The 122169-nt window shown below is 40.0% G+C and overlaps 1 protein-coding gene across 1 annotated transcript; it reads right to left on the bottom strand.

The window, feature by feature from the left end:
* Positions 1–3678: 3678 nt before the first annotated feature.
* IQGAP1 (IQ motif containing GTPase activating protein 1) lies at positions 3679–103435 on the bottom strand. Its single transcript, XM_061179899.1, has 38 exons — positions 103262–103435; positions 101360–101459; positions 67932–68088; positions 66392–66469; positions 61740–61816; positions 55516–55583; positions 54223–54336; positions 53478–53656; positions 52675–52759; positions 48319–48482; positions 47423–47507; positions 46445–46608; positions 46067–46227; positions 44365–44489; positions 42209–42372; positions 35187–35277; positions 34848–35015; positions 33996–34138; positions 30650–30820; positions 29872–29955; positions 29697–29768; positions 29529–29598; positions 28939–29147; positions 28072–28227; positions 27675–27838; positions 26798–27022; positions 22981–23121; positions 22804–22888; positions 21463–21695; positions 20732–20864; positions 19604–19706; positions 18723–18858; positions 18239–18326; positions 15319–15531; positions 14050–14216; positions 12004–12126; positions 8190–8298; positions 3679–6010 (listed from the first exon to the last, which is right to left on the bottom strand). Exons 1-38 carry the CDS (start codon positions 103314–103316, stop codon positions 5897–5899), a joined length of 4974 nt encoding a protein of 1657 aa, XP_061035882.1. The 5' UTR covers positions 103317–103435; the 3' UTR covers positions 3679–5896.
* Positions 103436–122169: the final 18734 nt, after the last annotated feature.

Below are 122169 nucleotides of genomic sequence, written 5' to 3'. Positions count from 1 at the left end.
AGTCAGTCATTATCAGTGGCTGCTGAATCCATGTGATATATGATGAAAAGCTCATGGGAAACTTTATAACAAATGGGTCAAGCTGACATTTGAACCTAATGATCAGACTTTACGTCTCAAAAAGATAAATCCCTGATGTGCTGTAATAGGAATTCTGAAATATTTTTGCCAAAAGGTTGAAACTGAGTCCGATCCACAACAATGTAATAAGAAACACCAGAATATAGAAATTCTATAGGATCAATATCAAATACAAGACTCATGAAAAAGAGAGAATTCATAGATTAAGGGATTTAAGAGACCTATCAACTAATAGATGTAATGTGGGGATCTTGTTTGGCACCTGACTCCCATATATGAAACGTTTAAGCAATTGTAAGATGTCTGGGGAAATGTAAACACTGACTGCATAGTCGATATTTCAAATTTATTTTTTAGGTGTGATAATGGTTTGGGGATTTTTTTTTTTTTTAAGTGTTAAGAGTGTGATTTCTCACCCTTGGTACTACTGACATTTCCGACGAGATAATTTTCTGTTGATGGGGCTGTTCTCTGCATTGTAAGACATGCATTAGCAGGAACCCTCGCCTCTACCCACTAGATGCCAGTAGCACCCCTTAGTAAGGACAGCAAAAAATATCTCCAAATATTGCCAAATGTCTTATGGGGGGGACAATTGCTCCCTATTGAGAAACGCTGTGTTAGAGATACATACCAAAGTATTTGTGGTTGAAATGATACTGTATCTGAGTTGTCAAAATAACCCAAGGGAACGTGGGTGACCGTAGAGAAAAAAGTTTGACCCTGTATTGGTAATTGTAGAGGCCAGACGGTGGACGCGAGGGAGGTCATTATACCATTCCTTCTGTTTGTACGTTAGACGTTTTCTGTAATAAAAGTTAAAAAATTGTAGTGCCAAAGGAGTATTAAAATATTTCTATTTTCCCAAAGCATCATTAGCATATTAAGTTAAACAAGTTGTCTCTAAGTCAGAAGGTTTATGAGTATAGTTCATAGTCATTTAATAAGTCTTAGTAAAGCCCCTGGCCTACTTCCCAAGTCCCAAGTCCTGAAGAAGTGGATGATCTAAAGACTGGATAATAAACTCTTTTCCAAACTAGGTAACTTTTTTTTTTTTTTTTTTTTGGCTTTCAACAAAACTAGAGGACCTAATCATGCTAATCATGTGATAATTTTTTATTATAATTCATTGAGATTTGGGAGCTATAACTAAGGAGTCCTAAGAAATGGGTGACATTATCACAAAACACCTTCCATTCCATATACTTATTATGACAGCAAAGGTTCTCAAAGCTTACATTTATAAAAGTGAAAACTAGGAAGAGAATTGGTCATGAGCCCTATCTCATTATAGCAAGTAGTAATACTTATCCATAAGTTTTTTAAACCTTCACTTTAAGAACTTTAATTAAGAAATGCATTTCAAATGTCTTAGAATTCTTTGTCAAGACAATATATAAGATTACTTTGATCAAAAATGCATTAACAATAATTATAATGCAAAGTATTTTTCTGGATTGAGTTAACAGCCTTATGGTCACAGGAAATAAAACATTTTAATTTTTTTTTTTTAATTTATTTATTTATTTTTAGCTGTGTTGGGTCTTTGTTTCTGTGCGAGGGCTTTCTCTAGTTGCGGCAAGTGGGGGCCACTCTTCATTGCTGTGCGCGGGCCTCTATCGCGGCCCCTCTTGTTGCGGAGCACAGGCTCCAGACGCGCAGGCTCAGTAGTTGTGGCTCACGGGCCCAGTTGCCACGCGGCATGTGGGATCTTCCCAGACCAGGGCTCGAACCCGTGTCCCCTGCATTGTTAGGCAGATTCTCAACCACTGCGCCACCAGGGAAGCCCAACATTTTAATTTTTATTACACATAATGACAGGATGGTCAAAAGTAAGACTTAAGCTTAAAAATATTACATTAGAATAAAATTCTGAGGGAAGTGGAATAGACACGAGTTTTAAAGAGAAAAAAGATGTCAAGTTTCCAGTTGACGAAGGGCTTTGTTCATGTGCCTTTTAAAATAGGGGGGGGTTCCATTGCAGTGTTCTACTGAGGAGTTTCTCCTCATACACAGTGAGGTGCTATCTGCAATTAATAATAATAACACACAAGTATTAAAAAATAAAATAGGGGGTTCCATTGGATAACTTTAAAAGTTAGGTAATTTTTACCTGGAAGTTCACAATATGTTGGCAATTACACACTACACAATTTAAACAAAAAATTTGGATGCCAAATTTAAAATGTGTGGAGGGGTGTAGTCTTCTCAGATTCTCTTCAGTTTACACAGGTTTACACGGTGTCTGCAGCACCGCTGAGGCACCCCAGCTCCTTTCTGCGAGGTCTCATGGTGGCCACTCTCTCCCAGCATCACCCCAGGTGCTATCCACCTTCCTCCTCTTATTTTCCTCTCATCCTGGTCTCCTTACTTAACATCGTTATACTTGATAAGCACCTTCCTAACTCCCTCGATTTCTTTGCAGGCCAATGTAGAGCATAAGTTGTTAACGTATATTTCAGGTTTCAGTAACACATGTACTCGATGGCATCTCCCCATTTTGGAATGAGGAAACAGCCTCCGAAGGGGTAACTTCCAGAAGGGCCCACTGCCAGGAAAGCCCAGGTTCTGACCACGTCACTCTTCCTCAGAGGCCTGTGGGATCATCTCCAGCCACCCACACAAACCATCACCTCCAATTTTGCACTTATGTTTACTTTAGAATTATTCCGTTTCCCCCCTTGTTTCATATTGTCACTGATTTTCCAATATAGCCTGGCCACAATTTAAAAACACAACAGGATGGGACTTCGCTGGTGGCGCAGTGGTTAAGAATCCACCTCCCAATGCAGGGGACATGGGTTTGATCCCTGGTCCGGGAAGATCCCACATGCTGCGGAGCAACTAAGCCCACGCGCCACAACTACTGAGCCTGCGCTCTAGAGCCCGCGCGCCACAACTACTGAAGCCTGCGCACCTGGAGCCTGTGCTCCGCAACGAGAAGCCCCCGCTCGCTGCAACTAGAGAAAGCCCATGCATAGCAACGAAGACCCAACGCAGCCAAAAAAATAAATTAAAAACAAAACAAAAACACAACAGGATGCTTCCATATGAATTTGTATTTTAAGTAAGGGTGCCCCCCGGGGCCGTACTTAAAAGGAAACCATTTTTCCTCCCTTTTGCTGCTGTTTACTTTTTCCATATCCAACTTCCCCTAGTCTTTTCTGGTGACTTGTATGTAACATAGAAGTCCCCTGAGGGACACACTATGACCTAGGGTGCTACTGTCATAAAACAACATTTAATGCTGCTGTAATTTGAAACTTCCAGCCATTAACTGACATTGAAGTGTCCACCAATAATGATTAAAAACAACTGTGGATTATTAAAAAAGAACTAAGTGACATTATGTTAGTTCTCCACCTCCCCCCACCCCTCGCAGTTCTTTTTATGTGGAGGCTACTTCAAGCATTTTACATTTAAGAAGGCTGAACTCACGAGTTAAAAATTGCTTTGAGATAGCTGACTTGCGTTTGTTGGTTCAAAAAGACTATGAAGGGGTTGTTTTTGTTGTGGTTTTCAATTATTAAATCTCACTCTAGTTAACACTGTTTTGCAGGAACTGCTAACAATGACACTGAGAAAAAGAAACACAAAAACGAACAAATGGCCTTTTATTTCATACAAAGATACAAAGGCAATTGTGTGCAGCAACAATCTGATGGGCAGTCCAAATTCTTGAGGGAGGAAATTCATGGTAAATGTCACGATGGCAGGTTGAAGAGAACGTCAAAGAAGGAGAGAGTTGAGACAGAGATTGCTATAGCTAATAAATTAAAATTAATAAGAGCTACAAGGTTTCAATGCCATGACTTGGGCTCGGCTGGGCATCCTCAACGCTGTTAACACCGTTAATTCTACATAGTTACCATCAAAATTCTTGAAGTGTATTTTGTGCTATTTTGCATTAGAAGTTGTGTCAAGGGAACTATGTCCTTACAAATAATTGAAACATCATATTTTGTTAAAGGAGTTGTGAACTTTGCTCACTGTCTGTCATGGATGTGGCCTTTGGGGCGTGACATGCATTTGGGATGAGTATCATCTTTTAAGGTAAAAGGGTTGACAATTTGGTTGGTCCCAGTTTTTGAGGCAATGCTACTTATAATGGCATCTTCTTTTAATCTGAGGAAAATATTTACTAAAAAATTGTCTTCCAAAATACAACAAAAAACAAGGTCAAGGTAGTGGAGACTCCTTCCGTGGCACTCCACACCTCACCTCTTCAGCTGCCTGTGGGCTGCCTGGAGTGTGTAGACTCCTACAACTATTACATTTGCACCCGTGGACCTGACTTGAGTAAACAGTCTATCGTGAAAACCACATTTCCAACACTTACATTTGTAATTGGGACACATCACATGATTTGTTATTAATGAAACAGTTTATTGGCTTTAAATATACATCAGTAAATTTTTAAATGTTAGTTTATGTTTTACGATAGAAGAATACTGAACCAAAACATCAGAGAAAATAGAGGCTCAGTAGCATGATTTCAACGTATTTTCCTGAATAAAAAGATTTTTTTAAAAAGTATATGACTTTTAATCTAAGAATGAAAGCTTCTTAAGTTCAATGTTTAGAATTGGATTGTTTGTGACTAAATTCAAAAACTGGAGTTCATAAAATAAAGGCACAGTGTGGGCAGCAAGAGAAAAGAAAAAGAAAGCGGGAAAATAGATTTTAATATCAAGTATAACATCGGTTGGCTGGTTTTGTTTGTTTTTGTTTCAGTCTATTTAAGGCAAGATTCTCTCTCTGCAACCTTGCAGATAAATCCTAGTGTTTTAGCTATAAGAAAGTTTTAAGAGTTCAGATATACAGATAAGCCAATTTAAAAAAACCCTTTTCTTACAGTATTCTAAAGGCTTTTGAAGCATTATATAAATCTTTAAAATTCCTATCACCCACATTTTAAGAAATAAATCTACACTTTAATAAGACACTCTTAAGATATAAAACAGTTTTGAAAACAATTACATTCTACGCTAGGGCTTACCCATTCCTTTGCCACAGGGACAGTGGACAGTCTGCCTGAATCTAGTCAATCTCTACCAACACAAATGAGCAGGTGCTCAGACCATTCCGAATTTACCTAAGTAGCTTAATTTTATCAGTGGGACTCTCCCATCCACTGAGGAGAGAGTTACACTAACAGAACTGCCCAAATTTAATGGTGAAACTTAAAAACAATATCCCCCTCTTTCTAGAAATGCTTCCTTTGAACATAGAACAGTGACTTCTATTAGCTCCCGCCCATTAAGGAAAACAGAATGGAAGAGAACCAATGACTCCCCGTATCCTTCCATTTTACTGATGGGACAGAAATATAAGGAACTTTACTTTTAAATGACAACCTAATAACTATGGATAACCTGACATTTTAATTATGTGTCTTGTATGTATGTACGTTATTGGTGCTAATGGCTTCCACTTCTAAATAACAAGAATTCAAATCCCACCATCCCTATTGCTAATTGAAACAAACACCAAAGCTTACAATATAGTAATGCAACCTCTAAGACTGTAACAACATGAGAGATTTCAGGGGAGTTCCCACTCTTTCCTACGGGACAGAAGAAAATGAAGGAATAAGAAGGGTCAGACTAAGCCTGAAATACAATTTCCCTATGAACAAGGGGCAACAAATGTCCCATTGAGCAGGAGGAGTTGAACACGTGGCACTGGGGGTGTATCAGATTGAGGTGATGGTGTGGGCTGGGTGTCTGCTTCCTATGAGTAAAGGAGGACCCCTAGAAAGGTAGCCGAGAGGCACTTCTTTCTTCATCCTTCTGGGCTGGCAGCAAATGATCAATTACTTCCCGTAGAACTTTTTGTTGAGAAGGAAGATCAGGAGGTTGACATTTACCTTCGCTCTATCAAATAATTTCATGACTGCAACGCCTTCATACTGTAGTTGCAGCAGGTCCTGTTCAAAAAAACATTCTGACAGTTAATCAGGTCTGTGGAACAACAAAAGGAAGGACACAATGTAGGGAGGGATCCAGAAGGAATGAGGCATGCCTTGTGTGCCAGATATGAACTGGGGTGAGAAACAAGTCCCCAACTATGGAACTGCCTGCCCGCAGCCTAGTTCGTCTAAGTGATGTGTCACCTGGAGAAGGTGACGGCATTTCAATCCGTAATGAAATATACTAACAATTGAAAACAAGATAAGGCCAGTAATGTCTCAACACTATCTACTAGAGTCTTAATTTCTATTTCAAATGACAGAGCTTTTATACCCTGAACGCAAGGGGAAAGAGAGGACTAAATGTTTTTTACGTGTTTACTATGTGTTCCACAATGTGGAAGCACGTTAGATAGTGTCTTTTTAAGTCCTGTCAAAAATCCTACCAGGTATGATTATCTCAAATTTAAAGATGAGGCTTCTGAGGCTCAGAGATGTTAAATGACCTGCCCGACAGTACAGAGCTGGATGTGGTGAATCTGGATCTGACTGCAAAGCCCCTGCTTTCCCCACTACCCTCCACTGTCCAGAACAAATTGAGGAAATCTGAGTGGTCGCACCCCTAAACTTTGGAAGAGTGGTGATGAGAAAGCAAGAGTCAAAGGGCTTGAAGGGATCCCAAAAGTTCAACCAATTCATCTTTTGGAAAAATCTTAGCAGCTCTATGAGGACGAGGACCCTGGTGCATCACCTGCACCTAACATAATACCTCGCACCTGGCAGTCATTCTGCAGTTAATGAATTTGTGCATGGAGGAATACACTACCTAAGGCAGACTGGGCGGCCTACATGAACTTGGTGAAACTGAGGGAATAATAGGATCTTTTCTGTGTAAGGACTTGAGTTAGCTATGTGCATCACAAAATCATTTCACATCTGTACAGTTAACGTGTTTTGAGGGTCTACTGGTCACTGAGAAGGAAACAAAGAAATACTACCTGTCCTTAAGGAGTCTGCAGTTTGGAAGTGAAGAGGAAAATAAGTCAATGCCTGTAGCGAACAGGGGTTGTCTCTACAGGCTATGGAAGCGAAGGAGAAAAAAACTGTGGCTTCGCTGGTGGGGCAAGCTTTAGGGGTTTTAACAACGTGAAAGTCCTCAATAAATGATGGAGGAATAAGGGGTGGGGAGGGAGAGCCCCCATTTAAGGGAGATCAATGTGTGCAAGAGCCCAAATGCACGTTCAGAGAAAGGCCCCTGCCCAGCTTCACGGAGTGCAGCCCTGTGTGGGTACCAACGATGCAGCACTGTGTTCATAAAACTAACAGAGGCTGGACATTACCTAGGAATCCTTCTGATGCCCTGACATTTTTCAATGCAAAAAAAAGAGAGAGATTTCAAAATAAAAATTAGGGATAGTTTTGTTACAAAATGATTCACTGCAGAATTCTTTCTGAATTTAAAATGGGACTCGGGGGAATTCCCTGGTGGTCCAGTGCTTAAGACTCCACGCTTTAACTGCCAAGGGCCTGGGTTCGATCCCTGGTTGGGGAACTAAGATCCCACAAGCCATGCGGCATGGCAAGAAAAAAAATATCATATTGCATAATAGTTTCAGATTGGAAATCCAGGTCCATCATTTCTTTTTTCATTCTGATGTAGCTCACGCTGTTGTTTGTTATTTGTTCTGTGATCCCTATTTATTAAGTCAGATTCCAGTAAAAAGTTGTTTTCTCTTAACAAAAAAAATCCTCAAAAAATATATAAATAAATAAAATGGGATTCAGTTTACAAAGATGCAATTTACACACATCTTGTCAGAAGTACACCTTTAAGCCCCTATATCAAACCAAAATGAGAGGGAAAAAAAATATACAAGATTTCAAGCTACTGAGAAGGTTTATAATTTTGTACTGTCAAGATATGTACCTAAGCATTTTGTTCAAGTCCAAGGTATCAGCTCAATTTAGTGGCAACCTTAAGTGTAAGCTTCAGATATGCTTTCTGAAGATTTACACATCTGCAAAAGCTCTCCAGCCTGTACCGCCCAAATCAGACACACAAAACTCCTCAGCTCACTCACTGCTGACTGTGGGCAGCTTTCCCCACATGGGTCTCCTTTACATCCATTCTCCTACCTTGACAAGAACACAACTACCTCACACCCAGAGCTTTCGGTTTTACCTGGTGCAAACCCACCTGATAATGTAACATAAACGTCTCCATTTGAACTCCCATGAATTTGGCTTTCACTTCAAAGTCTCCAACTTCTTCTGTTGGACTGATTTCAAAGATAACATTTTTAAACCTGTGGAAACACAACATCGTAAGGGTATGATTTCCGTGTTCTCATGTAAAAATATTCTGTGAAACGCAGAAAGGAGATGAACAAAGTCTTCAAGAGTGAAAAGGCATACAAAATAAAGGTGCAAAGTACTTCTGCAGGTGAAGCAGTGTGGGATTGCTACTCTAAGTACCATCTACTTTGGGATCTGGAGAGAAGGGTGGCAGCCTCTCCTGGCAGCACTTGCTTTCTACTGGAAGAGGAACCATTGAGGAAGGCCACAAATGGCCTCTGAAGGAATGATGTCAAGAATCCTCTTGGCCTTCCATGTGGCCACTGCTGAAACCTAATGATAAAAGGAGAATCAGAGGAAATTGGGGGCTTCCCTGGTGGTGCAGTGGTTAAGAATCCGCTTGCAGGGGACACGGGTTCGAGCCCTGGTCCGGGAAGATCCCACATGTTGTGGAGCGACTGAGCCCATGCGCCACAACTACTGAGCCTGCGTGCCACAACTACTGAAGCCCGCTCACCTAGAGCCCGTGCTCCGCAACAAGAGAAGCCACTGCAATGAGAAGCCACGCACTGCAATGAAGAGTAGCCCTGCTCGCCACAACTAGAGAAAGCCCGTGCGCGCAGCAACAAAGACCCAACGCAGCCAAAAAAAAAAAAAAAAAGTAAATAAATAAATAAATAAATAAATAAATAAATAAGAGAGAACTAATTATGTTCTGCAAGTAAAATGTTTAAAAAAAAATAAAGAGGAAATTGGGCTAGAAGGAGGAGGAAAAGATGCATGTTTGAATCCATGCGTGTCTGAGGACTGGAAGAGGTAAGTAAACAAAAGGCGGGGGCGGGGGTGGGTGGAGTGGGATGGTCAGAATGAAAAGAACCGAGAGGAGGTTTTCTGGAAGGAGTAGGTGCTACAGATATAAACATATTGAGTACCACCAAATATAAACTGCTATTACTGAAAATATTTAGGGTATCACTCACTCTGGACACCTTACATGCCCAGAAGTTTTAATGCACCAGAAGGTGGGAGTATGCTGTTCCCCAGGTGATCAAAGTGTGTCACCCCAGATTTCCAGAACTCAACTACAGAGCAAACTGATCTATTGTGAACAGAGCTGAGAACCATGAAGGATGCAAGAAGGCCACTAAGAAGCTAAACGAGAGGTTACAAAATCCATGTACTAAAGCACATGCATTTTACTCAACAGGAGACCCTTTATAAAGATATTTATTTTATGTGATAAATAATTTTATTTTAACTGGTTTGGTTTGTCATTTGTTTCCTAAGCCCATGGTAGCAAATTAAAAAGAAGAGTCAAATAACGGTAGGCACTTGAACAGTAGTGGCAAATAATGACAAAAAAGAAGGGAGGAGATAATAAATTATAAAACAGATTCGAAAAATGGCATAAAGTGGTCAACTAAAAAAAAAACCCAAAAGACCAAGGTCCCCAATTGAAAAAGTGATCAGAGAAAAAACATAGATAATAAGCCCTGTTTAAACACACACACACAGGGACTTCCCTGGTGGTCCAGTGGTAAAGAATCCACCTTCCAATGCAGCGTTTTCGATCCCTGGTCGGGGAACTAAGATCCCACATGCTGCAGGGCAACCAAGCCCGCGTGCCGCAAACTACAGAGCCCACGCGCTCTACAGTCCCTGCTCCACAACTAGGGAAAGAAAACCCGCATGCCACCACTAGAGAGAAGTCCCCACGCCGCAACTAGAGAGAAGCCCTCGCGCCGCAATGAAAGATCCTGCGTGCTGCAACTAAAACCCAACACAGCCAAAAATAAATAAATATTAAAAAAAAATAAACACACACTAAAAAACTCAACCAGAATTCTAAAAAGTGCAAAATTTTAAAATGCTACCTTTTTATCTATTAATTCAAAAATATCAAAAACTGTTTTATTACTCAATGATGGCAAAGAAGTAGTGAGGTAAGTAAGCACTTTCATACACATGTTAGACACTGCTAGAAAATACTCTGCAATATATATGAATTAAAAATTTTTTTCAACTGCTATGGAAAACAGTATGGCAGTCCCTAAAAAAATTAAAAATAGAATTATCATATGATCCAGCAATCCCACTTCTGGGTATACATCAGAAAGAATTGAAAGCAGGGTCTCAAAGAGATATTTACATTTCCATGTTCATTGTAACATTATTCATAATAGCAAAAAGTGGAAGGAACCCAAATGTCCATCAATGGATGAATGAATAAGCAAAATGTAGTACATGTACACAGTGGAAAACTATTCAGCCTTGAAAAGGAAGGAAACCTGTCACAGGTTACAACATGCATGAACCCTGAGGACATCATGCTAAGTGCAGTAAGCCAGACACAAAAAGACAAGTATTGTATGATCCCACTTATATGAGGCACCTAGGGAGTCAAATTCATAGAAACAGAGAGGAGAATGCTGGTTGCCCGGGGCTGGGGGGAAGGGGAAATGGGGAGTTGTTATTTAATGGGTATAATTTCAGTTTTGTAAGATGAAAAGGTTCTGGATTACACAACAATGTGAATATATTTAACACTACTGAACTGTACACTTAAAAAATAGTTAAGATGGTAAATTTTATGTTTTCTGTTTTTTACAATAAAAAAATATTTTTATACTCTGACCAAAAATTACATTTTTAGGCATCTATCATACAAAAAGAAATAATAATAATCCGAGGTAGAATCAAAGATTTACATATAAAGGTATTATCACATGTGTAATAATGTAAAAAGTAAAATCAACTTAAAATGTTCTACAACAGGTAAATGGTTAAATTAAAACTACAATATGGAATGTTATGTGGTCATTAAAAAGGATACTTTCAAACTATGTGAAAAATGCTCACAATGTTATGAGGAAAAAGCTGGATACATGACTATAAACAGTATCATCCCAATTTATGTTAAAAAAAAAAGTAGGAAGGTAAGTAAGTAATCATAGATAATCTTTATGTGAACAGAGGCACAGAAGAAAATATACTAAAATGATTTCAGTGGCTATCTTTGGCTTGTTGGATTATAGGTGCTTTTCTTTTTCTTTATGCTTTACCACATTTTCAAAGTTCAACAGTGAATACATATTATTTTAGAATCAGAAAAATATAAAAGTTTTTTTAAGCAAAATTAAAAAAAAAAATTTAAACAGACACAGTAACAGAAAGCTCAGCTGCCTGAGATCACAGGGTTGACTGAGCAGGTACTCAATAAATGCTTGTTAATGGCAGCTGGGCCAGCACCTGAGGGAGGATGGTCAGGTCAGGTCAGGTCCATGAACCACATGTAAAGCAAGCTGGTGGTTCCCAGAAAAGAAGATGAGGGTAAGCCCCCGGTTCATGCCTCAGGTGGAATAAAGTACACTCCTCTTCTTGTTATTCCTTACTTATCCTTGGTTTGGACACAGAAAAAAAAAAAAATGGAAGGAATGGCTTCCTGCTTTAAAGAGGAAAAGTAGGATGTCCTGAGAAAAATGTTCCACAAACAAGGAAAAGAAATACCTCCCTTCTATGACAGGCAAATTAACTCTATTAGGCCAAATTCTGCACATAATTAATTAATTACTTATTTAATTAATCAATTATAAACACACATAAAATATAAAAATAATTATCCAGATAAGAGAAATAAAGTCAATAAGAAAAAGATATGACAAATGCAGAAATAAAAAAATCAATATATAAAACAAAGTTAAAAACCAAATACTCACTGATTCACTTGCAGGTCCTCAATTTCCAGAAGAACTCCTTTTTCATGTAGTCTTGCTGCTGTGTATTTTAGAGAAATCTTTTTGCTTTTCTTTCCTTTCATTTCCCTAGGCTTTTTGGAGACCCTGTAAAAATCACATTATGTCACTTTCTATAGGTAGCTATCTACTATGAATCTTTGTTAGTAACTCAAGGATATGAGGTCAGAAAACAAACTTCCCATACACAAGCGTAAGTAACAAACCAATTCTAAAATGGCAAATAAATGCTAGGATTTGCCTAAGCACTATCTCTGCAAAACAGGGAAACATTACTAAATTGCTTTTCTCTTTGATTTAAATTATACATTTGAGAACACACGATGAATTTGACAGTGTCTGAATTCTTCTATGTCCCTCTCAGAACCTAAGCACCTAAAGTAAGTGTGAGGGCTTCTAATGCCAGCCTGAGGGAACAGTACTGAATCCCAAGGGAGTCACTCTAAGCCCCTTGGCTGTGCAGAGAAAAAATAAAAATATTTTAGAATACGAAATTTTTAAAAGTGTTTAAGCCAGCATAGCAATTACAGAGGAATGGGAGCAAGGAAAAAGAAACAGATGTCAGAAGGCTGTTGGGATAATCAAGGCGAGAAACGGTAAGAAGAGTAAGCAAGGGAAGAATACAGATGAATGAGAATGGTATCTGGGACTCTCAAGGGAAGGGTCTCAAGAACTGGGGCAGAAAAGCTGGTAGTTGTGTAAAAGGTAATAATCCCTATGGCTGGCAACTGAAATATCTATCAAAATCACAACTGCACAAAAATCTTAACCCAGCAATTACATTTCTAGAAATTTATCTTCAAAAACACGCCTACATTTGCAAAATGACGTATGTATAAGAGGTTATTTGTGGCAGAACTTTTTATAATAACTGGAAACAATGTAAATGTCTATTAATGGAGAATTGATTAAGCAGTTATATTTATCTATACAATGGAATACCATGCAGCAATTAAAAAAGAAATGAGAACCTAGCTCTGTCTGCTTAGAAGGCCTGAAACAAAAATGATTCTGTGGCACTGAGCACATCCGGTGCCTAAATTTTGGTTTCTAAATACCATTCTTCACTAAAAGGAACCAGGGATGCTTGGAGAAATAGCTAATTCCAAGCCTGGGGAGGGAAAAGTACAAATTGAACCAGAAACATCTTGTGCCACAAAGTCAAGAAGTGCTCAAAGAATGATGGGGACATTTCTTTTAAAAGGACACAGGCACCAACTCTGCAAGCTGGGTTAGGTGGACCTGATTTTCACCACTTCACAACAGCCCTGCCTCACTCCATGAAGCCTTCAGGGAGGGAGAGGAAAAGCACAGACAGAAGAGTAAGCAAGCTATAGAGAGGGCAAGCTGATGTGGCAAAATGTTAAATACAGGTGAATCTAGGTGAAAGGTATATGGGTGTTTATTGTTCTATTCACTGAACCTTTCTGGGGTTTGAAAATTCTCAAAATGAAAAGTCTGGAGTAAATAATAAACTAACCCTTCTAATAAGCAGAACCTGTGCTTAATCACTTCACCTCTCTGCATTTTCAATTTCCCTCCCTATAAAATGGGCAGGCTGAATGGTTTGAGGCCAGCAACAAGGAGGCTGCATCAGATCTTCCTTGGCAGCTGAAAAAAAAATCATGGTCTGGGAGCCTGTGTCCAGAAGGTGTAGGGGCCAGGGAATCTAATTGTTTATGATGTTCCTTAAGTGATTTTTGAGGCACAACTTGGTTTGGGGGCCACTAAATGATCCCTTTCCAAGGTTCTTTAATTTCTAGGGCCAAGAAGATATTTTGGAACACAGGATGCTTAGAAATAGGCATCCTTGAAATCCTCCACACATTATTTATTTACATCATACCATAACAAATGGAACTAGGAAATTACACAAACGATTAGAAGAAAAATAAAGGACTATTGCAATAAATAGATCCAGCGTGTTGTAAGTAAAATTTTCCTATGTGACTTCAGTTGCCTCTACCTCTTTTTCCCCTGACATTGATTCATCAAAAAAAAAATACTCACTTGCCCTTGCTGGCTAAGTTATCCAAGCAGGTTTTGATGTAGCTTTTATAGTAGTCCACCTGCTCTCCATAAAAGGTGGCCTTAGAGTTCAGAGCAGCGTACGTCTGCTGCAGTTTCACCAGTTCAGCCTTTCTCCTCTGTCGGTATCTCCGCTGATTCCGAATATCCTGAGACATAATTATTAAAATTACAAAAATAATATCATGTGCTTCTTGAATCATTAACACTAGAACCCAGCAGCGCTTAACTTTGCCTTGTTTGACCACACGTTTTTAATAGACAGCAATTCTTTTTTTCTTACTCATCTCGAAATTTTTTAAAGATTTTTGCCCATATATCTGGAGAAAACCATAATTCAAAAAGACACATGCACCCCAGTGTTCACTGCAGCACCATCTACAATAGACAGGACATGGAAGCAACCCAGATGTCCATCAACAGAGGAATGGATAAAGAAGATGTGGCACATATATACAATGCAACACCACTCACCCATAAAAAAGAACGAAATAATGCCACCTGCAGCAACATGGATGGGCCTAGAGACCATCATACTAAGTGAAGTAAGTCAGACATAGAAAGGCAAACATCATATGATATTGCTTATATGTGGAATCTAAAAAAGTTAGCAATTTTATGTTCAAAACTTAACAAAGAAATTCAGATCTCATCAATTTTTTCCCCATTTCTATTTAATGAGGCAGGGAAATGTGTTACTTTTACAGACCTCCACATTCTCAGAATCGACTTGCAAAGCTGGTTTAAACCTCTTAAATATGTTGTCAGGAGAGGGAGAAAAAGATAACTTTAATATAACAATTACCAAGCTTCCAGTTGTGCATGGTGTGATCTTAGGGCGACAGCAGAGAATGCCTAAACTTCTCAGCCTGCGCCAGAGCCCCTTACTTGAGAAGATTCACACAAATCAAGGATTTGATGATCAACTTGAGGCCAATTTATATTTCACATTAATCATTAAAAAGATCTGGAAGAATTCTTTAAGGCCAAAGACAAACTGAGACATAGGAAACTCTAATTAAGGTCTTCTCCCTACTAATTTAGGCCATGGAATAAGCCATCAAAAGGCAGGCTAGGACCTCATGTTGGAAGAGTCAGAAACAATTCCCCAGAGGAGAGGACTCTAATCTCCTCTCCTGAAGGTATGTTGAACTGAAGGTATGTTGTTACCGGAACAGCTACTGTCTCCTCACAAGCCTCTGAGACAGCTTTAAACGTGGCCAGGCCATCACTGTCCCCCAAATGCCATACCCTGGCAATGTCGTTGATCAGTTCCTGGTATCTGTTCTTTGGGTCCACGGTGCCAAGCTCTGTTAGCTTCTTCAAGCCTGACTGGATCTTCTCCTTCTTCTCCTGAAGAGTGAGGTTGCTGTCTTCCTTTGCAGATTTTGACTTTTTCATCTTGTCAGGAGTTTTGGCATCACGGATAGCACGTCTCTGCATGGCCCTCTGGTGTTCTGCTTCCTACAGTAAGAAAAAGAAGTTCGTGGCAAGGTCTCCACACTGAACCACACCTGAATTTATAAAGCTCTCAAACTCTATTCTGGGGGACTTCCCTGGTGGCGCAGTGGTTAAGACGCCGCGCTCCCAATGCAGGGGGCCTGGGTTTGATCCCTGGTCAGGGAACTAGACCCCACGTGCATGCCGCAACTAGGAGTTCACATGCCACAACTGTCTGACTCCAGTTTATGCATGCAGCAAAGGAGTCTGCGTGCTACAACTAAGAAGCCTGTAAGCCACAACTAAGGAGCCCACCTGCCACAACTAAGACCCGGCACAAGCAAGCAAATAAATAAATAAATAAATATTTTTTTAAAAACCCAACAACAAACAACTCTATTCCGGAAATAGAGGGGGACAAACTTACCCCCACCCCCGACAACTGACAAAGAAACTGCATGAAGCAGAGGCAGCTCTCTTTTCATCTAGAAGAGAAACATCTATGAAGTCAGATGTTGGCTTTTTAGGGCTTCTTTCCTGGACAGGAGATTGGACTCCACTGGGTACAAAACCCCTCGTTTTTTCCCTATCACACCGGGGACATGGAAATCATTTAATTTTATTTGAAACCCGGCTTGATGAACGTTATAACCACACCAATGCAACACCAGTGGTCAGTAAATTCTTGCTAATCCTTTTTGCTACCTCGTCCCAGCTGAATCACACTCAAGCCTTCCCTCTGCTTTCAAACATGCTGCAAACGCCAGTAAAGAGACCCTTCTCATATCTGATCTCTCTCCTAGTCATCAACCAACGTTTGTCTGTTACGCTCCCACCCAACAAACGATCCACACTTGCTGTTGCATTCTTTCAGCACTTTCCTCGCAGTCTGGCTTCTCTCACCACCAATTCTCGTTACCATTCTGCCCATCCCCAATCCAGTGCCTTTTCTTAGTTGTTGCCTTGATCATCTTCTCCGCACTTTTTCCTTGCCCTAAGCATGGGCTGGTACCTCCAAGTGGCCCATGGTCATTTCTTTGTAAGTGTTCTCTCTCAAAACTTCAATGATCACCTCTATGCTGATAGATCCCAGCATATGGCTAAGGCTCTGGTACCATATTTTGAACTGTTTGTACTGGGGATGTTTACATTTGGAAAGGTTTGTAGTTCAGACTTGTAATTTTTCCCGAACTGGAGCAATTCCTTTCCCAATATTCCCTTTTCTTCTAATGTCAAAACTACTTTTCATCAGATAATGCAAAGAGCATAAACTGGAGTCAGACAGAACCCGATTCAAGTTTGGTTCTGCCACTACAAGTGAATGATCTTGGGCGAGTTATTTAACCTCTAGGGGTCTTAGTTTTGTCATCTGTGAAAGGAGGATGAAAAGACTCACCTCATAGGGATAGTGCAAGGATTACAGGAAAGAACACAGGTGAAAGCACCAAACTAAGAGCAGGTTCTCATTAAAGACCAGTTCCTTCTTCCCTACTTCAAATTTCCTTCCAAGTCAAACCAGTTGCAGTTACTGGTTATGCCTCTTTTCCTGCCCCTCACACACATCCAATGAGTAATTAGTCATAGCATCTAAAAGCTGACAATTCATTTAAAACTGGTTTTCAAATAGTCCTCCGTGCAGCCTTAAGGGTTTCCCAGGGATGCCACGAGTCCTGGAGGGTGGGCTTCCAAGGGCCCATCCCCGGTGCTGCCAGAGTAGCTCCAATTTTACCTCTTTTATATGTTGGGCTTTCAAATACATTGTTACTTAATGAAAAGGATTCCCATGCTCAAAAAATTGAAAACGAATGACTTGACTTACTTTTCTCATTTTATAAACATGAAACAGGAGCCTTAAACATGACCCATCCGTCCCTCCCCACTGCCGTGCCACCCCTCACCCAATTGGACCTGGAACCCTATCACACACACAGATGACTCAACTACCATCTGCCCTGACAGCACTGCAAAATTAATCAATATCAAATGGTCCCAAAGGTTACAAAGGCCCTTTACTCCTATCTCTCTGGTGCCAAATTCCTAAGTTTTGGGTTCTACATAATTTGTCCTCACGTTTAATTTCTCACTACTCACCCTCACCCACACCTTCATTCTAGATATGTAGGTCTGGTCACATCATGCTCTGCCCTCCCTTGTGCCTCTGTTCACGGGGACTCCCCTGTCTAGAACATCCCTCTTGTTGTACCTGCATGTTCTTTGTAAGCTTGGTTCAAGTCCCATACCTCCCTGATGCTTTGCTCCTCACTGGCCTCTTGCTTTAATTTCTAGCATTTTTAGGGCCAAAACCACAGTGAATTTTCAATGGTTTTCTAATTGTTTCAGGGACATATGTCACACGTCTCCAATTAAGTTCACGGAACTTAGGAGCCACATTCTATTCTTTTCTCCTATCTACCAAGGCACTTAACAAAATTCTAACTATATAGTATTCAATAAATTACTGGGCAGACTCACTGATTCTGCCTCAGGTTACATTAAAGCACACACACAGACTGCATGTAAGTGCCAGTGACCTTTGTGCCCTAGAAACAACCACCTCGGGATTTAGGAACCAACAACTTTCTCAATAAGCCCTAAACGCCACCACATCCAGGTCCACCTTCCAGTGACCACCTCTCGCCACCTATGTCCCACCTCCTCAGCCCTGTCACGTGCCTATCACAGGAGCACCTATGCATCTTACTGTGGTACATGGTAAACCCCCAAACTTTACCTGTTCACTGGCGGCTGGTGTTTCTAGGATTTCAGTCAAGGTCTCTCCCGGCTGGAACCGGATGACATCCACAATCAAACGTTTTGTGCTAAAAGGATATGTGGGAAGCATTTAAACATTAGCAGGTGTCCTACTTCCTTCGAATGGACCTCAACAGGAGCAGAGCAAACACTACCTCACAGAGTCCCACTGGGCAGCCCTAATGCAAGGTACGCAAAGTCCTAGGCTTACTTACACAGCTATGACAGAGTGGGTACCAAGGTTAGGATTTCCAAAATACAAATTCATTTTAGCACCTTATTAGCAAATAAGGCAAGTAAGCCCTGTGTCAAATATAATACATGAGGTGACTGGAAATGTATGAGGCTTAAATGGCTGAGATGATCATTTTAGGGATGAACAAGAGGACTCATTCACCAAGACCAAGGGATAGAAGGGATCACTGGGTTACATTTACTCCGTTCCTCCTCCTTCCAATACTCACTTCAGTAAGATGGTCCGAGCATCCATTTCTGCATTCTCATCTCCAGGCACATCAAACTTGTTGGTCAGTGTGAGAGACACTTCTGTCTTAGCCAGTGCCTCCTTATTTGCATCATTTAAATTGCCAGAGCCTTCTCCTAAAGTTTTGGGAGGGTAGAAAGAATCAATATCGTAAACAGAGGAGACATTGGAGAGCAGATAATAATTCAAGTAAAAGATAATGCAAGTTTAAGAAGGTAGTTGAATAAGCCTGTATGTACACTGTGGTGAGGACACCTTTTACTGAGAAATAAAATATTATGCCAACTGATAAAGGTAAAGGATCCATAACAAAATAACAAATGTTTGAGAAATCATTTCAACACTGTAACATTTCTCTCTCAAAATACTCTGTTCAGGGACTTCCCTCTCAAAATACTCTGTTCAGGGACTTCCCTGGTGGCGCAGTGGTTGACATTCCACGCTCCCAATGCAGGGGGCCCAGGTTCGATCCCTGGTCAGGGAACTAGATCCCACATGCATGCTGCAACTGAGAATTCGCATGCCACAACTGAGGAGCCCACCTGCTGCAACTAAGGAGCCTGCCTGCCACAACTAAGACCCAGTACAACCAAATAAATAAATAAATATCAAAAAAAAAAAAATACCCTGTTCATTTCCTTTATGGGACTTATAAATTTCTAGTTACATGATTCTATGTATCTATGCATTTAAAATGATCTCTTCCACTGGACTTCAGTTCCTAACAGACAGGGATCACATCTGTTTTCTTCCCTGATGTGTATTCAGCGCTTGAACAGTGTAGAAACAGAGGAGGTGACAATTACAGCACTCCTGCCAAGCTCCCCTCTCAGCTTCTGGGCAGTTAAGTCAGAACTTTACCTATTAGGGACTCGATGGTGGGCACATCGCCAAGGTCATCCAGCAGCTCATGGATTGGATCATTGTGCTCCGGGGCAATGGCGTCCTGGTGATCTAACAGGAGCTGCATCCAACATCCAGGGATCAATTCCATTCACACACTCAACCCACTAGCCCCCGTCCCCATCCACAATGCCTAACAGCACACAAAAGAGGTTAGATAGCAAAACTCCCATATTCAAAGAACTGAAAAACCAATCCTCAACAAACTAACCCAAATAAACAATATGATATATAAAGCAACACACTGGCCCATGATGAATGACATATGTTACGACATATGAAGAGGAAGTACTGGTACTCTCTCAACCTTACAGATATAAAGGATTTAAATATACCCTATATAAGAAAGAACAAGGAAACTCACAGACTTCAATATCCAAGTCATCAATATTCCCTACAACCAGTTCAAATGACTCACATTCATACTTTTACTTAAAGTTTCCAGTACATAATATCTTTTAATTCAGAAAAAAAGTGCATCAGATCAACATTATCATTATTTTAGGGGTATTCGGCAAAGCCTTAAGAAGCTATTACCCCAGGTGACGTCGTCAGAAATGACAATCCCTGAAATTTCATTTTATTTCCTTATTTCCTGTTCTATATGCCCCCAAGGGGGAAAGGAATGAACTATAAAAAATTGGGGGGGTAAAAAAGGAGTACCCAAGGGAAAATCACTCAAAGGTGACACAGAGGAAAAAGTTGGTATTCTAGATCATGTTAGAAAAGTAAGACAGAGGGCCAGGGTAAAAAGAAGGACCAGTAAAAACAGTATTTTATCAAGTCACTATATCAGAGGCCACAACGGAGATTCTGAAGCCCAGCCATGAGGATTCTGATTCAGCTGGCCTGTGGTGGGGTTCAGGAAACTTCATTTTTAATAACCAGCCCAGATGATTCTGATGCAGGTGGCCTGGGGATCACTTCAAGAAAGTTAAGAATAATAAGCAAAGGAAGATAAACAAGGCAGATGTGATGTCAGTAAGATCAAACTGAGATCTCTGGCTTCCAGAGATAGTAGGCAGCAGCCGGAGAAGGCAGTTAAGACAGAGCAATGAAATTAAATCATTAAAGAAAAATATTTACAGTGTGGGTGTTGATGATTTCACCAATGGAAATGTAGATCACAGGTTTGGTGAGGGTCACTAAATCAGAGTACTCATCCACATTAAATTTATCCTGAAGCTCTGGGACATCACAGGCAGTTTGGAAAAACCGTCTGAAAATAAACACAGAAGCCAGGCCCCAACAAGTGACACATGTGTGAGAAGTTGACGAAGGACATCCCACAAACCTTTGGGGCAGTGAGTTCAAACAGAAGCCAGTCAAGACAGTTAATTCTAGAGAAACTGCTGCACGTTCATTGTGCTTGACAGCCTTAGGACGTTGGTTCTCTTTCCACTTCGTTTTAGTTCTACCCACAAGAACTGCTCAACCATAATTTAAAACAGTTCTCAAACACCTGCGTTGTTAGCAGAACCAACTTCCTAAGACAACGTCCCGAACTCGAACTCGCAACTGAATGTTTAATTTACAAATATTAAAAGCACTCTCCAATTCTTCTCTGGTTACAAAGTAACATGTGCCTAATGTAGACCATTGTTTTTACGTTAAGTACAGTCTATTTCATAGGAATACATTTTAAACATCCTCAAACATCCTCTTCATCATCGCCTGGAGCTCTGAGCACATGAGATGTATACCCTACAACACTGCAGTCCAGGGAATGCTGGGTGTGGTATTTAATCTTGTCTTTACCTTCAGAGTTAGAGACACGCCCACAGAATCTTTCAAGTACCTTGCCCCTTTCCCCTTACCTGAATTTCTGGTAGGACTGGGAAAGATATTCGTTAATGATGCTTAAGTGAGCATTGTCTCCCAGAAACATCTTATTGGAAGCTGCATGCTGAAGCATCTTTGCAATGGAGCCAAGATTTCGGCGTTGGTCTGTGGTAAGCTGGCCTCCTGCTGACAGGTCGATGATGTCAAAGGCATCAGGAGCAACAATGGCTGGATTCATGTATCGATAGTAAAGCAAGTTACCAATAATCTGGGAACAGAGGAAAAAGAAATGGGTGTTAAAAACCATTCCACCAAGTAAGCCATAAATGACTTTGCTAGCAAAGAAAACCAGAAAATGTGGTCCTGTGAGAAAAAATTAAACACTACACACACACACACACACACACACACATTTTCTCTCAAGGCCTGAAACTAAAATGACCAAACATCCCTTGGCTGGATGCAGAAAAAAAGAAAATGAGAACAGAAGTGAAAATCACGACAATGAAAGAGCAGATTCAGAAGGTAAAAATGATAGACTTAAAGTCTGTTATTGAGCATTTTAGGGCATCCTTTGTTCACATACCATGGCAGCAAATAAGGCTGCTGTCAACCACATGCACTTTTCATTTTCAGGTAGATGGGCTTTCATTTTAAGAAGCTAATGAACATAGCCAAAATAAATCCTTGAACACGACCTAATTAGCAGAGCATAACCTGTCCAACCCCCATCATCCTCATGCTGCGGACTTCAAAGGTGCACAAGTTCATGCCTCTGAAATTAAAGTCACTCAACACACATCTCTTCCACAGAAGAATTCAAGGACAGTCACAGCATTTCCCCTAGAGTTTCATTCAGAAAAAAATAAAATTAATTCACCTGAACAGAAAGTCTAGAATCGAGGCCTCACTGTAGGAAAGCACAGAACTAGGAGAGAAGAAAAAAGCATTCAGATTTAAAAAAAAAAAAAAAAAGAAGGAAAAAAAAAAGGAGGGAGTATAGCTGAGTAAGAGTTATCAGCAACAGCCTTAGTGGAAACAACTGTGCTTGCTACCATTCACCTGGCCACCAGCAGAGGGAGCAATTCTTCAGCGAAAAGATAGGACTCAAAGAAATGTATCTCAAGACAGGAAAATCCATCTCTACTTGTTTGAGGTCTGTGTGCCATTCAAACAACATAGGAACTATATAGGAATTAAACGAGGTAGCATTTACTATTTACAAACACTTTCAAAATCTCACAATCAACGGCGAGCTACTGACAAAATCCAGGTTAAGGTCCTTAATGAAAGTCTAAGGTCAGGCCTAGTCTTAGAACTTTTTCCTCAAAGGGCTATTATTGGTAGGGCAAGAATGTGCCAGCTTTCAGTCTTACCTTCAGCAGCTCATCTTCACCAGCATCAGGGAACTTCTCATGTAACGAGTCCTTCAGCACTTTGGCAATGAAGCGCATCCCATAACTGTGGGGTGGACAAAACGTAGTGAGAAGGGCCGGGGAGCGGAAGGCCACTAATTCTGGGCTCAACAGGGGGTCACAGCTGACAGCACTCACGGGATTTTGTCCACAGAGCTGATGATGGCTGACAGGAACTTGTCCGTCACGGCCCGCATGTTCCTGATGGAGTTGTCTAACCGTGTCCTGACTTCTTCATGAGCCAGAGCCTGCTCTGGGGTCACATCATAGGGTAGTTTGCTGGGAAAGCAGAAATTATCCCCAAGTATGTTAGACCAACAGCCAGGAACAGCCTGAAGTGAGACTGTGTCTTTCATAAACAGAAAGACCCAGAGAGACTAGGTAATTTTGTTGTGCTCGTAGAGCTGGTAAATGGTGGGGCCAGAATTGGGGCTCAGGTTTTCAACTGTGAATTGGGTGCCTTGAACTGTGTGCCAGGCACTGTGACAGGCACTTGGGATAAAAGGTATTGGAGACATAAAAGCTTCTCGAGTCTCTCACAGTCTGGTGGAAGAGACACACAAATAAGTATCTGTAAACACACTGCACTACAAAGAAGAAGCTGACCAGAAGTGCTACAGTGCCGCAGAGAAGAGGCTTCTATTCAGACTGGAGGAATCAAGGAAGACTTCCATAAGGAAGGGACATATGAACTCAGGAAAAAGAGAGAAGAAAGGTCTTCTGGGAAGGAAGATCAAATGCAAAGAAAGGGAAGAGGAAGGAAAAATGTGGGTGGAAAAGTAAACAGGGGCCAGGTCATGGAGGGCCCTGTATATGATGCTAAGAAGTCTGGACTTTCCTAGAAGCCAGGGAGAGCCATTAAGAGACAGATCTGAATTTTGAGGAGGATTGCTCTGATCCACCATGAGAAATGGTCCACTGAAGATGGACAGTCACAGATGAAAGAGCTAGAAGACTAGTGCTACAGCCTGATCAAGAAATGATGAGAGAATGGGACTTCCCTGGTGGTCAGGTGGTTAGGACTCTGCGCTTACACTGCAGGGGGCGTGGGTTCTATTCCTGGTTGGGGAACTAGGATCTTGCATGCCACGCGGCATGGCCCCCCCCCCCAAAAAAAAATAATAATGATGAGGGCACGAACAAGGATGCAAGCAGTGGGGACCAAGGAGACAGACCTGAGAGATATTAAGGAGATACAATCAATGGGACATGGTGACCCTTTAGGTACTGGTGAGGGAGCTAACAGTTACATATAGGAACTGAAGCCAGAGGAGCTGACGAGATCATTCAGGAGAAGGCCCTGAGTCAGAAGAAACTGACAAGAGAATAGTAGATGTGCTAGAACACTGGGCCTAGGCTTAATCAGGAAGGAAACAAGGACAGGAGGGAGCTGAAAGACAAAAATGAATTGCAGGGGTCCCAGTGTGGTACTTTCAATGAGGTAAAAAAGCAGTAATGATTATCTTGGTGGCCTAAATCCAATCACAAGCGTCCTAATAAGAGAGAGGCGGAGGGAGATTTGGTGCACACAGAAGAGGAGGCAATGTGTCCACGGGGATGGGGGGTGGGCAGAGACTGGAGTGATACAGCCACAAGGCCAGGAATACCAGGAATGCCAACAGCCACCAGAAGCTGAAGAGGCAGGGAATGGATTTTCCACTAGAGCCTCTGGAGGGAGCACAGCCCTCCTGACACCCTGATTTCACCCCTTTAATACCAATTTCGGATTTCTGGCCTCCAAAACTGTGAGAAAATAAATTTCTGTTGTTTTAAGCCATCAAGTTTGTGGTAATTCATCACAGGAGCAATAGGAAACTATCACAGGCGCAATAGGAAACTAATACAAGCAAATAAGGACACAACTCCATTCGTCATATGGTGGCTGAATTACAAACACCGGTAGACTATGAACACAAAGATTCAGCAAAAATTAACAAAAGCATTCTGTCTGAAACAATTGGCTGTATTGAGTTTATAAGGGCATTTATATTTTGTAAGTTATGTACTTTACATCTTTTATATCAGTAAAATATAACTGTATACATATACGACATTTTTAAAAAGGTAGCAATGAGCAAAGAGAATGAAAGTGTTAAACTAAATGGGTGTAGTCAGAGAACAGAATATTAAATTTCTAAGATTTTAGAGGTGAACACCGCCAAGAGGGACAACGTCCCAGTTTGCTATGAGTTTCGTGGCTGAAGCTCAAGGATCCATGATGCTTACATGCTGCATGGGCTCCCACCACATACCACTACACCTCCCAGTTATCCATATTAAAAAAAATGTGTTAAAATCAATTTCCATTTTATGAAAAGCAAGATAAGACACGTTTCTGATAGGCACCTACACGAAAAAATCTTGAAATACCTACTGGAATTTTGATCTAAAAATGACCGACTCATGGACCGGCAGAGGAAGTATCTTAGTACCCCTGAGCCAGTGTCCGTGGGGCTCTCATCTAGGGATGCCCTGAGCTTCAGGCAAACCTTCCCAGTCAACTACCGCAGCTGGCTGACCATATTCCAGGATTTGGGCCTCAGATGTGCAGGTCAAAACAAAAATGGATTTTCCACCACACCCAGCAATGATCTGACTCTTGGGTGACAGGCTGACACGAAGCAGAGAACCAAATCAGGGTTGGTTCCCACACGATTCCCAGCAGGGGATAAGCCCTTTGTAGGAGTGAGCAGAATATTCTGTTCTCTATCCAGGGTAACCTCCCCCTTTGCCTGGTGTCCAGGTACGTGGAAAGCAGCATTATTCAACATGTGGACCATTCTACCAATCAGTCCAAGACAGGATAAGGAGCTTGAGCCAGAATGTAATCAACTTCAGAATGGATACTTCTTCCATTGAGAAAGTCTTGCTATGGAAAAAAATGTCAGCTGAACTAAACAGTGTGTTTAGCGACACTGATGATCTTCAGTTACTGGCCCACAGATCAAACTCTGAGTAGCAATCATATGGAGAGCTACTCCTCTTAAGCTCCAGAGAACTTCATGTATGATCTAACCCTACTCTACACCAAAAAGGAAAAAACCATCATAGACTAAACTGCTCATATCTCTATTCCTCACCCTCCTCTGTCCTCACCCAAGCTGGATAAAAATGTTTTAACCATTTTGGCTCTCTGAACTGTATTTTCCCAGCATTTCCCATATTCTACTGACACATTTTTGCTTTGGACGTGGTAACGCTGCTGGTGAAAACTACCGCCCTGGCAGAGAACTCTCCTGGATTATGTTAATTTAGTTAGTCCAACTCTCAGTATTCCAGGGCAGCTCATCATTCGCCCACACCAGCTCCTTTTCCCTTTAATGAAACACAGTGATCTCACTCAGATCTGTGCGAGTCTTCCCATCCAACTGCATCTCTGCTGATGCCCAGTGTCCTTCCAGGTCCTAGACTCTCCCAAGCTCCTTCCACCTGACAGCATTCAGACATGAAGACTCTGCACCTAGCTCTTAGCAAGGCTGGCCCCACTGTACCCTTCAGGCCTCCACCATGTGAGGTTCACCTTCTCAGGGAGGCTCTCCCTAACCCCTTTAAGTTAGCTCCCTCTTGAATTCTCCATTACAGTTCCCTACACAACATCACGAAACTCCCCTCAGTTTGCAACTTTATTTCTATGTACCTGTGTGTCATCTCTCCCATGCGATAAACTATGAACACAGGGCAGGGAGCATGTCTTCTTCATTCATTATTGTATGTCTCATTCGTTATCGTATTATTGTAGGTGTATCTAACACAGTGTCTGGCACTTAGTAAGTACTCAATAAATATTTGCTAAATAAGTGAATAAATTACCAGGTCAACTACTTAAAGAAGGGGTTTCTAAGGAAAACCTATTTAAGCAATTACTAATTTATAAATCAAAGAAATGTTAACTGCTTAAAAAAGAGAGAGAGAAAATAATAAAAACATGAAAGAAAAGGTGTTGTGGTTATCATACCTTGCCTCTCCTGTCTGAGACTCCATCTGATTAACCCAAGATTTGTAAATATCCACAGGGTCGGTTTTGATATTGAGAGATTTGTCATCCATAATCTCCTTCACCACCGGGGCCAAGATCTGTCTCAGCGCATTCTGGCCCCGGGCCCCACGGTTGAAACTTACAACCATCTTAATAACTGTAGGATTTCCTGTCACAATCTCTTGAATCTGATCTACTTTTGACCTATAAAACATAAAATACAAATTCAATTCAAACTAATCACAAATCTACCAACCTAAAGATCCTTCCTACTTAAAGATCCCATCTCCTAAAAACAGAAATACGATAGTTGGAAGGGAAGGGGTACATGCTCTTTCTCTAGAAACACTCCCCAACACTCATCTGAACACCGGACCTTCCTGCTGTTGTTGCAAACTCAATCACAGGAACATGATCAGGTCCTTCATTAGCTAAAGATGTGAAATCTTCATGTTTGGATCAGCTTTTAAAAAATTCTATCTTAATACAGAATATTCCTAAAACTAATTTAGCAAATCTCTATCACCTCCCCAGAAACAGCGACACTTTATATTAGTGTTTACTGTATTAGCTTATAATTAGCATATTAGTTTATATTGTGTATATATTATTAGTTTATATTGGTGTACAGTATATATATAATATATATAATTAATTTGTATTTTTAGTATAATTAGTTTGCATGAGTGCATAATCTATATTATTACATTATAAAAGGTAAATGCTTCTTTAGAGTAAGTATTTCACACATGTCACAGTATTGAGAAAAGGCACAGGCAGGCCTGACTCTCAAACTATGAGCACCTATGACGGTGGGGAGGGGTCCCATGTATGCCCTGCAGAAATCTGTCCGTACTTGATTTCCTCCTGCAGTGCTGTCTTAAAGAGCCGCAGGAGCAGGTACTCCTCTCGCTGGTTGGATGCGTAGTTGTAGAGTGTGAAGATTACAGAGTCCATGAACTTGGTGGACTTGTTCTGGGGCATCTGAAAAATCAGCTTCGCCAGATAGGTGGGGTTGGTCTGAAACAAAAGCAAGGGATAAGTAATTTCTAGATGACATGAAGGCTGGCACAAATATTCAAGATTTTTCAGCTTGAAGGATTAGAAAGTACTTGAGTAATAAAGAAAAATAAGACAGCCCTTTGCTCATCTCTCAGTGGAAATCAGAAGGACTTCCACAGAGATCTATGCATCGGGTTTTCTTGAGGAAAAGTAAACTAAATTTTGCAATACTAATTCCAGGAGCCACTCACCTGCAGTAAATAAAACAGGTGTTGATATGCTTCCAACTTCTCTCTCTTCTCCTTGCTCAAAGCCTTGAGACCTCCCTTCTGTTTATTTAACATCATCATATCAGACAACTGTTCCTTATTTTTTTTGGTAAGTTTTTTACTGTGGGAAACCACGTCCTGTAAACAAACACATATACATAAATCAAAAAGCTTTCAAACATGAAACTCTGGGCATTACGGAAAGGTCTTTTAGCACCTAAAAACTTTCATGAAGGTCTACTGCACTGGCAGATCCCCTAAATATTTTAGAATCACTACACTGTACCTTATTTTCAGTACATCAATCAAATCTACTCCTACTTCCATCTTCCTATAAAGAACCTCATCTATAAAAATGTCCACTGATTCAGGAAACCAACTTCTAGGAATCTATCTTACAAAGTCTTAAACACAATAAAAGCTACATATACATTGAAACATTAACTGCAGTGTTATTCCGTAATAATAAAAGTTGAAAATGTCAAATAGTCTAGAAAAAAAGAGGTAACTCAGATTATTTCCTGATAAATTATTACACTGCCACTAAAAATAATATTTATGACGACTTATCATATGGAAAGTATCTTATCCTCTATATTAAATAAAAATGTAGGATATAAAATGATTGTTAGGGTGGTGGAATTATGGGATGATTTTTATCTACTTTTCTCTATTTAAAATTCTGTGATTAAATCATTTGATTTCTTATTTAACTTTAAAAAAAAAATGTATGGTGTTCACTGAGAAGAAAGCCAGCCTCCTACCCTCTCCCTGCAAGTTACCTAGGGAGAGACAGGGGTACCAAGCAGGACGATGTACCCCAAGGCCCTTACTGGCACTGGACCATACCTGTAGTGTAATTTTATTTTTCACTAGCAGTCCAATTTTGATATCCATGAGATTGAGGTCATTCTCCAGCTGCTGGTTAGAACGGATGAGGGTAACGACCTCTTCCCTCATCTTCATAAGATCAAGCTCCTCCTGAAAATCCTGGTCACTTTGGTCGAGCAGGTGGACAAATTTTCGGACCACAACCATAGGGGGATCCTCAGCATTGACTGACAGAAAGAAAGCATGTGTCAGATGAGGAATGGAACCGTCAATAAAAGCTCTGTGTCTTGGAAAACATCAGCACTGTCTTAAAAAAAAAAAAAGCTCTATTCACACGTAAGATATTTGTTTATTTTTGAGATGTGCAAAGACAACCACCAAGTGCAGTCTTCCCAGTCATGCTATTGCTATGTTGTTATGTGGAAGGCGAATACAGCAAGCAACAAGACATCAAGTCACAGGTGAGCAATGGGGCTTAAGTCACAAGCGGCACCCTACCCCCCAAGCCTTGCCTGCAGGACAAGAAAAGAGATCCGTGGAGAATACTCAGAACCTGACGGCTCTCAACCACTGCCTCAACTGTCCTCTGCTGAGCCACAGTTACTCACTGAGAGTCTTGTAGTCATCACGAGCTTTGTTTGCCCGAATAAAAGCCTGGATTTTGATAATGTCGTTTATCTAAGGAACAAAAAAAAGAAGAAATTCCTTTGTTCTTCTGCCCACCACAAACACAACAAAACTAACTCTACTGGTCCTTGTCACCCAAGGGTACTCACATGGTCTCGGAAATACTGTAGGCGATCTCTGTAGCGCTTTCTAGCTTGATGCATCCTTGCCAGGGACTGAATCTGTGGAAAAGGAAAAGGGGTTCCTGGAAATTAGAAGAGCCCTTCATCTCAACACACATCATGCTCACGCCCCACGTTGAGAAACCCTGCCTGGGCTACACACCTTTATAACTTCATCTTTATGGGAGCGCAGGTAAGCTAAGCGGTCCTGATACGCCTTCTTCTGCTTGTATCCTCGCCACTGCGACTGAAACCATCAAACATCACATGCGACACATTATTTCCCAAGGGTCAGAGGAAGTTAAAAGATTTTGTCTTGAGATACCATCCAAGTGCAATTCATGATGCAGCTTTAAAAAGGATCACGTCCAGCAGTGACAGGGGAAGGGGGGCCTGGGCTGTACCTCCACCAGGAGAGCACACTGGCTAACTTCCACCTCCCTCATGTGAGCACAGCACTTCACACCTTAAAGTGAATCTGCACAGATGCTCTCATAGGCTCCTTACAACAAATCAGGTGAGGAAGGTAAGATAAATATTAGTATCCCCATTTATAGATGAGAAGAGGTTTACCACTACCTGGCAGTGCTGGAGCCATAATTCCTAACCCAGAATTCTTTCTGTGACATTGTGCTTCCCTGTCATTGAAGCAAAATCGCAGTTGCTTCTCTCAATATTCAAATCTGACACAAAGGAACAGTCTTAGAAGACAATGAGGTGCCCAAGAAGAACTGCCACTGAGCTGCACAACTCACCACACTAAACAGCATTGAGCACACGTTGATTCCAATGGTAGAAGAGGAAGTGTTTGTCAGAAGAAGGACAAGACTAAGAGGTCAGAAGACAGAGGACACACTCAGACATGCGATCGTAGGAGCTGACTGTTTATTACCCCTGCTCTAGAAGCCCACTTGCTGTCTGTATAATAGGCTCTGAAATACCTGAATGCAGGTGATGGCAGGGATTTGTTTCTTTAGGAAATTCATCCTGGATCGGAATTCCTGCCGAACTAAGTATCCCCTGCAGCAAGCTTGCAGCTTGGTGATCAAGCTTTCGTTGGCCAGCCAAAGCTGTTCTCGGTTATACGCAGCGGTCACCCCAGAGATGGAACTCTGAAAAAGCAATGGTCACGTGAGAAGACAAACATAGGTGAGAATGGACACAAATTTTACATAGTATCACACAAACTAATGCTCAAGGCTTTCCAAGGCTATACTAGATCTTTAGCCAAGAAATGGGAATGCAGACTTCAGATCTATTTTTCAAGGCCAAGTTGTCCTCACATCCCCCCAAAAAGTCATAAACAAAAACTTCACCTTCTTTTACCTCATATGTTATTTCCTTTACTCACCTACCTAACACTGGCTGTGCCAGGAACTGTGCTTGCTGATCTGGGGTCATTGCTGACAAGAAGACAGAGTGACAGGTGACAACACCAAGGCCCAGAGCCCCTGGAATGACACAGAGGAGGGCCCTGCAGGGGAGTGGACAGACTACAAATGGTCTTGAGAAGTAGCCTAGAGTGTCTGAACTGTTACTACAAGCACTGGAGAACCAGCAAACTTTCAAACAGGAATAAAACCATCAGATTTATTTTTAGAAAAGCAGCACTGTTAGCAGAGTAGCTGACAGATTAGCCTGAGTGGGTGAATTAGAATGCTGTTACCGTATAATCCAAGTGGGAGAGGACCTGGCTTGAATGAGGGCAGGAGTGGTGAGAATGGTTAGTGAGAACACCTGGTTACCCAACTAATATCCATGGTATATGGACATACCATATATCCCCCCGTCCTTGGTATCAGAGCCTTGATTTTTTTTTTCCCCTGGGCAACAACGTGTGCAGTTAAAGACTGCACTAAATTCTGGAAAGCACTGATCTAGGTTACATATTAGAATAATCCAGAAAATGAGAGGAGGTGGAGTACAAGATCTGCAAAGAACTGGGAGAGAATAAAATCAAGAGACAAGATAAATGATGAGTTTGGGAAAAGAGACTTCTCTTTTGGGAAAAGAAAATGATGAAGGATTCAGTGAGAATCCAGATTCACTGAAAGGGAGGAAAGTGGAGAGTGGGAGAACCAATTTGATGGTCACTATTTTTTGTTTTGTTTTGTTTTCAGGGAGGTAGGAGGTTAGGTAATGTGCTGAAGTGAGGTAACATCACTCCTCTGTTTAAAATTCTTAGGTCCAGGGCTTCCCTGGTGGCACAGTGGTTAAGAATCCGCCTGCCAATGCAGAGGACACGGGTTCGAGCCCTAGTCCGGGAAGATTCCACATGCTGTTGGAGCAACTAAGCCTGTGCGCCACAACTACTGAGCCTGTACTCTAGAGCCCGTGAGCCACAACTACTGAGCCCACGCGCCTAGAGCCCATGCTCCACAAGAGAAGCCACTGCACCGCAACGAAGAGTAGCCCTCGCTCACTGCAACTAGAAAAAGCCTGCGCACAGCAACGAGGACCCAATGCAGCCAAAAATAAATAAATTAGAAAATAAATCTTAGGGCCATACACAAAACACTAAGTAGGAGTGTCTCTGTGGAGGTTAGTAAGATTCTCAAAGGTGTACACGACCCAGAAAGAGTTAAAAATCACCCTGCTGGAAGATCACCCTGGCTTCCTTCACATGGCCCGTCAGGTCCTTGCCTCTCTTCTCTGCCTCCTCCACTTCGCATGCCAGTCAAAGGACCACTCGTCCTCCCTGAAATGGCCCATGTTCCTCCAGTCCTTGATGTCCTTCCCCACACTGTCCTTTCTGTCCAGAATAGACTTCCCTCTGTTTCTCATCTGCTAAAATGTTATCTATGCTGTCTTTCTCCAGGATAGAATTAACTGCTTCCTTAACATTTCCTCTATCTTACTGTTATTAAAGGATCTATTTCTCTCTGCCTTACGTTGCAGTACTCAGTTCTGTGCCTGCTGTTTTTACCACAATATTGTTAATAACTGGAAGGTAGAGACTCTGATACATCTTTATAGCCTCTCAACGCCCAACATAGAGTTCAATGAGCTTAGTTAAATTTAATCACCTGTGAAACCATTAGCAGTGAAGGTGAAACACTGGGAAGGTAAGAGACTATAATTTCCCTCAGAGGAGAACTTGAATAAACACAAGATAGAAACTCATTCCTCTGATAGGTGAGTTCTGAAGAAAGGGACTATTTCAGTTTTTACATATGTGAACATTCCATTTTTTTCTACACAGGATTTGGGAATAACTGTCCAGTGGAAGTAGATAACCTTTTAAAAGTCCTTTACTGTCCCTTCTCTCTAGGAATCTTTGTGCCTATTAATCATGTGTCTAATCATGACCCACAGGAGCTCACTGAACAACTTCCCTCAATATATTTCCCTCTCCTTTCATATACATTAGACAACTCCAGTTTGATAACCATGAGTTCAGCACCAAGTAACATTGGAAGTGCTCAACAGCCTGTCAAGGACAAAGTAAGTGACCATTACATACAAGGACTGCAAACTTAGTAGCTCACCTTAAAAACTAGCAGTGGGCATAAGGTAAGTACACACACGACTGAAACAAATCCAAGTTGGTTAAATTCTAAATGAATACAGAGACTATGGGGGGGGGGGCTTGAAATGAAGATGGAGAAGGGAAGGAAAAGGAATTTTAATAAGAGTCGTAGAGGAGGTGACACTTGAGATGGGTGTGCCTGGAAGGATAAAATTTTGACAGATGTAGATGGCAGCGGAGGGACATCTCACGACAGCAGGAACTTTGTTTCGTTCATGACTATATCTCCAGTGTTTAGAAGAGTGTCTGGTACATACAGGAGGTATTCAGGAACTGCTGAATGAGGAAATTCTAGTAAGAGTGAACAGCATAAGCAAAGACACAGGATGGGAAAGAAGCACTTTAAAAGCTGCTATAAGAAAAAATGCTAACTTTATGTGAAAGTGCAGGTTATATTCTAATATAGAATAGTTGGAATCTGTGGAATAGTCAGAAGAGATTAAAAATGTACATTGGGAAAGATGAAGAGTAGTTGCATTTAATGAGAAGTCAGAGCAACTTTTTTTGTTCTTTGCTGGATCATCCAGTTTTCTTTAAAAAGCACACAATTCATCTGACTTAATTCTATAATCAAGATGTTTTACTAATTTAGGCCTTAAGCACTCCCACTGGAAAAATTACTCTAAAGTAGTTTGTTATGTAGCCTTAATTTTAGTCTACGGCTTCTGACCACATGCCCTGTTCCTCCTAAGTAATATTACCTCTAAAATACAGGTACTTTCTCTCAGCTTCTTCTTTTGTGAAGAAATGTGACCTACCTGGATCTCCTCCCGAGAAAGCTGCACAGAATTTTGCACAAAGTCTGGGGGTTCATCCCATCCTCCTTCCAGCGTCTCCAGATTGTGGTAATAATAATAGCCACCTTTCACCCAGTGCTTCACCCACTTGCTGTTATAATCTCCTGGCAGAAAATAAAGGAAAGATGAAAGAAACCCAGAGCCACACTTCCCACATTCACATGTCTAATACCACAGGATTGTTCTGGTAAGGGTTAACAGGCTGAATGAAGACCATTCCAAAACCTGTCCCTGGGTTTATGAGAGTAAAGAGCGATCCTAAGTCCCTCTTAAATTATGACTTTGTAATGCCTCATTTAGCTCATTCATATCCACAGTATAAAAAGAAAATACCTATGAAGTCCAAACGGGGAAATCAACCTTGACTGCCTCTGTTCCTTCCGAAGCCTATACCTAAGTAAGACCTTGTGTGTCAGAAAACTATTCTGATAAAACACTTGCAGCCATTCAGCCTCTCTAGTTAATTTTAAAACAAGGGCCATGAAACGGGATGAAAAATCTTATCTTTATTCCCCTCTTTTTGCAGATAAACTACTTTTAAATATCTACAGGCTTAGGTAATCAGAACTACTAACACCCTATGAAAGATAAACGTTTTCAGAAAACTGACCTTTTTATTAACACAGCCACCCTCAAGAGGAAGAAAAAGAATATTTTCAAAAATAGGAATATTATCTCCTTGTGTCTTTAAAATAAGCCTAATACTGTATTCTGAAGTACCTTTCCCTATAGCTTGTCCCTTTGCTCTACATCTGCCCTATGATATTTTCAAGTTCTTACTTTCAGGGCACATATCTATTTACCCAAACTCACCTGCTGCCAGTTTTTTCTTCTTGGCTTCAGCAAGGTCACTCTGGTAAGTTTCACCACATTCAGGGATGACGCCATACAAGCCGACATCAGGGGAACGAAGGGCACTCAGTGTTTTTCCAACATCGCCATTCTCCACTGCTTCATTAATGGCAAAGATTCCTAAGGCAACTATCCCAGAAGAGAATTGTTACTGGAATAGTATAGAAGGTGTCTAGATTCACCTACTAGCAAACTGTTCCCCCTACATCTTTCTATCTTGGTCAAGCTGAGTTCTAAGATACGGAGCACCTCACCACCCCCACTTTCCACCAGAGTAGAAATGAAACAACTGATACATACACCTCTGTGCTTCTTGGGTGTCTTTGTTGGACTGCCAGATTCCACCTTGAATTTCATCCAACCATAACACAGCTGACTCATCCTGGGTTTCCTACAAACCATTAAAAGCAAAACAATACTAGAGTCATCAAATCAGGGTACATGTCATGATGGCGGCTTCTGAGACTCAATTAGAGATAGAGGAAGAAGTTTCCAACATACAAGACACATGGAATAGTCAACTTGAAGAAGCCAGGCACCAAAAAACTGGTAAAGGGTTACAAGAGAAATATCACAGATGTAGGTGATGGATGTAAGAAGATGGATTCAAGTTGTTCAGGAGGACAAGAGCTGCTAGAAGGGGCAAAAGGTCCCAACTGGGAAGGGGCCCAGGGACTTAAATACTGTGACAAGCACCATGACATGAAGTACTTTTTAGAAAGCCTCCTTTGCCAACAATATTCAGAGGGAATTAATATTCTCTATGACTACTGTTTTTAGGACTATCAAGACATTATCACATGTGAAGCCAGGAGTCACTATAGGCAATTTAATCTTATCACCAGCTTATACTCTAAAACTTGAAAGTTGTATCAGTTGTTGGAAACTTAAAAACACATTTTCACACAGAAACATAATAAATGGTGATTAGTTTTCTCAGCATGGCCAACAAAAGCCTCTCTAGTCCATAGTGTAGTTTGAGATGAATACTAGGGACAGAGGTGAAATAGAAGTGGAGTCTTTTTCTCCTTCTAGACAAGGCAGCTCAGGTTTTAAAGTGTCCAGGTTGAGAGTCATGTTTGAGGCAATCCTGACAGACCCAACAAAAGTAACTGTTCCTGAGGCTTGAGCTAATAGCAATTGGGATAAATAGTAGCTCAAAAATCCATCGAGACTGCCTGATGTAAATATAATTTGCCAAGGCACCAATGAGGCGGCTGGGATCAGTAACTGTAACTGTGTTGCCAGGTAAGGCAGGGTCTGGGCTGTGGGGCAAAATGGAAAGTTTCACTGCCTTCTGCAGGCCCAGCAGTTGAAGTGCAAAACCTTAGAGGAGGCTTGGTTTTCCTCCTGCATTACTGGGGAGAGATACACAATATTTCACTCAGCAGAGCCAAGCAGTCACAAACCCCTGCAATTTATAAAGTGCCTTGGTGACAGGGTAAGGCCAAAGGAAGGCATCTGAAATCGAAAAATTTCTAATTCAGAGTTTTAGAAAGATCATTTAACTTACAGTCATAAGAGGCACCGTCCCAATTTAAGAAGCTCATAGTCTTGGGAAAGGAAAAGAGTAACCCGATAAATAGAATGCAAGAACAAGTCACCTAATAGCTGCAGAACTTAGCACTTTCCTACCACTGGTCAGCTTCTGTTAGTGAAAACAGAAAATGGCCACACACAATTCCCTAGAGTCATACAAATAAATACTGGCAATGCTAAGCAATAGTTTGAATACGAGACGATACAATGAGTCAGCAACAACTTAAACTGAGAAGTCATAAGCTAGACGGCTGAAGGTGCAGTCTCCAAGAGAAGTGGCATAAAAACCCTTGCACCCCCAAAGCAAGTATTTCCACAGAACCAGGCCACTTCTGGCTCAGTTTTAGGCTAGTGCACGTGTCAGCCGGCTCTGAGCAGAGTCTACTGTAAGCAAAGCTTGGGGGCTTGGCACACCTTTCTTGCATCCAGAGAAAGGCGCAGCTTATCATGATTTCTGACCATTCAGAGTTTTGTCTTCTCTGCCCCGGGCAGACTAAAGCAGAAGGATTAAAACAAACACTTCCATACATACTCCCCCATAAGAAACAAGCAACAGAGCTGTGGTGTGAGAGGAAAAAAAAAAAACAAACAATGGAGCGGTGTCTCAGGTACATCAGGGGAAAATGATATACAGAAATACCCCTCACCAGACTGAAGGAGGCAAGATCGGGGACATACACCAGCTCATCCCAGTGTGAGGAAAGAACAGGCTCTCTCTGCTCCAATTAGATCGAATAAGATGACAAAACCCTACATCCTCCTGTTAAAGTTTGCTCTAAAGATTAACTCAAATCACTCAGTAGAGAGTTAAAACCCTGAACGAGATATTGTGGAGAATATTGAGATAAAATAGATTTAATGTGAAAATGCTATATAAAGTATAAGGAAATAACATCCCCTAACAACTCTGACTGACACTTAGAAGCACACTGACTGCATTTTAGAAGAGGTAAAGAGATAGGGACCAGAGATAAGAATCAAACGGAGTGGGCAATGACTGGAGGTAAAAGAGGTGGAGAAGCCACAAGATACGGCGAAAATAAAGGGAAAAGAGATGAAAGAATGGCTACCGTACATATATGTGTGTATATATACGGAAAGCACAAACACACACACTTGCAAAGGGCACTTCTCACCCCTTAAAACCTCCTTAAAAGTCTCTCCTATTATATGTGGCATGGATGCATGTGTCATGATTGATAAAATATTACACGTATGTATTGGTAATATATATGTAACATATTATAGATACATATATGTGTAATATAAATGTAATGTTTTATCTCTCATCACATTTGTAACCTATGCTATATATACATATAAACCACTCCACTCCATACCTACCATATACACATGTAAACACACATACATGAATCTATACAACATATTTATCAACACAAGCACTGATCAAGCAGAGTGGAGCAGAGATCTTATGGCCCCTTGCTGGTTTAGGTATTAATCCTCTAGTTGCTCATAGCGGAAGTTCAGGGAAAGAGCTAGAACTGGTGGTGAAACACATTTGGGAGGCCTGGGACAGGAGCAATGTACCAAACAAAAGTACTCAATATTCTAACAACTGGTACAGCCATGTCAGTGCACACCAGCTGATTTTTAGCTACATGCATGTATGTCTACACACAGACTGTGGGGTGGGGGAGGAGAAGCCAGACTTAAAAATCATTCATATTTGTAATTATAAAGTGAGTTCCTTGAGAATTCCTGATATCTGTGTCTTGGCATTCAAACAATACTACCCAGTGACCAGTAATCTACTTTTAGCAAGTATTCCAAAGGCACTAAATTTAAATGAAGAGAGAACTGACAATTGTGAAAACAGTAGAGGAAGGACCTCTGAATATCCCCTCCTACATAGAAGCAACAAAAACACTGACAAAAGTCATCAGAATCAACTTTTTCAAAACTATAGAAATTAACCAAAGGCTTGCAGCAATCAGAGTTTATTCAAGAAGAACAGTTGACTCTCAGTAAGAACAGTGAGGTCTATGGCACTTAAATTGCCCTATTCCCATTTGTGCTCTGCCCACCCCCCTCTGCCCCCACCCCATACACACCTACCTCCTTCAAAGCCCTATCTATTCCCACAGAACTGTCATTAGTTGACATGTTAGGTAGTTCCCTGGAAGACCACAGCTAGGCTGTCTTTATTTGACCTGACTTAGAGCTTGCCCAGTGCAAACAGCCTTTTCTCCAGGGGTATTTGTCCAAAACAGTAAGAGGTAATTGCTTCACATCACAGATGCCTGGGGCAGTGGGTAAAAACTTAGGCAAATAATAGGTTAACCAAAAAGCTTAAAAGGAAAAGCTAGAGAATGAGATGTCCACAGAGAGCTTTGAAAAGCTCTGACAAATTCCTGGGATGGGAATCTAGAAGGTCATAGTGCATTATGGGCTATGCACATGCTCAGAAGAGATCTGATAAGGCTGTAAGCTCTGACCTCTGGCTGACCTTGAGGCTCTGGGCAAGCATGAAGTGAAGGGTAAAGCAAAATTGTAAACTGCCTGGCTGTGAGTCGAGGGCATGCCCCAACACACACAAAGGCCCTCAGCAAAGGCTGGGAGCTTTATTGGTTCTAGGCATTTAAGGAAATTTCTGACTAATCATTAGCTGACCACTAGCTAACCAAGCAGAGACTTCAGTGGACACACATGACAAAGAATACAGACTTGAAAAAACTGAAAATCACTAAACAAACAGGGACAACCATAAACCCTGAGGAGGGGGTAGAATCTGATTTCCAAAGTTGCCCCATTATGAAAATGTCCAGCTTTCAACCAAAAATTACAAGACATGCAAAGAAACAAGAAAGCATGGTCCAAACAGGAAAAAAAGCAGACAACAGAAACTGTCCAAATTGAACTTAGTAGACAAAGACTTAAATCAGCTATTTTAAGTATGTTCAAAGAACTAAAGGAAACCATATCTAAAGAACTAAAGGAAAGTATGAGAACAATGTCTCACCAAATAGAGAATATACATTTTTTAAAAAAGAACCAGATTAAATTATGGAGTTGAAAAATACAATAACTGAAATGAAAAATTCACTAGAGGGATTCAGCAGATTTGAGTAAAGAGAAGATATATGCATAATGGAATTCCCTAAAGGCAAAGAGAAAGAGGCAGTTTACTTGAAGAAAATCTGAACAGACCTATAACAAATATAGAGAAAGAATCAGTAATCAAAACATATCCCACAAAAACAAAAACAAATATTCAGGACCATATGGCTTCATTGGTGAATTCTACCAAATGTTTAAAGAACTAATATCAATCCTCTACAAACTCTTCTAAAACATAAAAGAGGAAGGAACACTTCCCAATTCATTCTATGATACCAAAACCAGACAGAAAGATATTACATGAAAAACAGATCAAATTTAAATTAAGATCTTTCGCTTGCTAAATTTGGAACTCAGATGATTATTTTTAAAACTACTCCCAAGAGGAACTTAAAAGCTGAGCTCAGGCTTAAAAAAAGACAATTACACCTAAAGTATAGTCTACCCATCTGAGCATGGCAGTGTTAAGCACATTTTCCTCTAACTCTCCCCTTCCTCTGCCTTTGATGAACTCTGAAAAGTTATTCCACAGCAAAAGGAAATGCTTCAAACTCTAGTCACATCCTCTAAAAGTTTAACTCCTATGACCCGAACAAAAGGAGCAGTAAGGCCCATCACATGAGTGAGAGCTGGTACAAATTATATCCTCAATCTACTTTCCTTTTTTAGACATGGACTCAGACCTAGCTTATTCTTTCAAAGCCCATTCCTCTGTCAGTCGGATCGGATATATAAGACTCCTTTTGGACTAATAAGGCAGCAAAAAATAACACTACCACCACTGTCCTACGCAGAATCATTGCAGCCAGGCCCCAGGTTAGAGATTCTGAATTAGCAAAAATAGAATTAAAGCTTAGGAATCTGTATTTTTAAAATGACTTTTCAAGCGTTCTAGTCATCAGTCAAGTTTGGGAAGCTCTGATCCAATAAACTGATATCAAAAACAGACCTCTATTTACAGCTTCCCTACAGCCAACTGCTTCTCACTTGAGTAAGTAAAACCAGTTAATGCCTTTGTCTCCTCGCTACAAAATGGGGGTTGTGATTCAACCTTCACCACAGGATCAACTGACATGCATAGCAATGACCCTCTTAAAAGGAACCTGGTACTTGCTACACTTATATGTTTAGGACACAGTAATGTCAACTACTCTCATGACAATGGAATCAAAGGAGATCTATCAACATTATATTATCCACAGCTCCTCCCCCACAACCCAAACTTCTAGAGCCCACAAGGCTGTCGGTGTACAATAGCTCCCTTAACACAAAAGCCCTGATCTGTTTTACTACTTTTGGCTTCCCAGAAGGAATCTGACCCCCTGAATTAAAAACTTCTTTTAGCTCTTCTGCTTGCTGCAAGAACCTCACCATAGGGATCTTCTAAGTCAGAAAAGAAAGCTGTGGTCCTCCTTATCCAATTGTTGTTAGTTAGGAAGAACTTAAAAGGAGATGAATCACAATTCCGAAAAACAGATGGTCATTATGCTTTCATCACAGAACAAATATCTGAGGGCCTACTAAACACATGGCAACTTCCTATTCAGCAAGAGGACTAAAAAAGGAGTAAATCTTGTCCATTTCCTCAACAAACTAGCTGAGAGGCAAGACAAACTTTTTAAAAGATGGGTTTGTATTACAATTACTTTGGAGAACAAATTCATAGCAGCATTATCCCTAATAGCCACAAAGTGGAAACATGACCATTGACTCATGAATAGATAAATAAAATGTGGTACAGCCATACAATGGAATATTATTCAACAATAAAAAGAAAATACTAATACATGCTACAGCTTGGATAAACCAAGCTAAGAGAAAGAAGCCAGTCACAAAGGACCACACATTGTATGATTCCATTTATATGAAATGTCCAGAATAGACAAATCCATAGACAGAAAGTAGACTGATGGTTAGCTAGGACTGGAGAGATTGAGAGAAATGAGGGGTGACTACCTACAGGTACCAGGTTTCTTTTGGGGGTGATGAAAATGTTCTAAAATTGATTGTGGTGATGGTTGCACAATTCTGTGAATAGACGAAAAACCACTGAATTGTACACTTCAAAACAGTGAGCTGTATGGTATGTGAATTATATCTCAATAAAGCCATTATTTAAATTTAAAAAAGAAACTTTATGGCATTACCTGCTAAAGCTTAACATATGTATTCCCTATGACCCACAAATTCCACTTCCAAATGTATACCTAATAGAAATGCATACATATATTTACCAAAAGACATGTACTAGAATAAATCAGGATAGTGGTTACCACTGTGCTGGGGGGCGGGGAGGCCGGAGGTGAATAAGGATGTAAGGGGATATAAGGGGGTTTCTGTTAATGCTTTTTATAATCCGAGCACCAATTACATAAGTATGCTCACTTCTGAACATTTATACAACTGTATACTTAAATAACTGACACATTTTTCTGGATCTTATATTTCAATAGAGAATTTCTTTAAAGAGACATAAGAGATGTGTCTACAACCATAACAACAAAGAACAACAAAAAAAACCAAATGTGTAAAATAGCATAAGCTTCTGGAAGGCAGAGTCTATGACTCTTACATCGTGTGTCCCTCCAGTGCTCTGAATCTAAGGGTGCCCAGGAAATAGTCATTGAGGGAACACCCCACCTCTATCTCCGTTCTAGGAGGGATGAAGTTCTCGGAACAAAAAGGAACAATTTAGTGCCACTCACCTGGGCTTTCTCTCTCTTTGCTCTGATCAGCGTGTCTTGGTAATGCTGGGCCACTTCTGCAAGGACCCCCTCGAGTTTAGCTGCAGGAATCTGCAGGGCCTGCAGAGTCTTTTGGGCATCACCTTCATCCAGGGCTTCATTAATTAAACCAATGGCTAAAATCCCTAAATATGAATGGACAAAAGGTTATTTTTTAGATTAAGAAATTGTATAAATAAATCAGTCTTTAAACATGCTAAGTGACCATAAATCCTCTATCCTAGAGTTACCACGATTCAAACTACAATTTGTCATCCATAATATTAAACGACATGTAAATCTTTTTCCTTTAAATTTAGTGGTTTTTTTTCATCTAAGTAAACTCCCTTATATCCATATTCCTATTGAAATCTCAAGTCCTTTTGTTTTATTTTTACTTGCTCTAACTTAAGAGTGATGAGGATTTTGATGAAACTGGCTTTATAAAGGATAGCTTTCAAGTATACTCCAATGTGTGATCAAAACCATTCTTGATTCACAAAAAGTCAAGAGTTCAAGGGATCTTAAAAGTCACCTAGTGGGACTTCCCTGGTGGCGCAGTGGTTAAGAATCCGCCTGCCAATGCAGGGGACACGGGTTCAAACCCTGGTCCAGGAAGATCCCACATGCTGCAGAGCAATTAAGCCCCTGCGCCACAACTACTGAGCCCGCGTTCCACAAATACTGAAGCCCGTGCCCCTAGAGCCCATGCTCTGTGATAAGAGAAGCCACCGCAGTGAGAAGCCCACGCACCACAACGAAGAGTAGCCCCCGCTCGCTGCAACTAGAGAAAGCCAGCACACAGCAACGGAGAACCAACGCAGCCAAAAAAAGAAATAAATTAAATAAATAAATCAAAAAAAAAAAGTCACCTAGTTCAACATTTTTATAGAAAAAAAAAGATGAGCCTTAGGAATCTCCTCTCCAACACCACACAGCAAACAAGTAAGAGACGGAGAATCAAAGCTCAGGGCCTCCTACTCCAAGGCAAGGCTCTTCCCACTAAATCACTGAATATTTCTCACAGGAAACACTAATTAAAACTAGAAATATTCACTCCTCAGGTATCTCAGCCAACTGGACTACTTTTGTAAAGACTCTGTTGTATAATAAAAAATTTGGCTGGTCTTTGTCCCTGGTTTCTGGAAAGGAGGCTCTAAACCCTTGGAATTTCCCAAATGATAGGAGTATCTTCATTATCCATAGTGGGCCCCTAGGACCACACCTGAGTTTATGCCAACCAGGTGACTCCTGGTGGGCCCCTAGAAACTTTTGGGATAGGGGCTGGTCATGCTGGAAAGACCAACCATGTGATTAGAAGATTGGGGCTTTGAGCCATGTGATCTCAGAATATCAGCCCAGCTATTCCAGGGAGGAGAAGCAGACTGGAAATTGAATTCAATTACTTGGCCAATAGTTGGCCATAATTCAATCAATTATTTGTATGTAACGAAGCCCCAATAAAAACTCTGGATATCCAAAGCTCAGGTGAGCTTCCCTGGTTGTGATACTCATCAATGGGCTGGGAGGGCAACACACCCTGAGGATACAGAAGCTTCGAATTTGGGACCCTACCAGACATTGACCTACTGGTCTCTTCTTTTGACTCATCCTGATTTGTATTCTTTACAATAAAACTATAACCATAAGTATAGTGCTTTCCTGAGTTCTGTGAGTCATTCTAGCCAATTACTGAACCTGAGGAGATAGAGGGGACCCCTGAATATACAGCCAGTTTTTCAGAAGTGTGGTGACCTGGGAACTCCAGAGATTAAGGCCGGTGTCTGAAGTGAGAGGAGTCTTGGGGAGGACTGTGCCCTCAATCTGTGCAATATGACCTAACTCCAGGTAGTTAGTGTCAGAACCACTTCTTATAATAGCATTTAAAAATAACAGATCATGTTCAATTCACCTTCTGAAAATTTTAGTTATTACATACTTATCTAATTATAGCAGTTGCCTGGTGTTTTGAAAACAATATACAACTGTAGCTTTTTGAGACAGATAAAGAGATAGATTTTTTTTTTTTTTTCCAATTTCCAAAAATCCTCCCGGGAGTAGTGTTTAGAACCAGCTCATGGAATCACATTATCTGTAACTGTGACATTATCTGGGGGGATGGGAAGTAGATTACTCACTCTCATGTTCCTCCTGCACCACAAGATTCACATGGTCCACACAAGCTTGGATGTCATTCCACGTAATAAATTCATTATTCTCTGCATGTGCTTGAGCTTTCAGTTTCATCAGCTCATCGAGATATCTGCCCCATTCCCCCAACAAAAGAGACAATGAAGTGCAACATAAGAAAAGGGACCTTCAGGATTATTCTGGTTGACAGGAATGAGAAGACATGGGGGCAAAGGATCCAAGGAACAGAGATAGCTAAGGAACCCCAACAGCTTGAAGTATTCTAGAGGTCAGCTTTGGGACTGAGGAGCTTCCTTGAGCAAAGTGTAAAAATGCAAGGATATCACTTATTCTTAACGGCCTATTTATATTACATGTTCTAAATTCCAAGTAGACCAACTCTGGAATCAGAGGCAGCAGCTCAAGCAATCCCTCTAAAGACAAGGAAACAAGGCCATACACCAGCTAACAAACACAGAAGGAATGACAGATCAACAAATCACCATTCAGCAACTCTTACTGAAAGTATATGGATTTAGGCAAGGATTATCAATTGGGGTTAAAAATATTAGATGAATGGTTAATGGGGAACTGGACATTTTGATGGTGCAAAAGGTACAAAAAAAGATTATGTTCTGGGGCTTCCCTGGTGGTGCAGTGGTTGAGAATCAGCCTGCCAATGCAGTGGACACGGGTTCGATCCCTGGTCCAGGAAGATCCCACATGCCGCGGAGCAACTAAGCCTGTGTGCCACAACTACTGAGCCTGCGCTCTAGAGCCTGCGAGCCACAGCTACTGAAGCCCACAGGCCTAGAGCCCATGCTCCGCAACAAGAGAAGCCACCTCAAAGAGGAGCCTGTGCACCGCAACGAAGAGTAGCCCCCGCTCGCCACAACTAGAGAAAAGCCCACATGCAGCAACGAAGACCCGATGCAGCCAAAAAAAGTTACATTTAAAAAAAAAAAAGATTATGTTCTGGTGATAAGGGAGAAAAATAAATATGCAGTGAAGGGATTAGCTGACTCCCTAATCAAGGATCAATCTTAGTATCTCTAATGGTGGGGACAAGCAGATTTTATATGCCTCTTGATATGAGAAAATACGAAACACACGTCGCCAAAAATATTTAATTGAATCTTGACAAGACTTTAGACCTAATTTACAATTTACAGGAATAAACCAAATATTAGGAAGCAACCAGAACTGAAGATGGGACATTTTATAGGACAACTGGCCCCATCCCTTTAATAAGTCAGTGTCATAAAGAAAGGGACAATGTTAGATTAAAAGATACCAAAGGGACACAATAATCAGATGTTAACATGTGGTCCTGGATTGGATCCTGGTTTGAACAAACCAGCTGAAAAAACAAACAGTTTTGGAACCAGAAGTATGAAAATGGACTAGGTTTAGAAAGTATTAAAGAAGTACTATTGATTTGTCAGGGTATAAGAGTGTTATTTTGGCTATATAATATCCTCATTGTTTTAAATAAGCATACTTATAAATTTAGGAGTGGAATGTTATGATATCTGTAATTTACTACAAAACCTTCAGCATAGTAAAGAATAAAATGTATCGAAATAGAAAAAGAAAAAAAGACGATCACACTGAAGTCAAAATGCCTGCAAAGAAAATAAGAGTGCTGGCACACGAAAGACAGAGGTGACAGCTACCTAATGGATTCAACCCAGCACTCTGGGCACCCACCTCTGGCAGTTTTCTTCTTCAATATTGGTAAGGCCTGTAACTGAACTGCTCAACTGTTTCCACACTGTATTCATGTCTCCGGATTCCAGCGCCCTGTTGATTAGGGCCACCGATGACAACATCTCCACTGCAACAGAGAGCTCAGGATGGGTGAGGCTATGCTGTACAGAAAGCGAGGGGGGAGAGAGTAAGGAAAGACATTCTGGAATACCAAAGGAGGTCAGAAGTTTAATAAAACCATAACGAGTCTAAGTTTCCAGTAAAACAAAACAAACAAAAAAAACCCCTCTACCTAACTACACCAAGAAGTGGGTATTAAATTTTAAATTCAAGTCCACTCTGTTTTGCTCACATACAGCACAGGTTCAGTTAACTCACCTCAGGACTCTGTTGCTGCAGGGTAGCCAGCTCCTTCTGATAAAGATCGGCAGCAAATGGAAACACCTGGGGCAGCTGGGCTTCGGGATTCATTAGCTCCATAACAGTCTTCTCGGCAACACCCTTCTGGATTGCAGCATTGATCGCTGCCACTGCTGCCAGTCCTGGGTAGAAAACAAGGTCAGAAAGGCAGCTGGCTCTGAGAGGCCCGAGGGGAAGCAGATGCCAATTTTCACAGAAGAAAGTTATATTCTGTGGATAAGCTATTAGCCATGACATTTGAAGTAGAACTTTCATCTTTAGAAAACAGCCTCCTTTGTATGAGGGTGAATTGCATGGTATGTGAACTACATCTCAATAAATCTGTCTTTAAAAAGCAGCCTCCTCTTTTCCTCACTCCTATTTTCTTTCCACTCCAAATCATCCTGCCTGCCACCACTACGCTCTACCTAAAACATCCTTCCCCTACAGGCGGGAGCCTGGAAAAGTACTAGCTTATTAAGCTGCCATTCGAAGCTTTCCACAATCTTTCCAAGCCTTTATCTTACACAACTCAGCCTAAAACATCTACAAAAATTTTATTCTAGCCACTGTTCCTTAATACATCTTTCACCTTCTGTCCCTCTGCTCACACTTCCTCTTCCCCTGTTGCCCCGTATTAGGAACACCCTTCTCTCCCGTCTCTCACCATCCAAATCTTGCCAATCAATCCCTAGTCCTGTCTCCTCCAGATGCTTCCCTAACCAACCACGTAAGCACGAGCTTACTAGCCAAAGTGAGCCTACGCTGATTCCGGTTCTACTTTTAAAACTGGAGGAACCCTTCTGCCACCAAAGGTACCTGGTAGTTGACTGCAGCTAGTAGCCTTGGGGTGGGGTGAGGAGTGACAGAATCTAACCTCAGGCCCCTCAATGACACAAAGCCACTTTCCTCCCCTACTCAGGATCTCAGTGGACACGCAGCTGAGAGGATTCTTACTTCTCTGATACTGCTGAGCAGCAGTGTTTGCGGCATCCACTCCAGACTGTAGCTCCTCCTTCTGCAGGGCCTCAGCCTGACCACCCTGAGAAAAGCCAAGAACACTTAGGTAAAGATGACTCCTGCCTAGGCCTCCGGGCCTTGTAGTTCTCATATCTCAACAGCAGTCACTAGGGACAGAGAGCCACAGGCCTAAGAGACAGCTTCAGGCTACACACAGCCAAAGCGGCAGCCTGAGCGAGAGCTGAATGCCCTTGTCAAATCTCGGGTAGAGTGACTCTCCTGATATAAGCACATTTAAAAAAAATATTTTGTAAAGAGCATCAAAATGTTCTGAGATAAAATGTTTGTAGAATCATTAGCACATTAATGCTGCTTTCTCTGGCCAATGCTGAGGATTTGTAAAATCTATACTTGTCCTTATTTAGAAAAAGAAAAAAAAAAAAGAAATCCCCTCATATTTGTTCTAAAAAAGAAAACCATAAAGTACAATCCCACACAGTCCACTCTTACTGCACATTAAGTACTTTCCCAGTGTCGGCCAGAGGAAACTCGTCAGGTATGGTTTTTTAAAAGTGGAAATTCCTGAAGTAAGAATATAAAATTTCAGGTTCTCCCCAATAGCTTTTAGTCGGGGATTTCAAGTGAAGGGGTGGTCAGATTCACTTGCCGGGATGGGCGATGTTTATTTTAAAAGAGGATTTACAACTCTAAAAGCAAAAGAGAGCTGAAGACAATGTGTACTTTACCTGAGGATATTAAACAGCCTAATTCATCTGCAGGAGAAAAAGTTATATTAGGGGGAAAAAAAGGCCCCATATATATCTTGACACAACAGCATGGGATTCAAAAGGATGTATATAAACTCTTGCAGGTGCAACTCACGGTACTTTTACCTCTCTCTTCTGCTGTCTATCACTGAGGAGCTGCTTGAGGTACCAGTCACTATTCTGCTGCTGCAGTCCTCGAAGGCCCAGCGCTGGTGACTGCAGAATCTTGAACAAGGCCAGTGCAGATCCCTGCTCCAAAGCCAGGTCTATATTCACTAACGCAGCCAACACTGAGGAGGAAAAAAGGCAAACGTTTAAGAAAAAACTATGTTAACGTTATAGCCTAGAATATTTTTTCCTTCCTGAAAACCAATCGCAGTTCCAGATCAGGGAAATATAATTAGATAGCTTTTATTCTGGAGTATCACAGAAGCATTAGACTTTGGGGTTGGAAGAGAACCTTAAAGTCATCACGTCCAGGGGTTCCCAGGTTGTTCAGATTTAACAGATTCCTGGACCACACCCCAGGCCTACTTGAAAGCTTCTAGATGCAGAGAGCTTGGCACCAATATGGGCAGCAATATAAGAGGCACCAATAACACATGCCTAAATTCCCTCTAAAATGCCAAGTCATTATCCAGACTAAACTACTACACAGGAGAAGGTATCCCGCACAGCAATTTACTACATCTCTGGACAATTCTGTTTAAAAAAAATTGTTAAAGCTCCCACCCTAGAGTTGATACTTGAATACATCCAACCCCCTTCCCTGTGACTGTCTACTCCTGACTAAAGAACCTTAGTTCCTTCAACCATTTCTTATACAGCATCATTCTGAATCCCTTCATTATCCTGGCGTCTCCTGAATGTACTCTGCCCAAAGAAGTGCCTAGACATCAAGGCTGGTCTGACTGCGTGGAGTGGAAGGGGCTCTCTACACCGCCTCAATATTCTCTACTTCTAGTCACAGAACCTGACGTCACACAAGGGCTTTATTATCCGACAGTAAAAATGCAGATTTTCCTTCATCTGAAAATGATAACAAAGATACCCTCCTCATAAGATTAAATGAAATCAAATACATGAAAGTACTTTTATATTGTAAAATAAATAAGGTATTATTAAGTTGAAAGTCAAAATATCGTATTTTCTGATTTCAGAAATGACAGCCACTGGAAAATCATAATTATTGTATTATTTTCAGCTTTCCTATTTTAGAAGAGAATATAGAGTTCTCCCTCCCATGTCCCACCCAGGAATAACCATCTGATTTTATCACCAAAGTAGCAAAAAACGTCAATAATAAAATACTAAAAATCAAAATATTTGGGGCATAGCAGTACTTATCAATTTTAACTGTTTTCATTAGTAAAGAAACAAAAAGAAAATTAATGTAAGCTGTTATAAGGAAACAAAACAGTGCAAGAGAAAACAAAGTCTCAAACTAGAACTAAAAAATAACACCAAGAGGTAAAAGGATGAAAAGGTTAGATTCCTAAGAGACTGTTTCCTTCTTCCCAACATTCCCCTGCAATTCAGCTCACTGATCACCACACGAAGGAGGTGAGCAGCTCCTTGAATCATGGCTGCAGGTCTATGTGGCCATTAGCCAACTAAACAAGCATTCTTCAACAACACAGAGCATGCACCTGCTGCAAACACAGCCATGAACAAAGCAGACAGGTTATCTCCATCCTCAGGGAGCTTTTGTAGTAGTGGGGGACAGAAGACAAAAGCAATATAGGTAACAACCAGGTTTCCTCTACGTATGCAATGCAGAATCTCAGACTATCCATCTGCAAAGGCATCTAGTCAATTATGCTTTTACTAGAAATGTAAACTTACTACTTAAATATGTAAATATTTAAATGAACATTTACTAATACTATAAACTTTACAACATTATTTAAACACTTTCTCCCACTACGCTTTAATTACCTAACTCTAATTTTCCTTATCCTACTTAACAAAAAATAAAAACTTTTTCTCATTTTTAACTATCTGGCCTGCAGCTTTCTCCTGGGGCAGCGTGAATGGCTTCCCAAGCCCTAGGGAAAGAATCTTATCTATTATTACATTAAGATGATTCCCGGGACCTAAAGTCCCTCTATCTTCCTACCATACAACTTTCCCTTGTCTCAGACTTTCTCTACTATTAGGAAAAGCTTGTCCCCCTATGGGGAATTCTGCCTTATCCTCACCTTCTTACCTACCCTAAGAATCCCAGTGAAGGTTCAGATACAAACCTCGAGGAAAAGTCATCATTCTTTTCTTTATTCTATGACTGTACTTCACACACCTTTGGTTGCCTTGAAATTACTCATTGTATTGTTCTAAGCAAGTTGCTCTGAAATAATTCATTTGACTATTTACCTTCCTCACTATACTGAAAACTATTTGAGGGAATTTTTACTATTTTGCTCCTCTGACCACATGAGAACAATATGCATGGAACACTTTAAAAATATATACATATGTTTCTCTCCTTATGAGTTTATAACTGACTCTAATATAATTAGCCAGGTAGAGCTATAAGGTTATAAAATCCCCGACAACATGGTAGAGAAAAAATCCCTTAGTAAATAAAAGAGTATTTTACGCAGTGTATGCAGCAGGAAATGTGCAGGACTTTCCTCTCACACAGAGAACTAACTACAAGGACATCCTGGTTTATACTTGCTGACTTCAGTAGTATTCATACAGATACAGCAAAACAAATCACCCATACGTGAATGGAACTATTACTCTGTTCAGAAAGCTATTATCCTAAATGAGCCAGAATGGAACAGAATACAAAGACTCCTGGTCAGGATTTAGAACTCCCTATCATATGGAGTTGGTAAAATCTTATAAATTCTCTCCAGTTATTCAGAGTATTAGTTCAAGTGAGAAATTAGGATCTCCAAAGGAACAAAGAGGACACTGATTACTATTACTACTATTATTATCTTGATCAAGATAAGATCAAGTCTGGTTGAATCAAGTAAGGTTTTTTAGTTCTTTTGGTGAGACTAACGCTATGCTAGGAATTCTGAGGATTTGAAAAGAAGCAGAACTCAGAAGTAAACTTTAAGTTTATAAAGATGTCAGAAACAAAAAGCAAGCAGTTAAGACAATACATAATTAAATATAAAATTGTGTGGTTTAGCATATAAATGCTGTAGGAGATTTGAAAGGCAAGTATATTGTGAGTTAGGATGGGCACTGAGGTGAGAACTGAGCTGAATCTTGAATGATGGGTATAATTTGGATTAAGTAAGAGATGAGGCATGAGGGCATTACAGTGGCGAGATTACATGATTAACAAAAGTGATAATAATATTGTTTACTGAGTGCTTACTAAATACCAGGCAATTTACATACATTATCTCATCATTCGTATAATGATTCTATGCCACACGTACCCAATTCCCACAGCTATTAATACGAGGGCAAGAGATCAAATCCCAGTTCTGAACAACTCCATAGCCATTTTTCATGAGTCATGAAATAAACACAATGAATATGGGAGACAATTAGGCACATGAGTTTCTATAGAGAGTTATATGCATAAAATACTACATAAAGAACTCCACCAGGCTAGGGATCAGTGTTTTGTCTGGCAAGTAATAAGGAACTAATGCAGGTTCTTTTGAAGAAGAGTAACAAAATGAAAATGACACTTTCAAGAAATTAGTTTTTCAAAAGTGTGTAACATACACAAAAATCAATATGAACAGTACAATCTCATTTTTGTTTAAATATATGTTTTGAAGGATATGTTAAAAACATCAAGAGTGGTTATCCTAGGTGATGGGGTCTAATTTTTTGTTTGTTGTTTATTTCTGGATAACTTGTATTACTCTTTAAAAGAAAACCAAAACTGTATAGGAAAACAGGGACTTCCCTGGTGGCGCAGTGATTAAGAATCCGTCTGCCAATGCAGGGGATATGGGTTCGATCCCTGGTCTGGGAAGATCCCACATGCTGCGGAGCAACTAAGCCTGTGCGCCACAACTACTGAGCCTGCGCTCTAGAGCCTGCGAGCCACAACTAGTGAGCCCGCATGCCACAACTACTGAAGCCCGTGCACTCTAGGGCCCACATGCCACAACTACTAAGCCCGTGTGCTGCAACTACTGAAGCCCATGTGCCTAGAGCCCGTGCTCTGCAATAAGAGAAGCCACCGCAATGAGAAGCCTATGCTTCTGTTCAGATTTAAGTGTCTAACACAGGGTGAAAGAGTGAAACTGTAGCCAAAAAATCCAGTCTGTAAGTTACAATAGATGAGTAGATGGAGGAGTGGGGGCCTGTCTGAGGACAATGGTAGCCCAAAGAGAAGACGTATGAACACAAAAGACAGTAAATCAGCAATAGTTCCTAAGCAAACCCATGAATGTCTGAAATAAACAAACTTAAACCATGCCACAGGTCCAAGAAGAGATCAACAGCCACATTATTCTGTAACATTCTTTTAGGTGCCTGATGTGGGGACATACTTACTGTTGACTTTATTTATATTGCCTTGAATTTCAGCTTGCGTGAGCAGCTCCTCATAAACGTCCCTTTCTCTCTCAGAGCTTTCTGTCTGAAGATGAGTAAGAAAGTGTAACTAAATTAGCTCAGGTCTCTAAGAAGACCACAGAAATACATTTGTGCTCCTCCCCCACCATTACAGAACCAAGAGCAAGTAAGGGTGTGGCTTAAAATCCTTAATAAAGAACAAAGCAGAACGCTACACAACTGTAACTAAACACATAAAAAGCAGATCCACTTGTAAATAACAAGCCCAGGGGTTCTTCCAGAGTCAAGCAAGAGAAGGAAGCACTGGTGAACCCTGCTCTGCGCACTTGTGAGTCTGCATCCTTGCCTCAGACCTGAGCAGAACAGGTACATCCAGGGACTAGATCGCAGAGCCTGTCACTGGTTTGCACAAAACTCAAGAAGGAAGTAGAAGTCAAAATAGAATCTAATACCAAAAGACTACATACTGGGTAACTCCATTTCATTTATATAGAATTCTAAAAAAATAAACTAAAGTGATCGAAAACAGACTGGTAGTTGCTGGGGTCAGGGGTGGGGAGTGTGAGGAGGTACAGACTGACTGCGAAGGGGAGATGTGGGCACTTTTGGGGTGGTTACACATCCATATACATTTGTCAAAACCCATCAAACTGTACACTTTAAACGGCTGAATTTTATTATATGTAAATTAATACCTCGATAAAACTGATTTTTAAAATGGAGTCATATCAAACAGTGAAAGAATATAAATCAGTTAGAAAGAACAAATGTTCCATTTTTACCCTGTTTTTAGCATTTGTCATTTTGTCCTGCTTGGCCTGGTAAAGTACATCCTGGTAAGTGGAAGCCAAGGGCTCTTCAAGGTTCACAAGCATGGCATTGGGATTTTTCAAAGCTGCAAACGTGTCAGCTGGAATTCTATGGTCAATAGCTTCATTAATGGCAATAACGGCAGCATGTACTAAAAAAAAAAAAAAAATTCAAAACATAGAACACTGAGGTTATACGAAGTAAAGGATATACATTACACATTCAAACACTGCAACCCCCTATCACAGAAAGAGGCTCCTTTTCATAGATGGAGGGGTTAGAGGACTCCCCAGATCTTTAAGCCCAGTCTTTTTCCTCTGATGCACAAACCCACAGCTCTGCCTGTGACCCACGTCTGGAATGCTGAATCTGAAATCTTACAGGGAAATATTCATAAGAGACTCTGAAAGGAGCCTTTGAGCATTTGTTATGGAAATGTTCACCTTAATCATCACGTAAACACCATCAGAAAATAAGAAACTCCAAAAGGCACTGAAATGTAGAATTCACTTTCTAGTGCTTCTATTTTAATCAAAATCACTCACTTATTTCCAAATAACAATAGCATAGATAACTGTATAGCAGTGTTTAAATCTATATCTACTGACCTAAACTTGCTAGCAAAATTCCTAATGTCTAAGTCCATCATTATAGTATTAATCATTGAAAGTAGTAGCAACAACCCCATTTGAACCCACAAAATTTCTCTCTTCTTACATGCGGCTTCATCCACTGACAGTTCATTAGCCAGAATGCCCCCGATCTTGCTAAAGGCAGGCATCTGGATCCCATACTTCTCCAGTTCAATCTTCATGTTGTTGATTTCTTCTTCTACAGGGAAAAATTAAGACCCAAACAAGCAAGTTAAGCACCTTTCCATAACATAGAGAAGGAAACACATTCCTCAACTACAAAATGTATTGGATAAAATGACATCTACCTCCCAGGGTTGTTAGAAGGATTTAAATAAGATAATATATGGAAAGCACCTAACATGATACCCGGTACATAACATGCACTCAATAGACACAGTATTATTAGTATTATCAAGAGCATCAGAAATAACTATAACATGAGACTGGCTCTATAGAAAATAGTTCTCCCAAACTGCTACTTATGGCATTCCCTATAATGAACCTATGAATGGAGCAGCTTTAAAGGCAGCTCGAACAAGAAGTGAATCACAAGCCATGGCATTCCCTATAATGAACTTACGAATGGAGCAGTTTTAAAGGCAGCTCGAACAAGAAGTGAATCACAAGCCAGTTATCTGTCTTTACAATCCAAATCACTAGCTACTATTACACAATTTCGTTTCTAAGGCAGAAAGCTAAATGATAAAGAAAACAACATGTAAGGTTTGGCCCTTGCCCCAAGTCTGGGGAACAACTTCCCTGGAAGGAAAAATATAGATAAAAGTTTTACTTCCAATTTTTAAAACTCCCTGGCCTACAAAATAATCACCAGTTCAAAAGATTTGAATCTATCTTACCCCTAACCAATATTACCATTGTTCTTTTTCTCCCCAAGCCCCCATCTCTTCAAGCATCTGACTATAGCAAACACCCACCCAAATAAGCTAAAGTTTTAAAATTAGTAAATTGTCATCTTTGTATCATCTCGCTCCCCTTCCTTTGGCTACAACTGGTGCTCACTGGAAGGGAAGGGGCAAGACTGTTATAAAGATTTTTCACTGTACATGAACCTTTAATGTTACATGTTAATATTATATTTTTTTTACATATTATATGTTAATATTCTTTCTAATTTACATATAAGAAAACTGAGAATTATCAATCATACCCATGTCATAACTGAGAGAACAGAGCTTGAAATTCCAAGTTTAGTGGAAGAAGAGGAGAAGCAGGAGAAGCAGGTTACTCATGCTTTTTTTTAATCTCTGTTGGCACAGTGTTTTTAAAGCCGTATGTCTTTAAGATTTGCACTGTTGACTCTCCAGGCTATTTCCACATAAATCAAGCACTTCCTGCCAAGTTTGTAACTTCTTACCTGTGAAGTCAACCTTTCCATATAGGTCTTGAATCTGAGGAGCCAGGCCTAGTTTGAACAGGTACAAACTAGAAGACATAATATGCAAAAGAGTCAGGCCTCCCAGCTGAACCTCCCTGGTGCTCTAAGTTCAAAGGGGAAAATCAGCATAAAGAACAGAAACACTCTGAACACAGAGACTCCCAGTACTCTACCATATTCCACTTTGCAGTTACAATACTTTACCTCAGAGCCTTTTTTTAGTTTTACATAACAAGGAGGTCCTTAAAAAGTCACATAATGTAATGCAAAAAGCACTGGACTGGGAATCAGCGGATGCAAGTTTAAGTCCCAGCTCCAGCACAAATCCAATGCGTGATTAGATGTTAATATAAATGTTAACATAATGGATATAAGTGAAGTCTCTTCACTGTTTACCTTCCTGTGATCAATAAGTTTTAAGTAACAAGACATTTTAGAAAAGTCTCATAAAAATGATTCAGACAGCAAATCTTACTTAAGCTGAATTCATATTACTGATGGAAAAGTTTAATTCAGGTACTTTAAGAGTTTTAAATAAAGTATATACTATAAATCTTTACTCTTTAAATAAAAATCTCCTACACTCTAAGCTCCATGAAGGCAGGGACAATGAAAGTCTTATTTACCAATGCCTACCCAGAGCCTGGCATATATTAATAAATATTAATCAGTATTTCACAGATGGATGGAAGTCTGTAAACATGAGTTAGATTAACTGGATTCTAAGACTCTAGCAGGTCAGAATCAATAAATTAGAAGAGATCAGAAGGGGGACTTCCCTGGTGGTGCGGTGGTTAAGAATCCGCCTGCCAATGCAGGAGACATGGGTTCGAGCCCTGGTCCGGGAAGATCCCACATGCCATGGAGCAACTAAGCCTTTGCGCCACAACTACTAAGCCTGCGCTCTAGAGCCCGTGAGGCACAACTACTGAGCCCGTGTGCCACAACTACTGAAACCCACACACCTAGAGCCCGTGCTCCGCAACAAGAGAAGCCACCACAATGAGAAGCCCGCGCACTGCAATGAAGAGTAGCCCCCGCTCAATGCAATTAGAGAAAGCCCGAGTGCAGCAACGAAGATGCGACGAAGACCCAACACAGCCAAAAATAAATAAATAAATAAATAATTTATTTATTTATTTTAAAAAAAAAAAGAAAAAGAAGAAGAAATCAGAAGGGCACTCCACAGGGATTAACGTGAGCAAGACATTGACAGCCTGTCAATAAGGGAGGAAATAAAAAAAAATCTAAGAAATAAATCACAGAAACTCAATGGAGCAGTCTACAGTTTTTGCAGATAATCTATAACCTCAATATTATCCAAATACAAATATGTATCATGCATATTGCATTCACAGGACTGATCAGAACCCAAACTGCATATAATAAACCCAAATGCATAATCTAAAAAAAAAAAAAAATCAAGTGTTCTAAAAACACATTCGAATATATACATCCACAATAACTAATCACTTTCTCAGATAAGTGCAAATATAAATCATATGTATATGATTAAGGGCTTTTCTTTAGAATAAAATGCTCAAGATGGAAAAACATGAAGTTCCTCTCTGCAAAGATTTTACATCTATTCAATAAAGTTTCCAAAGCCAAACAGCTAATAACTTTCTATACACGTTTTACCTTATATACTTTCCCCACACAATGTTCCATCTGCATTCTAAATTAGTAAAAATATTTTTCTCCAGAAATTTCTTCCTCTTTTATTCCTACTTTAAAACAAGAAAGTGGTTGCCACACTTTAACAAAAGCTTGGGCATGTCACTTTCACAGCCCCAAGAACAGTGAGTTAGCTTTTAATGTCTTTCAACAGTAAATTAAAGGTGTTACAATGATATCACTAGCTGCTATAAAAAGTAGAGGAGAGTGGTAAGCAGAAAGCAGATGGGCAGCATCTTTCTTTTATCTCATTTTAATTATTAGGAATATTTTAAGGATATGCTGGAGTTTTAAATGGAATCATAATGGCCACTTGGATCCTCTTACCCAGCATCCAAAGTATTTAACCTCACAGCTAAAACTTAAAACTCCTAACAATAAACATTGCTTTCAATCTTTGTTCCTAGTCTCCTATGTCTGCTTAGAAATAAGCTGTTAGGTACCTATAATAGTCAGCCTGTAATTGAGCTCAGATTTCTTTTTCTTTTCTTTTTTTCCTATCTAAGATACACTTTACAGCAATGAGGAAAAGGAGGTTGTGTTAGCCTATCTGGATTCCAATTACTGTTACTGATTGTAGAGTAACCTATGAAAGAAATCACTACGCTAATCTCAAAGATTAACAATAAATGCTCTTAAACACAGCAGTTGATTAGGAAACAGAATCTAGTACAGGCCCACGTCCCTTACCTAAATTCTTTGGGCCAAATATTAACTTAGGATTTCTCAGATATTATAAAAGTTTTACAGTGTAAACAGCATTATAAAACACCCCCAACAAGCCTTGGGGAAGCACCCCTAATCAAATACATTACTTTTCTGCAGAGAGACATATGAATAATATTAAGTAGATAAACATTCTAAGTAATCTCAATTAATACTGATCAGATCTTGCCAACAAAGGAGTTTGAACTAAACCAAAACTCATTTTTCAGATCTTTCAGCACGTTTTTTTGAATTTAGGATAAAGGATTATGGGCCAATTTAATCCCAAAATCAGTTCTTAGAAAGATAAAGCATCAGAGGAAATGGAAAGGAAGTATACAAATATATTTGAAATAATGGAGAATTAGGGTCTTATCTGAGAGTGGAATGTAATCTACATGAGTAATTTAGTCTGACTAAAGTACAGTCACTATCTCTGGAATAATGTCAGTCAAGACTGAGGGAGAAAAAAATAAGATGGCAGGAAGGGAGAAAACAAGGAGATAATGCTTCTCTATCACTGTTGATCCAAAAGGGAAACAGTGCCTCACCCAATACAGGTAAGTGAAGTGAGGAACCTGCCTTGAACACTGTCGTGTAAAGGTAAAGAAGAGGCTCAAGCAGTTACAAACACTTCCTACATACCCTTCAGGAAAAACACTGTAAGGGAGGAAAGAAGTCATAAATCACCAATCAGAACACACTGCTGTGTATATACTTTCTAAGCACGAACTGCATATTGAACAGAAATGGAAAACAGTAGCAGGCTTCCTCCCTTTCTCATTCTGACTCCATCATTAGAAAGGCACAGTTAATTCTTCAATCTCTCTTCAGAGAATTTGAGGGCCTGGGACTCAGGTTACATTGCAGAGAGTAGTGGCTACAGAACTAGCAGAGAGGAATTCTGCCAGCTTAGCTGCTGTGCCTGCCAAGTTCAGATATCCATTGTAGGTACAGCCTTCACAAGGTTATCAACATAGACAGACTTCACAGAACACTAAGCCAATCACAATACTCAGAATTAAGCTGATTTTGGCTCAGACATATGCATCTGAAATTGCTACATTCTGAAAATTCTCCAATATATCACCTATTCCTAAACAATTTTTTAAAATTCTCATTTTACCATTGTTTGTCCAATGTTATGCTATGTACCTTGGAGGGGGAAAAAAAGTAAGGCATGACTTCTGTCCCTAAGATGCTAATAAATGTAATAGGGAGAAAAGATATGAAAGAAGCAATACATAACAAACAAACAACAAAACAAAACACATACACACACACAAAAACTAAACCAAAACAAAAAACAAAAAAAACCCAGAGGTTTAGAAAAAGGAATGAGGTCAGGTCATTGGAGAAACTTCACCAAGAATGTGGGAACTGAGCTAAAACTTGATTGGATAAGCAGAGACAAACATGAAGAGCCCTTTGATAAAGACAAAGTACCATTTCCTTTTTCATTTGTAGGACAGAAAGTACCCCCTTGAGCTGGGGGAGGGAGAGGGAGATTTATTATAATGTATAATTTTGACACACATTTATTGTGATTATACGCTAGGCATCTAAGTGTTGATACTAAAGACACATGGATAAAGAACAAAGGAAATACTTCTTGTCCCTAAGGAATCCACAAGAAAGCAAGTTATAAGAACAAACAGTAACCAGAGTACAATGTAACAAGCACTATGCTTGAAGTAAGAGGTATGTCATAAAATACTAAAGGAGCACAAAGATGGTAAGTAGCTAATTCTGCCCGAGAGGGAAAAAGTAAGAGAACATATTAATGGTAGCATTCTGAGGTGGCACCTGGAGAAGAGCATACGTTAAACCAAGGAGAAAAGGCATTTCAGGGTTTCCCTGGTGGCGCAGTGGTTAAGAATCCGCCTGCCAATGCAGGGGACACGGGTTCGAGCCCTGGTCCACAAAGATCCCACATGCTGCGGAGCAGCTGAGCCCGTGTGCCACAACTACTGAGCCTGCGCTCTAGAGCCCGCATGCCACAACTACTGAAGCCCACGCACCTAGAGCCCGTGCCCCGCAACAAGAAGCCACCGCAATGATAAGCCTGCGCACCGCAACGAAGAGTAGCCCCGCTCGCCGCAACTAGAGAAAGCCCGCGCACAGCAACAAAAACCCAAAGCAGCCAAAAATAAATAAATAAATTAATTAATTAATTAATTTTAAAAAAAGGCATTTCAGGCACAGGAAACAGCAAAACCAAAGGCACGAGAGTACATAGCCTGTTTGTTGAAAATACTAGAACATAGGTACACAGGAGAGAATGGCTGGAGGTGAGGCTAGAAAGGAAGCATCAAAATATTTTATGAAGCATCTGATACTATTAGGGCTGTTTTGGAAAGACAGCTCTGACAGCAGCATGGCAGATGGATCGGAAGGGAGAGAGCCTAGCGAGGGAACCCGCTAAGGAGGTTAATGCATTCATTAGTCCACACAAGAGATCTATTAGTCCTCAGTTATATTCTCTCTTTTATGGGTTTCACACTGATTCCAGTGATACCAAGGATCTGGCAAACATTTGATCCAGAAACTGGAGACAATAGGTTTCTTGTGGGTCAATATTATACATACATTCATACATATAATTAACATTTATTAAGTACACATACAGGATGCTATATAAAAAGAGCAGACCAAGCAAAAAATTCTCATCCTCATGTCCCTTCTCATACTTACTTCTATCATCTTCTGCTTTAGGCCTACGGCCATCAAGTAAATTTGCACCACTCTGAAATACTATTCTACTAGCACCTACACCTCTCCCATCCCATCCTCCATCCAGACATATCACCTCTTCCTTCCAATTTAGTACTTTGTTCATTCTAAGAGCTGAGGACCTGAAATTAAGTCATCTTCCAAATTTACTACGAAGCTGTAATAAAATTATACCTTGTTTCAGTTCCTATTTATTATATTTGCATTGACATAAAAATTATTTAATGAACAAATGACTTGTCAAGGTCCTAGATAACTTAATAAATTATCAGTCAACCATTTGATATTTGCTGGTATTATTTGAAGATGTTGCCAAAATTTAACTGTACTACCAAAGAGTATCAAGACATAGTGTATTCAGTAAATCAGTTTATCAGCTTGAAACAAAATGAGAAACAATAAGTTTTCAAATGTATGTAGTTTTTATAATTCTTAAGAGACTTTAATTTGAAAGAAAGGGACTACATCTCAAGAGAAATGCATAGTTCACTGAAACACTAGATCAATAATGAAAGATTATATTATGTTTTTAGAGCAAAATTTTCTGTTATTATAGGAATAAATAAATCCTTTCTCCCTAGAAAAACACAGCTGTTTCTCACCATTTTGTTAAGATAATAGTGCTCTATTCTATTTGAAAATTCTGAAGCAAATGCAAAAACTTTTTCATTATACCCTGGACAACAAGCTACACACTCAATTTCAGATGTGACTCCTAAACTTTTTTTTTTTAATTGAGATATGACTGACATATTATATTAGTTTCAGGTGTACAGCATAATGATATGATCACCATAGTAAATCCAGTTAACTTCCATCACCACACACAGTTACAAATTATTTTTCTTGTGATGAGAACTTTTAAGATCTACTCTCTTAGCCACTTTCAAATACATAATACAGTATCATTAACTGTAGTCACCATGCTGTACATTACATCCCCAGGACTTATTTATTTCATAACTGAAAGTTTGTACCTTTTGACCACCTTCACCCATTTCGCCTACTCCCAAATCCCCGCCTCTGGCAACTACCAATCTATTCTCTGTATCTATATACTGCTTATTCTACCAAGAAAATCTGATTACCTAAGTGCATGGATACAGTAGATACATCTTGGCATGTTCTTTCGATCATAGATGTCTGTAGTTTCTGGATAAAAAATCTAAAGAGAAATAAAAGAAGTAGAGTAAGGCATCCATCCACTAGAGTTCATTTAATCATTCACCAATCATGAATAATACAAGTAAAACTTTGGACAATTAGAAAACATTGTCAGCATTTGGCAAATAACCTCATTAGGGTGAACAGACATTTCATTATAAGGCACAAAATGCTACAATACACAGTGAAAAGCACTACTTGGAAAAGACTTATTTGGGTCAACCCACTGAATTTTACTAAGTATGTGAGAGTGATTTACTTACTGCAGACACAGACATGCGCAAACAAAACTCAAGTTCCAGTCCAGCTTAAATCAGTGGCAAGTGTATGAGGCTCTGAAGGCTTGCAATCTTCCTAGTTGCTATCTAGCAGGCCTAGATTGAGTAATAATAGCTCAACAATGAACATTTACTAAGTGCTTCAGTATGTGTAAAATCACTACATTTAGACATTGAAAAAAACTACAAAATATTAAAATGTGTTATAATGCTTGGGGGAAGTAGAAAGATACACAGATAAAGTAGGTAGAATAGAGGATGTATATGGGAATGAGAGATGGGGAGTTTTCCTTGGTAGCATGTACCACAATTAATCAACTATGTGTGTTGAAATTATCTGTGTGACTCCTCCAACAGACTATAAGCCACATGAAGGCAAGGACTAGGTCTTTGTTGTTCACTGCTGTATCTTCAACGCTAAGCCCAGAGTCAAGGTCATGGAGGGAGCTCTCTATGTTTGATGAATTAACGAATGAGGTAGGACAGGAACAGAGTAGGTTTAGATGGAGAATAGCCTTGAATTTCAAGACCTTTTCTCATGGTAATGTGGTACCATACAACTCAATCTGTAATTTAGAGGAAAAAAGGGGTAACAGTGGATCAGAGAAGTGAGACTGAATTATGAAGTGATTAGAGGAATTTGGATGAGCAATAAAAGGCAGTGAGAAGAGTACTACAGCACTTTGTATCTAACTCTATTATAGCACTTAACACATTGTGTTTAATTACTTGTTTTTATGCTTGTTTCCCCCACAATACCTATTGCTCCCGATGAGGAAGAACTGTGCACCCCCAAGAGAAATGGGGGTCTTTTTTGATAATTTTTCAAACTTTCCATGCTCATTTCCTAAGATTGAAATGTCCTCTCCTGAACGGTGAAAATCATGGTCAAAGTCAGTCACCCTCCCAAAAACAGTACAGAATACATTTTAGAAAGTAATAGAAAAAAAATAAGGTTGGGAGGGAGGATAGAGGCAGATTATGAGGACCTTGAAAGTCAGACAAGTTTGAACTTGATATTCAGGCTTTAGAGAAGTCCTAGCTTTGGAGCCAAGGCCAAAAACAGCCTCAGGAAGATCTAACTGGAGACAAGACACAGGATACACTGAATAGTGAAGAGATCGAAGCTGAGAAAGCAGGCTGGAAGGTTGTTTCAACAGATAAAAGAGACATTGCAAATAAATGAGGAAGGCTTGGGGAATGACTGCATTTAGAAGTCCAAGGTAAATCCAAGGTTTTGAGACTGGATGACTAGGAACATGATGACATGGTACCATTTATGCAGAGGAGAGGAGGTTCACTTGGGGGAAAAGGTAGGTTTAGTTTTACATATGAGAAACTCTAGGAGATAGAAAGCTATCCAAGGGGAAATGTCCAGCAGCCAATTGAAGAAACTGTGTTTATCTTATAGCAAAGAGTCTTCAAAACAACTGAAACCATGAGAATGAGAGAATGTAGCTAAAGTAAGAATTGCATCTTAAGGAATGCCCGCCACTAGGATATAAAAGGCAGAATAATTGAAGAAAACAGAGGACTATTAGGCAGATTAAAAACAATTTTAAAAATCAAAACAACAAAATGTTTCATGTAGGAGTTGGCCAAGAGCACCAATTATAATAAAGAGTCAAATGCATAAAAACCAAAAAATTATCATATTAAGTCTCTATAATTTGTATGTACCATATAAAGAGATTAGGGAAGATATCCCAATAAATACTATTATTGTCAATTATCGATCACACGTTATATTATGAGCAAAAACACATTTTTTGGCTAAGTATCTTTAGTCTACATTACTCAGAAGTCTTCTGGACTTAAATCATATAGAGCAGACATTTCAAGGGTAATAGCCATAATAATCCTATTGTTCCTGACAGCCTCAACAGTTTGTTGAGATTGTGGTCCAGGACAATGCACTACTGTTAGTAAACAAAAAAGGTAATAAAATTAAATTATTAAAAAGGCATTTTGTAGTAACAGTACTATTAGCAATAGCAAATATTAACAAAGTTCTTAGTACCATTCAAAAGAGGTTAAATTGTTATTGCCCATTGGGCATACTATATAAAAAACAGGAGCAGGAAGTTACAGGTGCATAGAAAGGCCAAGTAGCTGTAAGAACTTGACGTATTGCTTTTCCTGACATTTGTGGGGCTTAATTCTCAAACGTACCAGTGCAAGGAAGAGAACTTCAGCACTCTGCTCTGAAAAAAAGAGGACACAAGCTAGTCTTCTGCAAAGACTTAGCTCTGAATTTACTCAGTTCAACAGGTATGTATGCAACAGTGAGCTGAGCACTCTGCTAAATGCCAAGTGTTCATTTCCAAGTGGTTTCAGCCACTTTCTGATACTCCACATCTCATTTCTTTTTAATCTTTCTTTGGTTACAGAAATTTAGACTCCACAGAAACGTAAAAAGAAAATAAAAACCACCCTTTTACCCCATCACACAGAAATGAAAACTATTTCTCCTTGCAGATTTTTCCCAAGAATACCCACTTTATTTTTAGACAAAAATAGTGATCTCATCTTAGCCAGAACACAAGCTCTTATAATCGTAGCCTGTTTTTTTTTTCACTTAACACATCACGGTTATATATATATAGATTGACATCATCCTTTTCAACGGCAGCACTAGTATTTGACTGGCTGTAACACAATTAATACCCTGAGTGAAGGAATATGTGGTTTGCTATCAATTTTTTCTATCATATGCAATGCTGAAAAATCCTTACATATACATTTTTTGTGCTTGTCTAATTTTTCTTTCTTTTTTTTTTTTGAGCCAGTGGGGTAGGGGTGGGGATAAATTCCTAGAAGTAGAATTCTTAGGTCAGAGGATAGGGGGGAAAAAAAGCTGTCCATGCCTCTAACAGTGACACTGTATCAGGGCCTCTACAGATTCAAGGTAGGACTAGGTAGCTAGATGTACGATCAGGCCACCCAAGATGGCTATTCTCTTGCTCTCTGTACATCTCCTGCTCAACCAGTCCTGCTTCACCTATAGCCTACTCATGTGGCTGACATTCCCTCTTAATTATATAGCCTAATCAGTAAATGTTAGTGATCTTTAGATCAGAATGGCTCCACTATGATAGTTTATCAAAGGGAAGACCTCTGCCCAAGGGGCTATGAGGGACATGCCCCTCTGCTGCCTTCCCTGGTAACTAACTGATGAGCCAAACTGACGTCAATTCCCCCATAACTGGTAAACTCCTCCTCCCCCTCATCCCCACCCCCAGTAGCAAAGACTGCTGCCGTGTTCTGCCTGCTGTCTGCCGTCCACGGTAGGGTGTCACTCCAGAGCCTTGATTCGGACAGCTGAGATCCCTTATCTAATAAACCAGTGATGTCTCTGTTGCTGTCTCCGGGCTCTTCCCTCAGTCTCAAGGCAACTACAAGGCTTGCAGGCCCGCAAGGTGCAGCCCAACACTTGAGATGGCAATTTCACTAAGAGCAGCACTAAATAAACTCTTGAGCAAAAAAACACTCAAGGATGGAAACTCCCATATCAAAACTACAGCCATCATTCCAAACTCATTAAATTGTATACATTAAATATGTATGGTTTTTCTGTAATCAATTACACCTCAATAAAGCTGTCAAAAAAACAAAAACAAAAAACAAACCTACAGCCATCTCCAAAACCAGATAAAAGAAGTAAATCTCATTATACTGCCTCTACAATTTGAAATATAAAATAAACCCTTCATATTACCTACAAATTTGTTATTCTGAAGCTGGAAGATGACATTTCTAAAATGTTTCCTAAAGTCAAACTTGAATGCAGCAACTATGTGAATAAATAAAATCCACTTAAGTGTACACTTTAAAATGGTGAATTTCATGGTATGTGAATTTGTTTGTTTTTTTGGGGGGGGGTCACGTTGCTCAGCTTGCAGGATCTTAGTTCCCCAACCAGGGATTGAACCCAGGCCCTGGCAGTGAAAGTGCCGAGTCCTAACCACTGGACCACCAGGGAATTCCCTCATGGTATGTGAATTTTAATGTTTATAATTTGGTGTAGTAAAAGTAAATGACATCATAGGGAATTTCTCTAGGGTGAGGTGAAGCAGGGATGAGAAATATAAAAGAAAAAGAACAAAGCTATTTCCTAAAACAAATTGAAGAGATCCTTTAGTATTAAAATAATGTATATATATATTTTTAATACTAAATATATATATATATATATATATCACCAAAGAATCAATTGAGAATAATTTTACAGGTAAAATGAGAACTGTTATGCCAAACAGCCAGAATTAAGCCAGAACTATGAATATCACATAAATTACCTTAGGCAATCCAATCTCGTCCATGGCATTCAACCACTGAATCACATTATCAGTGTGTCTAAAGTGGAGGCCAGTTGCCTGGAACAAATAAAAGACCATTAGGCACTGTTTGGCAATATTGAAGCAAATACTAAATAAATACTCTCTTTGTATCAATAAAAGTTTCCCTGTAAGACTTTACATGGTCCCCTTAAACTTAAGGTCTGTCTGTATCATTACACATTCTAATCCCCAAAAGCCAAATCCACATCTCAGCTCTTCTCAGTTAAGAACCATCTGGAGAATCTTCCTGTGTACAGTGTGCTCAGCAGAACATGGTCTTTGGAATTCAATTATGTTGGATTCAATTCCTGACTTGGCTATCTATTGGTGACACTGCGCAAGTCACTTCACACTACTGATTCTGAGTTTCCCCATCTTTAACACCTACTTTATGTTTGTTGGAAAGATTAACTGAGAAAATGTACACAAAGCACTCAATGTGGTGTCTGGCAAGTAGAAGATACTCTCAAAATGAGGTATTTTCATACTACACATATAAACATCCCCCTCTTAACCTCTACACCTGTTGTTTTTTAGGAAGGTTTACCCTCAAGATGGGTAGAGGTGTAGGCTATTGTCTTTACTGTTGCTGGAGACTGCTCTGTCTGCCTGTTTTGCACACATTTTTTAGAGTCAACAGAACAGCTCAGGAGGTGTCTTCAGAATAACCACTTATTTAAAACTCAACATATAAGTCTTTGCTTTTTGATGAAGAAAAGTTTCTATTTGGGATGTTAATTTTGGCTTAAGACCTATACTTTCCTTTGAATTTAAATATTAAAAAACCAAACAAACAAAAAAACCAACTCTTTTGATTCTGTCTTCATCCTTAACTCATTCTGAGCTCTTGCCCAATTCTTACAGTTGACCCCTCTTAAATTTGCTCTTGGTTTTGCAATCTTCCACTATCTTCTATACTCATCCTTTTTTCAGATAAGAGCTCTTAGGAAAGCTCCCCACAGAAACTCTGTAAGCAACGGGAATTTGGTCCTTGTCAACATCCCAACTTAATTAAAGCAGTCTTCTTTTTGAGGGCCCTGGGCCACAAGAATCAATCACTTATCTCAATTTTCTGAAATCGGATCACTGTCCCATTTTACCTTAAACTTTAATATCATGGGGTAATTTTCTTCCCCCAAAGTTGCTATTGCTTTCAATTTGCCAACAAATCTCAGAGTTTGGTTAAAATTAGATTTAAAGTAGTAATTCCCCTAGTTACTTCCTCTACCTTCTAAGAAATAAAAAATTCATCAAGGACCATGAAAATTTCTAGATACAAATTACTCATTAGAATTGCGCCAGAAATACGGACAGCTGAAGTTCTTTTACTACTGTATCTTGACTTTGCACTAAATTTTCTCCACTCTGCCAGGTATTTTATTTTGTTGGAACAAACACACTTACACATATTGCTCAGTAACTCTTTCACAGGATAAAGTATGCTAAACTTCTCTCTCAAGTTTACAGAAATTTAAGCACCAAGCAAGGAAGGACTCACCTTGTATCTGGTCTGCTCTCGATCATAGATTTTCTTCAGGGACACCACTTTAGGGGAGAAGAAGTTTCCTAGTTTGGCAAGGTAGACCCCATTCCGAAGCCCCTCTTCCAGTTCTGTGGTGGGAGGCAGGTCTTCCCCCAGGCATGCTTCCATCCACCTGCACAGAAGGAGGGAGGGCATGAGAAAAGAGAGGGAAGGTATGAACCCCTCTTCAGAGATTTCAAGCTTAATTTCCATTCTCCTTGGACAAGTTTAAGTTGAACATAAGCAATAGTGTTTGAAGACTCAATTTCACACACATCCTTATTCTGGCCCAGTCAGATCTCAGAGGCAGGGAACTTAGGAAAATTCCCAAGTATAAACGCCACCCTCTTCTTCACCCTACTTTCTTCTCCTGCAGCAAGAGAGCCAGTTGGCTCCCCAGGTCCTAAATGCCCCACGAGGCTCAGCCCAGACCGTCTCCCTTACTTCTTCAGTTGCGCCTTAAGAATTCCTAAGAAAAACCTTTTGTAACTGAAGCCACCATCTCTCAACTGTTCAGCTACTTAAATTTGCAGCTGAAGTTCTCTTCTGGTTTGAGAATTCAGCATCCATAGTGAATTTCTAGGTTCAGATTTTAAAGTTGTTTTGGGGTTACCAAAATAGTCAATCATCTCACCTAAAATACTTAAGGAAACTCCAATGGAAGCAGTACAAGTGAATTCTTATGTGTTTTTTTAGAGGGGAAAGGAAGTTGTAACGGAAAATTATATTGTCCCCCTGGGACACCTCTCACAAGATTTCAGGGAATCCCAAGATAAAACAAAGCCAAGTTTATTTGCATATATTTTCTACCAACAGAGATGTAGTTAACTAAAAAAGTCATTTAGGGCAATGGTTTTAAACTTTTTTTTGAATCACAGAATCCTTTGACTATCTAAGGAAAGCTACAGATCCTTCCCCCCAAAAATGTATATATACTTAAATTTAATATATAATTTCAGAGATTTCATTGACCTCAGATTGAAAACTCCTAATTTATAAGTATGCTACTCAAATTTTACAAGGCTACTGTTATCCCCAAATTCTTTACGGGGGTTGGGGGGGACCACTAGATGATGCCTGGTCTGTTTCCCTAGTAATAAATCTTTGAAAAGCCAAATGCAGAAAGAAAAAATCCAAAGATACAGCAGACTGAAGTAAAGACTAGATTTACTGCCAAATGGGACAACATAAGAATGAAACATTTATAATGTTAATTGATACCTAAAGTTTAAATTAAAAGACAAATAAAACTGGAAGCCACATTTAAATATGCCATATTTTATACACACACACACACACCCATGAAAATTTATAAGAAAACTCTAACATACCAATAGAAAAATAGACCAAATAATATATAAATGTATTTATAATCCCATTTATGTGTTTCTATATAATTCTTCACATTAATAAAATTGCCTGAAAAGATATACAATAGAGCTTGAATTTACATACTTTTAAAATTATTAGTTTTATAATTCAGAATAAAATTTCTTGTATTAATTCTATCTTTTCAAACTGAGATTACCACTCAGAATCTTTAAAAAATAATGAGGGAATTCCCTGGAGGTCCAGTGGTTAGGACTCAGTGCTTTCACTGCCGGGGCCCGGGTTCAATCTGTGGTCGGGAGCTAAGATTCCCGCAAAAAAAAAAAAAAAAAAAAGCAAAATCAACAATGTTCCTGTTTTTCTCAAGTTCTACAGAATAGTTACTCAACCTCACTTTCAAATCTATTCTACTTCTAAAGCAGCTAGCATACTGTCTGACACATAGTAGATACTTAAATAAATACTAGCTGGATAGATGAGTGGGCCAGAGAATTTTCTGTATTTCCTACAGCCAATGATATTAAGTTTTCTCTTCTGGCTTTTCTTTTAGGTAGTAGAACTGAAATGTCATAAGGGTAAAAAGAAGAAACAAATGAATTTTCCAGAAGAGTTACCATAGTAACTAAATTAGATATCAATTTGTAACAGCTACAAAATCCAAACTGTGCTTCTCCAAGAGCCTAAGACCATAGGGCAATGCGGAAAAGAACATAGGTCAATGGTATGGAAAATAGTTGTAGTCTAAGGACACATCTCATATAATCGTCCATCCAATATTTTACTGCTAAAAAGGATACAGCAAACAGCTCCTGGCAATCCCTGCTCTCAGGGGACAGTCTAACTTATGTTCTCATTAATAGGGACAAACCTAGAATAAATCTTAAGCCCAAAACAGCCCTTTACCACATCATAGTATGAAGAAAAAGTTACTTATTTTCCTCTCAAAATGGGGAAGACTGTGGATAATAAACAACACAGTAGTGCTTTTGCCTTGAATCAGAGCCAGCTACCAGGGCTGTTTAGGTTCTCCTCTCATCTGAGATCACTGGATTAAAATCAGAGTAAAAGGAGGGACCACAGACACATCTCCCACAATCCTTTACCTTTGCCTTCTCTTGTCTAACTGCTATAAAACAGTCCTGACTGATGACAAGACTCACAAGCTTTCTATAGCGGAGGAGAATACCCTAAATATCACACAAGTGTCAGGCCTGAAGAAAAGCCACCTGTGATCTGGTGAAAAGGGATAAGCAGAGAGGGAGAGCTAGAGGAAACAGGCAAAGCACAGAAGTGTCTCTAAACAACCGCCGCAAGCCCAAAACTGCCCTCCAGTTCCCTGTGTGGCTCACCCTCCATTCTAAGCTCTGCTCCACAGCAGAGAATCACCTGGTTTGTTTATAAGAATAAAGTTAGTTAAATTAGGACCAAACTGCTTTGAAAAATTAACAGCATTAAGTAGGGTGCTATATTCTTAATCTTAGCATCAGTCTGGATTCTACTATAATTCTGAGAAGATGCAACAAATTCTCCTGTCCTTCTCTACAGCCCATCTGAGATTCCCCCTCTGCCACAAACTCACAGCATCACAAAATGTGAGAGCAAGGAACTGAATGCACTTCTAGGGCAAATCCCTTCGGGGTTTTCCCCCCAATATAACACATATCCATTAAAGAAAATTACAAAACATTTCTCAACATTTTATGAATATTTTCCATGTTACTATACAGTTTCTCAAGACTTTGAGTTACATTAAAATTCTACCAAGTGCTAATCAGTCACCTATGTTGCACATTTATATCATTTCTAAATGTTTTCAACCATTAAATAATTCTGCAAGGAACGTCTTTGTACACAATGTTCTTCTGTATTTAGAATTAATTCCTTTGGAAACTCCAAAACAAAAAATGTTATTGCTCAAAAGCTTACCCAAAGGCTGTACCTATTTGTACAACTCTCTCATTTTACAAATACGTGTAAGGCCTACCAAAGGTTACCTGCTAGCTAGTGACAAAGGTGCAATAAGAGGACCCTGATTCCTAATTTAGAATCCTTCTCACTAAACCACTATTGCTCTTACCACATCACTCCAAAAGCCTAACAGAGCTGAGCTCCACAGGGCTATGTCTAAACAGGACAAAGTTTCAGATATCCCATGCAGGAAAAAGGCTGGTATCTCTCCAAGTTCTGTCCACTTAATAGGGTTTTAAATATTTCAGTTTAACTGTAAGACCACCAGTAATTCTCAACTCAGACACAAAGCTTCCTTATAAAACTTAAGCATTTAAATTAACTTTATAAATACATTTAAGAATAAATCTATGCATTGATTCTTATCTTACACCAGGCACAAAAATCCACTCAAAACGGATTAAAGACTTGAATGTAAGACTTGAAACCATAAACTCCTTTAAGAAAACATAGGGGGTAAGCTCCTTGACATCAGTCTTGGAGATGATTTTTTTGGATTTGACACCTAAAGCAAAGGCATCAAAAGCAAAAATAAACAAGGACGATTATATCAAACTAAAAAAATGCAAGACTTGCAACTATAAACTCCTTTAAGAAAACATAAGGGGTAAGCTCCTTGACATCAGTCTTGGAGATGATTTTTTTGGATTTGACACCTAAAGCAAAGGCATCAAAAGCAAAAATAAACAAGGATGATTATATCAAACTAAAAAAAGCCTCTGCACAGCAAAGGAAACCACCAATAAAATGAAAAGGCAACCTATGGAATGGTAGAAAATATTTGCAAATCATATATCTGATAAGGGGTTAAATCCAAAATATATGAAGAACTCATGCAACTCAATAGCAAAAAACCCCCTAACAATCCAATTTTTAAATGGGCAGAGGAACTGAATAGTTTTCCAAAGAAGACATACAACTGGCCAACAGGTACCTGAAAAGATGCTCAACATCATTAAATCATCAGGGAAATGCAAATCAAAACCACAATGAGCTATCACCTCACACCTGTTAGAATGGCTATTATCAAAAAGACAAGAGAAAGAAAGTGTTGGTGACGATGTGAAGAAAAGGGAACCCTTGTGCACTACTGGTGGTGTAGACAAAGAATGTCCTCTGCCATTTCAGTAAACAAAGAACGTTGAGGCCATCAAGCCATCAGCCACCGCAGCGGCCCCTGACGGTGCACCCTAAGGGGAATTCAGGATGGAGAAAAACAGGTTGCCCGCCACCAAGCCATGAACCTCTACATCCAGCCCCAACGGTATACCCTGAGGGGATTCAAGAGAGAGAAAAAAAGGATACTGGCTCTACATAAGGTGCATATCAAAGGAATAATTTCAATAAGCCCAGACTCTTGCATCTTCCCGTAAGTAGAAAAGCACTTATTTCATTAACTTGAGATGTCTGGGTTTTTTGTTTTGTTTTGTTTTGTTTTAATAGCAGTAATCTTATGATGTTCTGACTACCCGGTTTGGGTTTTGTTTTTTGGTTTTTTTCTTCAAAAAACTCTTATTTATCCTGGCTCCTCCCTTACCTCTTTGGAACAGTCCTTCAGAGCTATCTGAGAGGCTGTCTCCCGGGCTTTAAGTCCTCATTAAGTCTGTCGAATAAAACGTAATTCTCAACTTTTAGGTTGTACATTTTTTTTCAGCCAACAGTGGGAATAGAAATTGGTGTAGCCACTATGGAGGCAATATGGAGGTTCTTCAAAACATTAAAAATAGAACTGCCAGATCATCCAGCAATCCCACTTCTGGGTATACAGACATCCTTGGGTATCAACAGGGGATTGGTTCCAGGACCCACGTAGATAGGCACCAAAATCCAAGGATGCTCAAATCCTGTACATAAAATGTCATTGTATTTGCATACAACCTAAGCACACTCTCCTGTATACTTTAAATCATCTGTAGATTACTATAATACCTAATACAATGTAAATGCTATGTAAATAGTTGTCAATATAATGTAAATGCTATGTAAATAATTGCTGCCAAGCAGCAAATTCAAGTTTTGCTTTTTGGAACTTTCTGGAATTATTTTTTCCCTGAATATTTTCAATCCACAGTTGATTGACTCCACAGATGCTGAACCTGCAGATATGGAGGGATGACTGTATAGCCAAAAGAAATGAAAACAGGATATCGAATATAAATCTGCACTCTCATGTTCACCGCAGCATTATTCACAATAGCCAAGATATGGAAACACTAAGTACCCAGGAATGGATGAATGGATAAAGAGGTTGTGGTATATGTCTACAAAGAAATATTATTCAGCCATGAGAAAGAAGGAAATCCTGCCATTTGTGACAACATGGATGGACCTTGAGGGCATTATGCTAAGTGAAATAAACCAGACAAAGAAAACCAAGTACTGTATGGTATCACTTACACACGGAATCTTAAAAAAAAAGTCAAACTTTAGTGCTTGCCAGGAGGTAGGGCATGGAGAAAATAGGGAAAGGTTGGTAAAAGGATACAAACTTTCAGCTTTAAGATGAATAAGGTCTGAGGATCTAACATAAACCATAGTGACTATAGTTGATAACACTATATTGTATAATTAAAATTTGTTAAGAGAGTAGAACTTAAATGTTCTCACCAAAAAAAAAAAAAAAAAGATAAACGTGAGGTGATGGATATGTTAACTACATCCTTTCACAATGTATACATACATCAAATCAACACAACGTACTTATTTTAAATATCCTATAATTTTACATGCTATTTATACCTCAGTAAAGTAGAAATTTAACAAATAAATCAATCTATGCACAAAAGAAAAGTCACTGGTCAACACAATTCTCATATTACCAATTCTCATGTTTAAAACTGTCTTAATAGTCATAGAACTTCACAGTTGGAAGGCTCATTAAAGCTCTTCCAGTCTACCCCAACTCCTCCACTCCCCTCTCACCTCCCACTCCCTCTCCCACTTTAATGCTTGAATGCTTCCAAAACATCTTGGCCAAATCATGATGTAAGCTGACCCTGAACACTGATGCTGACATGGAATCACACATTCAAGTTAACCCATTTCATCTCAGGATTCTAGTAGCCAAAAAGTTTTTATTAAGCCAGCAGTTAGCTCCCCATTGACACCCTAAGCTGCCTTCTGGAGCAAGACAACATATGGAATTAAAATATAATGTGACCAGTACTGGCCAGGGACTTTTAAAGACGTGGATTTATATCCTGTCCCTGTTACTTATCAAGACAGCAAGTCACTTAACCCAGTTTCTTCATTCGTTAAAAGGAAATAACAATATTTTCCAAATAAGGCTGTTGTTGAGGATTAAATAAGATTACACGTGAAATACAGTGCTTAGCACAGTGCTTGGCTGCGTATTTAAAAAACGTTTGTGCTTTTCCTCCTTTCCCCTCATATGATGAGTCACATGCTGACACTTTTGTCAGTAAAATGATTCCAGTTCCTTCAAGTACTCTTCATGAAAAGAGAAGAACAGCACCTACCTCACAGGATGATTGTGAGGATTAAAAGAGAGAACACACATAAAGAGTTAAGAACAGTGCCTGGAATAGAGTAAGCGCTCAGGGCGTTAGCTGGTATTACTAACTAGTGTTAGACATGACTCCCTGCCCCTCACATCTTTCTCATTCATCTCTGAACACTATGCTCCAGGTGTGGTCTGACTGGCCTGAAATGGAACCGGAATATCACTCCTTCATTCTGAACACTCCAAGACCACAGACAAAGCCTCGATTAAATTATTTTACAACACTTTTCCACTCAACAGAGATTCTTAGTGTTTTTTTCCCCAAATACGCAGTTGCTAAACCCGATCTCTACAGCTCCATAGTAGAACCATTATTTGCACTCATCTCTACTATGTTTCTTCATGTTTGATTCAGCCCATTGTCCCGAATGTCAACACCTTTTGGGATCCTAATTCTGTTACCCAAAATACCAACTTTTCTTCCAGCTTCACACCATCCACAAATATTAATGGGTTTTAAAAAATGAGGAGGAGGAGTTCACCAAATGGCCAAGGCAGAGAAGGCCTCTAAGCAGAATAAATACCATGTACAAAGGCAGGGAGGGCTGAGAAAAAATGGTGGGTTACGGAGTAGTTCAGCACTGCCATTGCTAGAAGGGAAAGTAGGAGGTGAAGATGAAAAAAAAGAGCAGGCTGGATGGTGCAAGGCCTGTCTGTCATGCTAAGAAACCTTTCCTTCTGTCATGAGAGACGCTGAAGGATTTTAAGTGGGAGGGGACCTGATCAGATCTGTTTCAGAAAATCACTTTGGCAACAATGTGGGGTTTTAAAATTTTTCTTCAAGTACAAATGTTTCTACAAGTACAAATGTTTTAACAAAGAAGTCACTTAAAAAAAAAAAAGTTCTGAGAATATTATACCAAGTGGTGACACCAGCACACCCAATCTGTGATCAGGTCTCTCAGCCACGACCACAGATAGAACTCAGCGACAAAACTCTTATATGAAGGAAACAGAGAATAGAGTTGTTAGTCCTTCCTCCCACAAAAAGGGATTAAACTTTCAACATTTTCTCCTCCTCAAGTTTAACCCTAGAACTGCTTTAACAAATCTAACTCAAATGAAAATTACTAAAAAAAAAAAAAAAAAAAAAAAGAATTTTTAAGTGACATCTGATCTGAAACACAACTATTAAACAGGAAAACAGTAACATCTGAATGGCTCATTTTCTATAAATAATGCTAAAAAAACATCTCTAACACCACCTGGCAGATATTAAGTTAAATACTTTACATGCATTATTTCACTTGATCCTTGCAAAAACCCCATAAGGTAAGTAGTATTACTATTCTTATTTTACTGATATAAGAAAACTATGGGCTCCTCAAAGTAAAGTAACTTGTCCAAGATTACCCATCTAGTAAGTGGCTGAGCTCACACTTGAACCCAAGATGGTGTGATTCTAAAGTGCAAACTCGGGTGCTACATTCGAGCAATTTATTCAAAAATAATAACAGCTACTACCCTCCTTAATACTCACTAACAAAAGCTCAAGTTCTGGAGCTGGGCCTCCTGAAGCACCCTAAACCACAGTGCATGACCTCATTAACAAGACTTACTCTACCAAGGACCAAGAGAGAGACCTATAAAATATTAAACATTGAAGTTGACACAATTAGTGTGAAAAGTGCTTATATAAAAGTCTATCTTTAATATAATTGCATAATAATTGTTACAAATCATCCTGATATAGCTTTCATATCTAGCGTATTTTGATAAAGCTTTGTTTTATTCATATTTTAAATCAATTTTCCAAAAAAAACTACTCTGACAGCTAAATATCCAGTTAGGAAACATTTCTAATGGCTCACTCTGTGCAACACTTATCAGTGGCATAAAATGCGCTAACTACCTGGAGATCACCCTCTGGGAACAGAGATGCTTAAACTACTAGCTACAATAGTAGATGATATTTGAACTAGGCTTTTAAGATAAATTGTATTTAGAGAGATGAAAATGGGAAACAAAGACATTTAAGATAAAGGAGAAGAGCATAAAAAAGAGGGCAAAAAGGCATGAAAACAAATGGCATATTTAGGGAATGACAAATCATTGTGGTAGAGGAGTAGGTGATGTACCTGGAACAATAGAATTTTAATTTGCAGGCAACGGGAACCACGAAAGTTTCTGAATAGAAGAGTAGCTCGGTCAGATCTGACACTTAGTATGGTAACTATGACAACAGCACAGAAGATAGATTCAACAGAGAAATACTAGGCAACTACTTCAGGAATCCAGGTGAGAGATAATAAGGTCTCCAACTACGGCAATGGCAGAAACAGAAAGAAAAATGATGAGTAATTTCAAAGGAAGACTTGACCCCATTTGACAATCTGTTAGATGGCTGGGAGTGGGGGTTAGAAGGGCACTGAGGAAGATGAGGTTTAACAGACAATTGGAAAAGAAAAGAAAAACAAAGTTAGCTCCTGACCTCACATTTTGCTACTGACTTTAAACATCAAGTGGATTAGAGATTTTAAAACATAAAAAAATGAAAAGAGGAAAAAAATATAAATGAATGGTTGTATAATCTTGAAATGAGAAAGGCCTTTCCAAACAAGACTGTGAGGCAGAAATCATTTTGAAAAGGGGGAAATAAACTGTCTACACAAAAAGCAGTTAAACTTCTACAAGGAAATTAAAAAAAAAAAAAAATTTGAAAGATAAGCTGGAGGGAAAATTTGCAACCTATAACAAGGAGCTAATGATCTCTCATAATCTTCATTTTTAAAAATTTTTTTAATTTTTTGGCTGCACGGCATGCGGATCTCAGTTCCCCGACCAGGCACTGAACTTGTCCCCCACCCCTCCTGCACTGGAAGCATGGAATCCTAACCACTGAACCACCAGGGAAGTGCCCTCTCCCATAATCTTTATTTATTTATTTTTTAAAATAAAGCTTTATTTATTATTTAAATTTATTTACTTATTTATTTATTTATGGCAGCGTTGGGTCTTCGTTGCTGTGTGTGGGCTTTCCCTAGTTGTGGCGAGCGGGGGCTACTCTTCGTTGCGGTGCGTGGGCTTCTGATTGTGGTGGCTTCTCTTGTTGTGGAGCACAGGCTCTAGGCGCGCGGGCTTCAGTATTTGTGGCACGTGGGCTCAGTAGTTGTGGCTCACGGGCTTAGTTGCTCCGCGGCATGTGGGATCTTCCCGGACCAGGGCTCGAACCCATGTTGCCTGCATTGGCAGGCGGATTCTTAATCACTGTGCCACCAGGGAAGCCCTCCCATAATCTTTAGATGCATATATATATATTGTAATGCTTGAAATAAATGACAAATATTTCCCTAGGAAAATGCACTAGAAACACAAACAGGCAATTCACAAAAGAATATAAGTAGCCAGCAATTATGGGAAAAAAATCTTAATCTCACTACTAATCAAAGGAATGCAAATTAAAGTAACAATAACACCATTTTCAGCTAGCAGACTGGCAAAGATAAAAAAGAATGATAGTAACATTATTGTCCAGTATGTGGGGAAACTCAACGTTCTCACACTGTTCCACAAGAAAATCTGGCAACACGTACCATCTATAGGAAACTTGCAAAAACGTCAATAAAAGGAAAATGGTTGTTTTGTTTTTAAAAGATGATTTGGTGACTTGTGGCATGGATGGCTAAATAAAAGATTATGCCATTAAACAAGGTTGGGAACACAAGGAGAAGCAGGCCAGAATGACAAGTTCATGCCTGAAATATGTTCAGCTTGAAAGGTCAATGATACATTTAGGTAGAGACATCCTGCTGGCTGTTGGAAATACAAGTCTGAAAAACTCAGGTGAGAGACCAGGTTTGACCAGGGACCCAGATTTTAAAAGTGGCACCAGGACTTCCCTTGTGGCGCAGTGGTTAAGAATCTGCCTGCCAATGCAGGGCACATGGTTTCAATCCCTGGGCCGGGATGATCCCACATGCCACGGAGCAACTAAGCCCGGGCACCACAACTACTGAGCCCGCCAGCCACAACTACTGAAGCCCGCATGCTCTAGAGCCCATGTGCCACAACTGTTGAGCCCATGTGCTACAACTACTGAAGCCCGCATGCCTAGAGCCCGTGCTCCGCAACAAGAGAAGCCACCGCAATGAGAAGCCTGCGCACCGCAATGAAGAGTAGCCTCCCGCTTGCCGCAACTAGAGAAAGCCCACGCGCAGCAACGAAGACCCAATGCAGCCAAAAAAAAAAAAAAAGAGAGAAGAAAGAAAAGTGGCACCACAGGAGTGGACGAACTCCCTAGAGAAAGACTGTAGAGACAAATTTTAAAGTTCAAGGACTGTGCCTTGGAAAAACACGAACATTTAAGAGGCGAATATTACAGAGAAAGAACAGTTACTATGGTAAAATGAGAACTATGAGAGAATCACATGATAGCAAGCAAGGAAGAAAAAAATTTCAGGAAGCTGGGAGAGGTCACCAACTTCAAATGCTGCAGAGAGATGGGTGGCAAAGAGAAAAGGATATGGCAAATAAGGAAGAAGGTCATCTGGGACCCCAATAGGGGGGAGTCTCAGTGGAGTGATGAGGCAGGAGGATCAGATTACTATAACTAGAGAAGTCACTAGAAGTAGGGAACTAGAGACAGCAAATGTAGAGTTCTTTTTCAAGAAATCTAACAAGGGAAGAAGAGAAATTGGGGGGATAAAGAAAGGGTTAGTCTGAAGTGGCGGCATGTCTCTGTCTCTTTTCTTAAATAACTGAAGAATAGGCACATGTTTGCGCCCTGCAAGAAAAGAATAAGAAAGAGGGACTAAAGACACAAGAAATAAAGGAATAAAAAAGAAGGTTCTGAAGAACACAATGGGCAGTTATCTATGGAAAGGAACATACCCACTTCTTCCTTGAGAAAAGAGGGAAGGAAATAAGAATGAGCAAGAATGACATATCTAACTAACCTCTCTTGAGTTTCAGTTTCCTGTCTGTAAAACAGGATTAGGAACAGCACCTACTCTCATAAGATTGTTGTGAAGACTGAGATAACGTATACAAGCATTAGTAGGCTCTAAATAATGGTAGCAACGTGTTTGTGTACGCGTGGGGGACAGCTAGATCCCAGAAATAAACCTACTTCTAGAGCCTGACACCCAGTAACTTGCGTAATACCTGTCTACTTTGTCTTATTGATATCATTCGTCAAAGAGAGCATATACTTGGCCCTACCCATTCCACCACTCAGCAAGACAAAGAAATGACTATTCAGAGAACTCTAGTGTGGTAAGCCTTAAAACAAGCCCAGACCAAGAGCATATGGAGAAAAGAATCAGGGTGGGAATCTGAATTAGGGGTCTGTGAAACCAGTTGAACAAGTCCTGCAGAGCACATGACTTCAGTGGTTTCCCGGCTCTGTGCAATACAGAAGGGGAACATACCAATGCCGGAACTGACTACTCCAAACCACTGAGATTCAGTTCCTCCAGGAGCAGCTCCGCTGGCACCACACCCAGTTTGCAGAGCAAACGCCGCCCCCCGCCGAATGTCAGCATTACTCACTGCTAAAAACCTCCCAAGTTGGGCCATCTTTCCTTGTAAATAGGATTTTACTAAGTCGCTAACACATTTGAGTACCATCTAGGCACTGGAAACAGCCTAGTAATTTCAATACAGTGTGGCAAAAACAAGTCTTGAGAAAAAAGAATGTTTATTATTCAATAAAGCATTCCTCACCATATGAAGAGGGAGGGGAATGAGAACTGGTTTCCCAGAGAAAATGACATTTATGCCTTGAAGGATGTGTGTGTGTGTGTGTGTGTGTGTGTGTGTGTGTGTGTGCGCGCGCGCGCGCGCGCGCGCACATGGGGGACATGTCAAGCTAAAGGAGGAGAATGTACAGATCTTTTGAACGATTTGAAACAGGAAGGAAATGATTAGATCTGATTTAAAAGATCACTCCAAGCACAATGGATTAGGAGGAGGGACTATTAAGGGGTGCAGAACTACTAAAGAAAGTACAGCAGTAACCCAGGCAAGAAATGACGAAGGCTAGTCTTCCAAGCCATACAAGCAAAATGAGAAATGTTGATAGTATCTGTTTTAAAAGAAACTTCTGAGTATGAATTAAACCAATCTGAACAGCTATAGGAATAGTGAGAAACAGAAGGGATTTTTTTTCTTCGTCTTAAGTTAACTTAGTTAACCTCTGTGTTTCTTGATACCTAAAACAGACCTGTCCCTGAACAAATCATTTCACTCTGCTGAACTGGACAAGGTATGTCAAGTTTACTTGCCAATATTAAATGTCTAATTGTTACCATATTTCAAAAGGGTCCCTCGTCTTACTAGAGTTGTAGAAACTAGACTATGGTGATGGTTGCACCACTTGGTAAATTTACTAAAAATTGTTGACTTATACACTGAAAATCAGAGAATTTTATGGTATGTAAACCGTACCTCAATGAAATTTAAAAAGAAAAAAAAAAAGTCACTGAGTGAATAGGATTAACTTACTTCCAGACCAAGTATTCAGAAGCAGAGCCTAGTGAAACATTACTGTGTTCAACCTATCCACCCACCCACCTCTACTTTACCATACATCATGAAGCATGAAAGACCTTTTAACACTAAATGGGAAAAAAAAAAGACTTCAAAGTGAGCTCAAGTCTCAGCCTAGTCACTGCTGGTTGTGAGCAGCTCTTGAGAAAAAAAAACAGGTGAGAGTCCTCTACTAGGTGGAAGACAGGCACATATTTCTTTGCAAAAAAACCAGTTCTCTGAGTCACTGCCTACTGCAGCAGCTGTCAGAGCCCAGGGGAACAAGGAGAGCCTGTAGAGTGAAAACATGTCAAAAAGTTAATTTTCAGATCTAGTCATTAGTGAGAAGTATCAGGAGGCGGGTTAACTGTTGAGTACGAAACTCACTAAAGACATAGCCCTTGCCCTCCAAGGCTCACAGTCAATTAGGGAAGAGAGAAAAATAAAGCACTTACAATATATTGTGAAAAGCTATACTAAAGATATGTGGGCGGGGGAGGGGGGACGATAGAGACACAAGAGAGGAGCATCTAACTCAGACCTGGGGTAAGGGTGGGTGTCCAAGTAAGCTTCTTGGAGGAGGAGCTGCCTGAATTTTTCTTAGATCAGCAATATATTGATACAGGTCAAAAATTTTTAAGTATAAAAAGATACCCAGTTAAAAGGAAGAAAATCTCATGAAGTGAATAGACAAGAGTGTCGTATGCTGCAGAGATTAAGTAAAATAAGTACTGAAAATTTTCCAGTGGGCACAGCAATTAGGTCACTGGTGATCTGAGCAAGAGAAATTTCAGTGGGAGAAAGGAGGGCACACGAATCGCATCCATGTGAGTTAAGATTTAAAAAGTGGATATAAGGGATAAAGACAAGTTTTCCTTGAAGGAAAAAAGAAGGGATAATAATCCTAGACCGGGTCTAGGATTGAGGGAGTATATCTGGAATGGGTGAGGATGTTTATGTGCTAAAGAGAAAGAACTGGCAGAAAAAAGCTCAAGTTATAGTTAAGAAAATAATACTGGACAAGAACCCTAGAAAACAAGGAGGGGTAGGATCCAGACCACAGAGAGAAGACTGAGTCTTAAGAAGAAAAATTGTTCTCCCGTTGCTACAGGGAAGGAGGTCAACATGGCATGGTAAACGAGATAAATTTGTTAGGGCCAGGAAAATTGAGGGAGTTTGTAGAGAAAATAGAGGTCATCAAGTTGTGATATGGGAAGCTAGGGATGGAGATGCCTACTAAGAATAAAGGTTGATAAAACTTTTGATCAGCCCCACCCATCTCTGACAATTCAAACGTTACTTCCAAAAGGCACCTCCTCCATGAACTCTTCCATAATCTACCACTGGAAATAATCTCTTCTTCCTCCAAATTTCCTCTAGACTTTCTTTTTAACGGTTTTGTTTTTGGCTGAGTTGGGTCTTCGTTGCTGCGCATGGGCTTTCTCTAGTTGTGGCGAGGCGGGGCTACTCTTCATTGCAGCACATGGGCTCAGTAGTTGTGGGCTCTAGAGCGCAGGGTCAGTAGTTGTGGCGCACGGGCTTAGTTGCTCCACGGCATGTGGGATCTTCCCGGACCAGGGATCAAACCCATGTCCCCTGCACTGGCAGGCCAATTCTTAACCACTGTGCCAACCAGGGAAGTCCCTCCTCTAGACTTTCTTATAGCACTTTGTATCTCTTTACCTCTTAATGTTATTTAAGGACATAAGGGTGGAATCCTTTTCTGACTTATATTTGAAGCATGGTGCTCAATAAATAACTGCTGAATGACACAAACCATCCTTTCTCTCTTGCTTGAGGACCACAGTCCTGGTCTCAATTACAGCCAAATAATAAAAGAAAAAGAAATTACCCTAAACTCTCATCGCCATCAATACTGAAATTCTCTTAACCACCACAGCCCCCACGTTCCACACAACTTTTCACCAATTCAGCGGAACGATATTTCTGAGCATCTACTTTGTGAAAAGCACTGTGGAAGGAGCTGCTATTGGACACCAACAAGTAGAAAAAGACGGTCTCACTAAAGAGACTGTCTAAAGGAGCACAAAAGAGTAAGACAAACATACATATAGTTATGCTGTCCCTTCTCTGCCACACAATTTCAGACTATACTGCAAAACTCAGCCATAAAATAATCTCTCCCTTAGATAAACTTTCACACATTACTGTTTGCATCATTTCCTTGGCAATCTATATTGCCTTGTGACATTAGTTAGATCTTTCATCCTTCGATGTTGAGTAACTTTTCAAATGGTTATACCCTGACTGTCCAATTAATCCATAAGTCCCCTAAGGGCAGGACTGGGTTATACTTTCACATCTTCTCCAGTTCTACCGAGGGTCCTGAACAATGGAGGAGCTCAAAAAATTTTTACCTGTTTTATTGTATTGGAGGTGTTTTTCCCAACTTTTTTAACCATGTCAGAAAAAAAAAAAGAGCAATGGAATATTATCAAGTCATTCAAAATAAAAACACCTTTTAAAAACAGGAAATGAAAATAAAAACTATTTTAAGTAACTTGAAAAAGCACTTAGGTTAGAACATAATCTTCCATTAACCGTTATACAGTCTATGCTTGAAAATATGCAACATCGGTTTTCTCAAAGCAAGTTTTTGGGGAATTTTTTTGGAAATCTCTTATTGCTATAAAGTTCTTCCTCATATTAAGCAGATTTCCGTTGCCTAGTTCTGTTCCTCTGGTACCACATATGATAAATTGAACCCCTTTACCATTTTTCAGGAATTTTAAAATAATATCGGCAAAATATTAACAGTTGAATAAATTCCTATACTGGATGACAGGTTGATCTTCTGAGATTCTATGACTCTATATTCTCTCTAAATTTTTAAGATTTTTATTTATTTATTTATTTTTATTTATTTTATTTTGCGTTGGGTCTTAGTTGCTGCGCACGGGCTTTCTCTCTTGCGGTGAGTGGGGGCTACTCTTCTTTGCTGCGTGGAGGCTTCTCTTTGCGGTGGCTTCTCTTGTTGCGGAGCACGGGCTCTAGGAGCACGGGCTCTAGGAGCACGAGCTTCAGTAGTTGTGGCTCGCGGGCTAAGCAGTTGTGGCTCGTGGGCTCTAGAGCGCAGACTCAGCACTTGTGGTGCACGGGCTTAGTTGCTCCGCGGCACGTGGGATCTTCCCGGACCAGGGATCAAACTCGTGCCCCCTGCATTGGCGGGTTCTTAACCACTGTGCCACCAGGGAAGTCTCAATATATTCTAAATCTTGTTTCCATATTAAATGATCTGTTCAATAATTCCTCATACATCATAATCTCTAGACCCTTTTTAATCCTGGAAATGCTCATCCAACATGCTCTAGTCCTGGAGCAACAACCAAGTCTCAGCTAGTGGACCAACACCCACTGCCTAGGAGTGGTTCCTCAGGTAAGGATTCTGATCTATCAGCAGTGCCTGCCATGGGTGGGAAGGAAGCCCACCACACATCTATCATCCCTGCTCTAGACTAGCAAGGTCCCTCTTAAAGTATGGCCTCCAGTACTGAAAAACAACTTCAGGTAGCCTCTGATCAGTACAGAGGACAATGGAACCATCGTTTCCTCTGCTGCATATACCACATTTCTATTAGTGAATTAATAAACATCTCAGGTTTGTTTCATTTTGTTTTTTTCCCAACTAATCCTGTCCCTACTAATGCTACCTCTCTCTCTATTCTGTATTTAGACACTCCACTTTTTGAACCTCAATGCAGGATGACACATTTCTCACTATTAAATTTCATCATTAGATTCAAGGTATTTTGAAAGCAAAATCTTTCATGCAGTGTATTAACCATCCCAGCAACACAACTGAAGATTTGATCAACATACCACTGATGCATGCATAAGTCCCAACACAAATGTTTTAGCTGTAACATGCCCTACTGAGCTTTCTTTGAATTAAAGATCTAGCAGCTCCTTTTTCTGAGCTAAAATGTATGTAACATAAATTCACCATTTTTAACCTTTTTAAAGTAAGCAATTCAGTGGGTTTTAGTATATTCACAATGTTGTGCAACCACCATGACTATCTAATTCCAGAAAATTGTCACCACCCAAAAAGGAATCCTTCGTCCATTAAGCAGTCACTCACCATTCAGCAGCTCTTTTTGTATATGATTTACTCAACTGGCTACAAATCTTAATTACATTACAGTCTAGTCCACATTTATCCAATCTGTCAGCGAAAGTATCACAAGACATACTTTCAAATGCCTTACTGAAATCTAGACATTACTCTGTTTCTCTGATTCACCAATCTGGTGACCCTGTCCAAAAGGCAATGATGTTACTGTGACAGGGCCTTTCTCAGGGAGTCCTGGTTGACTCTTACGCATCCCTTCGTTTCTCACCATAAGCCATCTATTTGACAAAATACATTCTATGGAATTTTGCCAGAAACTAGTTCACTAGACTAGAATTTGTGATATCTTCTCCTTTTTAATAACTAGTACGTTTTCAATCCCCCATTTTTAAAAAAACCACACTCTTGTTCTTCACAATGTCTTAAAAATCACGGGCGACAATTCAGCAATTACACCTACCGAATTAATACAATAATGGCTTTAATTTAAGCTCTATCAACCAAGAACATGAGAACTCAATGGAGAAAGGAAAGAAACTACAGATAAAACATAAAACAGTTAATTTAAGAACTGACCATGAACAAGTCTCAAAGTCTTAGCTGAAATAGTCCCACAGATCCATTATTCTGAGAGAGCTCCCAAACAAGTATACCCTGGAACACTAGTCCTAAGAAAGACGACCTGTGAGGAAAGAGTCTGATAGTAAACTAGGTTTGAGGAATATTGTTTACACTATCCTCTCCCTTGGAGACTCAGAATTTACAGCCCATGATAGTCTAAACAGTCCACCAACTAAATAATCTGTTTAACTTGGTTTAATCCAGTATTTCTGAAACATATTTGACCACCAAAACCTTTCCTCCTTAATGAGAGGAAATTAATAGAATACACCTCAAAAGTGGTTAAGAATCCACCTGCCAATGCAGGGGACATGGGTTTGAGCCCTGGTCTGGGAAGATCCCACATGCCATGGAGCAACTAAGCCCATGCGCCACAACTATTGAGCCTGCACTCTAGAGCCTGCGAGCCACAACTACTGAAGCCCGTGCGCCTAGAGCCCGTGCTCCGTAACAAGAGAAGCCATGCAATGAGAAGCCTGCGCAATGCAAGGAAAAGTAGCCCCTGTTCGCCGCAACTAGAGAAAGCCCGTGTGCAGCAACGAAGACCCAATGCAGCCAAAAATAAATAAATAAATTTATTTTTAAAAAAATAGTGATACAGAAGTCAGCTACACAGTTTTCAAAAGTTCTTCAAAACTATACTCTCCTTTAACACAAAGAATAAATTATGTTAGTTTGACAAGTCTATTCATCTCTTCACAGTATATATGTCAAAGTTGTTCATCCAAAACCTGTTTTCTCAATGCCAACTTCATTACACTATTAATCTTTTAAACATAATACAACTTGCTTGAAAGCACTCTGGGGACTTCCTTGGTGGTCCAGTGGGTAAGACTCCATACTCCCAATGCAGGGGACCTGGGTTTGATCCCTGATCAGGGAACTAGATCCCACATGCATGCCGCAACTAAAAAAAAAAAAAAAAAAAAAGATCCTGCATGCTTCAACGGAGATCCCGCGTGGTGCCACAGCTAAGGCCCAGGGCAGCCAAAAAGGAAGGGAAGGAAGGGAAGGGAAGGAAGGGAAGGAAAGGAAGGGAAGGAAGCGAAGGAAGGGAAGGAAGGGAAGGAAGGGAAGGAAGGGAAGGAAGGGAAGGAAGGGAAGGAAGGGAAAGAAGGGAAGGAAGGGAAGGAAGGGAGGGAGGGAGGGAAGGAAGGAGGGAGGGAGGGAGGGAAGGAAGGGAGGGAAGGAGGGAGGCAGGGAGGGAGGGAGAGAGGGAGAGAGGGAGAGAGGGAGAGAGGGAGAGAGGGAGAGAGGGAGAGAGGGAGGGAAGAAGGAAGGAAGGAAGGAAGGGAGGGAGGAGGAAAGAACTCTGGAAACTTCTAGCTAATTTTTCTAAAAGGATATTTAAGCCATATGTTTCAAAAATCTCAGAAGTTTAAGCTGCCTTGTTCTGAAAAATAAAAATAAAAAATTAAATCTCAGTTCATAGACCAGAGAGTTTGGCAAATTCCAGAGCACATTTCATAAGAGAGCCATTGCTGGGGCTCAATATTTAAGATACTATCCAAACACCAACTAGAGAAAAAAAAATAAAGCAGGAGCTCTACCTCACTCTTCACACCAAAATAAATTCCAAATGGATCAAAGGGTCAAATGTTAAAATTCTTTACATCCTAAAAATACTAGAAGAAAGCCTGGGGGAATGTTTTTGTATAATCTCAGTATAGATAAGGACTCTCTAAAAATGATACAAAGCCCAAAAGCTAAAAATAAAAGGAATAGAGACATAGATGTAGAGAACTGACATGTGGACACAGGTGGGGAAGGGGAGGGTGGGACGAATTGGGAGATTAGGTTTGACATAAATACACTACCATGTGTAAAACAGATAGCTAGTGAGAACCTGCTGTATAGCACAGGGAGCTCAACTTGGTGCTCTGTGACAACCTAGATAGGTGGGATGGGGGGGTGGGAGGGAGGTCCGAGAGAGGGGATATAGGTATACATATAGCTGATTCACTTCATTGTACAGCAGAAACTAACACAACATTGTAAAGCAATTATACTCCAATAAAATAAATAAATAAATAAAAATAAAAGAAGTAAAATCAGATATGTTTTAAAATTCTAAATTATTTTAAACACCTTAAAATCAAAAGTTAAAAGACATGCTGGAATAATTATTTACTACACATAAATCCAAAGGATCAATCTCCTCAGTATAAAAAGAGCTCTTACATCAGTAAGACCAATAACACAACAGAAAAATGAGCAAAGGATTCTGCCAAAACAGTTGACAGAAAAGGAAATACAAATGGCTTTTAAACATATGTAAAGATGCTCGGCTTCACGCAGAGTAAGATAATATGAAAATGAAACTACAATTAAAATACCATTTTCACCTATGAAATTCATAAATATGAAAAAAAAAACTTATGATACTCTAGGTCAGTGAAATCATAGGGAAAGCAGCCCTCTCATGTATCACTGATGTACATATAAACTGGTACAACCTCCAAAGAGAGCAAACTGACAATATTTATCAAAACTAAATGTAGATACTCCCATTAACTTAGAAATTCTACTTTTAGAAATTCCACTTTTAGAAATTTATCCTACAATACTCACAAGTGCAAGATGGCAGACATACAAAGTTGCTAACTACAACACTACTGATAAGAGAAAAAGCTGCGGGGGAAATGTCCACTGATGGGTTAAACCTATACACTAAAAAAAAAAACTATGCAACTGTGAAGGAAAAAAAATGAAGCACTATAACATATTCATGTGGAATATGTTACAAGATGCAAAGCAGAATGTATAGTGCTATCACTTCTATACGAGGAAACAAAAGGGATTTGTATTTAGATGCACAGACTCTGGAAGGATATACAATCATAACAGTGGTTCCATCTGGGGAGATCTGGGTGGCTGGGAAACAGGGCTAGGGAGACTTTTTTTCTTTTTTACTGAATATCCTAGCAGAGCCTCTGAATTAAGTGTCATATCCATATATTACCTATTTTTAAATGATTAAGAAAAAGTTTTAAAAGTTGAGACCAAATCCACTTAAAACACATTTTTGTGGGTAATTCTCAAGTTTTTAAAGGAAGACCCCCAAAGTCAAGCCATTGTCTAGCACTACCTCTTCAAACTAGCAATGATTAAAAAGCACTGTCCAAAGTAACGACGTAGTAATATGTCTTCAAGGCAGAAAAACATTTTGTTGTAATAGTCATGTAAGTGGTAAGTAACTTTTGTCTCCTTTTAGCTGTTTTAAAGGTCATCTGAGATGTATGTTATTTGTAATAAAATGATCTGCTATACCACGAGACTGTTTCTATTTAAAAAAATTTTTTTCAGCCACGCCGCTCGGCTTGCGGGATCTTAGTTCCCCGACCAGGGATTGAGCCCAAACCCTCGGCAGTGAAAGCTTGGAGTCCTAACAACTGGACCACCGAGGAATTCCCTTAAATTTTATTTTTATATCATTTTTCTATTTTTAATGATCATAGGTATTTTCCCTTTTCAATTTTTCCATTTCTAATTTTGCCCCATTCCCTCTTTTTACATTTTAGTTCCTCTGCTTCAATTTTAAAGGAAGACTAATTAATCCTATTCTAGAAAATATTCTTAGTTTTTTATGTTGCTGATTAATGACCCCTAGCAACAGGCTGATGCTTTCTACCTTATGGATAAATACCTATCACAACAATAGTATTTCCTTCTACTACAAAAGTCTCCCAATTTTTCTTAAAGCCAGAGTTCTCTCAGTCCGCAGACATCTGCCCCAACAGAAGCCAAGCCCTGGGCTGGCAGCTGCCTCTCCAATGCTCCTTCTGCTTTTTGTTATGATTTCCAATGAGTCAACAGGAAGGTATTCAGAATAAGGAAGAAATAGAGGCCTTGAGGCAGGCCTTTCCTCCACCCACAACACCAAAAATACAATTCTTGCCAAACAATCCAAGGCAATTTCCAATGCCACTCCTGTCTGCATGAGGTCACTACTGAAAAAACAAGCAATTGGGAAGAAGGAATGCCTTTCTAAGCTGAATCAAAAATAGGTGCCAGAAAGAAGAAAACCAACCAGGCACTCTCTAGTCCCCCAGAGTCACTGTATGTAACCATATAACCTCTACTGCATCCATACCCAACTCCAGGAGACCTCTTAGTGAGCAGGAGTTACGTCAAAAAAGTTAAATATACACATTTATCACACACCAGTTATGTTTCTAGACACCTATAAAAATCACTTAGATTTTATGTTTACTGTATTTCTTGTAAGCATTCATGCCCAAATTTTTCATCAATCAGTTAACTGTTACTTATTTATGTCTATCACTATCTTTAGCTCTGCAGTGAATAATAAAAAGTGTAAGACAGAGTCCAACAATTTGTTAGATACAAAAATACATGAGACATGGGACTTCCCTGGTGGCACAGTGGTTGGGACTCGACGCTCCCAATGCAGGGGGCCCAGGTTTGATCCCTGGCCAGGGAACTAGATCCCACATGCATGCCACAACTAAGAGTTTGCATGCCGCAACTAAAGGAGCCCGCGTGCCGCAACTAAGACCCAGCACAACCAAATAAATAATAAATAAATATTTTTTTAAAAATACATGAGACAAATCAGAGAACTGCCCTCATATAGGCAGAGTGGCAGGTAAAAGAGACTGCAATTAGAAGCAGGAAACAGCTCACACTCCCTCACCCACTTGACAGCTAGGCAATTGTTTAATGTCTGGGAACTAGCTGACTTAATTTTGGACTTAAATGCTGTCCCTTTAGTGCCTGTAGAGGTTGACAGCAGTAGTGATGGTGTCACACAGACCTGGGCTTGAATTCCACAGTTACATGACCTTGAAACACGTGATACTAACTCATTTTTTTCCTTCTTTAAAATAAAAATAATGCCTATCTCACTACAATGTTGTATGTAAAGTACATCATCGTTCTGTTTAATTACTGGTAGATACTGTTGCTGTAGTTATTATTTTTAGAAGCACAAGTAGTACTGCAGTGACAGACTGATCCAGGGAAGAGCAAAGGCTTTGGAGTCTTTACCAAGCCTGAAATCTGGATCTATCACTTAAGAGATGGGCGAGTCAATCTCTCTGAGCTTTGCTTTCTTTTCTGTTAAATGTAGATAAGAGTAAGCACCTCATGGGACTTCAAGAATAGCTAATTAGACAATGCATATGAAGTGCTTAGCACAGTGCCCAACACATGATAAGTGCTCAATAAATGGTACTGATGATGATGAAGGAGGAGAGAAGGGAAGGACATCGACCTTGGGTCAGACAGGAAATATTGTATATCATGATGTCCTTGCAAATCGCAGGGTTGGTTTTTGGTTTTGGGGGTTTTGTTTTGTTTTGCTTCCTCTTAGCTGGTGTAAAGGTATTTGAAGTATTGAGGTTTATATAATAAAATACCTTATTGAAAAATAATTCTTCCCAACATACAATTATAAGAAAAAAAATTTTTAAACATTCAAACTTAAGCAAGTAGACTTTCTCTTTAACATAAACCATTAACCAGATCTTTCATTTATATGTTTAAGATTTTTTGATTCACACTGTCAAAGCACAGGGATCAATGATATTACCAGAAGCTCTGCCAGAAGAAAAATCAAACAGCAGTCCTGATTTGATCAAGTAGGCAATGGGACCTCTGCATTCATGTGGCACTTCACTCAGCTTGCTCAAAGATACGGTCTCTAGGCAACCAAGTCCCAAATTAAACAAACAACACCAGTCATATGAATCACTTCCGGATGGTCTCACTTTGCCTACTAGTACTTTCTTACATAAATACTTCCTGTGAAAGGGTTTATTTAGCAGCCACAATTGGAAACAACCCTGAGTCCATCAAATACCCCATGGCTTAAAAATGTTCAAAACAGGTCCTGCTACCAAAAGGTATCCCCATTGCTAAACTGTGAAACTGAAGGAATTATACAGAAATCAGAGACAGATCATCATGCAAAGCCAGAAAAATCACATTCCTAGAACAATGCCAACTTAGGCCCTCAAATATATTTTTACTGTTTTTTCAATTAGGAACATCAAAATATATAAACAATTGTTGCTTTGACATTTAAGACTAGAAGAAATATATGCTAGATTAGGTCAAACTAATGGTCCACTTAGCCCACCCAGACTTTCCTAACCTTGACTGGTGGACAATCCAGTTAACACCGATTTCCTATGGTGACATCCACTCCAAGACTTAATGAAAATAAGGGGAATTGGTAAAGTAAACAACTCTCTTGGCTACAAGCTCCTTTTTTCCGCCTGAAAAGGATACTATATGTGTCACACTATTCTTCATGAGCTAATCAGAGACCGTTTGATCTATTAACTAGAATAGAGAGGGAAAAGGAGTTAATAGTCCAAAACGAAAACGGCAATAGGACAAAGCAACTACCATTAACAGAACCAAAGAGGAAAATCAAGTTAGTCAAACAGAAGATATATATGTAGGACACATATCTAGAAAGCTGACTTAAACAAAATGAAGATCAGCCATAAAACACTGTGCAGATCTAACCTACCAACAGGCACCCACCAGGACAGAACTACTGAACTAGAACCAATTATTAAAAATATAACAATTTCCTAGAGCTAAAATAAACAAAAAAGATATGTCAAAAAAATAAAATAAAAGTAAATAAAAGTCAAGCAGTATTAATAATCCCTTAAAAAAAAAAAAGTTATAAGTCAAGAAGAGTCTCCACAGTACAGGCTAAATTACTAACCCGGTATCAACTCTAATATGTAACATGGGGAAACTTTAAGAAATAAGAATTTTTACAAGTTTCAAATTGTGAAAAAGTATTTTAAAAATGTTACTTTTCACGGAGCTAAAAATCAAACTAGTTTCAGATGTTGTTTCTCATTAATAAGTACAAGAAAATGAAGTCACACATTTCTTCAAGAAAAATGAAGGGACTTCCCGGGTAGGCCAGTGCTTGGGACTCTAAGCTTTAAGAGTGCTTTAAGTGCTTTCATTGCCGTGGGCCCAGGTTCAATCCCTGGTCCAGGAACTAAGATCCCACAGGCTTTGTGGTACAGCACTCCCTACCCCCCACCCCCCCCAAAAAAGAAATACATTTCACCATAAAAGAATAAAAAGTCTAGAAACAGAACTTTACGTAATTTAATATTTGACATACTAGATGTCAGTTGCTAATAGGTAGTAAAAGATTATTTTTAAGTAATATCAGAATAATTTAGAAACACCATGAAATTTAAAGACTTAGATGCTTAAAAAATTAAATAACTATATCATAGGAAAGTTAACAGAATATAAAACTTCAAACTTCAGCAAGGCCTTACAGAAATTAAACTATCTAAGATAGATAGAAGAAATTACAAAGAGAAAGAGTAACACTTAAACTGCATAAAATTTTAAACTTCCATACAGTGAAAGAATAAAATGGAAAATCAAGAGAAAATGTTTGTAGCAATACCACAGGTTGACACCCATATTATAAGAGAGCTCGCGAAAGTCAACATCATGACCCTAGACGACAGACAAACGTCATCAACAACTTGCATAAAATAAAGATGGTACACAAATATATGGGGAAATGTTTACTCTTTCCAGAAATCAAAGCAATACAACTTTTGGAATAAGCCTAAATAAATTATGGACATTATGTATCCACTGAAAATAGTAATTAAGATGACAATACAGCAATTTAAAAATCTAAATTCATGATTATCACTAACTAAAAATTATATACTCAGACAGTTTTTCCTTTTTCTTAATCTAGTCCTTTTTTATTATAAAATTCATGATCATTGTAAAAAGCATTTTAAATATATGGAAAAGCATTAAGTAAAAAGGAAAAGTCTTCTCATACCCTCCAATCCCTAGAGGTATCCTCTGTTTCTGGTGTTTCCTTTCAGACAACAGCTTAAGTATGAAGTGAAAAAACTAAGAGCTACCAACATTTAGAACCTTGAAAGTGCCCAGAAAATTCCCCACAAAAGTTTATGAATGCCTCTTCATCTTCATATTAAATCTGCTTTTGCCCCAAGGACCAGGATAAAGAATACATTTATCGAGTGCCTACTGTATTTCAGACACTGTGCCAGGCACTTAACCCCCACAGCAACTCCCTAAGATGCACAGTATCTCCATTCTGCAAAGTACAAACTTAGGCTCTACTCCCTAGCTTAAGTAACTTGCAAAACCAGAATCAGAACTTACACCTGCCAAAACTGAAAGTCCTCGTTTTTTTCACTTTGCGTATCTCAAAAGTCAAGATTTTCAAAGATGTTTTATTCAGGCTTTTAAAATTTGTTTGACTTCATTATAAGTGTTATGAGATTACAGTAATATGACTTTTCTTAGTTATCACAGCAGCTACTAACTAGTTGACTGCCTAATATATACCAGAAACTGCCCACATTTCTCAACTGTAAATTTTGTTAAGTGTCTCAGCTACACTGTAGAGTCGCTTTTCCTGGCTGCTAGGAACATATCCTCCCATTTGTAACATTGTAATAATATGAAAAAGCACTCTTGGTTTGAATCACTTTTATCACTTTTAAAGACAACCCACTTCTTACCATAGACTCTGTCCAAGGCAGTTGCACTAAGTTTCACAAAAAAGAGGTTTTCTATTATTCAACATAGTTTTGGAAGTCTTAGCCACGGCAATCAAAGAAGAAAAAGAAATAAAAGGAACACAAATTGGAAAAGAAGAAGTAAAACTGTCACTGTTTGCAGACGACATGATACTATAATAGAGAATCCTAAAGATGCCACCAGGAAACTACTAGAGCTAATCAATGAATTTGGTAAAGTTGCAGGATACAAAATTAATGCACAGAAATCTCTTGCATTCCTATACACTAATGATGAAAAATCTGAATGAGAAATTAAGGAAACACTCCCATTTACCATTGCAACAAAAAGAATAAAATACCTAGGAAGAAACCTACCTAGGGAGACAAAAGACCTGTATGCCGAAAACTATAAGACACTGATGAAAGAAATTAAAGATGATACCAACAGATGGAGAGATATGCCATGTTCCTGGATTGGAAGAATCAATATTGTGACAATGACTATATTACCCAAAGCAATCTACAGATTCAATGCAATCCCTATCAAATTACCAATGGCATTTTTTACAGAACTAGAACAAAAAATGTTCAAATTTGTATGGAGACACAAAAGACCCCGAATAGCCAAAGCAGTCTTGAGGGAAAAAAACGGAGCTGGAGGAATCAGACTCGCTGACTTCAGACTATACTACAAAGCTACAGTAATCAAGACAATATGGTACTGGCACAAAAACAGAAACACAGATCAATGGAACAAGATAGAAAGCCCAGAGATAAACCCACGCACCTATGGTCAACTAATCTATGACAAAGGAGGCAAGGATATACAATGGAGAAAAGACAGTCTCTTCAATAAGTGGTGCTGGGAAAACTGGACAGCTACATGTAAAAGAATGAAATTAGAACACTCCCTAACACCATACACAAAAATAAACTCAAAATGGATTCAAGACCTAAATGTAGGACCAGACACTATAAAACTCTTAGAGGAAAACATAGGAAGAACACTCTTTGACATAAATCACAGCAAGATCTTTTTTGATCCACCTCCTAGAGTGATGGAAATAAAAACAAAAATAAACAAATGGGACCTAATGAAACTTAAAAGCTTTTGCACAGCAAAGGAAACCATAAACAAGATGAAAAGACAACCCTCAGAATGGGAGAAAATATTTGCAAACGAATCAATGGACAAAGGATTAATCTCCAAAATATATAAACAGCTCATGCAGCTCAATATTAAAAAAACAAACAACCCAATCCAAAAATGGGCAGAAGACCTAAATAGACATTTCTCCAAAGAAGACATACAGATGGCCAAGAAGCACATGAAAAGCTGCTCAACATCACTAATTATTAGAGAAATGCAAATCAAAACTACAGTGAGGTATCACCTCACACCAGTTAGAATGGGCATCATCAGAAAATCTACAAACAACAAATGCTGGAGAGGGTGTGGAGAAAAGGGAACCCTCTTGCACTGTTGGTGGGAATGTAAATTGATACAGCCACTATGGAGAACAGTATGGAGGTTCCTTAAAAAACTAAAAATAGAACTACCATACGACCCAGCAATCCCACTACTGGGCATATACCCAGAGAAAACCGTAATTCAAAAAGACACATGCACCCTAATGTTCATTGCAGCACTATTTACAATAGCCAGGAAGCAACCTAAATGCCCATCGACAGACGAATGGATAAAGATAAATGGAGAAAGAAGATGTGGTACAGATATACAATGGAATATTACTCAGCCATAAGAAGGAACGAAATTGGGTCATTTGTAGAGACATGGATGGATCTAGAGACTGTCATACATAAGTCAGAAAGAGAAAAACAAATATCATATATTAACGCATATATGTGGAACCTAGAAAAATGGTACAGATGAACCAGTTTGCAGGGCAGAAATTGAGACACAGATGTAGAGAACAAACGTATGGAAACCAAGGGGGCAAAGCAGCAGGGGGTGGTGGTGGTGGTGTGATGAATTGGGAGATTGGGATTGACATGTATGCACTGATGTGTATAAAATGGATGACTAATAAGAACCTGCTGTATAAAAAAATAAATAAAATTCAAAAATTCAAAAAAAAAAAAGAGATTTTCATCTATGTCACCATTTTAAGAGTTAAGAATAAATCCCACCCCATACTTCTCCTTGATAATCATAAATACATGAATGCATCCAGCTTGTAGTCCCAAAGTACCATTAAAAAGCTACGTTTTTTGTGGCCCCTTAATCATACTGGGTCTCGTGAAGCGATTAGTTTTCTCATCTGCAAAAGGAAAGCTTGGGTCAATCTAAAAATGATTCTCCTCAATCTCTTAGTGATATTCCTTCATTTGAGAATTCTAGAAGCTGGTGCGCAAGCTTCTAGTTAAACATCTTTAATTTCTCTTTTCATGATCACAGTGTGCCAGCCTAGATATATCCAGATGTTACTGGAATTCTGATTTCACTTAGAGGAGAGGAGATCTGATGAGCCCATCCTGGAAAATGTTCGAGGCCAACAACAAAGACATACGCACAAAAGAGAATTTGTTCTCAAGAGCTGATTTCTTTCCAAGATACTTTTTCAATTCCCCTAAATTACAGAAGGTGAAGTGCCTCTACTTAGTGTTAAGCTCTTGTTAACATCACATGGTTTTTGACAGTCTCCAGCCAGCCACAGCCTTCACTTTCCACCCCTTGTGGGGGGAGGGGAGTGTCCTGCCCCGTGAGCTGGGGTATGGACACTGAGCAGGAGGAAGGTGGCCCATGACAGGCTCAAAAGGGCATACCAGCAAGCCTCTGAAAGAAGGAATCCTAAATTGTTAAACTCGGAGAGTGCTGGAATTAACCTTCCTCCTGTGACCTTTAACCTAACTCAATTTTCTCCCATTTCTAGTAGTACTCATACATTCTCCTCCTCTGCAGACTGCCCTCTTCTGCCCTGCCTGTTATGTTCTCTTCTTGGTTCTTTTCACCTGAACCTTCTAATCTTTCTTTTTTTTTCTTTCTTTCTTTCTTTACTTATTTATTTTTGGTTGTGTTGGTTCTTTGTTGCTGCTTCTGGGCTTTCTGTTATGTTCTCTTCTTGGTTCTTTTCACCTGAACCTTCTAATCTTTCTTTTTTTCTTTTCTTTCTTTCTTTCTTTATTTACTTATTTATTTTTGGTTGTGTTGGTTCTTTGTTGCTGCTTCCGGGCTTTCTCTAGTTGCAGCGAGCAGGGGCTACTCTTCGTTGCGGTGCGCGGGCTTCTCATTGCAGTGGCTTCTCTTGTTGGGGAGCATAGGCTCTAGGTGCGTGGGCTTCAGCAGTTGTGGCTTGCGGGCTCTAGAGCGCAGGCTCAGTAGCTGTGGCCCATGGGCTCAGTTGCTCCACGGCATGTGGGATCTTCCCGGACCAGGGCTCGAACCCGTGTCCCCTGCATTGGCAGGAGGATTCTTAACCACTGTGCCACCAGGGAAGTCCCTGATCTTTCTATTACTTCTTCCTGTCCAAGACCTGAGCACCTACCATATCTCACATATTTAAACCTCACCTCTTTCAACTGAGTGAAAATGCTATTTACCTCTACTATACAACTGCTCCTGAGCCAAAACAAATGTAAAGCCCAATCAGAACAGGCAAAAGGATAAAACTAAACCCACATTTAAGCATAAATACATAATTTAAGATGTCTTGCTTTATAAAGTCCTTGGTCTGCTCTGCAGCCCTTAGCATAAAACCCTGAATCCTTAGATGATATTTCATTAGACCAATAACTTAATTTCCATATTTAAACTACTCTCCAAACAATAAAGAAAAGCAGAATCTCTATATTTTCTATTTCGCAAGCATTCCCAAAGTGCATACTTTTATAGAATCACCCCTAAATTTTCCCGCTTAACCTCTTAGGGAAACACAAATTCACAACACATTCTCATTTCTCTACATACACTCTTACTTATACTCCCTGTCTGCACACATTTATATGCTCTCCCTCTCTACACACTCTCCTCTCGTCCCACAAAAGAGCTGTTACAGGTACAGGAGAAAATGGAGTGCCCTAGGATACACAATGGGGCCACTGTGCTATAAGGTGGAGCTTTCAGTGGGAGGAGTAGCAGTATTATAAATAGAACTAAAGAGGGGAACCTTTTCTCCCTTGGATCTCTGCGATCTTTCTTCCTGGCCTTGGAGTGGGTGTAAATTCCAGACCTTGGGACTCCTCCAACTTCGGAGGGGTGGAGGTTATGAAGGAAACAGGATGGGGCCAATCCAAAAAGGCAAAACGGACTTGTGCTAGAGGGTAAAGAGGGGCCCCAGAAGCACACAAGGTACAACCCAGCTCACCAGGGTAGAAGACACAACTGGGAGCTGAAGTCGCAGCTAATAAGGAAGAGCATGTGATTTGTCTGTGGTGCACCCTGAACACTTTTTAGGGGTGGCAGCAGCCACATCAGGTGGCCAGGAGGGACCCCGGTCTTCTTTTTTCAGTATGACATTCCCGGGCTTCTTTTCCTAGCCCTCTCCAGTTGTAAAGTCTAAATAGGTGCTTCCAAAGTTGATTTTCTAATCAAAGCTTTAAACAAAGACAAAAAAATCACTGCACCCAGATTTTATATGATTGCCTCCATAAAATAAACCAGGCACATTTCCTCGATGCGAGGCCAAAGTGCAGAGTGTACAAGGACAATATGCCGCTATTATGCTCGCCCTTATAACCAAAAGCATGGAAAATAAAGACTATAACAAATGTCTCACTCACTTCCTAAGTATGCAGAAGCACCCAACTAAAAAACGTCCCAGGGGATCATGCTCCCTGGATGGATTTTAATGGAAATGGGATACTCTTCTATTCTGGGAAAAAAACACCTGACAGAAAAGAATATGCTCTGGAGTAGACGGAAATGAAGTGCCCTTGTAGTGCAGCGCTTGAAGAAGGAAATGTGATAAAGGACATCATCCTATTCAGGCTATCATAACCTAGCATAAGGTAGAGTTCTAAAATGTTTTCAATCTCGTTTCTCTACTCGGGGGGACCATCAGAACCACTAGAAGCATTTAAAATATACAGGTATCTGGACCTTCCAGTCTAGATCTACTGAACCCAGAATCTCTGTGGTAAGGCCCAGGTAGCCTTTTTTTTTTTTTTTTTAAAGTTACCCAGATGATTCTAATGTACACACCTGGTTAAAAACCATTCTATAAAATGATGAAAACTATTCTTCAATCAAGAAAACTACAAGTAGACTGTGGACACTCAGGCCTCAGTTTCCTCGCTGAAATGAGATGGTTGAACTAGATTAGCAGTGGAACTGGGGAATTCCCTGGTGGTCCACTGGTTAGGACTCTGTGCTTTCACACTACCGAGGGCATAGGCTTGATCTCTGGTCAGGGAACTAAGATCCCACAAGCCGCGTGGAGTGGCCAAATTAAAAATAATCATAATAATCATAATAATAGTGAAACTGGATTAGTGGTAGCAAGGGGATGTTAGCCAAGATACCCTTTTTAAAAAAAGGAATTTTACTGCAGAAACCCAATATTAAAAGCAGAAAAGCTTTTGACGGGGGGAGGAAGGTAGGTTGAAGCCCTTTTCTCTCACCCCTAGGTCACCCCAACAAAGACACCAAGACTTCACAGAGCCCAAGATGGTCTCTCATACCAGCTACAGCTTTCAAATTGTTTACCTTCCAAAACTAGATCTAGTCCATAATTTAAGTAGCACAGGACTTAATATTTTTGTTCACAGGATCCTTACAAACTTTGTATGAGAAACATTCCCCTTTCTACTAACACATTCACTTCCTTCGGTATAACCTTCCATTTAGAAAAACAAGTGTTATTACCATTCTCTCCACCTAAATCATCACTAATCCCCTCACAACCCTCCCCCAATCTAATGGAAGGGCTTTTAGCTCAGAAAAGAAGCCCAGATTCAAGAAGATGCACCAAATCCATGTTAGTGGTAGCCCCAGGAATGGAAAGGAGAATGGGACCAGGGAGGTGCACAAAGGGGACTCCAACTGTGTCTTTCGAGAGAAAAGGGAAAAAATCTGGAGGGCTAACATGTGCTAGTTTGGAATACATGGATGTTTATTGTATTGCTCTCTGGACTTTCCTGTAGCGTTTAAGATTTTCAAAACTAAAAAGACAAAACAAGACAAAAAACAGTCTTGTTTATTAGCACCATTTGAAACATCCTTGATTTTCATTAGACTTTAACCACAAAACCTCTCATTATCCCTTGCTGGCCTTTTCCACCAAAGCTCACTTATAGGATACATGATCTGTAATTACATCTATCTACCCTGGGACTTTGCAAAAAAACACAAGCACCAGAACAAAAGAAATGAACTACTGATAGCAAATCGACACTCTAAGACCACAAGGTCTTAGAGCATCTGAAAAAAGAAAACAGCAGTTGTACATTCACTTCACAAAGAATGCAGAGGATGCTGCCTTTGGTAAACAGACTTTGAATATTGCCGAATGGATGGATCCATACCCAGAGTACTACCAAGAGGAGAATGGACCCAATTCATATATAAATCAAAACCAGTGAAGAACCGGTGAAATATTAAGGCCAAAAACGTCAAACCTTAAAATTGTTTTTCTTCCCTATAGCTGGTTGTGCCCAAAACATGCACCATAAGCATAAAACTGAACAACACAAATCTGGAAATTTTTCAGTATACGTAGGTGTCCATCAGACTGTTTCATGATAAACTGCCATCAAGGTTACTTGCTCCCATGAAAAAAATATCCTACCTATACTTACTTATTCCTTCAAACTACCTGCCTCTCACAGTCACACCTACAACATACTCAGAGATCTTTATCTTTGTTCACACCAGATCAGCTCCCTTCTCCCAATCTTCTCTCCAGCCAACCTTTACCTCTTTGCTTCTTCCAAATGACAAAGGTACTCATAAGCCACATTCTGACGTCTCCTTTCATCCATCTCCTCTGCAGTAAGTCTCTCATTATCCAGGACCGCTAAAACATGAAAGAAAGAATGTAAGCGCAAGAATCTGTACCCTTCCTGAGCGATAAAAGAATGCCATAGCATCAAATTCCTGCTAGTCACCTAGAGAGTCAGGGTAACGTGTGGACAGCCAGAGGTACTATCAATACAATGACTTTCCTAAGACAGGAACCATGGGGTTTCAACTATATTTATCCTAATCTTTGTTTAAAAGTACAATATTATGAACATGTACTAAATTTCAGTGTGACTTGAAAAATACTGACTTGAGATTCTGGTCCAAATTTGTGCTGGTCTATCTGCCAGACTCTCTCTAAATGCAGAGCTGTTCATGGTCTTTTTTTCCCCACTCTTTTGTGAATCACTAAAGCCAGCAGTCATTGAGAACTAAATGGCAGTAACTGTACTATGCATTTTACATGCATTCTTTCATGGAAGTCCCACAACAATCCTGTGATTATCACTCCCGTTTTACAAATGAGGAAACTGAGGCTGGTTGACCTTTGTCCCATGGCTAATAAATAAATGGTGGGGCCTGGATTCAACCCCAGGCAGTCTGTCTCAAGAGCCTATAAGATTAACTTCAAAGCAATCTGCTTCCTTTAATGGGCACCCAGGATATGGAATAAATTCCTAACTCCTGGGGTTGGCATTCAATGCCTTTCCCAATTTAGCCCCAACTACTTTTGGTAACTCTTCTCCCTCTCCCTCCTCTCCCTCCCACCACTGTGCACTCCACACCACTCAGTTCCCAACACACACAGCGCTCTTCTACTCTTCAATACCTTAGTTCCTGCTCTTCCTCTCCACGTCCGGTCTCCTGCCCCACCCTGCCCTGTCAAACTACACAGCATCCTGCAAGGCTCTGATCAAATGTCCTATCTGTGTTCCTACTGCCTTCCCCAAGCCCCTCCTCCTCACCCACATTACTGTTTAAGCTTAGTTAGTTCACATGGCATCTTTATTTCTATCCCTCCTTATTATCATTTGATAATACACCTGCCCGCCTCTCTGATTAAAACGTTCTTTGAAAGCGGGACCTGCTCTTACTAATCTTTAATGTCACAAACGTGACACAATACCTCCCATGTAACTGCTCAGTGAAATTATCCTAAAACATAACATTATTCGCAAGAATATAAAATAAAATGGAAAACCTCAAGACTCTAAAGGACTCTCCTTTGGCCAGTGGTAACTATCCCGCCTGCAGTTCAGTGATGTCCCAGGACAGGGACAGAAAATGAGGTTCGGAAAATGAGGAAGTCAGAGGTTTGGGTTTTTTGTTGTTTTTTTTTTTCACTTTTGAGATCCTGACGAGGGAACTAAGCCCGAGAAAGCTGAAGTGACTTGTCCAGGGCCGCACCTCTCAGCTAGCCTGGGGTCGGGGAGGTCTGGACCCTGGATCTACCTCGCAGGCAGCACTCGGGCAGCACCTTCCCAGGAAGCCCGAGCAGAGCCCCCGTCTCGGGTCTCCGGTCCCCGGGACACGCCCTGCACCGTCCTCCTACCACCTCACCCTAGGCCATCTCCCCAATCTCGGTCGAGCTGGGAGTCGGGAGGCGCTGGGTGGGGCCCTCCAACCACCGCTCCCGGGACAAGGCGGGGAGGCCGCCTGGGTCCTCCCCGCCGCCTCGGAGACCGAGACGGCGCGGGCTGCGGGCCTCGCCGCCCGCCACCTCGCCGCACCGGCTCTTCCGGGTCCGCGCGGCCCACAGCCGCCCTGCCCCACCCGCCCAGCGAGCCCCCGGGAAAACGGCGCCTCAGAGGCAGCGAGCCCGCCCCGAGACCCCAGCGCCGCGGAGCCCACACTCACAGCCATAGTGTGGCCGAGCCACACCCAGTCCGTCAACCTCGTCCGCTGCGGACATGGCGGCCGAGCCCCGGTCTCAGCTCAGGAAGCCGCAAAACCTTGGAGGAGCGGGCGGCGGCGGCTACAGCTCCTGCAGACTGCGCGAGCTGCCACGGTCCCTGTGGCCCCGCCCCGCGCCGCAGGCCCCACCCGCAGACCCCACCCCAGCGGCCCCGCCCTGCCGCGCCGACCGCAGCGGAAGGAAGGAGGCGGGGCCTGAGCCTCCCGACCCCGCCCCTAGCCCCGCCCTGCGCCCGCAACGCCCTCAGGAGGCGGAAGAAGGAAGGCGGAGCCTGCCCGCCAGTCTTGCTCGCTGCCAGCGCCGCCCGACGGAGAAGACCCGCCCCGGCCCTGGATCCTTGCCCTCGCCGGCCGCCGTCCCATCTGCACCTCTTCCCAAAGGCCGCCAGTGTCCGTAGCTTGAAATAAAAAACGTGGGCACTTTCCCTTACCCTGCCTGCCTAGCCAAACTCTTCTGCACCAAAGGGCTCAAGGAAGGCCTCTTTTGAAGTGGCCCAGTGTGTTCTTGCGGACACATACAGGACCCAAACTCCCGTAAGGGGCCGCACAGCCTGGCAGTCTGGACTCAGCCTTCTCCCAGATTCGCCAGCAGTCGCCAGAGTTGAACTGCTTAACCCCTCTAGCATTTGAGAAGTGGATATGCTAAAGCAGGAGAATTGTGTTTATCCAAACTTCCTTCCCTTAGATTCCTTGCCACTATTCTTTGCAAGTTCTTCTTTTTAGAGGACTCTTTGCCCCTTTTAGGGATGCGTCTTCCCCTTGCAACTTGTGGCCTGCCCTTAAAATATTGGTACTCAATGGAGTTCTGTCCTCAGCCATCTTCCGTTTTTTCTTTGCCCACTCTTTCTGAATATCTTTATCCACGCTCACCTTAAACTGCTGAAGAGCCCTAAAAATATATCTCAGACCAGACTTTCTAGAAGACCCAACTCATTATTTTCAGCCGTGTAATGGACATTTTAAACCTGTGAATCCCGCAGACACATTAAAGTTAACGTGTCGAACACTGACCCTGTTCCCGTTATTATCCTATTAATAGTGCTCAGTTCGCAGTCGGGACACACCAGGCTCCTTGTCTCACGCCCTACGTGAAATCGGTATTATTACTGAAGTGTCTAGCTTTTGTGTCTACCTCCACTGTGATTACATCATCTCCGCTCTCCCTTCCGCCAACCAACTCCCCGCAGTCACCCGCGTGTTCTTTCTAAAGTGCAAATACGGTCGTGTTCTTCCTTTTCATAGTCTTTTCTTAATATTTCCTTCAGGATATGGTCCAAATTCCTTACCATGCCAAATAAGCCACTTCACAACCTGACTCCAGGCTGTTTGCTCTAGCAATTTTTCAGTTTATCCATTCTTCCTTCAAAATAGTAAAGTGAAATACTTGAAAACCTGTAAAAACAAAACACCCCCATTAAAAAATGGTCAAAGATTTAATTTGTTACAAATTCAGAAATTAGTTCTTTCTTAAGCTTTTAAGTTCAGCTTGCAAATGTTATTATTCTATTTATAAGTCTAGCATATTTCACCAATCACTTTGCAGAAACTTAGAATAATTTTTGGTCCCATTCACAAACAGTTCAACATTTTCCAACATTTAAAATTGTCTATAAACTTAATCTATTAGATTTTCTTTTTAATTTATTCAGTTGTTTAGCCTAGAATCTTCTCAAGGCTTAGTAATCCTTATAAATCAAATACACTTACAAATATAATGAATTTAAAGTTTTCTTAGATGACCCAGTTCCATGTGTAAACAGTAAAATTTCCACTCAAAACCTTAAGTCTAAAACTAACTCAATTATACATTTAAAATAAGAGCTATAAGACCGTCACTCTAATAAGCCAAATTCTCTTAAACATTGCAAGTGCCTAAAAAGTGAAATATGCACACATTTCTTCTAAACCCCAACATATTAATCACATAGTTTTTACCCCCATTAAAGCCTTTTTGTGCTTAATTCTAAAGCTTCTGAGTTGAAAGACACAGAACTGCTAAGAAAGACAGTTTCAGCCTAGTTAATTAAGATTACTTTTGATCAGATGTTTTTTTGCTTCTTTGTGTCATTCCCCCACCACCACTCCACACCGAGGGGCTTGTGGGATCTCAGTTCCCTGACTAGTGAGAGCGCTGAGTCCTAACCACTGGACCACCAGCGAATCCCCTGATCAGAGGTTTTCTACCAAACATAAGTTCTGGAGCTACAGACTTTCAGAGCCATTCTTCTCACCATGCCAACTGTTATTTTGAGCCCCTTTTAAAATTCTGTTATGGACTTCAAAACTCATTACCTCATCCTCTGACTACTCTTAGAAATCTGCAAATCCTACCCAGTTTATCTTTTGATTTTATTTTATATTTCTTGGCTTTTAAGATATATACATGTTTTTATTTTAATTCTAAAGACCTTTGTAATGGATGAAATTCAAATGTGTAAATGCATTTCCTCTCTAATCATAAAGGTTATGAAACTAATGGGCTCTTGCATTCTTTCTTATTCCTAGAACCATACAATTCTAACAGGTATTTAAACTAATATCCCATTGAGTTTCAGATATCTCAAATAGCTTTATCTGATTGTCACAAGTTAAGTCATTCTTCATAACTATAATAACTGAAATGTACTGAGGCTTTACTGGACTCTGTGTTTTGTATTTATTTTCTCATCTGAGCCTTATAATAATCCAACAAAGAACTATTATTATCTCCAATTTACAGATGAGAAAATGGAGAACTGCATAATTCAACTGAAGCCACACAGCAAGAGGCAGAGCTGGAACTCAAACCCAGGTCTGTCTAATGACAAAACCCACATGCCTGGTCAATAAATACAAGTTTCATAGAAATTCACATTAAGGTCATAACTGACATCAGAGTAGCAATGTTTTCTTTTGTTTTTTTAATTGATACTATTGGCAAGGGGGTGAAAAAGCAACCTTTCTCATGCACTGCTAGTTTGGCTGTAAACTGATATAACCTTTCTGAAGTCCAGCTTTGCGTTATGCAGCCATCCTTCAAACAACAAATTTTACTTCTTGGAATATATCGTAAAGAAGTTATTTTTTAGTGTGCAAAAATTAGTGATGAAGATGCTCTTTGGAAATGTCTTAAATGCCTGTCACTGGGTTGTTTTTCTTTGTTTGTTTCTTTGTTTGTTTTTTACTCAGTGATGGCAACTCCACACAATGGAATTCTATACAGCCATAAAAGTCATGATTTGTGGTTCTGATCAGGCTTGAATGGCTACAAGGAATAGAGACCCACTTTTCTTTTTTTTTTTTTGCTGCCCCGCACGGCATGGGGGATCTTAGTTCCCCCACCAGGGAATGAACCTGTGCCCCCTATAGTGGAAGCGCGGACTCCTAACCACTGGATAGCCAGGGAGTTCCAGAGATCCACTTTTTTACCTGTAGAGGAAAATAGGCTGGAAGGGAGGTATTTATAATAAAGCTATATATGGACTAGAACTGGAGCAAGAGAAAAACAGGACTAACTAACTAAAAAAACAGGACTAGAAACAGGAAGCCTGAAGGCATGGCTCTGTCCCTCTGGGCATCTCGGCTTCTCCAGAGGTCTACTCTACCCTCCTCTCTTTGACAACCAGCTTCCTCCATTCTAATATTTTGTGCTCCCTCACAACTCTGGCTTCTATTTGATGGAAGGCCATGGCATCCTTACATCATCAGCTCCATTGAGGATATCAGTTACCCAATTTCATAATCCAGTGGCATCTGATTGGATTAGCTCATCTTTTCACCCCATGAGTATGTCTCTGACCACCTACAGGTGGGCTGTCCTTGGATCAGATGCCAATCCTTTAATTCAATTAGCTGGGGTCAGGAAATCAGCCAGTTAAGAATAGAAAACTGTGAGCTGGCATTATTTTCTTCAATGGGAGACTGGGTAGGCAAACAATGATCAGTATTTTTAATATGATGGTTAAGTGAAAATAACATTATGAACTAATAAATATATTATGATACCACTTTTGCTTTAAAAATATAGGTAGATAGATATAGATGTACATATAAATAGAAAAAAGGCTTGAAGCACATACACCAGAATAGTAACAGTGGTTTCTCCAAATGGGGAATTACAATGGATTTGTGGCTTTGTGTGTGAGATTTGTTTATTTGCTCTTTATATTTACCAAATTTTCTACAATGAGCTACTCAAAATATTATTTTGTCAGTAAGTATATATATGAATAAAGTTAGTAAATATGAAATGAATAAATAAACAAAAATTAAATGGCAAAATAATGAGCTAATGGGTCGCTTTGGAGATAGAATTGGTTCATGACCTCAAGGAATTTACAGATTCATGGGAGTGGAGCAATATTAACAGAATAGCTTCAGATAAGCACCATAATAGAGATTTCTCTTGGCCTGGGATACCTTTTAGCCTCTTATCTGCCTGGGAAACTCCTACTCAACTTCCCAGACTCAACTCAAATGTCACCTCCTCCCCAAGCAAAATTAACCACTTCCTCATTTATTCCCCATAACACTTAGAAAGCATATGTCTTCCAAAAAAATGTCCCATTTCACATTTTTATACTTCTGGAATCAGGATAGTCTTACAACCAGTATTAAAAGAAACTAGCCAGCTGCCAGGTAGAGAAGTAGATGGCAAAGTACCATAATTGTCATTGTAGATGTGTTAATTTAACCAATTTCTCAGAAAAGATCAGAAAATTTTCAGAGCTGGAATCGATGACAGATTCATGCTTTAGGAATGGCTAAGTGGATCCAAATAGAGTTAGACTCTTCACAAAAAGCTTGGCTCCAACTTTGATTTAGAGAAGAGGCTAGTAAGTAATCCCAGTGATAAATGTACGCTACTGTCAATCAAGTTTTTTAAAACATATACATTTGATAAGATGTTCTCAATGTCCCAAAAAGCTGTTGGAATTTGATGGTGTACCCCACAATCAAAAGTATCTTCAATTCCAGGAAGTGTGTACCTTTACATGGCTCTATTATAGCACTTAACTCATAGAATTACAATTAGTTATTTACCTGTCGATCTTCCCAGAGAGATCATTAACTTCTCAAAGACAGAAATTTGGGTAAATAAACCCCGTGTGAATAGTTAACAAATGTAGCATCCTTACTGTTGGAGTTTTAAGATTTGCTTTTTTATATAGGTCATATAGAAAATTTCCAGAAGGATGGATTCCTTAGGACAGGTGGCAACACTTTGGACTGCTTTGGTTCCTTGTCTTGTATGAATACATATAGGGCTTTGGATACATATAGCCTCTTTTATAAGAGGCTGGAAAATCTGAGGTTATAGCTTCTCAACACTCTTAAAGATCAAATGTTAAGGAATTAACTTGAGGGATAGCTTTTCAGGAGGTTGTAGCTATGCTGGGGTAGGCAGAATTTTAAGATGATGCCCAAGATTCCATCCTTGCTTATCCATTCAAACACTAATCTAGGTACTGTTTTGAAGGGCTCTTGCTGATGTAATTAAGGTTACTAATCAGCTGATCTTAAGGTAGGGAGATTATCTAGGTAATCACATGAGCCCTTTAAAAGCAGAGAGTTTCTTTAGGTGGTAGCAGAAGAAGTCAAAGAGACTCAAAGCACAGGAAGGATTTGATGGGCAATTGCCAGTTTTAAAGATGGAGGGGGCCACATGGAAAGGACCTGAGAGCAGCCTTGAAGAGCTGAGAGTGACCCCTGACCAACAGCCAGCAAGGAAACAAGAACTTCAGATCTACAAATTCAAGGAACTTTGATTCTGTCAACAATCTAAATGAGCTTGGGAGCAGATTCTTCCACAGATCCTCAAGATAACAGCCCAGTTCAGAGAACATTTTTACTTTGGTCTTATAAGACTTGAGCAAAAAATCCAGTCAAGCTTGCTCAGACTTCAGTAGAAAACTAATACATATGGCCTAGGACATTTGGGTGTATGGAGAGGGGAATAAGGTTGTTCAAAGGTAGTATTGCCAAATATGCTGATGATAAAATTTTGCATTAAAAGAACTATGGGGCCTTCCCTGGTGGCGCAGTGGTTGAGAATCTGCCTGCCAATGCAGGGGACACGGGTTCGAGCCCTGGTCTGGGAAGATCCCACATGCCGCGGAGCAACTAGGCCCGTGAGCCACAACTACTGAGCCTGGGCGTCTGGAGCCTGTGCCCTGCCACAAGTGAGGCTGCGATAGTGAATGGCCCGCGCACCGCGATGAAGAGTGGCCCCCGCTTGCCGCAACTAGAGGAAGCCCTCGCACGAAACGAAGACCCAACACAGCCAAAAATAAATAAATAAATAATCCTTCCCTCTAAAAAAAAAAAAAAGAACTATGAGCTAGCTGTGCACCCTGCTCCTCTCTGACAAGTCTGTCTCCATATATTCAATGAGTCTTTTGGGCAGAAGTAGCCAGTAATAAAGCGAGTACTCCACTTGACCTATGCAATCTCTGATCTCATTTCTCTGTATTCCTATAGACTGAGCAACTTGGATAAGTAAACTAAGGCTAGCACCAGAACAAAGGGGATAACGCATAGCAAATTATAGAATACCATGAAGTGGGTCTCTATTGAAAGCCAGTTTTCATCTTCATTAAACCTTGTGTTATCTATCACTGTTTTACTCTCCTTTGTCTCTTCATTGGAAGAAAATCTAGTTTGCCTTGTACTTCAGGTATTTAGATATCCTGGACCTTGTGTCTGAGCTTACCTCCTGCCAGGTATTTTGACTTTTGACACTTCTTCAACCTCACAGTTTTTCAGAAAGGAGCAAAAAATTTTAACTATGTGTTTATAATTGCAGCCATTTACCAACTATTTACCATGTTCTAGAACATGCTAGGTGCTTTATATTGTCTCATTTAATCTTCACAATAATCCTATGAGAAAGATATAGTTACTCTCATTTTATAAATGAGGAAACAGGTACAAAAAGGTTATTTGCTCAAGGTCATAAGATTCAGAATTGGGAATCAAGCCTAGGTCTTTCTGGTTCTAAAATCTCTGGCGAATCACCATTCAACACCAGCTCACAGTTTATAGACAGCATATCAATGAGAAGGTGTTCATTCACTTCCTGCACATGCCTAATTGCCTCTGGAAACCTTTCAACAAACATTTCTGAACACCCAGGTCCTGGTCTAGGGACAGCTGACAACAACAGGCTCAGAAGTTGCAGGAGGAAGCCAGGAAGTCAGCCCAGAATGGAGTTGGGGCATTGGCTTCCGGGCTGGGGTTAAAATAAGCCACAAGGCATTACTGCGGTCTCAAGGCTATAGACAAAGGACAATACAAGGACCTATCAAGAGATATATTAGGATCCATGAGCTCAGGAGGTAGCCAGATCAAGGTATGGAGAAAAGAGAGATAAATGGGGCAAAGAATACGGGACTCTTCCATGGGACTGGATACTGAGACAAGCCTGCATGAGCAGGGTTCCCTCATGGCAAGCCTCTTACACATCTACAAGGATGACCATGAGTTACTAGTAACAATAGCTAACTTGTAATGAGTGCCCTCCAGGTCCACTTCTAAATGTTTGATATGCACTACCTTTTTGATCTTCACAACAGGCCTATGAGTCAGAAACTACAGTTGACCCTTGAACAGCATGGGTTTGAACTGCACAAGTCCACTTATATGCAGATATTTTTCAATAGTAAATACTACAGAACTACATGGTTGGTGGTTGGTTGAATCCTCGGATGCTGAGGAACCGCGGAGACTGAGGGCTGACTATATATTACATGAAGATTAATCCAGGAGTTGTTCAAGGGTCAACTATAGTAGAATTCTCCAATTTAAGGATGAGGAAACTGAGACTCAGAAAGGTTAACTAATTTTCCAAAGATTACACACCTAATTAGTGACATAGGCAGGATTCGAAATGCGTTTGACCCAAAACCCATATATACTATATATAAAATAGATAACTAATAAGAACCTACTGTACAGCACAGGTAACTCTACTCAATACTCTGTAATGACCTATATGGGAAAAGAATCTAAAAAAGAGTGGATATATGCATATGTGTACTGATTCACTTTGCTGTACAGCAGAAACAAACACAACATTGTAAATCAACTATATTCCAATAAAAATTAAAAAAAAAAACCCATGTATATGAACACTATTGTGTGCTGATGTGCCAATCCTTGTCCATGGTAGGCGCTACCTAGTGAGCTGAGTTGAAAGATTTGTGAGGCCCCATTTGCCAAGAACATGATGCCCAGACACGGCAAAGCACTCCCAAGGAACTTTTAGACATCAAGACAGATTAGGGAGCACAGATCAGAGAACAGCTGATTTTTACTAGGTGACATAAGAAGATTTCCTAGAAGAGGTGTCATGTAAGCAAGGCTTCCAGGGAAGGCCAGTGGAAAGGATGAGAAAGCACAAGTTGGGGAAACAACGTAAACAAAGTCAGGAAATTGTGAAAATGTGTGGTGTATGGGGCATGTGCATGTGTGTATGTGCCCTGTTTACTTCCTAACTCACTTCACTGCAGCCTCCTCAAAGAGCAGAAGCCACATGATGCTTCAAAAAGTCCAAGTGGGGACTTCCCCGGCGGTCCAGTGGTTAAGACTTCACCTTCCAATGCAGGGGGTGTGGGTTCGATCCCTGGTCAGGGAGCTAAGATCTCACATACCTCGGGGCCAAAAAACCAAAAATAAAACAAGCAATATTGTAACAAATTCAACAAAGACTTTAAAAATGGTCCACATCAAAAAAATCTTGAAAAAAAAAAATGTCCAAGTGGAACCTCTTTGGAAAGAGGGTATGGCCTTCTCTTTCCTTGGGTACCATGGATTTTTGGTTGGGGAATGGGTAAACCCTTTTGGTGAGAGGGATTATAAATACCCTCTTCCTTTGTCACTCCTCATTCCCTTTGATTGGTATTCAGATGGCAGAATGCTCACCTCCTTTGTGGAATGCCACTTTCCTATGGGTTCCTCCAGAAGTGGAGTATGGAAAAATCTTCCTGGGCCTCTCATGAGATTACAGGCAAACTGGGGACATTTCTACTACCATTTGTATTTCCTGAACAGGGCAATGTAGAATACTGTGAGACTCCAAAGATATGTAAACTATCACAGAAAAAAAATGGGAGAGACACACACATATGTAGCCATGTTCCTTCCTCCCTAAGACAACAGTCAGTTAACTGACCCATGTCCAGTCTGGTAGGAAAATGGCCAAGTTGGAACTGCCTCCTCACAATACAGAGATGGGCTTTCCAAATCATAAGTACCAATCACATTGTTCAGTTCAGGAATCACTGGCAACATCCCATGAATCAGAGTGTCTTATGTGGCAGAATTCATGCGTGAAGCTTAAAGAAAGTTTAATTTCAAGATCATGCCTTGTATTCATCTACTCATTCATATACCAATTGCTCTAAGTGACATCTCCTCCTGGAAGTCTTCCTTGACTCTCAAGATAGCCCTTCTGTGGCTCCCATATTCTTCTTTGTATTGAAAATATGTGTCTGTATATCTGTCTCCTTCAGCTACTCTATGTGCTCCTTGAGAGAACTGTCATGTTTATATCTGTATCCCTAGCACCTTGGACTGAGCCTGGATGTAATAGGTAAATAATAAGTGTTTACTGAATTAAAATGAATCAGTTGGGAAAATACAATGTGGGTTGGGCATGTATTCATATATTCTGTTTGTGATATGCCTCTGACTCTGAAGAGGTAGGACAGGCTGCATCCAGGCCTAGACTCTAGGCTAAGGTGCTGAAGTTAAGTGCTTTGGGTTTTCTTCAGTTGAACCCAAGCCACCTAGATGAAGAAATGTATGTACTCTTAGTACACAAATGACAGATTCAGGGCAAAATCCCTGCTCATTAATAAAAGCAAGCTTCTAACTTCAGGATCCTTAGATTTTCTCTTATAATCTGATGGGCAGCTAAAACAGGTGGGATCAACCTGCCATCCTGACTGCAAGGAGAGAAGCCAAACATTTGAGTACTGGGACCTCATTGTGGACAAAGAATCCCGTATCTGGGGCAGAAGGCAGGGTCATACCAGGAGAAGAGTCAGGAAAGGAAAGTTGTTGTCAGAGCCCACGTAAGGGTCTTAAATTCTATACTAAGGAGATACAACTCTCCCCTATAGACAACAGGAAACTAAGATTTTATAAGCTGGGAAGGAGTATGATTTGATTCAACAAAGATTTATGAAATGTTGTACTTAGGTACTAACGTGGTCATAAAGTTGAGTTAAACATAGTCTCTGCCCTTTAGACAAGTACACAAATGAGAGTACAAGATGGAATAAAAAGTGAGTGAAACCCAAGACATGGAAAGGGTTATAGAGATCCAAAGGAGATCCCATCTGCTTGATGGAGGAGATGTGGAAATATTTCCTGGAGAGGGAATGTTTTAAAGGGGATTTAAAGAATGGGTACTTTATGAACATAGAATTCACTCAACAGCCAATAAACCTGTAAAAGTTGTTCAACTTCCCTACTAATCAGGGAAATGCATGTTGAAACCACAATGAAATGTTATTTCATACCCATCAGATTGCAAAAATTCAAAAGTCTGACAAAACTAAGGATTGACAAGAAAGAATAGTAACGGAAATATTTATACACTTCTGGTGAGAATGGAAATTAGTACGACCACTTTGGAGAATAATTTGGCAATATCTAGCTAAAGATGCACTCACCCTGTGACCTCAGAATTTCACTTCTAGGTATGTATACCCAGAGAAACTCCTACACATGTACGCAAGGAGACGCATCAAAATACACAGAAATACCTGTGACAGCAAAAACCAGAAATGACCTAATAGCTATCATCAGGAAAACAGATGAATTGTGCTGTGATTATATACTGAATATTAAAGCAAGGAAATTAAGTATATGTACCAACATGAATGAATCTCACAAACGTAATATTTGGGGTGGTACAGGATACTTACCTTGATACTCATTCATATGCAATATAAACAAGTTTATGCAAAACAATATTATACATTGCTTAGGGATCTATATCAATATCTCCTTACAAATATATACAGAGAGACAGAGAGCATAAATAAATATAAAGGCATAAGAGTGAGAAATACCAAATTCAGGAGAGTGAAATATGGGTTGGAGAAGGGCTATATTTGGGGGGGAGCTTCACAGGAAACTTTAGTGTATTTGTGTAAACTTTAAGTGTAAAATCGTCTTTCTTTCTTTCCTTCTTTTTTGAAATTTCTTAAGCTGCGTGGTAGGTACATGGTTGCTCTTGCTCTACTCTTTATACTTTTGTATATCTTTTTTTTTTCTGGCCACACCACATGGCATGTGGGAACCTAATTCCCCAACCAGGGATTGAACCCTGGCCCATGACAGTGAAAGTGCTGAGTCCTAACCACTGGACCACCAGGGAATTCCCCCTTTTGTATATCTTACATATTGAATTAAAAAAAAAATAAGTGAATACTTGTCTAGTCTGAAGAATTGAGGCAGAAAGTCATTCTAGAGAGAAGAATGTTCTGGAGAGGGCAGGCTACATTCAGGGAACAAAGTGTCACCGTTCTGTTTGGCAGAATAAAGGGTATTTTATGGAATAAGCACAGCAACTTGCATTTATATTTATATAACATCCTGCAGCATATAAATCATTTTCACATACACCAGCTCATTTAATTATCAACTTGAAGAAAAGTATTCTCATTTTATAGATGGGGAAACAGGCTCAGAAAGGTTATGTGATATGTTTGTGAATATCTTTGTTAGAGAAAAAGTGTAAAAGGATGTACAATAAACAGTAGTGATTATCTCTGGAAGGTGGGGTAATAGGTGATTTTACCTTTCTTGTTTGCTTAATTATATTTTCTGATATTTCTAAAATGAACATGTGTAACTTATGAAGTAAAAAAGTAATAAAGCAGGGAGGGGAAGGAAAGGGAGCAGGAAAAAAGTAACTTCCTCAAATAGTGGAGTTCTTTGATTCTGATCCTACACCCTAAATACACGAATGACAAACAACAGAAGAAATAAAGAAGCTAACATGGGAAAAAATGTTCAACTTCACTGATAAAGAAATGTACATTAAAAAAGATGTAAGAATCATGTCTATTAAATTAGCAAAAATGTTTTTTGAGGATGAGGGTGTGGTGAAACTGGTAGTCATTTATTGCTGGTAGCATTGTAAATTGGTACAATTCACTCAGAAGACGATTTGGCAGCAAGCAACGAGAGCTGTAAAATGTTCACACCCTGTGGAAATAATCTAAAATGTGGAAACATTTTTTTCTGAGAGAAAAAAAAAGGATGTTTGCAAGAGCATTATTAATATAGCAGGGCATCCTCCATTCAGACAGGCGGTACGAGTTTGGCTGTTTATAGGAGGGTGGGCTTGTAATCTTCTGAACGGTCATTTGCACTAATTGATATACATAAAGGGAGGGTTTGTTTTTTAGCTGAAGGAAAAGTGAGAAAGTGTGAGTGCATGACTGAGAAGAAATGGAGGAGATTGGCCTGGTGCCTGTTCAGACCCAGGCATTTTGGATGGTCTTTTTTTTTTTTTTCTCTTTTTTCTTAGTGTAACTCAACTCTATGTGGTTTAAGTGGAAAAGGTCAGGGACTTCCCTGGTGGTCCAGTGGTTAAGACTCTGCCCTCCCAATGCAGGGGGTCCAGGTTCAATCCCTGGTCAGGGAACTAGATCCCACATGCCGCAACTAAAGATCCCGCAGGGCCGCACGCGGCAATTAAGACCCGGCGCAGCCAAATAAATAAATAAATATTAAAAAAAAAAAAAAGTGGAAAAGGTCAGTCTCTGGAAGACTATTCTGTTTTCCTATTTGCTTTTTTTTTCTTGTGAAATATCTTGTAAATAAAAAGTATATAAATAATGCATATTAAAGAATTATAATAAAAAGAAACTCTGTGTGCTCAGCACCCAGCTTAAGAAATAGAAAGTTAGCATCCTTCTTCCCCATTCCAGTTAACCTCTACCCTGAATTTTATATTAATAAATCCTTTTCTTTTCATTACAGTTTGTGTGTCCTTATTACTGAAGCAATATAGTATTTGGTTTTGCCTGTTTTAGTCTTTGTTGTATTTTGACATTTACTGTATGTATTTTCTGTGTCTTATTTTTTGTGCTTAATATTGAGTTATTGAGGTTTATCTGTGTTAATGCTTATAACTGTAGCTTGTTCATTTGTCCTGATGTATTCAACACTTCCACTGTGTGAATTTACCAAATTTGCTGGAGGTGGGGCCACTAAATCTGCATTTAAAACAAGCACCCCCAAGTAGGACTAATGAAGGTAGTTTTGAGAAATATTCTTAGAGGATAAGTCCAAGCTGTTACTTTTTATTCTCCAAGCTCTCTACCTCTACCTTTTAATTTCATTTAAACTGCTTGTCTCTGCTTTTCCAAAAATATTTTCCCATCTTTCTTCACCTAGGTAATTCTTATTCTCCAAGTTTCCTCATTAAACTATAAACTCCTCCAAGGCAAAGATTATCATCATTATCATTGTTGTCATTGACATTTATAGAGCAGATACAATGTACCAGGTACTATGCAAAGAGTTTTCTATGTATCATCTCATTAATCCTCATCCAACCCTGTAAAGAAGGTACTGGGGCTTATCCCCATTTTACAGATAAGGAAGTAAGTGTCAAAGAGAGTAAGTAACTTGCCCAAGTACAACAGCTTTTTAAATGTGGACCTCTTTCACTGTTTTGTCTTTGTACTTCCAGTGTCTGGTGTAGGACTTGGTACATAGCACTCAATAAATGTTTTTCGAGCTGAACTGAAGGGAAAAATCAAAGAGAACAGGTGGTAAACCATCCCTTTAGTTCAGATACTGGAGTGCGGATGGAAAAGAGGAGCTAGGAACGAGATTTGGGATGCCAGATTATTACAGAGTTGAAACCTGGGGAGTGAGGCTGTGGGAAGGAATAAGGAAAAGACATAGCATTTCCATTTTTTTACTTTGGGCGCTTCTGTATTTTTGGGAAATTTTTACAGAAAGCACGTGGTGCTTTTACAATTAAGGGGGTGGGGGCAGTGTGGAGGCAGAAGCTACGTGACTTGGCACCAGCAAAATACAGGAAACGGGGAAAGCGAAATCTAAGCCAGAGGCACGCTGGAGGTGGGAAGCCTGATTAAAAGAGCCTAGACATGATAGCCCTGAGAATATAATATATATTAATATTAATGGAAGTTTGACAAAAAGGGGAGGGAAGGAATGTGACACTAGGGTTTAGGAAGAATTCTTCTGAGGTAGAAATGTTTAATGAGCTTGCCTTTTTGTTCTGTATCTCCCAGTGCCTGCCACAGTGCTTGGTGATAACATTCATTTACTGGAGACTCACTTTGGGCCAGACACTAAGCTCTTTATGTCATGGATTGAAGCAATGTCTTTAATTTTTCTCTCTTGAATATGACTTACACATGGCTGCCAAATCAAACTTCCCCAAATGCTGACCATGCTTCTCCTCTATTGGAAAACCATCAATGACAGACACTCCATTCCCCAGAGAATAATATCCAAACTCAGTTTGGCAACTAAGAGCCTTCTTGGTGTGACCCTCACTCACCTGTCCCGCTTTGTCTCATACTGCTGCTTTTCTAGCACGAGTTCCTTGCCTGTGAGCATGCCTTCATTAATTCATCCAATGAACATTTACTGAGCACCTACTACATAGCAGGCACTGTTTTAGGTGCCAGGGAAAGAATGGCAAATAGAAGAAATGGCTCCCTCCCCCCATGAAGTTTACCAAAACAAATAAGTAAACAAGAAAAGATCAGGAAGGTGTAAGGCCTTTGATGAAAATAAAAGAGGATAATGTGATAGAGAGTGGCTGTTGGGGAAGAGGACTAATTTAGATGGGATAGTCAGGGAAAGCCTCTGTTAGGAGGTAAGTTTTATGCTGAAACCTGGTTGACAAATAGGAGCCTAAGCAAAGATCTGGACGAGGAACATTCTGGGCAGAGGGAACAGTTAATACCAAGGCTCTGAGGTGTGCATGACCTTGCTGTGATCAAGGAACAGAGAGAACGCAAGTGAGTGAGAGGGAAGGTGATATCAGAAGAGGCTGGAGGGTGTGTCAAACTGAGGGGGGGGCCTGGTAGGCCTGGATAAAGTTTCAGGCCTTTATCCGAAAAGCAATGGGAAGCTGCCAGTTTTAAGCATATGGGTGATGTGATTAGATTTAGGATTTTAAAAGATCACTCTGGCTTCTGTGAGAAGAAATCAGAGCAAAAATCTGGGAGGGGCTCCCCTAGTGGTCCAGTGGTTAAGATTCCACGTGTCCACTGCAGGGGACCTGGGTTCGAGTATAAACCCAGTATAAATTGGAGTATAGTTGATTTACAATGTTGTGTTAGTTTCAGGTGTACAGCAAAGTGATTCAGTTATACACACACACACATACACACATATATTCTTTTTCAGATTCTTTTCCCTTATAGGTTATTACATAATATTGAGTATAGATCCCTGTGCTATACAGTAGATCCTTGTTGGTTATCTATTTTATATATAGTAGTGTGTATATCCCAAACTCCTAATTTATCCCTCCCCACCCCTTTCCCATTTAGTAACCGTAAGTTTGTTTACTATGTCTGCGGGTCTATTTCTATTTTGTAAATAAGTTCATTTGCATCTTTTTAGATTCCATATGTAAGTGATATCATATGAAAAAAAAAATGTTCTGGTCAGGGAAGTTCTGCATGCAGCCAGGTGCAGTCAAAAATAAATACATAAAAATAAAAATATAAAATCAAATCAAATCTGCGACATCATTGGGAGGCCACTGCAGGAATTCAGACGAGAGATGGTGGTCCCCTGGGACTAGAGCTTGGTGGTGGAGATGGGGCGGCTGACAGATGGGGTTGAGAGGAATCTGGGAGGTAAAGCTGATAGGGCTTGGTGATGATGTGGATTCTGAAGTGAAGGAGAGAGGAGGTGTGGAGAATGTGCAAGAAGCCCAGTCATAGGGTAGAAACAAAGGGAACTATGAAAAGTCAGTCATCTTGACTCTCGCCAATACCATTTAAGTATTCCCTGCTCATGGCTGGGGGGCGCAGGGTAGGGGGCAAGTAGCAGAGCCACAAAGCGAGTCACGCATCGCCCCTCAAGAGCTCACATCTTATAAGGTAGACACATCTGTACAATATGAGAAACAGGGTGAAAGAAAAAGACCATTTATGTTATAAGCCAGTGAGCTGTCTGTTAAATACTACTAGGAAGTCGGCATAGGAGGGGCTGGAGCCTGGGGAGGGCTGAGGAGTGGGAGAGAGGGAGCCAGGCTATCGACGACCTGCTTTTATCCCCTCAGAGCTTGAAGGTGCCCATGTGGATGTGCTTGCTCTCGATGTGGACGATCCTAGGGTCTATGAGAGCCCCAAATTTGTAAAGTGTTAGAGACAAAGATGTTTTTTCTGATTTCTCAGATAGACTGAAGCCTAGAGTGATCAACTGACCTGTCCAAAAACAGTTGGCTAGTAAATAACCTCACCAAAACCAGAGGCTGGCTCTTCAGACCCTTGGTTCTGTGCTGCTTCCACACCCTGCCTCCTAAATCTAGGGTTGCTCACAGACCGTGAGCACACATCACATTCCTAGCTGGGGTGAGGGTTATGCCTGCTTGTGCTAATAATGCAGGTTTTGTGTCCCTCCATGTCCTCTAACTGGCTCCTTCTTGCGGGACACTCTTCTAGGACATTTCACATTAATCCAGTGCCAGATTCTCAGAATGTCCGAACTTTCTCATTCCCCGTTGTACCCCTGCCCCAGGCCAAAACACTTCCTCCCCTGGAGAGATGGTACCCCTGGATTTCACATGAATTACCCCGTACCTCTGCCTGCCAGCTGTTTTCCTTACCTTCTGATCTAATTGTTATACATTATTGCTGTTATTATTTAACATACTGATCATATTTGATTTAGAACAATGCTTGGATAGATAAGATAAATGAAGATGATATACTCTCATATTACCATGAAAGGGATGTAAAACCATTCCCAGCTAATGGGAATGTAATTTCCTCTCCTGTTTTCAGGCCTGGATAGTATCGGGAAATATTAATTGGAAACTTAGCAAGTCCATCCCTGAGGAATCACTCAAGTATTCAGTGAGCTCTTTAGCACACTACTTTCTGGCGAACCTAGACAAACTGGAGAGGAGTAGCCAGGAGAAAAACATCAAAGGCCATGAGAAAAGTTATTCTGAGTTGTATGCATGTATAAATGTCCTGTCAGAGAAGAGTCTCTCACTGGAAGGGGCTTCGAAATCTAAGGCATGGAGGCCAAAATTTACATAGTGATATTAAAAAAAAAAATCAAAGGAGTCCTAATCAAGCAGCTGTTGTGCTGTTCCTACACAAACTGTACCTCAGGGAAACCGAATAGTTGATTAGGGGTAGTTCTCTTTATAGAAGTATTTCAGCTAATAAATGAAGAAGGAGTGACAGATTTAAAATATCATTTGGCAAACTGAAGTGAAATCAGGGCTTATCGATGGTTGCTAACATCACAAGAAAAGAGACAAAAAAACGAAAACAAAAACAAAACACCAGGTACCTCTTGATAGAGGTTACATAAGATCACTATGGAGTATTCTTGTCCCCCTCTCCCAAATCTGAAACTGATCATGTTTACAGATCCAACTACCAATATTAGGAAAGCAGAGGATAGAGGAGCATGTTAAAGGACCCCCAAAGGATGGAATTAGCCAAATACAGACCTGTGGGAGACAGTTAAAGGACAAGGGTTTTTTTCAACAAATGAAATACAAGAAAAAGAGAAAGAGAGAGAAGAGGGAGGATTTTGTAAGGAATATATCAACCAATTGAATGTAGAGACCTTATTTGGTCTCTAAAAAATAAAAACAGGGAATTCCCTAGCGGTCCAGTTGCTAGGACTCAGCACTTTCATTGCAGTGGCCCAGGTTCAATTCCTGGTCGGGGAACTGAGATCCCGCAAGCCATGCGGCAAGGCCAAAAATAAATAAATAAATAAAAACAAAAACCACAAGATAATTAGGGAAATGTGAACATTGACTGGCGTATTTGATGATTACAAAATCACTGTTCATTTTTGGTAGGAGCAATAATAGTACTGTGTCTACATTTAGTAGAAGAGCTACCTTTTAAAGCAGTGGTTCCCAACCCTGAGTATGCAGTATAATCACCTGGAGGGCTTATTAAGACACGTATTGCTGGGCCCCACCCCTAGAGTTTCCAATTCGGTAGGTCTGGGGTGGGGACTTAGAATTTGCATTACTAACAAGTTCCCAGGTGATGATAATGCTACTGGTCTGGGCTCACATTTTAAGAATTTACAGCTCTGGATTAACCAGATTTTTTTTTTTCTGATCAATTATCTATTAAAGAAAGAGTTTAGGTTATCAGCTGAGTTCTATGCCCCCATGAGTTACAGCACTCAGGTGGCACTCCATATAATGGAAGAGAACTAGTGTTCCAAGGCTGATGTATTTAGTCTGTATTGACACAGGAAAGCTTGAAAGAAAACACCTTCAGTGCCCCACTCTTCTCTCCAGAGGGTTCAACACCCAACTCCCTCCTTAACCACTTACATCTGCCATGAGGATCGAGGACCCCAGCACAGGACCCTGTAAAGCTCTCGGGAACTTAGGCTACATCCCTCCATCATTTCCAAATTCAGAGTGGTTTCATGGATATAATATGGGTCCTCCAGGCCTGTGGTGTCTCAGAAGCACTCTAACAAATCCCAGAGCTGGTCTGTTCCATGTTGTTGAAGAGGAGACCTGCAGAGAGATCCTGGCTCTCCCGTTAGTTCATCATGTGACCCGTAATGAGTCACATAATGAGTTGAGCATTTGAAGGCCTTAGGTTTTCAATAGGTAAAAAAAGAAGTCCCTCAAT

The sequence above is a fragment of the Eubalaena glacialis genome, chromosome 2, assembly GCF_028564815.1.
Source record: "Eubalaena glacialis isolate mEubGla1 chromosome 2, mEubGla1.1.hap2.+ XY, whole genome shotgun sequence".
Lineage (NCBI taxonomy): Eukaryota > Metazoa > Chordata > Mammalia > Artiodactyla > Balaenidae > Eubalaena > Eubalaena glacialis.
Note: the sequence above shows the minus strand (reverse complement) of the source record. Positions and strands in the feature narration are given on the sequence as shown.

What these genes read in the sequence shown, in the direction of transcription:
- IQGAP1 (XM_061179899.1), bottom strand. Translation starts at nt 103,316, where the DNA reads ATGTCCGCAGCGGACGAGGTTGACGGACTGGGTGTGGCTCGGCCACAC. An exon ending in CATTTGGAAGAAGCAAAGAG is followed by an intron (nt 68,089 to 101,359) that starts GTAAAGGTTGGC and finishes CCTTCTGTGCAG; the next exon opens with GTGGATGGAAGCATGCCTGG. An exon ending in GAGAGCAGACCAGATACAAG is followed by an intron (nt 66,470 to 67,931) that starts GTGAGTCCTTCC and finishes TATTTGTTCCAG; the next exon opens with GCAACTGGCCTCCACTTTAG.